Source organism: Saccostrea echinata, unplaced genomic scaffold (assembly GCF_033153115.1).
Source record: "Saccostrea echinata isolate AGI-Se365-2 ecotype Australia unplaced genomic scaffold, CSIRO_AGI_Sech_v1 ptg000017l, whole genome shotgun sequence".
Classification (NCBI taxonomy): domain Eukaryota; kingdom Metazoa; phylum Mollusca; class Bivalvia; order Ostreida; family Ostreidae; genus Saccostrea; species Saccostrea echinata.
This window is the reverse complement of record NW_026889766.1, coordinates 7,411,710-7,530,092: the sequence shown is the minus strand read 5'-3', so window position 1 is coordinate 7,530,092 and position 118,383 is coordinate 7,411,710. Positions and strand designations below refer to the sequence as shown.

General features: G+C 32.6%; 2 protein-coding genes and 1 long non-coding RNA gene across 5 annotated transcripts; 1 reads left to right on the top strand and 2 right to left on the bottom strand.

Annotated features, from left to right (window-relative positions):
- Window positions 1–6,649: 6,649 nt before the first annotated feature.
- LOC133189171 (uncharacterized) lies at window positions 6,650–103,303 on the bottom strand. Of its 3 annotated transcripts, none has more exons than XM_061324581.1 (4): window positions 102,648–103,303; window positions 101,123–101,500; window positions 99,436–99,798; window positions 6,650–7,083 (listed from the first exon to the last, which is right to left on the bottom strand). In XM_061324581.1, exons 1-4 carry the CDS (start codon window positions 103,279–103,281, stop codon window positions 6,701–6,703), a joined length of 1,758 nt encoding a protein of 585 aa, XP_061180565.1. In that variant the 5' UTR covers window positions 103,282–103,303; the 3' UTR covers window positions 6,650–6,700. The 3 variants fall into 3 exon arrangements, with proteins under 3 accessions (XP_061180565.1, XP_061180564.1, XP_061180566.1); XM_061324580.1 differs by having other exon boundaries at window positions 6,651–7,083; window positions 99,436–99,807; XM_061324582.1 differs by lacking the exon at window positions 6,650–7,083 and adding an exon at window positions 19,590–19,900 and having other exon boundaries at window positions 99,436–99,807.
- LOC133189170 (uncharacterized) lies at window positions 35,885–55,409 on the top strand. The gene is made up of 5 exons (XM_061324578.1): window positions 35,885–36,062; window positions 46,903–46,975; window positions 48,167–48,314; window positions 51,766–53,253; window positions 54,527–55,409. Exons 2-5 carry the CDS (start codon window positions 46,973–46,975, stop codon window positions 55,201–55,203), a joined length of 2,316 nt encoding a protein of 771 aa, XP_061180562.1. The 5' UTR covers window positions 35,885–36,062; window positions 46,903–46,972; the 3' UTR covers window positions 55,204–55,409.
- Window positions 86,503–88,516, bottom strand: LOC133189178 (uncharacterized). Its single transcript, XR_009721425.1, has 2 exons — window positions 88,441–88,516; window positions 86,503–86,570 (listed from the first exon to the last, which is right to left on the bottom strand). It is a non-coding gene; the product is annotated as an uncharacterized LOC133189178 (long non-coding RNA).
- Window positions 103,304–118,383: the final 15,080 nt, after the last annotated feature.

The following is a 118,383-nucleotide window of genomic DNA, read 5'->3' as shown; positions in this document are numbered from 1 at the left end:
CAGTTTTTGAGAGATAGGGTGTGACAGGCGGACAGACAGCTAGACAGACAGACAGACGGACAGACGCCGGGTAAAGTGATGCCGTAGTGCCCCTCTGCTCTGCAGGCGACACAAAAACGATATTTCGTTACAGTAGGCGTTGGCACGATTAAAAACCCTCAGTGCTCAATGGTCCTGAGTGCCGCGTAAAGGTCTAAATTTGAAGCCCTTCACCTGTAGTGAGCAGTGGGGGTTCTTCATCGTGCCAACGCCTACCCTGCCCTGAGGCCTCGGTTTTTAAGTTCTCATCCGAAGGACCCACAACTTTCACTTCAAAGTGCAGAGCGCTTGGCGAAGGAACAGTTGCTCCTTTTTTTTTTACTGACTAATGTAAGATTCAAACACACTACCTTTCTATCACGGAGCGAATGCTCTACCGACTGAACTTCCGTGACAGCTTCCAGGCTATTGTGAGTTTGCATTTAATGTTTCATATTCTTTCTCCTAAGTCATAGTAATAGTTATAAAACACTCAATGATATTGATAACATATTAAATATGACATATTTCTCAGGTGACGAAAATTTATAGCAAATGATGTATATTAAGCAAATAATGTACGATTGTACAGATACATCTATACTCCGCGATCAGAACTGTAAACATAATACAAATATCAATAATTCTGTAGACTTTTGAGTTTGTACTATAAAAGAGGTATATTTTTCACAAGTATTTTCCCGCACGATTACGTTTCTTTTGGTTCGTTTAGATTTTGTTTCCATTTGATTTCTTTCTAAACTCAAGCAGTTGTTACACATGTTACATGTATGATCTTAATCTCGTAGATTCACTACAGTAGAAGTCCTCTTATCTTATCAGTGAACTCAAGACTAACACAACACACAGAGTTACGTAAGAAGACGGCAAAAACGATAAAATGGGTGCCATTACCTTTCTGTTTTTAATAACATTACCTTTCCATTTCTCTGCAAGTGATGTGACCAACTATGACCAACAGTGATTGGCAGACGACAACGGAAGCCAGCCTGGATAAGAATCTGCTGCAGTATATGAAAATCACTTATCAACTTCTCCAGAAAATCACGTGCTTAAGAAACTGGTTGAAGACAACAACAGAAGAATCGCTGAGTTGTCGTTAAAGGTTGAGAATCTTGAAAGAACTGTCAGTGGTATTCATAATTATCGGAAGAATGTAGAAATATATCCTATAATAAAATAAAAGCAAACCTTTTGCATAGTGTTCATTATAGTCAGAAGGACCTAGAAACAGAACCAATTAAAAACACAAAAGTACGGTATTGATCAACATATTGCCACTAAACAGTAAGGAAAAAAGATTGGAATGCATATTTTCAACTGAATTTTGCAATAAATTATTTGTTAATTATAAACCATACACTCTATATATCTATCTGTATGCACTATATCTGTCAGTGTCAATAAAGTGCTTGAACTACAAAAATTTAAAGTTGCCCGCTAGGCTCAGTGATTAGAACGTTTGCTCTAGGGCTGCAAAGTAAGGAGTTGAACCTTACGTCACGGGTTCGAATCCCACTGTGGGATGTGAAGACCTATCCTTCGGATGAGTTGAGGTTCCGTGTGATAACAGGTGCTGACACGAAAATGACTCCTCACTGCTCAATGACGGTGAGTGCCTAATATAGGACTATAATTTGCAGCCCTTCACCGGTAATTGGTGGGGTCTTAAATATGAGTGAAAAATTCTCGAAAGGGAAATAATTTATTAAAAAAAAACCAAACACAAACAAAAATTGATAAAACCAAAGAGATGGCATTTCTGACTTTCTGGAAAGCTAAACTTGTCATTTATCTAATGTTGCCAAACTTTCATTTTCAGTGCATATATTTTCAGATAATTCAGCTTGTCTATAAACATGTATCGCTACCAAAGCATAACTCCTCATGAAGATCTTATGATGCTGAACTTTATTTTGTGTCAATTGGGATTCTATGTATTGTATAAATTCAAAATTTGGTGGTTTACTTTATTGATAATTCTGTGTATTTATTAGCATGTGGTGAAATCCGGACATTTGCTCCAGGAATTGATAAGCAATTCGTGCATCACTCAAACTACAGCATCAAGACTCCTATTTTAATTAAACTCTTGTAATCAAAGATTGCAAAAAAGTCACTTTAATTATATATGTTTCGTGTAAACAATTTAAAGTGAAGAGTTATTTATTACATTTTCAACAGTGAAATACTGTGATTTATTCATTGAATAAAAGTGATATTCTCTCACAGTGTGAAAGGATACCAAAAATGATATTCTCTCACAGTGTGAAAGGATATCAAAGTAAGTAAAAAAATAATTTCTGGCCTGTCATAAGATAGAGATAGTAACTAAGCATCTTGATAGAGCTAAAACTGCAAATTTCTTCCTAAATATGTTGCTAAAATCCATGCTATGTAATGTTTTCAATCTGACACACAACTTCTAAGCTATGACGTATCAACCGCTCAACTATGACGTCAGGCCTATGACACTGTGTTAAGAAAAGACAGAGGCAAAGGGAAAATCAAAGAAAATGTAATAAACAGAAAATTCAATGATTGGTAGATGAATATGGAATTTATTTCACTCGTAAGACAGGATTTTTTGATATTTTCACTCGTGCTTCGCACTCGTGAAAATATAAAAAAATCCTGTCCCACTCGTGAAATTAATTCCATATTCATCTACAAAACATTGAATATCCTATATATATTAAATGATATGTTGATGTGTCGGTAGCATGATTGTGATCAATCTAACACGCTACTTGTCGTTTTGGACGACAGATATAATGTTGTTGTAGGGGTGAACCCTGTTGATTTGCAATCAAACCCATGTAATATGGTGGTGATTACACTGTTTCTAACCACTTTGGCCAATATATGCCATACAATAAACAATGATTAATTTTGAGTGAGGGGTAAGTGGTATTATAAATGAAGGAAAGGGCTTATGTTCTTTATCTTATGAGTGTTTGTTGAGAGATAAGCCATTATACTATATTTGTTAGTATATTATATATTTGATTTCTCCAATTTATTATCAAATGACCATGACAAGCACACCAAACATATTGAAGACTTTTAACTCTCCTAATCCAAGGGTTCATTAGAGCTTTTTCTGATCGAAATTTGTTCTTTGTCGATATCATCGCCGGTGTCGCCGTCGAAAAAATTAAAGTACGGTGAAAGTATGATTAATCATTTAATATGAATGATCCTCAGGTAGTGTAGAAAAATTTTGTTTTGTCATGACCCCCGGGGTAGGATGTGCCTAATATAGACAATAACAAACTTACACAAGTTTTAATCAAAAGACGGCCATAGTGACTCAGGTGAGTGCATGTTGAGGCCCATCCCAGCAGGCACGCAACGCTGTTTCAACGTTGAAAGTAGGTGGAATATAAGTTGCAACGTTGAGCAACTATAGTTCAACGTTGTTTCAACGTTGCAGTTTCAACGTTGAATCCTCAACCTTTTTACAACGTTGAAACTACGTTGAAGATGCAACATATTTTCAACGTGGAATGGTCGTCGATATTTCAACGTTGAAACAAAGTTGAAGATTCAACATCTTTTCAACATTAATTATTTGCTGTTATTTTAAGGTTGAATAAAATGTTAAAAATGCAGCATATTTTCAACGTTGAATGTTCGTTAATATTTCAACGTTGAAACAACGTCGAGGATGCAACATATTTTCAACGTTGAAAAAGTAAGGAAAATTTAATGTTGAAACAACGGGTAATGAGCACCTTATTTTTCAAGGTCAAAATAGTAAGGGTTATTGAACGCTAAATCAATGTAATTTTTTGCTATATATATGCATTGTTAAAAATATCATGATTATTCACAATAAATGAAATGCATGATGAATTTATTTATTTAAATTTCATTCAAAAGAATTGTAATTACAGTACTGTAATAAAATGTTTGATATTAATTAACATGAAGTATGACATCTACATTCAACTCTTCACTGTAATTGCATGTTTCAAAAAGGTTAATTTGTAAATTAATTATGAATGCAGTTTTTTGGCATAAATGAAAAAAAGAAACATTTTTATGCCTAATATAAGTTATATATATATTCCAAATTAATGTAATCTAATTAAAATTAGACTTCTTAGATCCGTGCCGTATACTCTTCGCAGAATGTATACAGAGCGGATCTAAGAAGTCTGATTTAATTAGATTGTGCTTTTGTTGCATTTAAGAAGGAAAAAAGTAAACTGTATTAGATATATTACTATAATCTTTCTTATCACAAAATATAAAAACATTAAAATAAACACGTTACAAAAGGGTGTAACAATTTTCGCACTAACAATTAACCCCGGTCAGTTTACATTACTTAAGATCCACTCCCCAAATTGATCTTCAAGGCATCAGATAAGGAGTGGTTCTAGCTTAGCTGGTCAATTTCAGTGTCATGATAACCTTGTTATGCAATTTTCTTGCTGGGCAGCGATCGATACAGAGTAGTTGTTTGCAGCTTATCTAGGTCAAAATTTGAATTCAACTGATGGACAAAAAGTGCGCGTCTTCTTGCTGTTCATATATAATGTATTTTACAAGCCATGCACAAGGATTAAGGCTGGATTATCAACTTCTGCTCAATAAGCATAATTTCCTTTTCATGGATTAAGAAGAATTTTTAGATTTTCTAGTACCCATACATCATTTTATTCTTGTTTTGTTAGCATATTCGTTATCTGTGTGCAAAATTTCGCAATTACCAACGCCTTTATCCTTCCAACTTATTTTGAATGGAGACAATAACCTTACTTACAACCAAAATATTGCAGTATTTAAACTTGTTCATGAATTTATTACATCTACAAAGAGATTTGCATGATATTGTTTGTCTTCTTTTTTTTAATTGTCAAAGCACAGAACCAACATCTATTTATGTGTTCTTATTAACTTTCACATTTATACCTGTATTATTTTTATTAGTCATATATGTTAAACTGCAAACATATATTGTATCATCAGCTCACTTATAATTAACTTTTTACTATTTATTTTGTCTTACTTTTATAAATTTCTTTTGAATATACACATGTATATATTCACTTTTTCAATGTTATATAACTAATATTTACTTGTACATATATGACTTTGACCTTGTATTATGGAGAGGACTTATATAGGCAGTACCTGCTGTCCAATCTTATTAAGATTATACTTAATAAAATATTGTTTATAGATTTATCTGCCTGAAATGCACATCCTTAGTTCGTGTATTTATGTGTTTTGTTGATATTCATTTGCACATGAAATTAAAATATAATATACAATTCAATTGCAGTTGACCGTACGGTTCCATCAACCACTGGATTTCGAGACGTAATTGATGCCATGATTGTATCAGATCCTTCGCCCATGAAAATTACAAAGAAATGCAACATTTTGTATGTACACCTCCATGTTGTTGTTGTTTTTTTTTTTTTTTTTTTTTTTTTTTTTTTTTTTTTACATTTTTCTTCAGTAATAATTATTTATAATCATACTGTTATGAATTTTAACACGAGGACAAATATAATTCTTTTCATTAATTCCAAGTATAAGAACATGTACTTTTGTCTTTTTTTTTTTAAATTTTCATGTATATTTTTATCATTTGAAATAACAAGTTATCAAATAAATGACTTTCACATAATTATCTCTTTTGTTAATAGGCTTTGCATTAGAGGATGGAGCTTCCTAGCTGTTCATTTCTTTCCGACCGATGAGTCATTTTGTTGGACGTACATGTAACTATGCGCGTGATTTAAAATCAATGGATCCGCAACTTTGTGGATTTTAGTTTTAGACGAATGCGTGATATGATGAACCTGGATATGAGTACTGTGACCCCTTTAGGAAGATAAATTTTGTTAAACATGCAGTGATTTTTGAGATTCGGTGATAGGATCCTGGATTTATGTTTGATTTTGAAATACAGTTTAAAACAAATTCACTCAGAATCTTAATACTGAATTACAACTTACATATTTCGCAATTTGAATAAATTTTTTTTATTAGAATGTGAAATGTATTTGTTCATAAAGCAAAACTCAGTATGAATTCAACGTGATTTCAACCAAATATCAACATTTGTACAACCAAAAAATTTCAACCAAAATTCAACCTAATTTCAACCAATGTTCAACCTTTTTTCAATGTTGATATTTGACCTTGAAACAACCTTGAAGTTTCAACGTTGCCTCAACTTCCATTTGCAACCAAAATTCAACTAAAAATCAACTCAAGTTCAGCCCAATTTCAGCGTCTATTCAACGTTGAAAATTGACGTTGAAACAACGTTGATATCTCAACGTTGCCTCAACTTTCATATGCAACCAAAATTCAACGTTGATTCAACGTTGAAGTGCAACGTTGATTCAACATTGAATCAACGTTGCAATGCCTGCTGGGATTGACCTCTTATTTTATTGGTCTTTATTATATTGGTCTTTATTTTAATGTTAAATAATATTGGTCTCTATTTTAATGTTATAGTGTATGTCTGTTATTTTTCAGGTCAGGAGTGTCACGAAAAAATTTGAATCAGAAAGATTCCTCAAGAAAGATTGTAACCATAATTACAATTACAAATATGGAAAGACCAAAGCTTCATGATATTATGTTTTCATCTTAAAAGAAAATGTAAATTTGAATCAAAACATCAAGATCAGATTTCAAAAAGAAGTATGCCAAAAAATAGCGATTGTCCGTCATCAACTGTCCCAGATTTAATTCCTATAGAGACACGATCGTTTGAAGATAGCTGAAGAACAGTGACAGCAGAAGTATCGTCATAATCAGAACGACGTCCGTCCGTCCTCGTTTCGAGTATTTCCACTCCGTTTACTCTCAGCGCAGTGCGCACAACTTTGTTTTGACCTTCTGTATTATACAAAAACAAATACAATCCATCACGATCGGCAGTGAATACTCCCATGCTTGTCGAGTAACCATGGTGATAGCCACTGTGAGCTGTATTATAAACAACTGGGGTACTGGACGAGGCACCATTTATATGAGCGAGAAAAGCTGGAAAAGTTGATTTTGACACTGTTAAGAAAAAAAAGAAAAAAATTAATGGTGTTTAACAACATTTAGCATTGAGTCTGAAGAAAATAGGAAATTCTTTTTAAGAATAATTTTTTTAAAAATTCTTTTTCTACAGTTCTTAGAAAATATGACTTCAAAATGTTAACAACAACAACGACGATGGTGATGATGATGGTGCTAATAATCATAATCATCTTTTAAATTTGTAATATTTATTGCTATGTATTCATTTTATAGAATTAAATCACTGAGTTGATAATAAGGAATCTTATGTCAAATGAGAGAAACGGATTCTCTATAAGTTTCATTCTGTTTTCAGTCGCTTTAACAGAAACTCTGAAAGTAAAATAAAACAAACATAACAAATTTGAAAATTTTAAGGACTTGAGTCAAATAAAAGAAATAAATTGCAAATGAAAAACCGCAAAGTAGTCCAAAAATTCATGGTTCACATAATTACTATCAGTGCATACAATCTATATTTTAATTGTTCTTGTAAGAATGCCTGAATTCCATAACTGTAATTGATAGAAAATATATATTTTATCCCATCGCCGCTTTCTGTAAACAAAACTCCTGCAAGCATATTATTGATTGCTTTGATCTTAAAACCAATTAAGAAAATGTACATAAGCTTTGGAGAAATTAGGTTTATGCAAAGTAAAAAAAAAAAGAGGAAAAAATGTGCTCTTTAGTTACTTGTTTTCTTCAACTCTCGTTCCGTGATCGGAAGGTCGTGAGTTCGAATCTCGGCCGCGACTGACCTAAGTCGATAAAAAATGGGTAGCAACTGTTCCTTCGCCATGCGCTCGGCAATTGGAAGTAAAAGTTGCGGGTCCTTCGGATGAGACCTTAAAAGCCGAGGCCCCGTGTCACGGCAGGCGTAGGCACGATAAAGATCTCTCACTGCTCAATGGCCCTGAGTGCCGAGTAAAGATCAAAATTTGAAGCCCTTCACCGGTATATGATGACGTCTCTATATGAGTGAAAAATTCTCGAATGGGACGTTAAACAACATACAATCAATCAATCAATGAACTCTCGTTCCGCTTGTCTTTTGATAATTAAAAGAAAATTAAGAATCCCAAATTGGACAAAAATTGGTGACTAACTGGCATGAATTTTGGAATCTACATTTCTATTTTTTCTTCAAAATCAGACAAAATCTTTAACATCTGGGTATAATAGTGATAGGTTTTTCAGCAGTCTGGGAATACAGTTGAACAATTTCTTTTCTTAATTATATGGGTTGTTTAGAAAAAAAACCCAACTTTTCACAAAAAGGTACAGATGAAGGTTTGCTAAAATTCGATGAAGGAAAGTAGACAAATTGAGTTTCCTTGACGTCTTGATAAGTTCAATCTCAAATACTAAATAATTTTAAAACTCCCTAAAAGAATAAGTGATATTAATTAATAGCGATTCTCTGTAACCACTTAAACTTCTTCGCCACGCATGGTCACCGATTTTGATGAAACTTTGCCAATTATTACAACTTGACACCAGAAACATATATCAAATAAAATTTCGTTGCTATGTGTCTTGGTTGCCATGGTAACAGCCGGAAAATTTGAAAAAATAGAGATTTTCAGCTACTTTAAATCTTTATTAAGCCTTAATAAAGACTAAGAAAAGCAAACAAACCATTCTCCCAAAAACAAGACACCTTGTTGCCACTTATGCTATAAAGAAACTATTTAGAATGTATCTCTAAGTTAGTGGTAACCATGGGTACATTTGGAATACATTTTAGATGCTGAAAAATGCTGAAAAACGCTCAAATGATAGATGTTACATGATCAAACTCAATCAACAACCTAAGAAAAACAATGAAAAATATTTGACATTATGTAATTAGGTATTGGCAATATTATTCTAAAAATAACTTTTATGGTTGCCATGGTAACACAGTGTCACCAAGCAAAATATGTTGCTATGATTGGGTTAATGCTACTATCTTGAGGAAAAACAATAAAGTTCATGACTGGCACATATACATCCTTAGGACCTTGCAACACCGATAACATAAGAAAAATTGAGATTAATTGTTACTTTGCAGTGTAACCATGGAAACAATGCACTAGTTGTTTAAATGATATTTTTTTGCTGTTTTAGGAATTTACTAACCTTTTAATCAAGAAACATATTATTTGAATCACCTTGAATAGGACCTATCTCGTAGAACAAAAGTTGAATATCATATATAGATAAAGGTTGTTGAAAAATACAACACTGTTGCTATGGTTACCAAGAAGAGAAAATGTTCAATTATGTTAATTTTATGTCAATATTAGACCCTATGTGCCTGCTTTTTGCATCCAGTTAGAGATTGGGTGGTAGCCAAAATTGAAAGTCAGGTTAGTTGTTGACATATATCAATAATTAAAGTTTTGGGAATCTACATAAAAGGGTACGTATCCAAGGAAACAGAGTATTTTTCAGATTTTTATGCATGTTTTTTCGCCTTGTTTCCATAGCAACGCACTATTTAAAGAATTGAAATTGAATTTTTTGAAATGTGAAAATTAGGGTCACACCAACGTCTTTAACAATTGATCATCAGTTATATAGAAATATGCTTTTTAAAAAGATAGGATAAGATTAAAACACTAAGATAGTAAATTTAAAATCCCTTCGTGGTATTAAAACCATGGCAACCATTGCCAACCTATAAGAAATATCATATTTTGTCCTTGGTATATGTTACAAGGATCTCTTGTCTATTATCTGCTTGCATTTCAACCTAAAATTGTTTTTATTCTTAAGTGTATGACTTTATAAAATTAAATGAACAAAATTATTACTTTTGAATACATTGTTTCCATAGTAACATATGCTATAATTGATTTACCAAACATGTTTATCATGCACTTAAGACACCAGGCCTTCAACTTTCAGAAACAGTCATTGCCACTTGTTTGCTTTGCCGCAAACGTTAACTGTGGGACTCTGAACATGTTGAAAAATGCCATTTTTCCAACTTTAGGATACGTTGCTATGGTAACCATGACACGTGACAACCAATTTTTGCCTGATTTGAGTTTACGGTATCAAAGACTTTTATCATAGAGAGTTTGGAGAAATTCTGAGACTATGAGTGCCACAGCTCTTATATAAAAATTCAAGTCATTACAGAGAATGGCTCTTAAAATACAGTTCTGCGATCTCAAAAGCGTTTGCTGTATATGAAAGTATATCAGTATATCCAAAGGAAAAAGCGAGGATAAAATTAAAATACACCCCTTTAGAAAAGATCCAAAATCACGTTTTAAACGGTATAAAATTTAGGAAATTTTTAAGTTACTTAAAATTAATTTTTAACTTATCAGGTCAGGAAAGGAGAAATACGGACTATAAAATTACGTTTTGAATATATCCTTCCATTGTCAATATTCGTGAATTTAATTACCCTTGTAAGATACTTTAAATTTATTTATTTCAAAATACCCGAGAAAGATTCCTATTAAATACATTTATAAAAAATAATAACAATAAAAAAAATTTAAAAAAAACAAAGTTACCGTTTCTGTCATCGATCAGCAGCCAACCTGCAAACATGGACGTGGCTGACATCCTGTTAGCAGTTATTTACACAGATTCGCCAGTGTTCATCCAGGCAAATGTCATGTAACTACTGCTGTCGTACTTTCCGGTACTCGAGTCTACATAAACTACTGGCTGAGAATTACCGTTACTGAAGGTAAACTTGCAATTGAATTCTCTACCTCCAAAGATAAGTCCCGATGTCATAAAAACGTAAAGACCAGAACGAGGCACCACAAAGTTCCCTGTAGACGTTGAGTAAGCATCATCCATATCTAGGATTTCGTTGTTGAAGATAAAGGGAGAACCAATCATATCACGCGAAAGTGAAGCATAAAATGCAGTGTTATCTGAAAGTGACAGTAAACAGTTTGATGTAAACCATCAAAGTTTTCTTTTTGATATGAAAGAAATAATTAATATAGGACGGAAACTAAGAATGCAGTAAGGAATCTGTAATGCCGTATACATTTTACAGTGAATTTTGCCCCTGTTATGATTTTGACCAGATCGCCTTTCGTTCAACACAAGGGTATCCGCGAAATTAAAAAGGGGTTAATATGTTTACATGTTTGATGGTACGTAAAGAACAAGGTACGGTTTCAATACAATTCTTGTCCTGTGTTTTTCTTAAAAATAAAAGTAATGTGAAAAATTAAAACTCATGCTTTCTGAATCACTGAAATTCCATGCAGAAAGATCATACAAATCATTTTTTCTCTCATAACCTTCTAAATGCTAATTGTGACGTCATAAACTTGTGCTATTTCCCCGTATTTTCTTAAAAAGTTGCAGAAGACACCAATTTTCAATGGAATTTTCTTTCAGATAATATTGTCCACAGCCATCGCCCACAAAGATTTTGAGATATGTGATTTTTCAAAGAATTTTATACAACATAGTCAAAAATTAAAGTGGGCGACGGCTGTGGACACTATTTTCTTAAGGAAAATAACCCTTGAAATGAGTCATTTTGAGGCATTTTCTGTTTAAAATAGAGAAATGAATCAAATTGATGATGTCATATTTCCAGAATGGTACTCCTTCATGCCATATTCTTTCCTAATTTATCACAGTCATATACTCAACTAATATTTAAGCCAGTTTCAAAACCTTTTGAAAACATTATATTGAGCAGATTGTTGTCTGGTAATTTTGTATTTGTGAGAACCGATATTTGATGTTGAAAAGACACAAGAAACACGTCCGATGTTTGTTGATAAAAAGTTGGAGGAATTTCAGTTCGGAAATTAATGGATGGAGACACTTCTCTCTCTCTCTCTCTCTCTCTCTATTTTTATATGTATATACTGAATACAATTCAGAGTTTATGAGGAGGATAAAACTGTAAAGGCCTACAGGAAAAATAAGGATAAAGATTGAGACACGTAGTTCTCTATTCTCTATATATTTTAAAATCGCCACTGGAATGAATACTTCTTTACGTTGCATTTCAAATAAAACGATTATTATTTTGTGTTTACTTGCATATTTTGTACATTTTTTGAACGTGAAAAGCATGAGAAGAGTATGTTCTTTTATGTAGATACTTGTGATTAGGTAACTTAATGACACATGACCTTTGAGAAAATTCATAAAGGTATGAAGATATTTGCTCTCTGCATGTTTATATAATAGAGAGACAACACAATTGTATATATAGTACATAAATTACGTCTTGACTATAATTGTACAGCTCCAGAAAAGTTCAAACACAAATATTCACGAATTTGTTTTGTTGCTATTGCATTTATACAAAAACATCAGAATTTATTCAAAGTTTTTAAAATGAGGCTTCGATCATATTAAAAAAAATCTTTAGAAATTCTTAGCAATTATTATTTCAATTTCTATGATAGCTGATAGCAATACCGACAGTCAACAACTGTGCGTCAACGTAGACTCCTCTTAGTCATGCTGTCTGGGTACATGCCATACTTGATAATTTTTATTACAAATATGATTGATTAATGCCATTATGATGATTTTATTCTTTTTTCTGGTCTGTTTTATAAGATATGAGTTAAAACCTATTTCATGGGAGTTTTGTACCGCTTTAACATTAAATGTGTTCTCTTAGTTTACCTTTCCTTGATATATATAGTACATTTCCATGGCGATGGGCCAGACATGAAAAAGAAGACCTTGACACTTTGTCAGAATGGATTAAATGTATCAGATGTATGTTAAAATCGCGCATTAAAAGATTGAGAGGCAATATGAAAACCATCTATCCTTCTGTATTCAATAATCCAGAAGTGAAAAAAGAATTAGATAGATTACATGATCAGTACGTACTGGTCCCTACTGACAAAGCAGGTAACAACATTGTCTTTGTTTGTAAGACTCATTATATTAAATGTATTTTAGAGGAACTTGGATTTAATTCTACAAGTGGTAATCCAACTTATACTTATAGTTCCCTTTCTAAGGAAGAAATTCTTCAAAATCATATGTCAGTTTTGAATATTTTTAATTTTCCAAACAATCAAAATGAATTCGAATTGCCATATTTATATTGGATTCCGAAACTTCATAAAAATCCTTACAAACAAAGATACATAGCGGGTTCCAGTAAATGTTCAACCAAGCCTCTATCCTTACCCCTCACTAAGATATTAACAGTGGTGAAGGAGAAACTTCAAGAATACTGTGCAACAATATATTGGAGAAGTGTTGTAAATCAGATGTGGATACTTAAAAATTCCAAGGAACTTTTGGAAAATTTGAAATCACAAGATTTTACCAAAATCAACAGCTTAAAAACTTACGACTTTTCAACTTTATACACAACCATTCCCCACGATAAATTAAAGTCCAGGCTTTTTTATATCATTGACAGCTGCTTTTTCAATAAAAATGGAACTCGTAAATATACTTACCTTGTCATTGGTCATTTGCAAAATTATTTTGTTAAAAAACATTCTGATTGTACACACAAGTACTCTGAAGTTGACATTAAAAAGATGCTTGAGTTTCTGATTGACAATATCTATGTGGTTTTTGGAGACCAGGTCTTCCAAAAATCTATTGGAATTCCCATGGGTACCAATTGCGCCCCGTTATTAGCAGACCTTTTTTTGTATTCATATGAAGCAGAATTTGTCCAAAATCTTGTACGTGAAAAGGAGAAAACACTTGCTGTGACCTTCAACTCGACATTTAGATATATCGATTGTCAATTAACAATGGCTATTTCCATGCTTATGCCGATAAGATATATCCTGGTGAACTTGAGATAAAAGATACCACAGAGTCTGACACATCTGTTTCATATTTGGATATTTTACTTGAAAAAGACGTTAATGGAAATCTAACAACCAAGCTTTATGATAAACGTGATGACTTTAACTTTTCAATCGTCAACTTCCCTTACTTATGCAGCAATATACCTTCATTACCTGCATACGGGGTATATATCTCTCAGTTGATTCGATACGCAAGAGCATGCTCTACGTATGTACAATTTCTAAAACGAGGTAAATTATTGACAAATAAGTTGATGAAACAAGAATATCAGCTGTCTCGTTTAAAGTCATCATTTCGTAAGTTCTATTGTCGTTACAATGACCTTGTCAGCAAATACAATTTATCATTGAGTCAAATGCTGACTGACGTTTTTCATACTAATTGTTAGGCCGTTTTCTTTAATCATTTTATTTTGAGCACTTTCACTTCCACAGTGGCCCTTACAAAAATTAACATAAGGTGAATTGTTTTTATTCCTCTTTTCAAACCTCGTGACACTCTCTAGTGTTTTTACTTTGAGCGATAAATCACTATTTTGTCTCTTGATATCTTCAATATGTTTCTTAAGCTTGTGGTTTTCCTCGAAAATGGTCTTTTGCCTTTTCATTTTCCTCTGCTTTCTTCTGTAGCCTAGAAATTTGTATGGCGTTCTTCTCCACACATTTCTTCAAACGCTGATTCTCCTCGAAGAGTCGATCATTGGCATGCATGTATTGTTTTAGATTCATTTCCAGGATGGATAATCGGACATCCATTGTGCCTCCTACCTTAGAACCATCAACAGAAAAAATAGTTTCTATAGCTATTTATCTAAAAACACTCCGGCTAATCTTCCTCAATATCATACAATGATATTTGACACAGTCAAGATCAATAGAGGACAAGGTTATCATAAAGACGATGGGATATTCACAGTTCCAAGATCTGGCGTTTATGTTTTCTCATGGACTGTTTCATCTCTCAGCAATGGTTTTGCTAGTTCACAAATTGTTCTCAGTGGAGAAGTTCTTGGTTCCATCTTTGGAGATGGCGATGATTCATGGGATTATGGCACTGGTCTTGTTGTTGTAGAAGCAAAAGCGGGAGACCATGTTTATGTTCGTACGTTTGGTAATATTGCTGGAGTGATAGGAAGCAGCGACTACGGACGAACCTCTTTCGCCGGTTGGTGTCTGAATTGATCAATGCTACTTGTCACTTCAATAAAGTCGAATAAGATTTAAAGGGTATCAAATAATATTTACATACACTTTTATCCTTTATTTCATATGAAAACCACGGCCATTTATAATCAGTAAATACCGCTTCAGGCCACCTGTGTGAAAACTTATTCAATGTGCTTTTCCATCAATGAAACATACAAAGACGTACATATCAATAATAAAATACTTAACGTACTTGAATCTAATATTATATGGTTATTTATACAGATATATTTACATCCACTGAATTTTTTCTCCTTTAATTCTAAAGAAAACCATTGCCGTTTATCAGTTCATGAACAACACTAGGCATATCACTTGTTCAGATTTCTTGATCAGTGGCTGTTCCATCAATGAAACGCACTATGGCGTACATCAATGATACAATAATTAATCTGTTTAATCCTACTTTAAATGTTTATTTATACAGATATAAATATACACAATAAAATGTCTTTCTTTGGTTGTTAGTACGGGAATTAAATTCGCTTCTATTGCAGAAAAAAAAAAAAAACGTAACCCGCGTAAGCGGGTTATGTATTTTTTCTTCAACAGCTGCCACATTAATTCCCGTGCTAACAATTGACCAAAAAAGCATTTTATTGTTTAAATAAATATATAACAATAAAATGTTTGTCTTTGATTGCTAATACGGGATTAACGGTTGCAACTGTAACGGCTGCAAGCATTAATTTCCGTACTTACAATCGAAGAAAGCATCTCATTGTTTAATTAACATTTCCATTCATCCTATATCAGACAAAAGCATTCGGATTTTAATCTAACGAATCGATATTTTGGGACATAATAAAATGCCCCTGCAACATCCCAAAATTCATGGCTTCATGGTAAGCTCAACTGATGGAAAAAGAAATAAATGTGCGATTCTACATAAGTAAAAATTTGTATACATTCAGAAATCCGGATAACCAAAAATACATGCTGAATATACATAAGGATTTCACCACTCTAACGACCATTTTGTATTCTTACCATATTTTTAATACCTATGATGCTTTAGAATTATCATTTGTACTAATAAAATTTTGGTACAACTTTTACTTTAATTTTACATGTTGACACCAAATAGAATTGATTTTTACCGATTTTATTCATAACTTATGCATTATGCTTTTTTGGCATCACGGTTTGTGTCAGAATAATAATGGATAATATTAAAATTGTAATGCTCTACAAGCATATACAAATGCCTAATGTCTTTCATAAGATAATGATAAAATCGTTTGGTTTTCTCACATATAATTGGGAATTTTGTTGCAAGGTTATAGTTAACGTTTAGTGTCAAGGCATGTAAAAACATACTGTTAAACTGATATCAAAAATCGATGTAAAATAATGTTGGAAACAATAGAAAAAGTGAAGAATGAATTAATAAACAAAATTATTATACTTTCATATCTTTCAAAGAGGTTCTAGATTTTCAGTTTCATTAAAAAATGGTCGATCTGATTTCTTGATATTTCATCAGGTGACATACATGTTTCCTTGTGGATATTGTGTGAATATGAGTTTCCTGTTATAACCAATTCATTTGAATCTCAAAATGAACACGACCTTCACTGTCTTCATTTCTAACTCCTTATCCATGTTTCCATTAACTTTCAATTTTTTCCCCTCCCTACTTTTGCATTAATGTCATCCATTTTTTATAAATACATGTATATCACTGATGTACTCTGTCTATGATACCCCCCCCCTTCCCCCCGGTGATCATGAATATCATCATCTCTCATGGAATATAGAATGTTTGTCCCTTTACTTAGGCACACTTTTCCTTGACCACATACCCACTGGATCTCGCATAAGGTCACTAATTCAATCCTTTCTTTAAAAGTTTAAATTTGAAGCCCTTCACCTGTATACGGTAACGTTTCTATGTCAGTGAAAAATTCTCGAATGGGACGTAAAACAACATACAATCAATCTATCAATCAATCTCATTTCCCTTTATATTTATGCGTCATTAAAGTGCATAAAGGTTCTATATAAAGGTTTCAAAACATTAAAAGAGACACAAGCCCGAGAAAGATATTAGATTTCTGCAATTGCTGCTAACCACACCACTTCAGTTTTTTGCTTTGCCTGTAATCACTGCCGAAACACTAAATTAGCTTCGGATCTGTAGAAGTGAAAAAGGGGTTCGCGACTTGATTGGAGTCACTTTTTATACTATATGATACCACATTTCAATGAAATGATTGGTATATTTCTGTACTATTGTTTAGAAAGCCTGCAGATACATAAAGCTATATGCAGTTAAATTTTCGTTTCTAAAATCTCAATTGGAAACTTGATTGATTATAGGAATGTTCGATAGATATAAGGAAGCATACTAATAACTCAGCTTATAGTGTACTTGATATGAAATGGCAGTCAATTCAGTGGAAAGTAAATTATTTTTTTCAACATTTTTCTTTATTGTTTTGTCAGTGATAACCGACAGCTTTCAAATGAAAAGGGTGCCTTGTGATCAATTTAAAGCCATCAATGAAACTCACCACACCATAAGAGTGACTATGTATTATTTTTTACTTCTCCCTTCCGCCAAAAAATAACGTTTCGTATATCAAATACAAATAAACAAAGGGGTTGAGATAGTTTAAATGTAATGTAAGTTGGTAGATTTCTAACAATTAATCAATAGAAAAAAAAGAGAAAGCTAAATTGAAAGTTCCTTGTGTCCTGAAGATCAAGGAAGGTCAAAGGTTAAAATCACATTCTCAAATCATTGCTAGCATCAGTTTCGTTAAGTTCACATCGACTTTGTCCTTTGACCTAGGTTAACTTTCATGGAAAAATACAGATATTTTTAAGACTCTTTCTTAAGGTAGAACATATTTAGGAAAAGTCTTTGTTACAAGATTTTCAAACTTTTTAAAATGATAAATTAGCACTCGCCTATCACTCAGTTAAAATATATGGTATGTTTCCTTGTTATTAAATGTATTGAAGAATAAATTCTTTTTATTCAATTGACATAAAAAGATTAAGTACACATTTCAACGAATATAGGCAACTGTGCTCAATATTTTTTGAGTCAATCTACAACCTTACTTTGTAAATATTTTTCAAAAATCTTCGTCAGAATGTTTTCAATCTTTAATATGATGAAGAACATACCCAAATAATTAGAAAAAGTTATTAAAATATACACCTTTTCTCGCAAACTAATGAGAGACACTCTATTTATCAAATCTTCGTTTGTTGACCTTTTTGCACTTATACAGGATTTAATTTCTGAATGACTGTTTTGGGGTTAGGTTCAGATTTACAATGTGAATATTTATCAAAAAATGTTTTTTTTTTTTTAATTTAAAAACATAATATTTAAGGGAAACATTATTATTATACACCCGCCATTATGAATAATTGACAAATAATTATGAAAAGGAATGCGCGTTATTTCATGATAGACATTACAAAATTTACACAAATCTTTAACAGATCTTTGACTCAAACACATTTCATCAAGATACTGTACTATTTAGATTTCTTGAGATTTTTGCATTCCTTCAAAATAGTTGCATGTCATTCACATTATCACAGTTGTTCAACTTCATTACATGAGACAGTCTTGGATTAAAGCCCTTAAGTACAGGAAAAAGTAACATTAAATTTATTATGACGTCATAATGGATCTAGCACCAAAAAGATGGACTAAACTCATTTACTCATAAGACGTCATACAACATAGGTTCTACGTTAAGAAGTTTTAGACGTAAACTAAGAAAACTGTAGAACATTTTCGAGTTATAAATATTCATTAAAACACCAACAATAATCATTTTCGAAATTGAATACTGTAGATTACTTATTTTACGCAAGTACTTAATATCGTGTAATTGCCCTACGACGTCAAATCACGAGAACAATAATTCGCAAGTAGACGTTTGATATAGAAATTTTACATACATTTAAGCACCATAAAAATAAAAGCGAGTAATTTTCTTTCGCGAGCCGTGCTTCTTGTCAATTTAAGCGATAATTTATTTCTCGCGCATATTTATGAATTCACAGTACTGCATCTCATTGATAAAAATTTTATTTAATATTCCATTCTTAAAATTAGATAGGGGAAATGTGAATGTGCTACAGAATGTTAGCAAAAAGTTCATTATGTAATTTGATATATCTTTCTTTGAAAAAAAAAAAACAGCTGAAGAATTTAAGATCCACCCCTCAAAGCTGCTGCTATTAATTGTCTATCATTACTTTATAGGGAACATCAAAGAATAATTACATTTTCTGAGCTCATCCCAAAGCTAGACTGCACAGGATTTCACGGTATGTCATCTGTGACTCTGATTAATTCATATAGTAATATAATTACAAATTAACAAAGACCAAGACTTCAAGATTTTATAATTCCATCTCAAATCAAAGTAAAATAAAGTTGGGACGTCCTTTTGAATGAAAAACTTTAAAACATTTCACATAGAAATATGCCAAAAAATAACGACTGGTAAGCATCAACTCTCCCAGATTGAACTCCTACAGAGACACGATCGTTTGAGGATAAATGAAGGACAGTGACAGCGGAAGTATCGTCAAAACCAGAACGACGTCCGTCCGATCTCGTTTGGAATATTTCCACTTCGTTGACTCTCAACGCAGTGCATAAAATTTCATTTTTACCTTCTGTATTATACAGAAACAAATACAATCCATCACGATCGGCAGTGAATACTCCCGTGCTTGTCGAGTAACCATGGTGATAGCCACCGTGAGCTATATCATAAACAACTGGGGTTATGGACGAGTCACCACATATATGAGAAAAGCTGGAAAAGTTGATTTTGACACTGTAAAGAAGGAAAAAACGAAAAAAATTAATGGTGTTTAACAACATTTATCATTGAGTCTGAAGAAAATAGAAAATTCTTTGTAAGAATATTTTTTTAAAATTCTTTTCCTACAGTTCTATGAAAATATGACTTCAAAATGTTAACAATAACAACGATGGTGATGATGATGGTGCTAATAATCATGATAATCTTTTAAATTTGTAGTATTTATTGCTATGCATTCATTTTATAGAATTAAATTACTGAGTTGATAATAAGGAATCTTATTTCAAATGAGAGAAACGTATTATCAATTAGTTTCATTTCTGTTTTCAGTCGCTGTAACAGAAACTCTGAAAGTAAAATAAAATAAACATACATATTTGAAAATTTTGAGGACTTAAGTCAAATAAAAAAATAATTTGCACATGAAAAACCGCAAAGTAATCCAAAATTCATGGTTTACATGATTACTATCAGTGCATAGAATCTATATTTTAATTGTTTTTGTAAGAATGCCTGAATTCCATAACTGTAATTGATAGGAAATATATATTTTATCCCATCGCCGCTTTCTGTTAGCAAAACTCTTGCAAGCATATGATTGATTGCTATGATCTTCAAAGCAATTAAGAAAACGTACATAAGCTTTGGAGAAATTAGGTTTTTGCAAAGTAAAAAAAAAAAAAAATAGAAAAAATGTGCTCTTTAGGTACTTGTTTTCTTCAACTCTCGTTCCGCTTGTCTTTTGATAATTAAAAGAAAATTAAGAATCCCAAGTTGGACAAAAATCGGTCACTAACTGGCATGAATTTTGGAATCTACATTTCTATTTTTTCGTCAAAATCAGACAAAATCTTTAACTTCTGGGTATAATAGTGACATGTTTTTCCGTAATCTGGGAATACAGTTGAACAACTTCGTTTCTTAATTATACGGGTCGTTTTGAAAAAAAAAAACTTTTCACAAAAAGGCACTGATGAAGGTTTGCGAAAATTCGATGAAGGAAAATAAACAAATGGAGTTTCCTTGATGTCTTGATAAGTTCAATCTCAAATACTAAATAATTTTAAAACTCCCTAAAGGAATAAGTGATATTAATTAAAATACAACTCGGCGATCTCAAAAGCGTTTGCTATATATGAAAGTAAACCAGTAGATCGAAAGGAAAAAGTGAGTATAAAATTAAAATACACCCCTTTAGAAAAGATTCAAAATCACATTTCAAACGATATAAAATTAAGGAAATTTTTAAGTTACTTAAACTTAATTTATAACTTATCACGTCAGGAAAGGAGAAATACGGACTATAAAATTACGTTTTGAATATATCCTTCCAGTGTCAATATTCGTGAATTTAATTACCCTTGTAACATACCTTAAATTTATTTGTTTCAAAATACTCGAGAAAGATTCCTATTGAATATATTTATATTCCTATTGAATATATTTATAAAATATAATAATAATAAGAAAAATAAAAAAACCCCCAAAGTTACCGTTTCTGTCATCGATCAGCAGCCAACCTGCAAACATAGACGTGGCTGACATCCTGTTACCAGTTATTTACACAGATTCGCCAGTGTTCATCCAGGCAAATGTCATGTAACTACTGCTGTCGTACTTTCCGGTACTCGAGTCTACATAAACTACTGGCTGAGAATTACCGTTACTGAAGGTAAACTTGCAATTGAATTCTCTACCTCCAAAGATAAGTCGCGATGTCATAAAAACGTAAAGACCAGAACGAGGCACCACAAAGTTCCATGTAGACGTTGAGTAAGCATCATCCGTATCTAGGATTTCGTTGTTGAAGATAAAGGGAGAACCAGTCATATCACGCGAAAGTGAAGCATAAAATGCAGTGTTATCTGAAAGTGACAGTAAACAGTTTGATGTAAACCATCATAGTTTTCTTTTTGATATGAAAGAAATAATTAATATAGGACGGAAACTAAGAATGCAGTAAGGAATCTGTAATGCCCTTTACATTTTACAGTGAGTTTTGCCCCTGTTATGATTTTGACCAGATCGCCTTTCGTTCAACACAAGGGTATCCGCTAAATTAAAAAGGGGTTAATTTGTTTACATGTTTGATAGTACGTAAAGAACAAGGTACGGTTTCAATACAATTCTTGTCCTGTGTTTTTCTTAAAAATGAAAGTAATGTGAAAAATTAAAACTCATGCTTTCTGAATCATTGAAATTCCATGCAGAAAGATCATACAAATCATTTTTCTCTCATTACCTTCTAAATGCTAATTGTGACGTCATAAACTTGTGCTATTTCCCCGTATTTTCTTAAAAAGTTGCAGAAGACACCAATTTTCAATGGAATTTTCTTTCAGATAATATTGTCCACAGCCATCGCCCACAAAGATTTTGAGATATGTGATTTTTCAAAGAATTTTATACAACATAGTCAAAAATTAAAGTGGGCGACGACTGTGGACACTATTTTCTTAAGGAAAATAACCCTTGAAATGAGTCATTTTGAGGCATTTTCTGTTTAAAATAAAGAAATGAATCAAATTGATGATGTCATATTTCCAGAATGGTACTCCTTCATGCCATATTCTTTCCTAATTTATCACAGTCATATACTCAACTAATATTTAAGCCAGTTTCAAAACCTTTTGAAAACATTATATTGAGCAGATTGTTGTCTGGTAATTTTGTATTTGTGAGAACCGATATTTGATGTTTAAAAGACACAAGAAACACGTCCGATGTTTGTTGATAAAAAGTTGGAGGAATTTCAGTTCGGAAATTAATGGATGGAGACACTTCTCTCTCTCTCTCTCTCTCTCTCTCTCTCTCTCTCTCTCTCTCTCTCTCTCTCTCTATTTTTATATTTATATGTATATACTGAATACAATTCAGGGTTTATGAGGAGGATAAAACTGTAAAGGCCTACAGGAAAAATAAGGATAAAGATTGAGACACTTAGTTCTCTATTCTCTATATATTTTAAAATCGCCACTGGAATGAATACTTCTTTACGTTACATTTCAAATAAAACGATTATTATTTTGTGTTTACTTGCATATTTTGTACATTTTTTGAACGTGAAAAGCATGAGAAGAGTATGTTCTTTTATGTAGATACATGTATTATCATTCGAGCCGTCCCATGCGAAAAGGGCCCTTAAGGTAAAAATTTTCAAAATTGACTTTTCAATGGATTATGATAGATTATAGTGTAAAATAACCAAATATAAAGTTTGATTCAAATATTCAGAATAATTACTGAGATATAGGGAATCAAAGGTTAAGAAAATGTTAAAATTACCTTGAAAAATGACGTTCAAACTGACGCTTTTATATCCCTTTCAGAAATATTTGAAATATGTATCTGATTGAAAAAAAAACATTACTTTATCACACGAAAACATACACGAAAAGTTTATGCATAAATCCCCTGCCTTTATTTTACATGTAATACTTGATATGGTTGTTTTGTTAAAGTATATCTAAATTATATACTAGTTGTAACAGTGTATTAATTTAATTTTATAAAGAAGAGGTATTTTGGACTCTGTATCAGACGGAAGTTACATATATGTACATTTTTAGAGTGTCGACATGTTTGCATAAATGTCCATTTTGGTCAATTGTAACACACATGATTTAAAAAATCCGATAAAAAAAATTCTTTATGTAAGTTTTCTCATAAACAAAACACAGATAATGGTTTTATATCGGTAAATACCCGGTATGCCTTTTTCTTTTAAACACTTGCGACGTCATGTTAGACGTGAATATTGCTCTGATATACGGTTCAGAGAAAAGTAAATATTAAATAAAAAACAAACAAATAAAAGACATGCGTTTAGAAATTTTACATACTTGAATTTTATATATTTGTAGTTTATGAAAAATATTTTTTTAAATATTAAAAAGAATCTGTAAGATAAGACTGATAACATTGCGTCTTCCTTGTAATTATAGAGTTCATTGTTTGATAATTTTTCATCATAAGGATATATCTTTTGTTATTTTATTCATGACCTAGATGAATTTATGAAAGAAAGCTTGAAGGGCAGATACAAAAAATTGATCGGCAAGGAGCGGGGGGGGGGGGGATCTGCAGTAACACAATCCAGTTAAACTTTTCTGACAAGTTAAAGAATGAAGTTTGAGGAGGTTTTCTGACAAATTAAATGAAGTTTAGGGAAGGAGGAGGGGAGGCAACATGTACCTACAATACTGAACATACATGTATTCATTGTCCTACATTGGTAAATATTGACACAGGCAATAATAAGTGCCGAGACAATCCCTTCCCCCTTTTTCATGGGTAATGTATGTTTCTTACGATATTGTACATATTAGACCATCTGTCAAAATTGGTTGATTGCTCTCTCCGACCGGCTAAAAGTGGCCCGACTCAAAACTCTTTTTAACTGCCAGGAAGCATTTTAATTTATTGCATTTCGGAAAATAGATTTTGAAAATTCAGCATTGATATTAAAATTTTCTGGGAAAAAAATTCAAACCTACCTACCGACCCAATTTTTTCGTCCTGAGTCGGGAGAGGGCATACAAACATTATTTTAAAGTTGGTCGTATTCCCTGAATTATTGGCGTAAAACGTCAAAATATTTGCACCGCCTATTTGCACTGTACCGACTTATAAGCGGGTCAATATTCATATGTCTTGCAGTGAAAATGTAATATCACAAAAACTGAGGATGAGGATATAATTTTCATATTATCATCATATCCTTATACGGTCATTATAAGTTCAGATTATATATTTTGAAGTTTGAATTTTTTTATGTCACATTGATTCATCATGCATCCCCCCCCCCTTTTTCGCTAAATTTCGTTTGAAGAAAAAGAAATCAAAAGCTTAGGCCTACATATTCTTCCATTCATTTTGTGGTTCTCAAATTTTGTGGAAGTATGACCGCTTAGTTTGGGTCTAATAAGATATGTCGTTGATATGGAAAGAGGGAATGTTGGCAGTGAAATGAGTGGCGCTGCGGACCGGAAGTAGTAGTGCCGTATTCCTAGAACTCTTCCCGAAATCACATATTATAAATCTAAAGTAATGAGTAAATCAGTTTCCGAGTTTATTAAAGCTTTTAACGATGGACAACAATTTTAACTTTCATGCGGGAACACAGATGGAAGTGACCAGTATTTCGTCGGACCTCCGCACACATACAATTTATATACTGGTACATAACAGAGTTTTTTGACAACAATTAGCGAATTGAGTGATAAAATGACATGAGTAAATTACAAAGTCTGTGAAAAGCTTTGGTAAGATGGACATGAAAGAAGTTTAAAGTGTTGAGGGCAATTAAATTAAATACAGATTTGTAATTAAAAATGATAAAAAGAAGATATGTTTTAAATAATATTCAAACTAAGATTTATCTCAAGAGTCGATAGAAGTATTTATCTCAGATTTAAAAAAATCAAATTTTCTTCGCTGACACAACCTGTCGTTTCAAGTTCGTAAAATGTTGACATGTTATACCCGAGGTCTGATAAATTTGTACGCATTGGATATTCTTGTATCGATATCATTGTTGAGCACTGCCATTTTAGCTCAATTTTCTTTTGTCGAAAAGGGATTAACCCCCTACGGAAATACATTTTTTCTTTGTTTTTGTTTTTTGTTTTTTGTTTGGTTTATTTTTAAATTGTTATTTTAAGCCCCCTCCCCCTTTTCAGAAAAACGTTGTTACGTACATGCCTAAAGAAATGAACACATATGATTCATTAAGAAAAATAAGCAGTCATTCTTCCCATTTATCAATTCAAAGATTAAACTGAACTTGTTTCAAACCTTCCTGCACAAAAATGTTTCTATTTTCGTAACCTTTAATTCAGACAAACACTGCATTTTTGGAAGAATTAAAAATAATAATAAGATGCAATATTACAGGGAAATAAATCTGTATTCAATCTTGCAGATTTAATTTTCCCCGTATTATGTTTTTGGGGTTTTATACATATTTCAATATTGGAATGAGCCAACGGGATATTTGTGTAATGAGCAATGAGATTTGATGCTGATTCGTAGTCATAAGAACACGTTTCATATGAGAAGTTATATTCCTAACATCTAAGATTTTGTATCTTTATTTCATTACAATTATGTGATAGGATTCAATAGAAAATGTGAGAAAACAGCAAATAAGCCCTTAAACTCATTAATGTCGGGTTGCCTTGACTAATATCAGGAACAAAACTTACCATAGTTATCATAGTAAAGAAAAATACATAACTTGACTAATATAAAATTGTCCCTGTGTATTATATCATCTAAAAAAATCATGAGTTGGGACTTCATGCTGTGTCATGTAGCATGATGAAAAGCTGAAGAGAACACTTTCATTAGGGTCTTCCGTCTCCAACGGAAGACCCTTCTATTATTCTATTGTTTCTTTTTCACTATTATTAGGGTCTTCCGTCTTCTGCGGAAGACCCTTCTATTATTCTATTGTTGATTTTTCACTTTTCTTATTATTAGGGTCTTCCGTCTTCAGCGGAAGACCCTTCTATTATTCTTATGTTTCTTTTTCACTTTTATTATTATTCTTCTTTTTTTTCTCCTTACCGATTTTGTGCAGAAGATTTCTCGGAGATGAATTGATCGATTTACTTCAAATTTTCAGAGTTTATGTCTTATCATCTGAAGTTTTTACCGGCAATTCAAAATTTGAAAAATCACTTCCGGTCGGACGTTATCGCCCTTTTATTAAAATTCAGAGGACCTCCTTGTCTGCGATGGAACTCAAAAACGGCTTAAGCTAGAGCGCTGAAATTTTCAGTGATGATAGAGGACATGTTGCCATTATGCACCTGGGTTTAGATATTTTCCGGAAGTGCCTAGTATGGAAGCTCGGTAGGGGTCGAAATTTAGGACATGAATCATGAATGAATTTTTGAGACATTTTGTATCATATCTTTTAAAGTATAATTATTTTGTTAAAACATACTGAACAATATTTGTGCAGAATGACAAGATCTTTAATACGATATCAAGAAAAAAGGGCTGTTTTATCATATTAGGGGCCGAGAGGGGCCGAAAGTATTAAATCAATTACTCTTTAACGATCAATATTTTGGTATACATTACTGAAGCAAAAATGTTTATCTTAACAATTTACAGCTATATATTATAATATTTTTGTCATATGTTACATAATTAGGGGCCATAAGGGGCCAGAATGCTTAATCTTTGACGATTTATATCTTGAAAAGGGGAAACATTTTGAAAAGCAATATTGAACAAAAGTTGTTTAAAATGATGTTCTCAACAATGTTCATCCTTTTAATTTTTCCTAAACAGCCCCTATAAGGACTTAAAGGGACGGCCCCTTAATATTTCAAGTCTACATATCTCTTAAAGGAAAGGAAATTTCTGAATAGTTGTTGAACAGAAAGTCTTCAAAATTACAAGACCTTTCATTTGATATCAAGAAAAAGGGGCTGACCCCTAAAATTAGGGGCTCAGAGGGGCCAAAAGTCTTTCATCTATAACTCTTTAATGATGAATATTTTGTTATAAGTTATTGAAGCAAAAATGTTTATCTTAACATTCTGCAACTATATATAATAAAATTTTGATCATATGTTACGTAATAAGGGGCCATAAGGGGCCAGAATGCTAAATCTTTGACCCATTATATCTCGAAAAGGGGAAATATTTTGATAAGCAATATTGAACAAAAGATGTTCAAAATAATGTTCTAAACAATATACACCCTTATAATTTTTGCAAGACATCCCCATTAAGGAGTTGGAGTGCTGGCCCCTAAATATTGTTATTCTATATATGTCTTAAACGAAAGGAAATTTCTGAATAGTTGTTGAACAAAAAGTCTTCAAAATCACAAGACCTTTCATTTGATATCAAGAAAAAGGGGCTGACCCCTCAAGTTAGGGGCTCAAAAGGGCCAAAAGTCTTTCATCTATAACTCTTTAATGATGAATATTTTGTTATAAGTTATTGAAGCAATAATGTTTATCTTAACATTCTGCAACTATATATTATAAAATTTTAATCATATGTTACTTAATAAGGGGCCATAAGGGACCAGAATGCTAAATCTTTGACCCATTATATCTCGAAAAGGGGAAATATTTTGATAAGCAATATTGAACAAAAGATCTTCAAAATAATGTTCTAAACAATATACACCCTTTTAATTTTTGCAAGACATCCCTATTAAGGACTTGGAGGGCTGGCCCCTAAATATTGTTATTCTATATATCTCTTAAACTAAAGGAAATTTCTGAATAGTTGTTGAACAAAAAGTCTTCAAAATCACAAGACCTTTTATTTGATATCAAGAAAAAGGGCTGACCCCTCAAATAAGGGGCTCAGAAGGGCCAAAAGTCTTTCATCTATAATTCTTTAATGATCAATATTTTGTTATAAATTACTGAAGCAAAAATGTTTATCTTAACAATCTGCAACTATCTATTATAAAATTTTGATCATATGTTACGTAATAAAGGCTATAAGGGGCCAGAATGCTAAATCTTTGACGCTTTATATCTCGAAAAGGGGATATATTTTGATGAGCAATGTTGAACAAAAGATGTGCAGAATAATGTTTTAAACAATATGTATCCTTTCGCTTTTTACAGATGAATATCTCAGTCAAGATCTTGACTAATCTTATCCAAAATCTTACGGAAGACCCACTCGTTGCTCGCAACGAGAACCATCTAGTTATTATTATTATTATTCTTTTTTTTTTCCTTACCGATTTTGTGCAGAAGATTTCTCGGAGATCGCTGGATCGATTTGCTCCAAATTTTCAGGGTTAATGCGTTGCTATCTGAAGTTTATAACGCCTCGTCAGTTTTTGAAAAATCACTTCCGGTCAGAAGTTATCGCCCTTTGATCGATTTTTAGATAGACCTTGTGTCTGCACAAAAACTCAGGAACGACAAATGCTAGAGTTTTGAAACTTTCAGTGGTGATAGAGGACATGTTCTAGATGTGCACCTTGTTTTTCATATTTTCCGGAAGTGCAAAGTATGGAAGCTCGGTAGGGGTCAAAATTTAGGACGTGATTTATGGGTGAATTTTAGAGACATTTCTGATAATAACATTTTAAATAGAAGTATTTTGTTAAAACATATTGAACAAAAAGTCTTCAAAATCACAAGACCTTTCATTTGATATCAAGAAAAAGGGTCTGACCCCTCAAATTAGGGGCTCAGAAGGGCCAAAAGTCTTTTATCTATAACTCTTTAATGATCAATATTTTGTTATACATTACTGAAGCAAAAATGTTTATCTTAACATTCTGTAGCTATATATTATAAAATTTTGATCATATGTTACGTAATAAGGGGCCATAAGGGGCCAGAATGCTAAATCTTTGACACTTTGTATCTCGAAAAGGAGAAATATTTTGATAAGCAATATTGAACAAAAGATGTTCAGAATAATGTTCTAAACAATATACACCCTTTTAATTTTTGCAAGACATCCCCATTAAGGAGTTGGAGGGCTGGCCCCTAAATATTGTTATTCTATATATCTCTTAAACGAAAGGAAATTTCTGAATAGTTGTTGAACAAAAAGTCCTCAAAATCACAAGACCTTTCATTTGATATCAAGAAAAAGGGGCTGACCCCTCAACTTAGGGGCTCAGAAGGGCCAAAAGTCTTTTATCTATAACTCTTAAATGATGAATATTTTGTTATAAATTACTGAAGCAAAAATGTTCATCTTAACATTCTGTAGCTATATATTATAAAATTTTGGTCATATGTTACGTAATAAAGGGGCCATAAGGGGCCAGAATGCTAAATATTTGACACTTTGTATCTCGAAAAGGAGAAATATTTTGATAAGCAATATTGAACAAAAGATGTTCAGAATAATGTTCTAAACAATATACACCCTTTTAATTTTTGCGAGACATCCCCATTAAGGAGTTGGAGGGCTGGCCCCTAAATATTGTTATTCTATATATCTCTTAAACGAAAGGAAATTTCTGAATAGTTGTTGAACAAAAAGTCCTCAAAATCACAAGACCTTTCATTTGATATCAAGAAAAAGGGGCTGACCCCTCAAACTAGGGGCTCAGAAGGGCCAAAAATCTTTTATCTATAACTCTTTAATGATCAATATTTTGTTATAAATTACTGAAGCAAAAATGTTCATCTTAACATTCTGCAACTATATATTATAAAATTTTGATCATATGTTACGTAATAAGGGGCCATAAGGGGCCAGAATGCTAAATCTTTGACACTTTGTATCTCGAAAAGGAGGAATATTTTGATAAGCAATGTTGAACAAAAGATGTTCAGAATAATGTTCTAAACAATATACTCCTATTTAATTTTTGCAAGACATCCCCATTAAGGACTTGGAGGGCTGGCCCCTAAATATTGTTTTCTGAATATCTCTTAAACGAAAGGAAATTTCTGAATAGTTGTTGAACAAAAAGTCCTCAAAATCACAAGACCTTTCATTTGATATCAAGAAAAAGGGGCTGACCCCTCATACTAGGTGCTCAGAAGGGCCAAAAGTCTTTTATCTATAACTCTTTAATGGTGAATATTTTGTTATAAATTACTGAAGCAAAAATGTTAATCTTAACATTTTGCAACTATATATTATAAAATTTTGATCATATGTTACGTAATAAGGGGCCATAAGGGGCCAGAATGCTAAATCTTTGACACTTTATATCTCGAAAAGGGGAAATATTTTGATAAGCAATATTGAACAAAAGATGTTCAGAATAATGTTCTAAACAATATACACCCTTTTAATTTTTGCAAGACATCCCCATTAAGGAGTTGGAGGGCTGGCCCCTAAATATTGTTATTCTATATATCTCTTAAACGAAAGGAAATTTCTGAATAGTTGTTGAACAAAAAGTCTTCAAAATCACAAGACCTTTTATTTGATATCAAGAAAAAGGGACTGACCCCTCAAATTAGGGGCTCAGAAGGGCCAAAAGTCTTTTATCTATAACTTTTTAATGATCAATATTTTGCTATAAATTACTGAAGCAAAAATGTTCATATTAATATTTTGCAGCTATATATTGTAAAGTTTTGATCATATGTTGCGTAATAAGGTACCTTAATGGGCCAGAATGCTAAATCTTTGACACTTTATATCTCGAAAAGGGGAAATATTTTGATAAGCATGTTGAACAAAAATTGATCAGAATAATGTTCTTAACAATATACACCCTTTTAATTTTTGCAAGACATCCCCATTAAGGACTTGGAGGGCTAGCCCCTAAATATTGTTATTCTAGATATCTTTTAAACTAAAGGAAATTTCTGAATAGTTGTTGAACAAAAAGTCTTCAGAATCACAAATCTTTCATTTGATATCAAGAAAAAGGGGCAGACCCCTCAAATTAGGTGCTCAGAAGGGCCAAAAGTCTGTCTTCTTTAATTTTAATGATGAATATTTTGTTATAAATTACTGAAGCAAAAATGTTCATCTTAACATTCTATAACTATATATTATAAAACTTTGATCATATGTTCAAAATAATGGGCCAAAATGGGCCAGATTGCCAAATTTTTGACACCTCGAACAAGGGGAAATATTTTGATAAACAATATTGAACAAAAGATGCTCAGAATAATATTTAAACAATATGCATCCTTTCAATTTTTATAGACGAATATCTCAGTCAAGATCTTAACTAATCTTATCCAAAATCAGACGGAAGACCCACTCGTTGCTCGCAACGAGAACCGTCTAGTTATTATTATTTTTTTCTGTCCAAATTTTGTGCAGACGATTTCTCAGAGATGGTTGGATGGATTCACTTGAAATTTTCAGAGATGATGTATCATGATGTAAACCTAATACGTTTTCTTTAATTTTTGGAAATTCACTTCCGGTCGGAAGTTATCGCCCTTTAACCGAATTTTTAGTGACCATTTTGTCTACACAAAAACTCAAAAATGACAAAAGCTAGAGTGCTGAAATTTTCAGTGATAATAGAGGACATGTTCTAGTTGTGCACCTCAGTTTTCAAATTTTCTGGAAGTGCCTAGTATGGAAGCTCGGTAGGGGTCAAAATTTAGGACATGAATCAGGAGTGAATTTTCGAGACATTTTTTATCATATCTTCAAAACTATGAATATTTTCTTAAAACATATTGAACAGAAATTGTGTAGAATAATAAGATCTTTTTTACGATATCAAGAAAAAAGGGCTGACTCATCACATTAGGGGCCAAGAGGGGCCAAAAGTCTTAAATCCATAACTCTTAAACGATCAATATTTTGATATACATTACTAAACCAAAAATGTTTATATGAACAATCTACAACTATATGTTATAATAAAAATCTCATATGTTACATAATTAAGGGCCATAAGGGGCCAAAATGCTAAATCTTTGACACTTTGTATCTCGAAAATGGGAAATATTTTGATAAGCAATATTGAAAAAAAGATGTTCAAAATAATGTGCTTAACAATATGCAACCTTTCAATATTTGCTAAGCGTCCCCATTAAGGAGTTGAAGGGCCGGCCCCTAAATATTTCTTTTTCATATATCTCGGAAACGAAAAAGAGTTCTGAATAGTTGTTAAACAAAATGTGTTCAATATCATAAGAACTTTAATGTGATATCAAGAAAAAGGGGCTGGCCCCTCAAAATCGGGGCCGATAGGGGCCGAAAGTCTTTCATCAATAACTCTTTAACGATCAATATTTTCTAAAATATTACTGCAGCAAAAATGTTTATCTGAGCAAACTACAACTATATATTATATTATTCACATCATATGCTACATAATTAGGGGTCGTGAGGGGCCGAAATACTAAATCTTTGACGCTTTATATCTCGAAAGTGGGAAATATTTTGATAAGCAATATTGAATAAAAGATATTAACAATAATGCTCTGAACAATATGTAACCTTTCAATATTTTCTAAATGTCTCCATTAAGGAGTTGAAGGGCCGGCCCCTAAATATTTCTTTTGCATACATCTCGGAAACGAAAAAGAATTTCTGAATAGTTGTTGAACAAAAAGTGTTCAAAATCATAAGAGCTTTAAGGTGATATCAAGAAAAAAGGGGCTGGCCCCTCAAAATAAGGGCCGATAGGGGCCGAAAGTCTTTCATCAATAACTCTTAAACGATCAATATTTTGTAATACATTACTAAGGCAAAATAGATCATCTTCACTTTCCTTAATTATATAACATGTTGTTGGCATCATATGTTACGTTATAAGGGGACATTAGGGGCCAGAATGCTAAATCTTTGATGCTTTATATCTCGAAAGTGGGAAATATTTTGATAAGCAATATTGAATAAAAGATGTTCACAATAATGTTCTGAACAATATGTAACCTTCAACTTTTGCTAAACGTCTCCATTAAAGAGTTGAAGGGCCGGCCCCTATTATTTCTTTTGCAGATATCTCGGAAACGAAAAAGAATTTCTGAATAGTTGTTGAACAAAAAGTGTTCAAAATCATAAGAGCTTTAAGGTGTTATCAAGAAAAAGGGGCTGGCCCCTCAAAATAAGGGCCGGTAGGGGTCCTAAAACGATCAATATTTTGTAATACATTACTAAGGCAAAATAGATCATCTTTACACTCCTCAACTATATAACATGTTGTTGGCATCATATGTTATGTTATAAGGGGACATTAGGGGCCAGAATGCTAAATCTTTGACGCTTTATAACTCGAAAGTGGGAAATATTTTCATAAGCAATATTGAATGAAAGATGTTCACAATAATGTCCTGAATAATATGTTACCTTTCAATTTTTGCTGAACGTTCCCATTAAGGAGTTGAAGGGCCGGCCCCTATTATTTCTTTTGCAGATATCTCAGAAACGAAAAAGAATTTTTTGAATAGTTGTTGAACAAAAAGTGTTGTAGGGGCCAAGACGGACCGAAAGTCTTTAATCTATAATCTTTAATGATCAATATTTTGTTATAGATTACTGAAGCAAAATTGGTCGTCTTAACAATTTATTTATATCATTATATTTGAACGAAAGTCTGAGTCAAATTCTTATCACATCTTATCAAAAATCGGACGGAAGACCCACTCGTTGCTCGCAACGAGATCGCATCTAGTCTTTTTATTATTTTTTTTTCCTTACCGATTTTGTGCAGAAGATTTCTCGGAGATCGCTCGATCGATTTGCTTCAAATGTTCAGGGTTAATGCGTTGCTATCTGAAGTTTATAACGCCATGTCAGTTTTTGAAAAATCACTTCCGGTCGGAAGTTATAGCCCTTTGATCGTTTTTTACATAGACTTTGTGTCTGCACAAAAACTCAAGAACGACAAATGCTAGAGTGTTGAAACTTTCAGTGGTAATAGAGGACATGTTCTAGATGTGCACCTTGGTTTTCAAATTTTCCGGAAGCGCGAAGTATGGAAGCTCGGTAGGGGTCAAAATTTAGGACGTGATTTATGAGTGAATTTTAGACACATTTCTTATAATAACATTTTAAATTGAAGTATTTTGTTATTACATGTTGAGCAAAAATTCTTCAAAATCATAAGACTTTTCATTTGATATGAAGAAAAAGGGGCTGACCTCTCAAATTAGGGGCCTGGAAGGGCCAAAAGTCTTTCATCTATAACTTTTTAATGATCAATATTTTGTTATAAATAACTGAAGCAAAAATGTTCATCTTAACATTCTGCAGCTATTTATTATAAAATTTTGATCATATGTTACGTAATAAGGGGCCATAAGAGGCCAGAATGCTAAATCTTTGACACTTTATATCTCGAAAAGGAAATATTTTGATAAGCAATATTGAACAAAAGATGTTTAGAATAATGTTCTAAACAAAATACACCCTTTTAATTTTTGGAAGACATCCCCATTAAGGACTTGGAAGGCTGGCCCCTAAATATTGTTATTCTATATATCTCTAAAACTAAAGGAAATTTCTGAATAGTTGTTGAACAAAAAGTCTTCAAAATCACAAGACGTTTCATTTGATATTAAGAAAAAGGGGCTGACCCCTCAAATGAGGGGCTCAGAAGGGCCAAAATACTTTCATCTTCAACTTTTTAATGATCAATATTTTGTTATAGATTACTGAAGCAAAAATGTTCATCTTAACATTCTGTAACTATATATAATAAAACTTTGATCATATGTTCAAAATAATGGGCCAAAATGGGCCAGATTGCCAAATCTTTGACACCTCGAACAAGGGGAAATATTTTGATAAGCAATATTGAATAAAAGATGCTCAGAATAATGTTTTAAACAATATGCATCCTTTCACTTTTTATAGACGAATATCTCAGTCAAGGTCTTGACTAATCTTATCCAAAATCAGACGGAAGATCCACTCGTTGCTCGCAACGAGAACCATCTAGTTTTGTTTTTATTATTTGGTTAGGATATCATTTTGGATGAAGTATCATTGAACTGCCTTAAACTCCAGAACAGTCAATTGAATCGGCTTGAATGTTTTGTTTTAATTTTGGGCACAGAGCAAAAGAAAGAGTTTATTATTATTATTTTTTTTTTACATCTAGACTATGTTCATAATGCATTTACCAATTCTCAGCTGCTTCTAATATATATGCAAATTAAATATATGCGTATTTATAATGATGTTCATCAGTGCGGGCTATTTACAATAATCTGTGTCTGTGTGTCATGGGACGGACCCTCACTGGGTCCATAGCAAATTATCATTTTAACACTATATGTACATATAATTGTGTACATATAATTCCCACGAATTTTATTTCGTGGCCACGAATTTGATTTGGTGGCCACAAATTTTATTTCATGGCCACGAATTTTATTTTGTGGCCACCAATTTTTATTTCGTGGCCACGAATTAATAAAAAAAAATTCTCATAACATGTCCTATACCAGCCACCGTATCAGTGGCGCAATCAAATAATTTTTTTCAGCAGGGCAAAATCAGGTCTTTAATATAACAGGTCTTTAGTACGTCCCTCATTTTTCGCACTTCATAGTTTCCATACTTTTTTAGTTTTTATCCATAGTCGGCTAAGTCGCCAGTATCTGTCGAAGTTCATCCAACCGAAAATGTATATATTTTAATTGTACAGCGTAGAATTAAATTGTACCTTCTTCGCCAGTTAACCAAGTTATAAGGATAGTGTATTTAGAGGTAAACTCTACATTGTAACTGCCATGGCCTGATCTGGTTTATAAAATGCTGTTGATCACCTTGGATGGTAAGTTTTGTGTTACAATATTATTGATAAGATATGACATGTATTTATAATTTTATGTATAGCCTATAGCGATTATATTATAGTTATGTAAGATGTTTCCGTAATAATACATGTATAGATTTGAATAATAAAAGAAAGAATGCATTGATGCAAAGCAAAAATGTAATCGAGGCCTACCCTAGCTATAGCAAATTTACGGGAATACCTAATTGAAGACCTACAGGTAAATGAAGACCTACGGAAGACCTAGGGAAGACCTACAAAAATATGGGCAATATATAGCAAAACTGATGTAATAGTCTGGCTAATCATGCCTTAAATATATAAAATACATAAAAAGTTTTATAAAAATAAGTTTTAAAGTGTATTTTTCAAGCTCGGTATGGGGAACTATTTCTTCTCTCAGACGACCTACCGCAAGAACGATAACTCGCGTAAATAACAAATCAGCTGTTCACCAAAACATATCAGAAAAATGTAAATAAATCAATAGTTAAATGAGGAAAAATAGAATCATTGAAGATATTTAAAAATAAATACATCAAAGATGAAATAATAAAAGGGAATATTCAATTAGATATTATTTTATTTTGTGAAAAAAATATAAATAAATAAAATAAAAATAAAAACAAAAAAACTTAACCAAAGCAGACACATATACCGGTACATAAATTTATATATACTACCATAATTTGATCAATCATAAAATACATGTATATGTATGTTTTTAAATGAATTATTGAATTGTTATAACAAGTTTCCAGATCCTATGAGTGGACTCTTTTCAACAAATTCCTTTATTTCTTTTTTAAAATTTATTTTAAAAATTATTTTGGTATATCAATGTACAAATTTAAATATTATAATTGAAATGAATATGTTTATGCTTTTGACAGAGTGTTAAAAGTTAAGTTTAAAAAATCTGAAGTAATTTTTCTTAAAGATCAGAGCCACAATCACTTACAAAATCTTCTTGTATTTCACTGACCCTGAACAGCAAAAAATAATAATTTATTCAAAATATGCATGCATTTCATTTAAGTGATTGCATGCATGTTACTTGTTTAATTTATAAAATGAATTTGTATACTTTGTATGTAAATAACAGACAGAATATATTACACTATTTCTTGCTGCTATCCATAAATTCATTGATTAATTCTGTAGATTTTAAATTGTCATGTTAATTTATATTTCATAGAATTCCACTTAAAAGTCTTACTATATTCCTATTTCAGTTAATATTTACTTTCAGTTAATATTTATTTTTCATGAAATATATTGTTCTTATCTTAAAGAAAGGTCAAACAGTGTAAGTTTAAGAACTTCTGTTTTCATTTCCTTTCAATTTAATTATTTAATAAAAATATGTTCAAGATCGATTTACTGTATATTTTGGCTCTACATATTAAAAAAAAAATTCTTTAAGTTAATGTTTTATTTAGTATTTCTTGGCGTACATGACAGGTTATTTTAAAATAACAATTTTTTTTAGTTGTTCTTGCCACTGTAAAAAAAATATGTTTTTGATTAAGGGAAAAAAGCGACCATTTTGGAATTTTTTTTTTTTTCAAAATGTTATCATTTTAGTCACATGTAAAACTCATTGATTTTTTATTGGTTTAAAAAGTTATTTTATATTTGAAATCTAATTCTTTCATGTAGCAGAGACAGTGAGTGTCTCTGTAAGAAGATAATATAATTCAAAGATTTTTTAAAGATATATCTTTGCTTTGTTGACTGTTAATTAACTTCATCAGAGCAAGTGGGGTATGTTGATAATTGCAATCAAAACACGGATATATCCTCAGGGTGTGTATATAACACATTAGTGTTGAAGCCTTTAGTTCAGAGTGATATCTTACTTTACATGGTTTAAGACAAATCCACAGTATACATATCAATATTTTAGATTAGAATATTTAATATTTATCCCATAAAACATATTACATGTTTGAAAAATTGCAATTTATATTAAATAATAAATATTGACTATATATAATATTGACAGTATACATCTAATGTGAAATAATTATTTATATATACACTGTATAAATCTCATCAAAATTCATATTTCAACTTATATCTTTATTATAAACATGATTGAAAAACTCAACAAATATCATTTGGATTTTTTTTTTTGTGTATTTCTTATTTTCCTTATTCACTTCACCAAATTGTTTACAAGTCAACCAGAGTTACCGTTCTTGCGATAGATCATTCTGAGAGAAGAAATAGTTCCCCATACCGAGCTTGAAAAATACACTTTAAAACTTCTTTTTATAAAACTTTTTTGTGTATTTTATATATTTAAGACATGATAAATCAGAATATCACATTAGTTTTGCTGTATATAGCCCATATTTTTGTAGGTCTTCCCTAGGTCTTCCGTAGGTCTTCAATTACCTGTAGGTCTTCAATTAGGCAGGCCGCAAATTTACGCCTCATTGACTTTGTGAAATAACAAGAGAATGAATCAGCAGAATATTTAAAATTTGAGCTGTTAATAATAAATAATAGAAATTGATAGCAAGATATAAATTTTGTTTATAAAAAATGGACTACCGGGATTACTTTGATTAAATGATGGCTCTAATCTACGTGTTGTTTAAACGAGACCTGTACAAAGGTAACGGGACGTTTCGCCCCATTTGACAATTTGCGCTAAGTCCATTCGCCCCTCAAGACTTTTCGTACTCAGACGTTACGCACCAAATAGAATATTATCTATAAATTTTAAGATGTTGATATTTATGTACATATAAAGTTCATATTTACTTTTATCTTAAAAAAAAAAACAAAACAAAAACAAATTATTTCTAGTTAATTTACTGAAAAATTATCCACATGCAGATATAAATTAATACATGAACATGTATGTTTATTCAGCAATCGTAATTAACTGGCTAAGTTTTTAAGTTGTTAAAACTGATTTGGGGACACTCCATGTCAAATTAACAGTCAGGGGCATAATGCAAACAGATTGTTAGAAAAATAACTTAATATATAAGTTATTTCACACACACAAAATTTTTTTTAATGATAACTTGTACAAGTTACTTTTATATCCTACTTAGACATTGATTTCTTGGGGGTTTCGTATTTCCTGCCAAAATATATTGCATTTTGGGATTCCATTAGGCTATGTAATACAAGATTGAGTGCACAGACTCCAATGGAGAATTCGTGAGGAGGTGGAGACAAATAGCATTTTACTTCTTATTTTGAAGTGTTATTTATGGAGAATTGGTGAGGAGATGGAGACAAATAGCATTTTACTTCTTACTTTGAAGTGTTATTTACATTGTTTTGGTCAAGTTTTTATCATTAAATAAATGATTTTTCCCAAGGCTTTGGACAACTTTTTTGGATTAGGCAAGGTTTAAATTTAACCAATCATTTGTTTTTGTCTCAGTGCACAAGCAAAAACCTCACACAGGGTGTGAAGTTAGGGAGGAATGACACAAAATAACTTCAATTAGTTATCATTTTATTGAAACTATTTTGGAAAGATAACTTGTTTGAGTTACTAATGATGGGAAAAAGTTGGACAGAAGTTAAGAGGGGTAACTCACTGTGACCAAAAAATAACTCATTTGAGTTATTTTTGACAATAACTTGTTTGCATTATGCCCCTGACTGATTAAAGAGGATACTAAAAATTTTTAGATGTGTATTAATTATGTATATACATGTATCAACTTGCTATTTTAAAGTGAAATTGTCAATTAATAAAAGGTGGTATTGTTCAAATATATGAAGTAAAAGTGGTGCATTCTAAGTTTTAAAATTTAACTAAAATTATTTTAAAAAGTGTGCTTTATATCAATGCATTTCAGCAGGGTTTTCTACATACTGTCTTTTGTACATAACTTGATAAGAGGTTGAAAAGAAAAAAAAATATATGAAATGATTGTTGTAAATTATATTTCTGGGGGCAATCACTTTATCCCGCCAGAGAATACCTGGGTCCCATCGTGGGGGCAAATGTAACAGACTTATGTTCAAATAAGAAAATGTAAATCTGTCATAGGTTCGACATCTCCATTTATTTCACAGACAAGCAAATCATAAATGTTGGAAATGAAATTGACAATTGGAAATTGGGAATGCTCTGGAAAATTATAATAACAGAAAATGAATACATAGCATAAAATAATCGGATTTTTTATCCATTATAATCTGTATTGATATAGTAATTACAATTTGCAGTTAACAGATATGCTGCATAAAGAGAGATCAGGTTCTGTCCATGTAACTCTGTACATGAACATGATGAATTACACATAATCAATTATCCTTTTCAGTATTACATTTTAAAACTGAAATATTTATGCAAAAAAACTGAGCCATTAATAACTATAATGTCTATACATATATGTTCTACACTATTTGATGATTATCATAAAATGTATTAAAAACATAAAGGTCATAAATATCAAACCAATTTATGGGATTGAGCCTTTCCCATTCATGATTGTCAGCATGGCTAACAGTGTGTCCTTATCATAAAACTACAACTTGTCATATAGTTTAGGCCATCATTAAAAATATTTTTGTTTGATGTACTCCAACCCATATTTTTGAAGGTGAGTAGGTAGGTGGGTTTTTATCTTTATTATTTATTTTTTTTTAGGAATTATCAAACACAATGATAAATGTTACAAAAATAACAGATTTACACGTTTATACCTCCATGACTTTTTAAACTTAATCAACATAGTTTATATGTTTGCAAAATTCAGCAAAAACCAAAAAAGACATATGGATCCTTAAATTTTAAAAGCACCTCAGACAATTTATGTTTTTCTATTAACGAAAAAAAAAAAAAATAAAGTACTGAAAAAAAATGATTGGACAGGGGCAATTTTGATAGGTCAGTCGGCGTACATCAAACAATTTTTTTTTTTAATTTTGGCCTTACATATAAAGTAAACTTCATTATACCCTCCGCAAACAAAGTTTGGGGGGTATATATAGGAATCACCTTGTCCGTCTGTCTGTCTAGCTGTCTGTCTGTCTGTCTGTCTGTGCAGGCGTTTTCGGTCCATATCTTTCTTACAGAGGAACATAAGAATCTACTCTTACACACAAAGATTGTTCATGACGTGAGGATGTGTCATGACCTTGATCCAAGGTCATTTGGGCAAGTTCAAGGTCACTGGAAGAAAAAGTTCATAATTCGTGTCCAGTCCATAACTTTCTATTGGAAAAACTTGGTGAGATCCCATTTTACACAAAGATTGCTTATGAGCTGAAGGTGTGTCTTGACCTTGACCTGAGGTCATTTGGGCAAGTTCAAGGTCACTGAAAGAAAAAGTTCACAATTTGTGTCTGGTTCATATCTTTCTTATGGATAAACTTGGTGAGATCCCATTATACACAAAGATTGCTTATGAGCTGAGGGTGTGTCATGACCTTGACCTGAGGTCATTTGGGCAAGTTCAAGGTTACTGAAAGAAAAAGTTCATAATTTGTGTCTGGTCCATAACTTTCTTATGGATAAACTTGGTGATTTTCCAATTCACACAAAGATTGCTTATCTCCTGAGGGTGTGTCATGACCCTGACCCAAGGTCATTTGTGCAAATTCAAGGTCACTGACAGAAAAAGTTCATAATTCATGTCCGGCTTTATCTTTCTTATGGAGAATAATGTTGGGTTGTTGGGAGTTTCTACTTTACACAAAAATTGCTTATGACCTGAGGGTGTGTCATGATCTTGACATATAATCACTGTAGAAAAAATGGATAAATAATGCATCCATACTTTCCAATAGAGGAATACTTGAAAAATTTATTTTTTCAATGTAATAAAAAAAATGTTATGATAAGTATTGATGTTTTATTAGGCTGCGCCTTAGTTTCATTCATTAAAAAAATACAATGAGCAATTACCGGTAAATTTTCACTCTAAATGTTTGAACAAATTGTGAACACCTCTTACATCCATCAAATACTAGTATTAGTGACTTGGCACCTTCTCTGAAAATATATTTGTCCATTTTGGACAGTTCTAGTTAAATATTTACATATTCAATAAAATATACAGTCTATGTAAAACAGATACTCTTAAATGCTGTCTCACAAATCAGATTCTTACCGTGCAAGTGCTATGGAATTAATTTTGGCAGAACAACAGACTTTACAGTTTAATCAAATATTAGAAATCATTTTAGAATTAGTAATTATATAAATGTACCTTAATCAGAGAGAAGTTTTGTGTCTGTCATTGTCAAAATTCTTAGTAAATAAACCCTCTCTGGTCAAAGATTGGACAAAAAATGACCAGAACAAATACCAACTTTTGGAGGAAAACTTACCACACCAATAAAACACAACCTTACAGAGTCCAAAACAATGAATACATCAAACCAAAGACTGCAGACCAGAAACTTCATAACACCCAAGTCAATGAGTGAGTCCAGGTACTGCCTGTTCTACTTTGGTGATCATTAAGGCTAAAATAGCAGAAAATTAATTTATAATTTGAAAAATATGAAATAGGCCTATATATTTATTAAATAATTTAATAATACTATAACACTAAGAAAAATATATTATCATTGACAAACAAGCTGCATACAACACAAAATTTCCTTATGTCAACAATTTTAGTCATGTGTCTCCTTTGGAACAATACATGTAGGGCTTAATAACCCTTGCATCCAGGTCCTTTAAAAGGACCCTGTCCCAATTGAAATTTACTATTTTTTCCCACAATTTAGGTAAAAATTCCCAAATGACAAGCAGATTGAATTTTTCAGTGCTTTTAATATTTAAAAGAAAAATTTAAGAACTCGTACGGATATAAGTAGTGTGTAAACCTTCAATCTAAGTCCTTGTTTAAAGAGAAAAAAAAACTTAACATAAAACATTTATCTTTCCAAATTTTGCCCTTTTTCTGATCAAAATTTGTTCATTGTCTGTCGTCGTGGTCGTCGGCGTTGTTGTAGTTGTCATTGTCGTAAACTTTTCACATTTTCATCTTCTCAAGAACCACTGGATCAATTTCAACCAAACTTTCCACAAAGTATCCTTGGGTAAAAGGGATTCAAGTTTGTTCAAATGAAGGCCCACACCTTCTTCCAAGGGGAGATAATTATGAATTCATGAAAAATTAATGGCATCATTTAAAAATCTTCTTCTCAAGAACCACTGTGCTTGAAAATATAAAATATATGGAAGCATCATCAGGTAGGTTAGATTCAAGTTTGTTCCAATCATGACCCCTGGGGATAGGGTGGGGCCACAATGGGCGATCAAAGTTTTTTTATAGGAATACATAGGAAAAATCTTTATAAATCTTCTTCTCAAGAACAGCAAAGCCATGATTGGTCATATTTATATGGAGGCATCATCAAGTAGTGTAGATTCAAGTTTGTTCAAATCATGACCCCGGGGGTAGGGTGGGGCCACAATGGGTGATCAAAGTTTTACATAGGAATATATAGGGAACATCTTTAAAAATCTTCTTCTCAAGAACAGAAAAGCCATGATTGGTCATATTTATATTGAAGCATCCTCAGGTAGTGTAGATTCAAGTTTGTTCGAATCATGACCCCGGGGGTAGGGTGGGGCCACAATGGGTGATCAAAGTTTTACATAGTAATACATAGAAAAATCTTTAAAAATCTTCTTCTTAAGAACAGCAAAGCCATGATTGGTCATATTTATATGGAAACATCCTCAGGTAGCGTAGATTCAAGTTTGTTCAAATTATGATCCCCGGGGTAGGTTATGGCCACAATGGGTGATCAAAGTTTTACATAGGAAAACAGGAAAAATCTTTAAAAATCTTCTTCTCAAGAGCAGCAAAGCAATGATTAGTCATATTTAAATTGAAGCATCATCAGGTAATGTAGATTCAAATTTGTTCAAAACATGACCCCCCCAGGAGAATAGAGTGGCCATAACAGGGGATCATAGTTATACAAAGGAATACTAAGGATATATCAATCAAAATTTTCTTCTTAAGAACAGCAAAGCCATTATTTGTCATATTAATTCAAAAGCATCCCTATGAAGTATATATTCAAGTTAGTTCAAATTAACCCCCCCCTCCTCCTGAACCAGTTTTATATTTAAACTTTTCAAGACTGAACTGAGTTCTGCTTTTTCCTAGCCAGAGTGCTCAGATGAGCGATGTGGCCCCTTGGCCTCTTGTTTCAATTTGAAATAAATTTAAGATAAAAAAGTTTCCCAGACTACAAATATCTGAAAACTGTAGAAAAAGATTCATGGATTTGCAGATTTATGGGAAAATGAAGAGGGGGGGGGGGTATGGGGGGGGGGGTCTCCCACTGTTTCTGAGTATAGTATTTTAGTTTAAGCATCATTTTAATCATGATATACATAGAAATACATGTATATAGAATGAACATGACTTGAACAGCAGGCAAAAGTGGCCTATATTAGTTCTCTCCATTAGATATCAAGGTACAAATGTAAAAAAAGTTATTTATTTGTCATGTTTGTAGTTTTACGATGACGTGTAATTTAAACTAATTTTTAAGGAGATTACAGGGTACAAAATTGAAAAAAAAGAGGGGAAATGAACAATAAAATTAAAAAATGAAAATGAAATGCGTAGTTTTTTATAAAACCAAATGAGATTTGTGGATGTGATTTATTTGACCAAGTGAAACTAACATTTACAGTTTAATTAGGGTTAAAATCCACCATCCATTGTCTGGACCATTTTTATATTTTTTTCCAAGTCATTTTTTAATGAGGGGATAGGGGCTAGTGTATCAGAGTCTACAATAACAAAGAAGTATCATCTGCAAATAAGCAAATTTGATTTTCTAAATTTACAATTATGTCATTGATATATACCAAGAAAAGAAATGGACCTAATACAGAACCTTGTGGAACACCTGCATTTATTCTTTCTCTAACTCAGAGGAGTATCCTTCTAATAAAACTTGTTGTTCACCATCAGTAAGATAATTTTTAATCCAGTGCAATATATTTCCTACTATTCCATTTTGCATAAACTTATATAATAATCCCTTATGCCAGAACTTGTCGCATGCCTTTGATATACATGTATCACAGAAAACAAATCTAGCATCTTTGCCATGGTCTAAACTGCTTATTAATATAATAGTATTGTATATCTCTAGAAGCTGATAACAGTGGAGTCTCCATGTTGGAATCAAGACTGATTTTTGGATAGAAGATTATGCTATAGCATAGTTGTGAAGATATTTGAATATGATTTTTTTCCCATAATCTTGCACAGGATACTTGTTAAAGCAATTGGTCTGTAGTTTCCTGGCTCTTCAGTACTACCTTTATTTTTTATACATATTTTCTTTTATAAACTGGTGTAATATTTGATAGTTTCCATCTATGGGGATGTTGTTTACTGGTTAATGATGCATTAAACAATTTTGCTAGGGGTGCAGTAATTGACGGAATTATATTTTTTGTTGAAAAATATCATCAGGTCTTGGGGGTTTAGATGAGTTGATGTTCTTTAATTGACCCTTCACATCTTGGGGTGTGATATGAATTGTATTTATTGAATATGGTGGACCTGGCCCTTGAAGGGGGGGGGGGGGGGTACTAAGGGTTCAGTGCTAACATCAATATGTGATATTTCTGCAAAGTATTTATTACGTATATTAGCTTTATCAATAAGGTGTATAAAAATTCTACCATAGGATTTCATTTGTAGTATATACAATTTATAATATATAATTATGTAGTATTTTCCTATTAAGAGTATATTTTCTTTTAGATGCCCTTTCCCCACTATTTGTTGTTACTGTAAGGTCGAGCAATGGCAAATTCAAGGATTTGGACAGTTAATTAGTTTAATTTATATTTGCTTGTCATATTATTTTAGGAAGGTGCCCCCCTTCCCCCGTTTTGTTTTCTTTTTTGTAACGCAAAATTAATTGTATAGAGTGATGTTATATATGAACCCGTGATACGGGCGCATCATACGCTGCGGCGGTGCTCTTTATTGTAAAATTTAATGCATTTTCCGATAGTTTTATTGCTCCTTTTCATGAGGCTTTAATAGCCTTAAACGTCTATGATCACCCAGCCCTTCTAATTGATGAAACTGGTTATAGAGATTAAATTTTTTTTTTTCGATTGCTCATTTATTGTAACCTTCAGCTACCGGGTAGTCAAATCAGAGACATTAATAACATATTAGTTCTCTCGTCAAATTACATGTATGTTTAGAATAGAATTATTGAATTATACTCATTGCTTTTGTTATATTTGCACTTTTTAAAGAAAGTTCGGGCATATTATTGTTACCCTCTTTTATTTCAAGCAGTAACCAATTATTTTTTTTTGGTTTATGACAGGTGGTGTCCTGTATATGTGCAATAAAGTTTTGAAATTCTAAATAATACTCCAGGGGCAAAAAGGGGCTAAAAAAAAATGATTTTTTTTAAGAATCTGGTTCTCAGAACTCCTATTATATTTTACGCAGTTGCCTAATCATCTTTTGAAAGATGATTGGTGGTGTCCTATAGATGTCCAATAAAGTTTTGGAATTTTCATTTTCCTCTTGGGGAGTCAAATTGGGGTCGAAAATGATGTTTTTTAATACAAAAAGTCCTGATTCCAAGAACTCCCCTTACATTTTACTTAGTAGCTAATCATCTTTTTGGAAGATGATTGGTGGTGTCCTGTTGATGGGGAATAAGGTTTCGGAATTTTTATTTTCACCCTGGGGTCAAATGGTGGTCGAAAAAAACGACGTTTTTTATACAAAAATACCCTGGTTGCAAAAATGATTTTTAACAAAAGAAAATGGTGAAATATGAAAAAAATAATTTTTAAACTATTTATTATTTTTTTTTATTATTTCAGGACACCAAGACATCTTGAGAAAAACCCAGTGTAGCTGAGTATTTTTTTAGATATTGTTGAAGACGAAATAATGGTAATTTCTTCATTTTTCGAATGGATGCTTAATCTGAAAATAAATGAAAGGTTTAAGAACCGAAAAAAGTTAAAAGAAAACTGACAAACATTCAACAAGGATTGAAATATATATCATCCTTCCTCCTCTCTACTTCTAGTTGGCTTCCAATTGAAAGAATTGTAATGAATATATGAAAAAAAAATAATTGTCCCTAATAAAAACCCGCTTCTTTCATATTTACATCTGTCAGTGAAAACGAAGACTTTTTGTTGATTTTTTTTTCATCAAGACATCCTCTTTACCATGTTTACCTAAAGAGAAATGATGATTGTTTAAAGAAATCCGTATAAGAAGAGTTGGCGCAAATTGGTCTTATTTTTACTTACAAGATGAAGAAAATAATTACCTGACACAAAATAGTATAGTAAATTATAGTTTAGTAAACTATAGAATTGGCTTTAATACTTGATTTGCTATACTGATATCTTTAAAAAACAAAAAAAAAAAAAAAAACTGGATTTATTATAGTGATCAGTATGACACTCTAAAGATCACTTTGAAACGAAAGTGATAATTATGAAAACTTCGATATAGTTTTGTGATAACTTTGACACTTTAATTTACCACCGATCACATGTATTTAAGAACCAACGATCGAAGGGTGTATTGGATACAACCCGGGGTTAATCACAGAACACCCTCGATTGGATCTGGATAAAGAATTTATTTCATATGTCACCAAATAAACTCGAGCTCATTACCCACGTCTAATTTGTTGTATTATGAGTATCAAACTGTTGATAAGATTTACTACGTTGTATAATCATTGTGACGACATGTCGTGTTATATGTTGTTTGTGCTGTTAAGAGAAATTATTCATTGTGACGTCATGTAATTTACTTAAGGTTTGAGCAAGGTGTACGGAATTTGCACCCGGTTAACTTACCAGTCTTTCGTGGTAAGCGATATATAATAAACCCTATAAAGTTCTGCGGAATTTTACGTTTCAAAAAGGAAATATGTTGTGCTGCACACGTCGAATAAATGACTGACTCATACAAATACATGTACCAATAATTAATACTAATATTCTGATCATCTCACTTGTATTACAATGTGTATCATTTTCTTTGTTTTGAATCCATTGAAAAGAAGTTTTGATAATTAATTATGGGGAATTTTAGTTTAATTTATTATATTAATTTAAGGGAACATCTTCATCTAGACCTACAAATACAACTGGAACTTCATCTACAGCTGGAACCTCGTCTACAGATAAAAATTATTCTACAGCTCGAACTGAATCTACATCAGTTGACAGCTTCTATTCTAAATATAGCTCTGAGCCAAAGACCAGTAAGTATATATGACGCAATTACTCAAATTTTAGGTTTTAAAGTTTGGTACTTTTGTTTTGAAGGAAGCGAAGTCGAGTTTAAGATGGACATATTTATGTAAAAAGCAATCCTTATCATCCACATGAGAAGCCCATGATTCTTTTTATAGGGTTCAACATTAAAAATATATAGGAAAACAACCTATATATGAGCGGCAAATAGGTCTTCCGTAGCATTTTAATGACTGAAGTATAAGCTTGGAAACTGCCTACAGAAATGATAATTGTAATATTTGTATGATACAAAGACTTCCTGTTCTCTAGCTTGAAGAGACACCATTTTTGTCAATTATCAATAGAAAAGTTTATGAAAAGTCATGACCTGTGCTATAAATATAAGGAACTGTATTTTCCGGCGTGAGGTCAGGTAAAGGGACAAGGGCTACTTACATAAACTTAGATATTCTTAAATCTTAAAGAAGAATGATGGGTAGAGCAGTGTTCGTTGCTGGATCAAGGTTTCCGTTCGATTCGATGATGAAAATAAACGGTGCAACTAACGAGTGCTTTTATTGTTTTTTTTTTTTAATTTTGCTCGTTTAACTTCCTTTCAAGATTTTTTCACTCATTTTGAGACGCCACCAGTTGCTATTTTAGTCCTGTACTCGGTACTTAGAGCCATTGAGCCGTGAGGGAATTTTTCTGTATGCAAAAACCTACTGCGACACCTGACCCCGGTTTAAACGGTCTCGTCCGAAGTACTCCACGTCCCGTAGAGAGATTCGAACCTAAGAATCAACTCTTTACTCCGCGACCCCTGTGCAAACGCTCTAAACATTGCTCCACGTAAAGAGATTAAAAAAGAATCAGCTAAATAGCCTTTTTGGGGAAAAAGAATGCCACGTATATATTAAGCATATATCTATGAAAAACTACTACAACAAGTCTCGAATCGATTTAATATGGACTTCTTCAGGGACATAAATCATTCTTGGATTCATTCATGTCAATATCTGCAAAATAAACGATAAATGAGTGTTCTGATTTGAATTGAGATCATAGCCGAAATATCGGACATCTTCATTTACCTCACTCGCACGGTTTTACATGGATGTCTGGGGAAAACTTTTGGCCCGGAAGTGACATCATTCAACGAATAAAGATATTGGACATCTTCATACAAGCACTGAGGTACCGTTCAAAGTATGAACAAGTTAGAATTTTTTTTTACATGCTTTATTCCGAGCCCTGATGGGTGCAGATGTATGGCACATCCGGTGAAAAAACTACACACTCACATTTACAAAATTACCTCTATCGTCTTTACGGAATTTTTTGTTTCTGTCAACAAAAGTTTTGGAGGAAACCTGTGAACAAAAAACATACTTTAAACGCAAGAAAGTCAAAGTTAATTTCAGTCACGACGTAATGAAATAAAGCAAAAAGAAGTTAATATTGCACAAATCCTGAAAGTTTCATAGAATTCAATCCCTCCGTTTTCGAGAAATCGCGTGCAATAAAGGAGAGGATAAAGTAATTAAAAGAAATATACAAAAATCGAGAGGATGTTCCCGAGACCACGAAAGACCCTAAAATATTCATAGTTTGTGTGTTATGGATGGTTAATATTAGGACTATGGTCCCTTAAAAATTAATTTTAACATAATTTTGTATATGTAAATCTTTTTTAACAGTTTTGCCTAAATAATGCATGAAAAAATCATTTGTGAGATATCTAGGAAAAAAAAGTGCCATAAAGATCTTATTTGAAAGATTTGTCGGTTTTTCTTGATATCTCATTTTTTCACAGCATTGTAGTTATGAAGTATTATAAAATGGTCATTTTCTTCTAGATATTTTAATATTCGTGTTCTCTGGGCTGGTCCTATAACTCTTTACAGAAGAACGTAAAAGTACCTACAATTTATTTCATTTAATTTTAATTGCATTAGTTAGATTTGTTTTAAATACTTGTTTAGTCTAATATAATCTTTTATAAATTTAGGACAGAAAGAAGTGCAAATATTACACGTACTTTGAGCATGGAATTTTGGGAAGAAAAACGTAAAGTTTCGGTTAAAGAAGAAACAAAATATAAAATTATTAATAGATTAATTGATTGTTGTTAACGTCCCATTTGAGGATTTTTCTCTCATATAAAGATGTTACGATAAAGCGGTGAAGCGCTTCAACTTTTTTACATAGCAAGCAGGGCCACATATCAATGAAGGATCCTTATCGTACCTACGCCTAACTTTCCAGACACGGGACCACGGCTTTTAAGGTCTCATCCGAAAGACCCGCAACTTTCTTTCTTAGGTTTCCCAGCCCTTGGAAAAGGAATAGTTGCTACCTATTTTTGTCGACTTTGGTCTATCGTGTCAGGACTTAAACTACGACCTTACAAACACGGAAAAAGCGCTCTACCTGTTGAGCTTCCTTGTTTGTAACATGGAAACTAGTCATTGGATGATATCTTGTAAACCGAGGTTCAGTGTCGCAGTAGGTGCGGTAAAAAAAAAGATTTTTCATTGCTCAAATGTAATAAATTTCGGGTATAGGTCTAAATTTGCAGCCCTCCACCAGAAAGTGGTGGAGTCGCAATATGAATGAAGCATTCTCGAAGAGTCTTAAAACAAACAAACAAAACCCTGATGGTAAGAAAAAGGAGAAGAGGATATCAAAAACCAATGTAAAATTTGTTTTACTTTTTAAAAATTAAATTACAATTTAATGTATTATGCATAACATTTTTTTCCATATGGATCGCATTTTGGCATAATCTTCTGCACAAACTTTTTAGTTAGAAGTGAAGGAAATTTGGAGGTAATGAAATGTATTTCAATAATATATGAGGGTTATTGCTGAATTTATATGGACATATATATGTATGAACAATTCTGTCTTTAAATTGAAATGTCTTTGTATCTAAAATTTTAAAGTTGTGGGTTAAGTTAACTCCCTAACAAAATATCACTATAGTTAAATATAGTTTACGATAGTTAACCATAGTTAACTATAGTAAAAACTTTCATACTTTGATTTACTATGAAACTTTACTCGGGAACTTTTTTTCAGATCTCAAAGATAAAAATCTATTAAATTCGTTAACAGTGATGTAAAATTTGGAAATAAAATGTGAATATACAAGAAATAATTCCATTTTATTTTTTATAAAAATGTGCATACATGAATTAGAGAACATAGAATAATACAATCTAAAATCCATAGTACAAATACTTTGATTTCTATAGTAAAAACTTTGATGCTATAATAGTAAACTATAGTTAACTATAGTAAGCTAAAGTTTAATATATTATTTTTGGTTATGGTTAAGACTTCATTAAAGCTTTTAAGTATAAAAGCATTAAACAATTACACTGATCATATCTATCATTATTATGATTAGCGAAAATGCATTTTTTGAAAGTAATGAATGATTTTCATGTCGTCTTGTGAAAATAATTGCAGGTGTTCCTGTACAAGAAAGTCAAAGACAACTTACATCGCTTACGAGACAAGAGAATGCTCCTCAGGAAACTCAATCCCTTATTGATCGACCTACTTTCAGATCTTTTTCAAGTCATTTATTTTCACCTAGAGCTATTCCGAAAATGCACAAGATCTTTACAGACAGAAAAGAAACTGAGTTCGTATCTCAATGCCACTGCTCAGGTATCGTTTTGGATAAAATGCAGACATTAAGGGGAATTCCACTTGCTGACCTTACAACTACAATCTTAGACGTTGTTGCATTTAAAATAACTTTTAAAGGATATCTAAGTTACCCTAACGTCAAACGCTTTAGACGTACGTCAGTACCTAATCATGCGAATGAAACGGTTGCTGGGACTGATCAAGAGATTGACTGTTATTCCGATGTACATACACTTTTTAATGATGCAAGGATTTACACATATGAAAAACTTTGTAATAGAATAAGGCATGCGGGTCAGAAAAAAGATATCAATTCTATTAAGTTCCATTTGATGCTTGCAAGAGAAAACGAAGTAAAAGGTCTATGTGAAATTTTATGCATGGAAAATTCCGATCAAGAAATTAGACATACACTGAAGGGCTTTTTAAAAAGAGAATTTTACAAAAAGTACAAAGAAAAGTTCAAAGTTTTGAAAATATGGTTAGGAAATAAAGTACCCAATGATTATAGATTTACATATAAGCAATTTACCCCAGAAAACTTGCGCTTCGATACTGTAGTCTTTAATGTGGAACAAAATACGCAGCCAGTCACAGACAGATCCTTTTGCGAATTTCATCTTGTAATAGTATCAAAAAATGATTGCAGTACAGAAGCAGAGAGATTACTTCAATATGAGTCACAGGAACCTACTGAAACAGCCGTGTTTTTGTCCGAATACGAAATATCAGACTTAATGAATAAGCACAGTAACATCACTATGATTAATTTTTCTAGGATTCATTCATATGGTTATAATTCGCAAAACTTTCATTTACAAAGAACTCCAACCATTGTAATTTACTGTCAAGTGAAAGGTGTGATACCATTGGGCGAACCAATGTTCCCGGAGGAAATAAATGGTTTCACAGTTGATGTGAGAGAAGGAATATGTGCATTCGCTATGGAAAAAATTCGAATAAGTGAACAAATCTCTGCAGAAGAATGCACTAAATCAGGGACACTTGGAGGATTTATTGACATTCAACGTGGTAAGTCATTCTTAACATGTGCACACGTTGTTCTACCAACAAATGTATTGAAAAGCAATAGGGCAAGTGATTATGTCCAAAGAAGGGAAATAAGGGTGTTTGATAAAGAAATGAGAGAAATTGGCAGACTTACAAAGGCAGTTTTTAATCATGGACAAGCCGCAGAAGTTAGTATTGATGCAGTCATCGTTGAGATCACAGACACCCGTAGATATCCTTGTGATGGAAATTTTGCTGACGTCTTTTCAGTTAATCAATTAAACGGAGCAGGTGAGTAAATTAAAAAAAAAAATGTAAAAAAAAACTCTTAGATCCGCTTATGTTCAAATACGCAAACAATAAATATTTAGAATATGCGATTTAATCCATCGAAATTTTACTTTAAGTTTTTTTTAACATTTAGTCACTGTCCTCGAAGACGTATGAAACGGAATTGAATAATATTTGATGTCTTCAAAATCGATATGTTAACAATATCATTAATTTGTACTACTAGATTCATGTTCTGTATATTAGGGTATTATTTGACTCAAGCACATCCAATGATTAGCACAAAAGATGTCAAAGGAGAAAAAAAATATATATGCAGTTACTGTAAAACCGTCCGTAACACGATTACCAATCGGATAATAATTTGAAAATGCCTCCCATCACCATATTATTTTTTTTTTAAAATGTGATCAACATATTATCATATGCAAAACATTAGTTTTGTCGATATGTGCAGTGTCACTTCCTTTGAACAAATAGAACGCATATTCCCTTATTCTAAAATAATTATACCTATATACGGAACACTCTTATTCACGTAAAGTGCAAAGCATTCTCCACCTCTTCCTTTCGCACACTTTATTAATTAAAAATTTTGCTGCTTTACACTTATCGGTAGTTTGCTAACAATTATTTGAGTATCGAAAGAGTTCGTCAATGCATTATTTTTTTCTTCCTTTTAATAGTTCCACTTTTTTTTTTTTATTTTATATTCAAATTAATTGTGTTCATTGTTGAGACAATTTAGAATTTATTGTCATGATATGTGTATAATTAAAAGAGGAATGACAAAACTCTATGCATTTTTCAATGGTATTTCGTACATGTACTTCCTATTATTTCGACCCCTCTTCGATATCAGGCCTAAGATATCAGTTATCTATTGTAAGTTACCAAAATGTATTATCGTATTTTGTTTGGATAGATATTTATTTTGTCCTGAATCATTCAAATATATTGGTACTCAAAGAAAGGTCTTTTCACAAGGAATTCACATGTGGAGTACATGTATGAATGCCCTAGCTGTATGCCCCCGATTCTTCTATTATGGGGACATAAAAACAAAAGATTATCAAAAGCAGAACAGATGTATATTGTAAGTTACACATGGGCATAATCTCAAAAAGCTCCTGCTTTCGAGCGATGTAGCAAAGGGGATGATATCGAGTACCCTGCACAATTCTATGGTAGTACTTATTCACTCTCTGAATTTGCATAGAATAGTTGTGTACAAGATACTCCAAAAAATAATACATTTTGTACTCTTCGGCAGGTTTCTCGAGTGCTCAAGGACCCCATTTTTCGAATGGTCAAATTGAACAGATCTCTACATTCAATTTTCGGAAACAAGTTATAAAAATTGGTGCCTCTAGTGGAATAACCCTAGGTTGGTTGAGAACAGGAAGAAGTTGTGCTCAAATTATCGACGACTACGATATTGATATCGATGGATTATTCCGAATTCGACTTTTTGGACAGTTAGAGGTTCTGCCAAGAATAGATCCATCCCAGTCGTCTGATTCACATCAACCTTTTGTAAGAAGTGGAGATTCCGGTGCTCTGGTTTTTTCCATTTGTAATGATAATCCCATTGTTTTAAAATGTATAGGAATAGTTGTGGCTATGACGTCATATGGAGCATGCCTCATGACGCCGATAGACAAAGTCCTTGATGCTCTTGATCTTAAATATGACTGTTTCTCGAAATTTTCTGTACCAAGCAGCAGTCAACAAACTGACTCGGAAGACCTTCGGAGTTTACTTTGGTCGATAACCCAGCAGCTTACTGTAGTGCAGTCAAACATGGCTACAAAAGGTGACATTCAAAATACAAATGCAAATATTGGAAATCTAAAAAGTGATTTAGAAAAATTCAATGACAGGTTAACAATGGCAGAAGAGGAAATTCAAAAGACAAGAGGAGCTGAAGGGAATGACGACAGTCATTAAATATGTCGAATATGTTACAAAGAGGATCTGCGCAAACTGAATCTTAAAAACCGTCCAATACAATAATAATACCGTTACCAACACAGATTGAAGAATAAAATTGTAGTACTATATTAATTTATGTGTAAAGAATGACATGAACCTTTTTTAATAAGAAACTTATTGAAATTACCATATAGCATAGAAAATAAAAAGAAATATTTTGACATTGAATCCTATTGTTCTATATTGAATAAAAATTTCACAGACATAAAATGTCCTTTTAATGGACTTTTGCGAGAAGCGCTGACTTTTACACTCGACGGCTTACTTTGACATTTAAACATGTGTCATGTACGGAGGTACGGACTTGATATTAGATTAGAAAACCTTACTAGTGGTCATAGGTATGGTGTTAGGGGCACCTTCATGATTTACTTGTATGCAATGAACGCAAGAGATGATGAGAGGTGGAATAACATAACTTAAAATACCTTATTCGTGAGGGATAGTATTTCCTTTCTATCTTATTTTATGAAGGAATCAAATAAGGAAGAAAAAACGATCCGGAATGAAAACTTGGCATTAGTTGATCAAATGGGAAGGGAGGGGGGTTAGTATAGGGTGTTTCTCCTTCCCTAGACAACGTAATATTTGATTTGAAATGCCCAATTATTATCGTTTAATTAATTGTTAAGCTAAATATTTATATCGCAAAAGAGCTGCCGTATATTGTCCCAGTGTAAAAGTAAGTCGTCGATTGTAAAAGTCAGCACTTCTCGCAAAAGTCCGATAAGGATACTGCATCGAAGTCATTTCCTCCAACCAGAATATATGGGAAATCATATTCAAACTACATAACTTCTTTAAATAACAGGAAAATAAAGTATATCATTTAAATTTTTAAAATGTACATGTGGCAAAATGAAAGCACAAAGTTTTTTTTTTTTGTATGAGTTATAACAATCAGAAGCAATGGACTAATTTTGCAAGGTACGTAATAGGGTGTGTTTGTAAAAGATATTTGTTTACAGCTAATTATAAACGTCAGTAACTTTTCTTCTGTTTTCACAAATTTTTTTAATTGTTACAGCTGCAAATGGGGAAAACTTCTCATGTTCACATCACGTATGTATTGACATATAAATCTTCATACTTCCATCATTATTATTTTTATTGCAAGTGCTTCGCCACCAAAAACTCAAACACTTTCATTATATATATATATATATATATATATATATATATATATATATATATATATATATATATATATATATATATATATATATTCAACCATTGTAAATGTTTTATTTCCATTCGCCAAAATGACAAACTACAATCGCAAGCTATACGAAATAAATCTTTTGTCTCCCCTTCATGTCCTTCTAGATGTTAGAAAACTGTCGGTCATTTTTACCGAAATTTAGACTAAGGTTAATCGCTTTAAATCTTAATTTGACAGCGTAAACTTTATTATTTGCTATTAAGATCAAAAGCGTCATAACATTTATGCCAATACGTAATATTGTTAAAGTGCAGACACGGAAGTTTTGAAAAGGGAAGAGAATTTCGATATTAGAAATAGATAATGTTTTTAACTATTCGATCTACAATCGATAAAAAATGAGACGTGTTCTATCTGAGATCTCAAACATCCAAAAACAATATCTAAAAACTTTTATATCAACATGTACAAACTAGCAAGGTTGATTTGATGACAGCCCGGTTATATTCACTCAGCCCAGGACAATGTAAAAGGTCAAAACAGCTGTGATAGAACAAAATACTTTAAAAAAAATAAATTTGTGAGAAAATATCGGCATATGTATATTGAACTACCTTAAATATTGTCATTGGGTTTTTAGAAATCCTTTCATATCTCCAATTTTCTTTAGAAGCAGCAGGACACAAATCTTGCTATCTTAATTCTTCTTCATCTTCACCCCTCTACAATTCGGCTAATTCAGAAAAATGTAAGTTATAACGACCTTTATAAAGTCCAGTTATGTCTTGAATGAAAAGAAACTTTTAAATACATTTTTTAAGTCTTTAGATCCTCGTGTCTTTGCGATATTATGCTAATGGGTGTTTTCTTGGAAACGTTAGATACATATTGAAAAACTTTTACAGGAGAAGAAAACACTTGCCGTGGCCTTCAATTCGATATTCATATATATCGACGGCGATCTATGAATTAACAATAGTTAATTCATATTTCGTTTCGAATTATCCCAGTGAAGATGAAACGAACAAGAAAAGTCCACCACAACTTTTATATTTGGATTTTTTTTACTGACTAGACGATAAGGGCAAACCTATCACTAAAATGCATTGCAAATGAGAAGACTTCAATTTATCATCAACAGTTTTATTCGAATTAGTTTACTGCACATTAATGCCCTGTTCACACGGAGAGTTTAATTCGCAGTATATTAATGCAAAGTAAAATAATGCGAATCAAGCTATTGCGAATTAAATTGCGTTCACACGACAGCCAATGTGAAGTAAACTAATGCGAATTAAAATTTTATTTCTACAGTAGGGCTATTCAGCAAGGCTATTATGACGTCATTTTCAAATCACGTCACCTTATGCAGAGCAGATCCATTTGACATATAATGTCATAGTTTCAGTGATTAACATAATTTTCCTTTGTTTTTCACTAAAAAATAGCAGAAGTACCTATATCTGAAGACTGACATGTGGCATGTGACTTAATTTAGCATTACGCATGCGTCAGAATTTAATTCGAATTAGCCCCACTTAGTGTTCACACGGAGCTAATGCGAAGTAATTTAATGTGCTGGAAATTAATTCGAATTAAATAAGTTCGCATTAAATTCCCTGTGTGAAGGCAGTTCCAATTTGATACGAAGTAAGTTGAGTTTCATTCGAACTAAACTCCCCGTGTGAACAGGGCATAAATTACTTAGCATTATCTCCGTGTGAACGCTAAGCGAAGCTAAATAAATTCCAAATAAATTTTGACGCATGCATAAGGGCAGAATTAAGTCACAGGACACATGTCGATGGTCAAATATAGGTGCTTGTGCTATTTTATTAGTGGAAAACAGAGGAATATGATGTTAATCACTAAAATGTGTACAGACACTATGACATGTGAAATGTATGTATGCTCTGCACAATATGACGTGATTGTAAATGACGTCATGATAGCCTCACTGAATAACCTTGTTGTAGAAATAAAATTTATTTCGCATTAGTTTATTTTGCATTTGCTGTCGTGTGAACGCAATTTAATTTCGCATTAGTTTAATTCGCATAATTTTACGTCGCATTAATTTAGTGTGAATTAAACTCTCCGTGTGAACAGGGCATTATTTATGTATTAATATTTCTGCTATCACCTGCATGTGGTGTTAACGTCTCCCAACTTATTTGATACTCAAGCTTTTAAGAGCATACTCTGAGTACGGCCAGTTTGGAAACCGAGGCAGGCTACTGAAAGGTAAGTAGATGTTACAGAGATTTCAACAAAATCGTTTAAAATCAGCTTTTCGTAAATTCTTTGGTCGTTTTAATGACCTTGTTAACAAATATATCCTTTCAATATTGCGTCTTATTTTGGCTGACGTATTTCATCCAATTGCGTGTTAGGCATTTGTTTTTATACTAAATTTGACATGGAATGCTCTTTCTACCTAATCAATACATAGGGCTCATGGCGGATGTGACTGGTCAACAGGGGATGCCTTTTTTTTTTCTAGGAATCTGATCCCACCTCTACAATTTCCGGGCGTCCGTGTTTTTATGTCATGTTCACAAATTTGTATTTTTTTTTTTTTTTTTGTTTTGTTTTTGTTTTGTTTGTTTGTTTTGTTTTGTTTTTTTTTTTTTTGAGATCACTGCTCATTATCTTAACCTTTTCAAATATTCCGTTGGATTTGCAGAAGACTATAGTCTGGAGAGCACTCCGCAATGTTTCCCAAGCCTTAGTTTCCTATACTACCCGATTTTTCAAGTTTTATCCATTTGTGAAGTCCAAACACCTGATAGGAGGGTTTATCCAAAAGTAACCTCACATTGGCTGTAAAATCTTTTATAACCGAATGTTATCAACAAAGTTTTATGCACTTATATCCCTGTCTTACTTGATCTTTTGTCTTAAAATTTCGTTAAAATATATTTAATACTTTTAAAAAATATCAAAATAACCAAGATTATATTTTGGTTATGTATATCGCTGCCTAGCAAAATGTTATGATATTGCTCTTTGGAACACATCTGCAAATATTTATTCCTTTCACATGCTTCCTTTTATGAACCTTTACTGTCATTTCGCTATAAAGAGTCTTGTTTTCAAGTGTATTTTTTTCAAACCTTGTCCAAATATTTATTTCTATATTCATTCCCCTTGTGTAGATGAGATATGATAATAACGAACAGTACTCAGGCTCAAAAGTCCATTGAAACAATACACATTGAGAGCAGAGCAAACACGAACCTCTAAAACAAATAAGCAATGAGATCAGGTGTCAAGGAGCTAGAGTACGTAAGAATCGGAAAATACGTAGAAAATCTAGATATCACGAGAACTTAACGGAACTCTTTCGCGGTGGAGGTAGTAAACGTCTGTAACCTTGGGGCAATGTGCTATTGAAAAAAACGCGGGATCAATCATTGGGGAATATGTTAAGGACAGATAATCAATAAGTGCTCGTGAAATACTTTTGGTTGACGAAAGAGGTTTTTTTCACATGCTCCATGATGAAATGACAACGGAGAGAGTCATTGGTATAAATCTTTAAGATGTAGTTAATAGGCATTGGAACATGGTTATTTTGTATTCGTAAGTAATGATCTGCATGTTAAGATTTCATGTACATGTTATTTCAGGAACAGTTGCAGTACTTCACAAACTGCTATTATATTCCGGGAGTCACTTGTGGATGGGATCAAGACTTGGGCATTGTTTGGAATACCAAAACCAAAAAGGTAAAACGACTTTTTATCATACTTGGTAAATATAAATGTTAATTTTGTTCCCGATCAAAACAGTCCTGAAGATGAAGTAATAATCCAATTAATATGAAAAGGAAAATGAACAACAAAGAGCTAAGTTTACTTTATCCATAAGATTGCCCTTCCCATATTCCAAGTAACTGCCAAGGACCCAATTTTCCATTTCAAAAATCAGTGAAAGTAGAGGCTAAGTGCTTTAATTTCCTATAAAATGTTTCCTCTGAGAGTCCAGGTATTAAAAATCTGCTTTGTGAAATTGCAATTTTCTTCAATTTTGCAGAAAATGGATGTATTGGAGTGCCTTCAGCAAAAAATAAAAATATGAGCCTACCCTCAATCCCAATAATAAATACATATAATGTTTTATAATCTTCAGAAAGCGTTCTTTATTATTAAAATTGCAAATTTTGGATCAGAGGTTGGGATCTATGTAAATATTGAAAAAAAAACTTCACTTTTGGCTATTTATGAAGAAATTTTCGGGATTTGAGGATAAAGACGCAGTTCATGACGTCATAATACAGAGAAAACTTTTTAAATAGATATGTAGTCACCAAGGGTCCACTTGAAATTTAATGTATTGTCAACTTAAAATAAGTAGTTTGATTTTTCAGAAATTCACGAGGCCGATAAAGGCCCTAAGTGAACCTTGTTCTGTTTCTGATCCATTTTTTATTTATTTTGTTAATCTTCAGAAGACATATCCAAGTCCCTTCGAAACTTTTTGTTCATCAACCTGTAGTATATCGTTTGCTCCCGTAATTTCTGTTTACTGCATTTGCATCAAGTCTTCAGGACTTATCCTCTTGCGCTGACTGATATTATCCACCTTTTTGGGCCTATAATGCATACGTTTGGAAAATTACTATTCAAGCAAGATAGAAATTTCGAGAAAATTTGCATAAAACTCTATATTATTAATTGAAATGCGCTAAATTGAAAACCTCTTTACATAGCGACATATATAATCACAGCTCTATGTTTTAATATAAATACACGTAACTACCAGTTAAATACCGTACGTAGGTTTCTATACGTCAACTGGTAAGCGTGCACTTAATTTTAATTTCGCCGCTTTTAATTAGTGATGCTTGATTCTCTTCAAAAACGAGACAACACTTTGAATTGGCTATTATCAATACATTTATGACTGATTGAATTAAGAAATTTTAGGCAATCTATGTCAACGTTTCATTTATATATGAATTATAATTACATGCTTGACTCCATGTTTGACGTCGCTGCAGTCGCTATAGTCACTATGTTTGTAGTTGGCTTTTCTTTAGTGAGTACTCTCTGCGCATGATCAGAACACTCACTGGTGACTGTCACCTGCTCTTCTTTATTCTGTTGAGCACTCGGAATCAGCAATTCCGTAAACATGGACATTGTTTGGGTGGAGGCATTATTTTCGATGTTGTTTTGGCCTGTTTGGGTGGAAGCATTATTTTCGATGTTGTTTTAGCCTGTTTGGGTGGAGGCATTATTCTCGATGTTGTTTTGACCTGTTTAATAAATATTTTCTTTTTATCTTATGAATTTCCTGGTGCGTGTTACTGTGTAAACTCAAAATCGCCTATGATCACGTCTATGGTCAGTAACAAGCAAGGACACTATTTCTTTAAAATGTAATCGATTAATAATCAATTACTTCAATTAAGTCATTTTGTCCTGTAATCGACTGCAATCCATTACTTTAGAGAAATGATCGATTAATAATCGATAACACTGTACTTTCAAGCCCCCCCCCCCCCATATAGCTTTAAAAATATTTAGATGTTCTCTGGTAATGTTATGATATCCACTTAAATTAAGATTTCAGTACAGATTCTGTAAAATGCCCCTTTGATTTAATTTTATACTTCAGATCTAACATGCCCATGAAAAGCTTTAATGAGGGATTCCCTACCATGAAACATAGAGACATTGTTCCTCAATAGAATGCACCAATGAATTTATCATTACTTTCAACTTTGAATCTGAACCTCCATATTCAGTGAGTTTTATTTAAAGAAAGTTCCTCTAAATACAGATATAATAATGAGCCTTAGAAACATTACGATATTGTAACAAACCTTGTCTGCTCAAACCATAACTTTTTCCCATGTAGTTTCTCTAATTATTTTATTACCCCGATTTAGTAAAACGGAAAGACAGATGGTTTGTATTTTGCCTTTTCATTTCCAATACAATTTTTAAAATATATTTCTCGAACACTTAATCCATTCTGACAACAAAGTGTTCAGGGCTTCTTTTTTCATATGTAGCCCAACGTAACATCTGGCATAATCTTCGAGAGAATTCATAATAGAAATGAAATTCTTTCGCCAACTGAAGGAATGGGACTCCCTGTTTTTAGGACTTTCATGATGATTGCTCTTAGGTCTTCATATTCATCTATATTAACTTCATCAGTAAAGACGTGTCCAGTGGGACTGTAGCTGAAAGAAGATTGATTGTGTGTTGTTTTACGTCCCGTTCGAGAATAGTTGAAAGAAGATTGATTGTGTGTTGTTTTACGTCCCGTTCGAGGATAGTTGAAAGAAGATTGATTGTGTGTTGTTTTACGTCCCGTTCGAGAATAGTTGAAAGAAGATTGATTGTGTGTTGTTTTACGTCCCGTTCGAGAATAGTTGAAAGAAGATTGATTGTGTGTTGTTTTACGTCCCGTTCGAGAATAGTTGAAAGAAGAAGAGTAAGAACAACATCAGTTGCCATTGAGGAGTACATGTAAGTATCCCATGAAGACCGGGACCACCAAATCAAAGTTTTATATAGGAATGATAAGGACATTTCTTTAGCATTGTTCTTCTACAGAGCACCAGGGTCATGTTATGCCAGCATCCTCAAGAAACACAGATTCAAATTTCTTACAATCATGGTCACTAATACATATTATTAGCCAGTCGAGATAGTGAAATGAAAGAGGGGTTTATACATCTTCTAGAGTTCCTGGTCAGAAACGTACCCTGCCAAGACGAGTATTTTGTTTAATTACATACGATACATATTTGAATTCTAATGATTCAAGTGGGACAAATTATTTCAATCAAAAATATGCCGAGTAAGTACCAACCTTAAGGGGATGAAGGACACACATAGTCACATGACTAGTAATGAGTTTACGTCATAGTCTCTTTTAATATAAGGGCAAAACATGATTTGAGCGTCAGAACTTGTATAATTTTTTTGTCATCATAAATAAAAGTATTAAAAAGTTTAAACCTTTTTGTAAACATTAACAAATGATAAAATAGATTTATCTACTTCTCTGGCCCATGCAAACGCATTACTTCATTGTGATGTTATACATGTTAAATTTCTGCAAGAAGCATGGCACGTATATGGTTTCTATACATCTTCCAATGGGATTTCTTCACTTTATATATCTCACAAAATCAATACTAACGAACTTTTTCAATGTTAACATTGTAAGGACAATAATAAATTATGTGTATTAAATTTTCATCAGTTCTGTAACACGTAGAAGTTGTCCAAGTAGCTGGGACTAGTCTTTATTTGTACAATGCACTACTGAAATATTTTCTGAATGAGTGTGGAATGATTCTATATTATATATAATCTTGTATGTACATACAATGGCCTACAGAAAGCTATCTATATTTGTATGAATATTGATCATGAATATTTCCTAAACCTTTGCAATACCCGTGTTCTGCATCCTTTCTTTATGTGCAGGCATTTGTTTACATGACTCTTGCTTGTCAAGGAAAAAAAAACTGCAGAAATTATGAAATATGAACACAATGTTCATTAAATAAACAAGTAAAAATTTACTTGTTAACACAGAAACACAAGTTGTGTATATGTTATCATTCACATTAATAAATTTTTTTTTAGAATTTATCAGTATTTTGTACGGTACGTGTTTCCCATGAGGCTCATTCCGTATTAGGTTTGAAAAGTGCACCTCGCTGGCTGCTAAAACCATTTTCAAAGTGCCCTATTTAATAGAAATTTTGGGTAAAAATATAGAGTTAACATTCCTCCGATTTCAAAACAACTCAGCTTCAGCTCATAAAAAGCTCAAATGTTCAGAGGTACCGTATGAGATATGGAGATAACGAACAGTACTCAAGCTCAAAGTCCATTTAGACAGTACAAATCGGAAGCAGAGGAAACACCGACCTCCTAAGACATTAGAGGTGGGATCAGGTGCCATGGAGGAGTGAGCATCCCCTGCCGACCGGTCACGACCGCCATGTGCTCCTTGCCATGATCGGGAAAAACGGAAAAATCCATAGACAACTCCGTGGGTAAATAATGGCCTAACAATTAGTATGAAAAATGTCAGTCAACATTTGACTTAATGATAGGTTGTTTTTGCTGACAAGATTATTGTATCGACCATAAAACTTGCGAAATGATTACTTCAAACGAGACTGGTGGCATCCTTGCTTCATCAACTTGTTTGTCAAAAGCTTGACTCATTTTACAAATTGATCATAAGAAGAGCTAGCTCTTGCGTATCGAATCAACTTGGAGACAAAAACCCCATATGTAGATGATATATGAGGATATATTGCTACATAAGTGAGGAAAGTTGACGATTGTAAAATTGAAGTCATCACACTTATCATGAAGCTTTGTTGTTAGGTTACCACTAAAGTCTTTTTCAAGTAAAATACCCAGATATGAGACAGATATGTCAGACTCTGTAATATCTTTTATTTTCAAGCTCACTGGGATATATCGAGTCGACATATGAATGGAAGTAACTATTGTTAATTGATAATACATTGTCGATATATCTAAATGTCGAGTTGAAGGCCACAGCAAGTGTTTTCTTCTTTTCATGTTGAAGGTTTTGAATAAAGTTTACTTCATATGAATACAAACGTAGGTCTGCTAACAATGGGGCGCAATCGGATATCAAGTGCCCATGGAAATTCCAACAGATTGTTGAAAGACCTGGTCTCCAGAAACTACATAGATGTTATCAATCAGAAACACAAGCATCTTTTTAATGTCAACTTCAGAGTACTTGTGTGTGTGCAATCAGAATATTTTTACAAAATAATTTTGGAAATGACCAATCACAAGGTAAGTATCTTTACGAGTTCCATTTTTATTGAAAAAAAAAATGGTTGTATAAAGTGTTGAAAAGTCGTACGTTTTGATGTTATTTATTTTATTTAAAAATGTGATTTCAAATTTTCTAAAAGTTCCTTGTAGATTTTTATTGAATACAGCCCAAAACATGAACCATACCCATGATTCACAAAGGACTTCTACCGCGATTTATTTTGCTGATTAGTTCTCGCTTCGCCTTGCGTCGGCCATTGCTTTTGTGACATCAGCCCCCAAATCCCCCCCCCCCCCCCCGAAGCAAGATGGCGGCCACAAACCTTGAAATGGTCTTTGGATCTACAAGTAGCCTAGCACTGTCGCCGTACAAAGAATAACTTCAGGGTAAGATTCAAGATCCCTCGGTCCTTACAACTACTAAGTTCCAGTCATAAGTTTGTATGAAATAAATCTCCAACAAGTTGTCATATATGTTATAAAAGACGTAGATATCAATCAAATATTTCTTATTTTGTACATGATCTACTTTCTTTCGGCATGTCAACATCAGCAGTGCGATGTCATCAATTTATGCCTCATCAGATGACGACAGACAAAAACGGATAGTAATAGGTCACCTGAGTTACTCAGGTGACCTAAAAATGGAGTCTGAACCCATTCTATTTGAAAATCGATCATTTCTGAATTTTTTTTTATGCTTCTTTAACAAACTAGTTTATTTATAGCACACTAATGACAAGAAGACATCGTGCCTTAGTGGTTAACGCGTTCAGTCTTGCGCCAAACATTGAACTTTGGAGAGAGTTCGAATCATGTGTGAAGCTTTTTTTCTTTCACAAACCTTAAAATCAGATGTGAAAAATAATTAATCAATGAGTTATTTAATAAGATGAAAAAGGTAAATATATATAAGATTATATTGACAAAACATTTTTTTAAAAGTAACTTTTCATGAACTTTTAGAATTGAGAAATTTTTTCAGGGCGGGGGATTATCCTCGACCTATACGCCTCCATTCTTTTGAAAGGAATGATTTCAGTGAGTTTTATGTAAGAAAGCATTGTTGAAAGTATCTAGATGTTTCTGCTTGGTCAAAGGAATCTTGTACCAACAACTTAACTGCTACTCTTAACGTTACCTACCAGAAAGATTGGGGGTTGGGGGTTAACATTTGCCATCGCAGTAGTATAGTCAGCCCAGAACGATGCGTCGAAACAAAAGACATTTCTTTGAGGTAAATTAATCTTTTCTTGTTTTTAGCGAACATTCTCCTTCGTTATATTATTTATTTTCTAACGCAAGAGTTAGGGTGCATATTGTTTCAAACATTATTCTAACCATCTTTTGTTCAATATTGCTTATCAAAACATTACCCCATTTCGAGATATAAAGCATCAAATATTTAGCATTCTGTAGGGCTGCCACGAATCAGAAAATATTCAAATCAATTCGGTTCAAACAAAAACCTCGACTTTCGAATAATTTCGATTCGATTATTAGGAATAGAACCCTTTTTTATTTTTGTATAAAATCTGTAATGTTTGATAATTCAAAATAAATAATGAAACACACTTTTATTAGATTTATTAAGAGGAATGTAAAGCCAAGAAAACAAAGGAAATGCCTATAATGTTCTAATTTATTACAAAGTATGAGCCAAGAATCAGATGGTCATTACTTTTAAAAGATGAAACAAATCTTTTCAAACAAAACTTCAATGATTGCATATTCTAAGCATACAAAAATATTGGTGATTTGCTAACAAAAGCTATTTTGCCACAATAGAAATTACGATTGGGATCCCTGATTTGATTTAAATTTTGCTTCACCAATACGTTATCGAACCGAAGAAACACATTGTTGTCGTAACAATACAGTCAATAATTAAACTCACATCCAAAACGATGTCAATATTAAAAAGAAATAAGAAAATTCGCAGCACTGGGTCAGGTCCTCTAAATTCAGAATTACCGGGCTGATGAGTGTTGCCTAAATGCACTAATCTATTGTGCCATTTTTCTGTGCAAACTGGAAGTAGTCCCCCGCTGACTTCTTCGTGGCGATTTTCGAGTTTTTATTTTTTGATTTTGTTTCTATAACATGATTTGTCATCATTTCTTCCGATTAATCAATCAGAATGCATCTAAAAACAGCGGGTGTTAGTCTGAAAAAACAAAACCTGAATCAAATCGAAATCCGGGAAAAACGTATCGAATCGCATCAAAAGAATTTGAATCGCGTTTAAACGATATTTCGGTTAATCGTGGCAGCCCTAGCAAATTACGTAACAAATGATCAAAATTTATAATATATTGTTGCAAATCGTTCAGATAAACATTTTTGCTTCAGTATTCAAGAAATATTTAGGGGCCACCACTTCAAGTCCTTAATATGGCCGTTTTACTGAAAGTGAAAGGGTTCATATTGTTTAGAACATTATTCTGACCATCTTTTGTTCAGTATTGCTTATCAAAATATTCCCCCTTTTTGCACTATAAAGCGTAAAAGATTTTGTATTCTGGCCCCTTGTGACCCCTAATTACGTGGCATATGATCAAAATTTTATAATATATAGGTGGAAATCTTTTTGATGAAAACTTTTTTTCAGTTATCTATAACAAAATATTGATCGTTAAAGAGTTATAGATGAAAAACTTTTGGCCCATCTGTGACCCTATTTTGAGGACTCAGCCCCTTTTTCTTGATATCAAATGAAAGGTCTAGTGATTTTGGAGACTTTTTGTTTAACAACTATTCAGAAGTTTCATTTCATTTTCGAGATCTGTAGAATATAGATATTTAGGGACCAGCCCTTCAAATCCTTAATTGGTCCGAGTTGCAAAAATTAAAAGGGTGCATATTGTTCTGAACATCTTTTGTTCAATATTGCTTATCAAAATATTTCCCCTTTTTGAGATATAAAGCGTCACAGATTTAATATTCTGGTCCCTTTTGGCCCCTTATTACGTAATATATAACATAATATATGACCAATATTTTATTATATATAGTTGCAAATTGTTGAGATGAACGTTTTTGCTTTAGTAATTTATAACAAAATATTTATCGTTAAAGAGTTAGAGATGAAAGAGTTTTGGCACCTCTAAGCCCCTTATTTGAGGCGTCAGCCCCATTTTCTTGATATAAATGAAAACTCTCATCATTTTGCACAACTTTTGTTAAATATATTTTAGCAAAATATTTCCAGGTATAGAGTTATGAAAGAAAACGTGTCAAATTTTGTGAGATGTTTCTGAGTCAGTTTTTCAAGCCCTACCTCTAACTTCCTTGAAATCGTGACTCAGCATCTTTAGTCGTTTAGAAGGTGTTTCCAGGACAAGCCGACCTTCTGAAAATTAGAAAATCCTTTATATCTCAGAACAGGAAGTGGCGTCATCAACAAAAAACAATTTCAATAAGGTTTTAGATTAATACCTTTCAAATCTAAAAGTTTCAAGAAAATCGGCCGAGTTGTTCTTGAGAACTCGAATGCACAAATAGGTAAGAATGATAATAGGGAAAACAAAACCGAATGAAAACAATAAGGTCTTTTGTTGGACACGAAAGTCCTTAATAATACTTATTTTAAAGAAGCAAACCTGATTAGTGCAAGCACTATTTTTCACCAGAGCCTTCTGTCAATAAACATTATAAAGTAACTAGAGCAGAGCTCGTTGCAAAGCAACGAGTAGGTCTTCCGTTGGAGCTGCGAACAGGAAGAAGTGACCTCGAGTCAAGGTCATGCCACATTCTAAGGTTATAAGCAATCTTGTAAGGGGTATCAATTTGCAATGTCTCACCAGTAGAAAGACAGTTAAGGAATGTTGTTTCTCCGTTGATGACCTTGAACTCGTTCAAATGACCTTGCATCAAACCATGACACACTCTGGTTATAAGCAAACCCCATCTATGTGTTACCGACTCGACAAGTTAACACATGTTCTTTCAGACCATTCATCCAGTCAAAACATTCTTTCCTTAGTGACCCTAAATTTAATCAACATGGCCGTAGGAACCGAGGGAGAGGGGGGGGGGCGTGCCCCCCAATAATTTTGCCGATATATAGATTACTATAGTAGAGATAGATACTATAGCTTGTGCCACCTCAATAAAAACGTCTGATAACCTCCTTTTTTTTTTGCTTGTCAAGGAATTTTTGGTAGTTGGTGACCTTTTTTTTTGGCTTGTCAGGAAATTTATGGTAGTAGTGTCCCCTCTACTGTCAACTGAAAATGTATGGCTGTGCTCCCCCCCCCCCAAAAAAATAAACCCTGAATTTGCTTCCTATGGGCCTGATCAAGGCAATGATACACTCTGTATGATATCAGCGATACCCTTTTGTGTGTTTCCGATTTGACAAGTTCACAGTTTGCATTTATTGCATGATTGTGAGGGAGACATGAAAAAATCTTCGCCCATAAAAAATCATATTCCCCTAGGGCAACATGAAGATTTCTTCGCCCATGAAAAATCATACTCCCCGAAGGCAACGCCCGAGAGAAATATGATTTTTCATTTGCGAAGAAATCTTTATGTCTCCCTCACTATTATGCAATAAATTGTTTATAATACCGAATTAACCAAAATGCAGGAATTACAAAGGAGATCCAATGAATAAAGCAAACATGCATTTGATGAGAACGATATGAAAGAGATGTAAGTTACAGTACACCAATAGCCTCGTTTCATTAAAAAAAAATTCCTACGTGACTAGTTTGTGTGATCACACCAGTAACATTCAAACACCATTACATTTTTACACATTTAAATCGACACAATCAATCAACGATAATATGTTGACGGTGCGACCGTTGGGCGAGTGCATTGTTCACTTAATTTTAAGATCCGCCTCTTCAAACAGCACGAGGCATTTGGAACGTCTAGACTGTGACGTCTCATGACGTATGTTAGCTGTATTTCCATAAACGAATTTTGAAAAGTGCAAACATTTTAACAAAGAACGTTTAATCTACTATCTGTATGCAATTCCATTAATTAAGGTGATTTTTTGGGGTGAATTTTTAGTTGTTGTTACCTAACGAAGTTAGCAGCGTCGCTATAAACAATCTAACTCCTCACTCGTTTAATTGTGACGTCACAATCGTGAAACACGACGTTTTGTTGCAGGGCAAACATGATGGACACGTGACTACTATCTGTATGCAATTCCATTAATTAAGGTGATTTTTTTGGGGTGAATTTTTAGTTGTTGTTACCTAACGAAGTTAGCAGCGTCGCTATAAACAATCTAACTCCTCACTCGTTTAATTGTGACGTCACAATCGTGAAACACGACGTTTTGTTGCAGGGCAAACATGATGGACACATGACTTTCTCGGCCAATCAAATTCTATTTTACTAGTGATTTTTCACTTGCAAGCTAGTTTTCACAGAGGTATAATAAACGTTTTTTAGACCATACATCGAAATAAATTATCATAATTTCTATAGTCGTAATTTATTAGGTTCAACTCACTGCTTTAAAGGATCATTGTAAATGTTTTATGCCCGATTTGGATACTGAACAACGTGTGATTTTTGAAACACTGATGCCCCCATATGGCATCTTATGACAAAATTTAAAAGTTTCTCAAATGCAGGTCAAACTCCATGGTCAAGATCAAAAGATAAAAAAAATGTTATTACCCAAATAAAGGTCTTGAACAAAGAATATACTGTGAAATATATACTAGTATGAAAGCCACAGCAGCAACAGTTTAAAAGTTATGGCCAAGGTTAATTTCTTTAAAAGGTCAAACTCCAAGGTCAAGGGATCATAATTGTTTGTACTTGAGGGAAGGTCTTAATTGTTACAAGGAATACACATGTGGTATTAAAAAAGCCTTAGCACCAACTGTTCAAAAGTTAAAACCAAGGTTTAAGTTTTTCAAAAGTAGGACATACTCAAAGGTCAAGGTAAAATGGTCAAAATTAAAGGTATACAATGACAGGCCTTGTCACAAGAAAATTACCTATGTAATATAAAAGCCCTAGTACTAGTCATTCAAAAGTTATTGTCAAGGCTAAAGTTGTTTAAAAGTTGGTCAAAGGTCAAGGTCAAATGGTCAAACATATTTATACCCAAGGAGGAGACTTATCACAAGGGATACAGATGTGAAGTATAAAAGCCATAGCACCAACTGTTCAAAAGTTTTGGCCAAGGTTATAGTTTGGTAAAATTTTGCGAAAGAGGATCAAACTCCAAGTTCAAGGTCAAGAGGTCAAATATGTTGGTACCTGAAGGAAGTCCTTGTTACTAGGAATACGCATAAGAAATATGAAAGCAGTAGTTCCAACCAGTCAAATTTTATGGGCATAGTTAAAGTTTTTGCGGACAAAGAGGCTAACACAGTCTAACAGACAAATAGACAGGTGGACAGGACAAAAACTGTATGCCCCCCGGATCTTCGATTACAGTAGCATAATAAAATGTCGGCGTCTTTGGGTTTTCGCATTGGCCTTAAATCTAAAAATCCAAAGGATTACAAGGTGCATTACGATACGCTTTCACATCATGTTCTATAACCCAGAGCATATTGTCTGCAAAGATAAATATTTAATTCAGTATTCAATTAGCTATGCATAATTATCTATGTTGTTTTAAAAAGGAAATATAAAAAAAAATGTTTGTTTTATATTTTTCGATGTAGAGATATACAGAAAATGTTTTCCAATTTTAAGTCCTATCGCAATACACATTTAAAAAAAAAAGTGTGTGTTGGAGGGTGGGGGGGGGTTCATTACATTTTTGCTGGGATTCGCCTATGTATGACCGTAGAGAAACAAAGAGTGGGGAGGGTGCAAGCAGCAACTAAATCAAAATTTACATATTAAAACTACAACAAAAGACTATTTTCAGAAGGTCTGCCCCCCCCCCCCCCATACAATCCGTACAACGGACCTGTGAGAAAAATACTGATCCTACATTCAGAGCCCCAGGGCACCAGGAAAGAGTGGCAAAAAGAGAATATCGGTTTATTTCAGTCTATAAGTCGAATCAAAATATTTTTTCCTCAAGAGTCTTCTTTCTTTGAGTTCTTCCCAGTGATCGTGTGATTTATTTCATTTAATTTACGTTCTGTGCTGGACTTGGAAAATGAGGACATCTTTAGGTTCCTGAGCTGGCCTTGAAGCCCGCAGAACAGATTTTCTGCTTTATGATAAATTCAAGTGATATGTAATACGGTATTAATTTTGTGTTGATTTTATTAATGTTAATTTCATCAAGAAATATGAAAAATTAATGTTTTAACTATACATAGTGAGGCAATTTTTGTGTGGAACGATTATTTTGGGGTTTTCACGATTTTTTCATATGGTACACATGATGAGTAAGTGCAATAAATATAATTTGTGGAAAAAATGTCCAACAAGCCCCGGGGTTGAATATGGGGGGGGGGGGGGGAGGGGTTCTGTCCACAAGTACCTGTTGTCAAGCCCGTAGAAAACAATTTCAGTTTTTTTTTGGGAAGGGGGGGGGGGGCAAATAGAAATTTCCACAAGTACTTGTACTCGATTTTTCCTATGGTACACATGATGAATAAGTGTAATAAATATAATTTGTGGAAAAATATGTCCAACAAACATTGGGGTTGAATTTGGGGGGGGGGGATCCTGTCCACAAGTACCTGTGGAAATTTCTTGATACATAAACAGAATTTAAAAGCATGTATTAGACATCTTTTGAAGGGGAGAGGGCACGGCCGTAATTAAAAGTTATATAAAGACTAGGAAGGAATGAACTGTCATTAAATTTTGGTTAAGAACTATTACCTAAACTCTTCACTTTCACATTTTCAATTACAGATTCTTGTTTTTAAAAATCTATACATGTACATTTATATGTATCTATTAGATGCATAAATTATGTTATTAATCATTTTATCTTAAAGGAAAAGTAAAAATCTCAATCAAACTTGTTCCGCATATTATGCTCTCTGATTCATTACTCAACAGATGCTTCATATACATGTAAGAAGGGAAGACTGCAGACTGCAGGTGTGATAAATTCACAGCATGCAGCTCCAGCCTTAATTCCAACTTTGTTCCAAAATATTATTATTCAACGCGAAAAATTAGAATTAGTCGATAGAATATTTTGAATCACTTCGGAAATGCTGCCGTAACACCAGACTGAGTTCACAATATCGAGTGATTTTGATTGACAGGTGTAGCGCCGTTGTGCATGGATTTCGTGTAACTATACATGTACTGCTGATTGTGGTTGAAAATAATAAACAAACAGATCTAAAGAAAAGATATTGTATACTGTACATATATTTGTTAAGAACCAGTTCATTCATGAAACGAATTTAGTCGTATTATGTGGGCCCATGTTAGATTTGACAGGTTGATTTACTAGTAGAAATTCAATGGACCACAGTCATTTAGGGTATTCCGAATCACCCCGCACATCGCGACTCTCGGTAATTTACCTTACCGCTGTACCTCGCACGACACATGCACAGGTTTGACAACCAAACAGTCATTATTAGTAAGGTCTATACTTATTGCATACAACAAATAAAGAGGTAAACATAATGCGTTAACTAAAAGAATTAATTATTTTAATTCATTAACTTCCTATCCTTTTCGAAGAAAATGCCCGTGTAGAAACGTATTTCTCATCGATGTCGTGGCGTTGTTGGTGGATGAAACATGGCATATAAGGTATCGATAGAACGGCAATTTTATAAGCTTTTGTGAGTATTATTTGTTTTTTATAACACCTCAAAAATATACTAGTTATGGCCGCATTTGTAGCCCCCTACAGTTTCGAACCACGTGTGTACATGCCCCTAGCCAAATAAATTGCACACGCTACATGTATACTTGTTATATGTCAGATTATTATTTTTTTATAACATTGTTTTTCTTAAATGCAAGGGGTATGAAAGTAATGATTTGACAAAGCAAGAGCTATAATAAGACTATCCCGGGTCCCGGTATACACTTGATCAGTGTTGATCAATGTTCATATGTACGAGTACACGTATGCAAATAATTCGATAGCTTTTGAAGATTTCAACATACATTTTTGTAACACGCATATTTGTAATAACCACTTTATATACAAAACAAGATTTCATTCTCTTATATGGTAATATGGACGTCGTAATAGATCTGACTGAATGCTTGACATGCCTGTTTCAAAAACGTTTCCTAAGTTATCTTAAGATATGCCTAAGTTATAACTTAAGAAGTTCCTAAGATTTATCACAGCTGTATCGCGAAACAATCTTATCTAAAAAAAAATTTATAAGTCATTTCTTAAGTTGTGCCTTTAAGGACTAATAAAATAACATTCCCGCTCTATATACAACTCTCAGTATGGTATATATTTTTAGATTCAAAAAGGAAGGGTGCGAGGATTGGGGATTGCCCCCACTTTTAAAGTATGCTTAACTTTGCGAAGTGTGTTGCTAGATCTAAGCATTCACAGACACATCCTTTCAAGCCATCTTCCCTTCCGAGCACACGATATTTGTATTTTAATTTTTAAACATTGTTCTAGGTGTTATATATTTACTTTATTTTGTTCTTATAAGGTATCTACATGTAAATAAAATTTTAAAATGAATGCTTCGTAGCGAACACATGCGAGTTTATATTTTTCAAACAATCTTTGCCAGTTACTACACTGCATGTACACGTTAGTTGTTTGTGCTGTGTAGAGCAACAATGTATTTCAACATCGCGGTGCCCGCGGCTCTCTGTGGCCACGTGTATGTAAACGAGGACTGGACTACAACACTTAAAGACACAAAGCGGCAGAGATGGACGAAACTGTTTGCTATATTACAAAGACTTGAATTATAGTACATGTATATTTGAAGGAATTTTTATTTATGTTAATGTTTATTTAATTCTATAAATAATAAATGGACATTCACAAGAGTGATGGTAAAAATAATATGTGCGTAGCATGCGTAGTAATTACAATTATTTACCGAAGCCCCCATTCAATTACAATTGCAGATGAATTAAAATACAACAACACGGGATAGAGCAATACTTTTTTTAAATGTATTGTTGCGTGAACAGACAAAAACAGCGATTAAAATTCAAAATGATTTTTATGCACCAGTGTTTGGAATTAAGATTATAAAAGATCGGTAAAGTAATCTTACTGATTCGATATAATTAAAAACATAACTTTCCATCAATTAATAGCTCTTTGTACAAAATTGACATTATACGCGATCACAAATACTAGCTTTGTTTATGGCCACAGGTGGCTAGTACACTGGTGACCTCGATCAACAGCGTGGGATTCGCGCGTTGGGTTATATAACTAAACATCGAGCTGAACATGGAGACCGTAATATGCATACAGCTAATGATCGTGAATTATTCAATGCATACAGTTTAAAATCACTTACAAAGTTTGTTGTAATAATAAACGTAGAAAGATAGATTTAATATTCTCCGCTTTTGAATACCATAACCTAATTTAAAAAAGAAGAAAAGAAAGACTAGTTGTAATAAATAATTTAATAGTGAACCATAAACCACATTTTAAACCTTATTAAAAAGAAAATTAACATTAAATACCGCAGGGTATATTATTGATAGCAAGTCTGTTTAAGTTATACACATAAAGAGGTCTGATTTCCTTGCCGAATGAAAAACGTTACCTGTTTACCTGACCTGCTTTCTAATACGTATTACGCAATACCCATGGTATACTCGAACAAAACAACATTTTCATTAGATCAAAAAGGTGTAAAAGAACAATTTTGTTCCCAAGATCCAGATCGAAATATTAACCGTTTTTGAGTTATAAAGCAAAAACTTTTAAGGGCCCACGATCCCTAATCATAGGGGCCAGCCCCTTTTGAATAGTATAATATGAAAGCCCTTGCAATTATGCACAACTTTTGTTCTACATGTCTTAACAAAATATTTCTAGTTTTCAAGATATAAAGGAAAATATGTCAAATTTTTTGCTGTTTTCCGCGTTCTAACTTTTGACCCCTCTCTAGCGCCATTTTTAATGCAAAAATCAAAAAAACAAAAACCGATGTGCACAACTTCAATGCTTCCTCTTTTCAATTTCAAAGGGTTTTGTGCTCCAATTATAACCATTTCTGAGCCTTTGTCTGGAAATCGGAGGCATGCAAAATTCAATCAAAGGGGAATAACTCGTGAAAAGAAGGTAATTTCCGAATTGTATTACGGTATTCTGACAGTGTTTTGTAAAGTCTAAAAGCTCTGAAAATTTGAACAAAATCTGTTTAAAAATGAGGAAGATATGAAGCGTCAAAGGTGGCGTCTAGGAAAAAAAAAGAATAATCTTAATCATCACAATCAGTAGAAGGTCTTCCGTTTCCAACGGAAGACCTTAAATATAGTTATACTCATACAAACATATAATAAATATGTACATATATATACAGAAAATAAAAAAGAATCACACTTATTTTGACATTGTTTTATATAATGTTTTACTTGTTTCTTGAAAGCATCAGGAGTTGTTGACATTATTATATGTACAGGTTTTGTTTGTTTGTTTGTTTTTTAACGTCCCTCTCGAGAACTTTTCACTCATATGGAGACGCCCCCACTTGCCGGTGGAAAGCTACAAATTTTTACTATACTCGGCACTCAGGGCCATTGAAAAGTGAGGATCTTTTTCGTGCCAGCACCAACTGCGACGCGGGACCTCGGTTTATAGAGTCTCATCCGAAGGACTGGTCTCCACGTCCCACAGTGGGATTCGACTCCGCGACGTAAGGAACAACTCCTTACTCCGCGACTCTAGAGCGAAAGCACTAACCACTGCACCACGCGGGCTATATGTACAGCTATATCATTCCCTAACGTGGCACCAGAGGCAATGGGAGTACCGGAAGGAATTTTCAAAAAGTTTACATTTATGAATTGGCACACACAAGTCAGCATTGAATTCAGATCGAAGATTGTATTGGTTATTACTTCGAAATTGAAACATGCCGTTTTAATAAGTAGGGCAAGAATTAAAGGGGACTTTATATAACAACACATATTCATTTACAGTTAGTTGTTCATAGGCAGTTAGCCAATCAAGTTCCTCCAAAAGAGGTCGTGAGGGTTCATCAGGGGGAGCGTCTAAAATATACCTTGCAGAACGTTTTTGAAGCTTATGAACTCAATCAAGATGTGATCGGAATGTATTGCCCCAAACTGTAAAGCAGTAATCAAAACTAGGCATGATATATGCACTATAAAGCAGCTTGCGTGTTTGAATGGGAAGATACTTTTTAATTCTACGGAGGGCAGAAAGAACTGCGAACGATAGTATTGTTCTTCCGCCTACCTCCATGTCAATTTTCAAAAGTTAGATATTCAAATGATTTTTAATATTTATATTGATATTTATATGAATTTTCATAAAACATTACTTCTTTGGGAAATCAACGAGAGATAACTCTAAAATCTTGGTAAAACTCGTGTTTTTCACTATAGAAATCAACGGAAAACGGAAAATATTTTTAAATCATCTTTCCCCCCCGTTAAACAAAAATTCCTTTTTACGGGTAATATGGACTGTCATTTCACAAATTTATACCAAAGCTTTTTGTGTTTCACAGGGGGGGGGGAACATATGTATATATACAAAAAACGACAAAAATGCTTATTTTTTCAGCAATTTCCAAGTGCTTTACAACTGAAACATTATATTTTACTAATATATATGCTTAAATTTATATGCATAAAACATAAGAAAAGATTTAAGAAACATTTATTCATATCCAAGACTATTTCAGAATATGGTGATGCTTTATAGCCCGATTTCAGTGGAAAATATCGTCAACCCCCCTTATTTCAAGAGCTGGAATTAGGGATATTTTACTATTCTGCACTGGAATTAAGATAATTCGTCAATTACCATTGAACTGTTCTTTGTATTAAACAAAGATTTTATGGCCAAATTGTCATCAATATTGAATTAAATGGTTGTAAAATGTAGGCGGGAATCGGGAGTTACCGTGCGTAGTTCTTTACAGACATGGTCGATATGTACATTGTACTGTAAAGAATAATCAAAAATATTCTAAGAATTTTTTCATGTATTACGTTGTCTATTTTTTTTTTTTTTTTTTTTTTTTTTTTTGATTCGATACATATAACGAAAAATCATGCTCTGAATTTTGATCTCTTCTGATGTGTGCCTATTAACATGCATTTAGTTTTTGAAGCATTAAGTACCATTTGATTCTGAGAGCACCATTTTTCTATACAAGCAATATCCATTAATTATGCATTTATAATAGGTTGGGAATCTTTGGCGGAAACATGTAGAGTAGCATCATCAGCAAACAAATCTATGTTCGAATTTTTAATATAAAGTGGAAGATCATTAATGTTAAGTAAATACAGAAAAGGTCCTAGTATAGACCCCTGTGGAACTCCCCTGTGACTTGCTGATAAGATGATTGTTTGTTAGACAGATGGACACTTTCAAGTCTGTCACTTAAATATGATCGAAACTACTGCAGGCCTCTAAGTGGCCTCTAAAATTTTTAGTCGCCAGGCAAGGCAATTTTTCTAAGGCGCCATCTTAAAAATTAATAGAATATAGGGACCGAGTCCGTGCCTAAGAAACAAGACATCTCCATTGCTAAAAATAATTTCTTTTCCTTTAAATCCCCTTTCCCTTTCTCAGAAAAAAATGTGAAAAATGTGAAATTTTCCGGAATTCCGCGATCGCCAAGTCAATTTAAACTGGTCGCCAATTTGGCGACTTATGGAAAGAATTTTAGCGCCAATCAAAAATTTTAGGCGCCATGGCGACTAAATTAGTCGCAAATTAGAGCCCTGCACTATGAAGTTTTTTTCATCAAAATTATAACACTCAAGCTTTTTAAGAAGAATTTCATGATTTACTAGGTCAAATGCCTTACTGAAATCAAGAGAGACAGTACCAACATGTTTACCTTGATCCATTTCATATAACCATTCATCTATAATTTTTGTTATTTTTTTTCATCACAGATATATAGGGTATTATCCTGATCATCTTCTAGGATTTGTTCTAAATCGAGGGGCGATCAGAAAATAATGCAAGTAAAGTTATTCCATAGGTTTCCTTTGTAGATGAACAATATCAATGTCACGGTATAATCTGTTGGAACCTCTGTGGTATAATAAAAAAATTATGACTCAAAATAAGCATGTTTTTCCAAGGTCATTGTATGAAAAGGGATTTATTGTAGTTGGTGATTATATGATAGTAATGGTAATTTTATATGCTTTGATGATCTTGTTAAAGATTTTTCTTTCAAGGTCTCTTTTACTTTTTACGAAGGCATATGCATAAAAAGGACAATTTTGCATTCTTGGCCAAATATTACAAATGTAAGTGTAAATTCTTTCACAAGACCTTAAAGGTCAAGTACGGTAAAAAATAGATTTTAAAATCCTGTTTACCATTCATTAAAAACAACTATATAAAAATTATAGTTGTGTTTGTTTGTTTGTTAAACCAGGTAAAGACACAAAATACCTGTTTAAATGTCGTTATTTATAGACACATATATATGTATCCATATTGGCCTTTGAAGTTCGTGCTATATATGACTTTCAACAGTTGTGAGATATTTCATTAAAAATCGAGTAATAATCTTTAATTCATTTAAAATAAAATGCATGTCATTTACCATTGAAAATTTATAATTGTGTGAGGACCAGAGATTGATCCAGCAGGTTTCCAGACACAGGATATATAAATAAAAACTGCTTGTGTTAGAATAGATTAATTGAAGAAAAAATCGTGTCATAGGTGTTTTATTTTAGCAATGTTCAATACTAGGTATTTGTTAATATATTTTATATTTATCTCAATAAAATGTAAAACATGTAAATTTCTCATAACATTGATATTTGGAAAAATAAATGTGTTCCTTCAACGGGTTAAGGTAGTATTTGCTTATACGTGTATATATAAGGCACCTTTCTTCAACAGGTGTCTTTGTTCAAATTATGTCACAATGCATACTGATGCTGAAAACAAATGTTGTGAACTCACAAATATTGTTGATGCAAAGATAGAGGAATAATCCGTGCAATGCATAACTCAGCATGGAGGATTTATAGCAAACTGCTTAAATCGTTATGTTCTTGAAACTTCCTTCTATGAGTATCTTCAGGAGAATGGCCCATTAGAGGAAAATGAGCATTTACACGAGTAAGTGTGTACAACTGTTTTAAAGCCACATACTTCCAAAAGACATCCATGCATTTATAAGTTCAATCTTTTTCTTAAACACTTGACACCAACAATCCCAACATATTCATTCTAAAATTATGATATTATATTTATTTGTATCTCAGAAAGAAAGACTTTTTTCTATGAAACTATATAACCTTGTTTTTACTCAGGGTATACCGATACATTGCATACAGAAGGTTTATGAGATGGATATGCAAGAGACTTGGGAAAAAAAAAACAAGAACAATTCTGCCCTCATGTGAAGTGACCAAAATAAGGACCACCTTTCCCTCTCAGCAATACTGCGGATTTAAATACCCAGCTTAAATGACACTGTGACTTACACAATTTGGATTGGTAATAATCAAAAATAGACTTTGTACATGCTGAAATAATAATTTATTAAATAATTAAATCTGGAACGATGAGCTTCGATAATGAGTTGCTTATTCATTCTTGGGCAAGTTGTTTAGGCCTTTCTCTGTCTTTTAACGCAATAGCCCTTCTTGCATCAGCAAAGGAATTGTGTGCCCCTCTGCTGAAAAGCAATTCGTCAAAGAGCTGGTCAATGTAATCTACAGTGCATAAAATGTTTTCTATTTACATAACTCTTTTTCTTTTCATTCTAAATTTAAACTTAAACATATAAAGATCGTAACTAAACATACTGAATATTTGCTTCACTTTGACTTCTTTTGCCACTCCAGCACCCTCCCTGTTCTTTGTTAACTCTCCATCTTGGTTGACTGCCTGATCTCTTTTTGCGTTTTCATTGAAATGCATCGCTGCGATTTTCACTCAAAATGGAAAAGATCAGCTGTTAAGCTACTTGTGAAAATAAAATCGTACATAAAAATGTTGTAATGCTCATAAATAATACGACTTTTACTGCAAATACTCATATATATTCTTACATATATATAATCACGTCAAGTTGACAGACGCAAATCATCAGGTCAAACTCGACACTTTGAGCCTCATTTAATTTGATGATCAGCACCTGTCAACTCGATGTGATACCACTCTTTGGATCAAGTTACTGTTACAATAATAAATTTATTGTCTATTTACCCCTCTTTTCTTGTTAAATATTATAAAAGAAAGCTTTGGGATTAAATTATACAATTTTAGCTATTAAAACGAAACACTTTTCAAAGGTTTCAAGGAACCTTTTGATATACCAGAAAAAAAAAGTAATGTATACTATGTAGTATATCACCAGTTTCAGAAAATGGTGATATGGATTCAGAATACCACAGTGTGGTGATCAGGAAAACCGGATCACACCATCATTTGTTTGTGTAAAATCTACAGTAAAACTTAGTGATAGACAGTAGGGTTATAAAGTAAATGTTGATAGATAAAATATTCTACCTTGCATCCATCTGTGCATGGAAGAAATGCACTAGCTTGGGCGCAAAGTGACACAGCAATTTATGGAATGCTTCTATGTCAGAGGTCTGCTCAGCAGGGGAAATTTTCTTGATGTCTGTTAACAGCAGTCTGCCTTTGATAACCTTTTCAAGTTCTTTATATGCCTTAGAACCTAAATAAAAAAGGGAGATTAGTTGTGCACTGTACTGTTCAGTAAAACAAATGAGTCATTTTAATTATGGGGGATATAACACATCTAAATTTTTAGAGAGTGCAGTTTCAAATGTTTTCAATATGAGTACAAAGCAATATTCTAATACATTTGAATGAACAAATATATGCATAAAAGTCTTGCATGGGAGACAAGCATTATTTTCCATGCATTTACATCTGAAATCTAATAACTGATATTTATACCATGATGGAATATGTTATTATATACAAGTATTTTTTTTTTTATTTCTTAAACCTTGTCTGATCCAAGCTCGTTCTTCCATAATACCATGCTCACAGTGTGGAACTAAAGGTCCATGGCCTTCATGTACATTAGTGACATGATTTAATATGGAAGATCATTTTTGAAGGACATCATTACCGTCACCATTGCTGCTCATTGCGCACCAGTAAGTGTGGTTGCTAATGGATCTAGCCCACAAACTAACTAATTCACACTTCTTTCCAACTGCCAACTGCTTCTTGTATATTCCTGTAAATGACACAATCTTTCAGTTACTGGTTTAAATATATTGTATCATCAAAATGCTTCTGTGAAATGCAAGAACAAGTTTGAACAGAAGTGACTATACCAGTCAATACAAGTGTATCTTAAAAATGGTAAAACCTCTTACCTTTAGCTATACGCCAACAGTCAAACCAATGAATGATCCCTGGATGGTCGTCCCTCATGAATTTTCTAATTTGGGAATGTCTGTCAGTACAGTACCCGCATCGTTATTCTTTACAATTCTATCGTGTCCTATCGTGCGTTTATCCTATCGTATCGTGCGTGTATCCTGTCGTATCGTGCATGTATCCTATCGTATCCTATCGTATCGTGTTTTCCGTTTATCAGGTTTTGCGTTTTCTATCGTGTTTTCCGTGTATCAGGTTTTGCGTTTATCGTGAAGATCGTTTATTAGGTTCTATCGTGTATCGTGTTTTGCGTTTATCGTGTGCATTCGGAAACCCTCGCTTTTTATCTTTACCTTGAAAAGAAACACCCGAGATATCTCGAGTTCATCTTTCGTTTTGTTAATTTATTTAGGATTAATCTAACTGTTGAACAGAAAGAGAATTCAATACTCTAACTTTGGTATAATTTTTTAAGAAAATAAATAAATAAATAACTAAACAAATAAATAAATAAACGCCAAGTACCGTGACCAAGCAGAGAGCATAAATCGAATGTCAAATTCTATTTTTGTATATGAAATAATCGATCTACTACTTGAGTCATTTGTTATTATAATTTTTTTTTTTAATTTGTCGATATGGAAGAAATATTTTTGTCAAAGATGGAAATATTATAATCCCTTTACACAGTCAGAGTCAAAAAAGCAAGAGCTTTATCAACTTTGTTTTGATAATTATAGAAACATAAAACATTAGGTATGTGTGCAAAAAATATATTATGAATAAAAAAATATCAGCATCTTTATGAAATCTATCCTTTTTATCAATAACGGAAACATAAGTTTTGTCTATGCGCGCAAGTTTTGCTGTTCCTTTGTATTATTATTTTTTATCCATTCGTTTCTCTGATGTATCTACAAGTTTAATGACAATTTATTATACATGAACATGCTCCATTCAATTCATCATCTGATAAGTATATATTATAATATAGATGTTTGCCATTCATATTTAGCTACTGCATTTAGAAGATGTAAAAAATAAATAAATAAATAAACAAAACCACACAAATTTTTATTATTATACATCTTACCTACTTCGGCGCGGAAATGAAGTAATATATACCGTAACTTAGTGACAGGTGGAAGCGCTTCCATGACAAGAGAACTGACACCTACCTGCCTAATCAGTACACTGTTTTCTTGTCAAGTCAAGACCCCCCCCCCTCCCCCCTTTCCCCTTCATGACCGGCCCGTGTGTATTCAACGTAGACATATCTGAACTCCAGCTCTCACCTGGTCTCAAGTATTTACCTTGAACCCAACTGGGTTTCAATGAAATGCATCTACTTATCTTCTGGATATTGTTCATAATTTGTATGAACAACACTTAATTAACAATTAAAGATTTTATACTAAGAAAATTGGTAAACGTACACTTCCGTTACAGAATAAAAATTGAAGAATTGAATCAAATAAAATATAGGCGAGGTTTGTCCTCCAAACTCCGTTGATTTAGTTCATTTGTATATTTTTATATAATTTTTATAGGTTTACAGTCATAAACATGATTGGTGTGATCAAATAAAAAAAATGCGCTTGCTTTTTTCTGGATCTTAGGGTTTTCTGTGTTGTCTGTCGTTGTTACATGTAAAGGCGTCTCAAAGATACATGAAAAAAAAGAAATCGCCCTGTTCTGCGGTGATACACAAGACTGGTAAATACCTTGTATTTGATTTTATTCGTGTTTATCGATTGCATATAATACATGACTATATTGAAGAAGTCAGTATATATTTTTATTTCTTTTATATATTTATTTTATTTTTTATTATTTTTTTTTTGGCTTTTTAAATCGGATTCTTTTTTTTGGGGGGGGGGGGGGGGGGTGGTGGGGGGGGGGGGGATGGACTTTCATAATTTACAAAGTTTTGTCTAATTTTACCGATATCGTCCTATATAAGATAAGTTCTGTAACAATTATTACAAAATCTAATAGCAATAATTGACAATTATTCAATCCGAAAATCCACATGACATATTGTGGAAATTGATTTATTATTTATTTTGTGTGTGTGTTCTAACATGTTGTAAACAATTGAACGTAACCATTCAATGTTATTTATTTAATACAAAGTTTAAGTACCCAATAAATATATTCACATACATTGTAAGCTTAGTTTACACGTATCTATAGTAGATACAAATTCTGTTATTTTAAATGCTTCAAACACAAGCACACTAAGAAAGCAATATCATTTATTTGGGGGCGGCCGGGGGGGGGGGGTCTAAAAAGAAATGTTTTGGAAAGCAAACAAAAATGGCTAAAGACATTATTATTGTCGATGGGCAATATTATATAAGCATTATATTACTACTGTATACTACACATGTTGGTACACTGTAATATTTTTTTTTATTTATACGACTGCATGCTCCCTTCTAGCTTAATCTTACAGGCCTATAACATTAAAAATACCAAAATAAATACAAAAGAATGGAAATGCGATATTTTGTCGGATAATAGATGATGACAGATCTAGTGACGTTTATTAATTTTATTAAATTCGATTTCTTTCGCCGGTCTTCTTCCTCATCTATACATATACAATGTACATGTATGTACTTGGAATATGTAAATAATTTCTATGTGCACAGGATATGTGTGACATATATATTTATATATGGGAGCGATTAATTAATCACAGTCCAGTTCATGGTCTGTCTCAATGCAACTAGCAATTTCAGCAATTTTAAAACAAAAAAATTAATTAATTTATATAAAATATAAATTAAAATCGTAAAAACTTGGAGGAGGAAGCATTAACCTTAAATAATTATAACAATAATTTTTCAATTTTTCCCCTCTAAATTATGACTAGTATTTTTTTTGTAAGGTTTGAATTATTACATACAAACTATTAAAGGCGATTTTGGATACTTCGCAGACTTCTAGCAAAAGATATTGAATCCAAATATTTCATTTTTTTTTTACATGTTTTTCCGTAAAAATAATCAATGTTTGTTATGAATTTCATAAGATTTTATTTGTTAAAATAATGAATATATTTATAGCGTGAATTTATTGCACTTGGGTGTAAAACTTCGCTTGTCTACGGACTCAAAATTCAAATTTAACGATTCGAAGGAATTTCGACATTTGTATTATTACACAAAAAAATCGCCTTATTTCCATCATAGAGTGGAATTAATCTTTAAATAATTACAGTTTGAATTTGATGACGATCAATTTTATTGACAAAAAAACCCCGTATCTTTTACAAAGCATAATTACAGAGCAAAATGTGCCACGTACGTATCACATACGTTAAACGTATGTGATACGTACGTGACTTCACGTACGTATCACATGAAAAAAGCACCACGTATGTTAAACGTACGTTTTCACACGTATGAATATCATGCATGACACGTACATTCAACACACTTGACTACCATACGTTACACACGTTGCACACGTACGTTATTCATATGGTTCACGTATGAATAACGTACGTGCAACGTGTGTGTAACGTATGTTTTTAGAAACATGCGTTTAACATGTTTGTTAAATGCACTGCTCATATGATAAATGTATAAGTACCATACATGTGCCAAACCATGGTTAAACATATGTTTTGACCACCGAGCATTCTTTTTCACATATATATTGTAAACATACGTGAAACAAAAATGATGTGCAATTGAAATATTCATTTCATGCATTTGACATAATTTTCTTCAGGGGCTTAATATTTTCTTTTCATCTGTTGAATGATCCACATTTTGAAGGTACATATCTGGATATCCTTCACCTCAAATTTCCTGATCCTAATTGCTCTTTAGGCAATCACAACAAAAGACATATTCAAATTTAAGCCAAATTTAATGTTGAGATGTTAACATCAATTCATTCTTCTGCAATTCCCTTTCATCTGTAAAGAAAAAGAAAATATTAAATGAATTTGCATATGGAAAAACACATAGTTTTTTTTTTCAGGACATTATTATTTTCTACATATACCTCCTGGTTGATTCCCTTTAGAACTAAACTAGAACTGTCCAATATGGACAAATACCCCCCACTGGGTTTTTCAGAGAAGATGCCAAGTCACTAATACTAGTATTTTAGGATCTAAAAGGTGTTCAAAAATTGTTTATACATTTAGAGAGAAAATTTACCGGTAATTGCTTATTATATTTTTTTAATAAATGAAACTTTGGCATAGCCTAGTAAAACAGCAATACTAATAATAGTATTGTTTTTTATTACATTGAAAAATTAATAATTTTTCAAGTATTTCTCTGTTGGAAAGTATGGATGCATCATTTATCCATTTTTTCTACAGTATGTGACTATAGGTCAGGATCATGACACACCCTCAGGTCATAAACTAAATCTTTGTGTGAAGTGGATACTCCCAACATCCAAAATTATTCTCCATAGGAAAGATACGGATCGAACACGAATTATGAACTTTTTCTGTCAGTGACCTTGAACTTGTCCAAATGACCTTGGGTCAAGGTCATGACACACCTTCAGGTCATAAGCAATCTTTGTGTAAACACGAATTATGATTTTTTTTCTGTCAGCGACCTTGAACTTGCCCAAATGACCTTAGGTCAAGGTGATGACAAACCCACAGGCCATAAGAAATATTAATATAACATATGGTTTTGTTGTTCTTGAGCAGAAATTTTTAAAAAAATTTTCCCTACATATGCCTTTGTAAAAACTTGATCCCCAATTGTGGCCTCTCCATACCCCAGGGTTCATGATTTGAACAAAATTGAATCTACACTACCTGATGATGCTTTCATATAAACGTGACTAATCATGGCTTTTCTGTTCTTGAGAAGAAGATTTTTTCCTATATATTCTTATGTAAAACTTTGATCTCCCATTATGGTCCAATCCTATCCCCAGAGAATCATGATTTAAACAAACTTGAATCTACACAGCCTGAGGATGCTTCCATTTCAAAATGACTATTCATGGCTTTGCTATTCTTGAGAAGAAGAATTTCAAAGTTTTTTCCTATGCATTCCTATGTAAAATATTGATCCCCCACTGTGGCCCCTCCCTACCCCTGGGGGGTCATGATTTAAACAAACTTGAATCTACACTACTTGATGATGCTTCCTTATCAATATGACTAAACAAGGCTTTGCTGTTATTGAGAAGAAGATTTTTTAAGATTTTTTCTTATATATTCCTATGTAAAACTTTGATCCCCCATTGTGGCCCCAACCTCCCCCCGGGGCTCATGATTTAAACAAATCTGAATTTACACTTTTGACATACAAGGTTTCCTATAAGTTTCAACTTTTTTGGCCCAGTGGTTCTTGAGAAGAAGATTTTTAAAACATCCCACTAAATTTTCACTATTTCTTAATTATCTCCCTTTATTGAGGGTGTGGCCCTTTATTTGAACAAAATTGAATCCCCTTTACCCAAGGATGGTTTGTGGCAAGTTTGGTTGAAATAGGCCAGTGGTTCTGGAGAAGAAGTCAAAAATGTGAAAGTTTACAGACAGACGGACAGATAGACAGACAGACAGACTACAGACAAAATGTGATCAGCAAAATCTCACTTGAGCTTTCAGCTCAGGTGAGCTAAAAACAGATAGCAATAGGTCATGACTGACTCAGGTTATCTAATTAGTTATAGCATTTTTTGTGATTACATGTAAGTCAGCTCAGGTGCAATTAAAATATTGCTTATCACTGATATAAATACAACAGTAAAATTTTAGACATAAACCTATGTCTGACAATTAAATTCTATATAATAACAGAACTTACCCTCAGCATAAATCTTTCATAGCTTGGCATGGACCTATATATTTTTGTGTCTGTTCGAAGCGTATACTTTTTGTCCTTGGGGTAAAAAAGAAAATATATGTTAAAAAAAATTGTCGAATAAATATTACGACCATTTATATAAGTTATTAATATATCTATCAAGTACTTCCTTACTACACATAAATTTAAAGCAATCTTTCGCAAACGTGTACACCGACAAAGGCATTGGTTGTAATTTTTATACGCAGTTTTGTGAATTATACAATAAGAATTTTTTAACAAGTCAAATCGTAATTGAACCCCTAAAACAATCGAAATTTTCTGAACTATTAACAATCCAAGTTCCTCTGTGACATGGACATGAGTGAAAAAAGAACAAATTACTTTATTAAGATAGTCGATCATTGACCAAATGATTTTCTGATTGAGTGATTTGAAAGTTGTCCGATGTAAAGTAGAAAATTGACCAGGGGTTCAATTTTCAACGTTCAATGCGTCCTTTTTCTCCTTTGAAAACTGAGACCAAAGAATTTGTACCCGCGATCATTTTGTAACAGCTTAGTATTTTTTTCTACGTTGATAATTGATTCTATCGAATATTGACTCCAACTAGTGAGTTTTGAACTGGAAGTTGTTTTACGCGATTTTACTGTATAGATATTTACTAATATTTTAATTTCAAAATTCTCATTTTTCAAGAAGTTAAAAAAAGGTCTGAGATCATCTTGAATATGTATGTACGTTCCTGATCATTATACGATCTATTTTCTTGTTTTAGGCCACTGTTGTCCATGACAACCTTACTTATGTCATTATTTTCTCTATTTCACAGCATTTTAGAGTATTTGTTTAATTATATATAGCAATTTATAAATTTTCATATAAAAATAAAAGATATTAAAGATCACCTTAAAAAATGTTGAACTACAGAACCACTTTATTATCTACTTCTTACTACGTCTATTGTGAATTACAGCTTACTAACTTAACCTAGGATAGTTTTGTATGGAATATGTTTTCCCAAAATTTAACGCAGCATATCTTTTTCTCTTCATTTCGACTTGCCAGAACTTTATGTAATCTGTCCGATATTTATGTCAACAGGTTAGATCTTTATGTCGACTTGTCTGATAACAATCATCATGATTATGAACTCTGTATCCTGTAATCAAATTGTGTAGCCGTCACGGTAGCTCAGTCGATAGAGCGCTCGCTCCGTGATCGGAAGGCCTTGAGTTCGAATCTCGGCCGCGACTGACCTAAGTCGATAAAAGATAGGTAGACAACTGTTCCTTCGCCAGGCGCTCGGCACTTTGAAGTGAAAGTTGCGGTTCTTCGGATGAGACCTTAAAAACCGCGGCCCCGTGTCACGGCTGGCGTTGGCACGATAAAGATCCCTCTCTGTTCAATGGCCCAAAGTGCCGAGTAAAAGTCTAAATTTAAAGCCCTTCACCAGTATATGGTGACGTCTCTATATGAGTGTAAAATTCTCGAATGGGACGAAAAACAACATACAATCAATCAATCAAATTGTGTAAATACCGCTTAGAGGACTACCATTTGATTCTGAACGGGGAGTGGCAATTTTTTAGAGTCAGATTTTATATTTCATTTTTTAAGCCTTCACGGGACAAAATACTTATTTTCAAGGTGACCACGGACAGATTATTTAGTTTCCTTACTCGAAGCTAAACTACTGATTTCCAAAAATGTATTGGGGGGGGGGGGTCCGCACCAGCCAATGGCTGACCACAAAATCTCTCTTGGGGAGGGGGTTAGATCAAGTCAAGGTAAGATAGCGGACGGCTTATTTCATATTTTCGATGTTCAATGACGGATTCCAAAAGGAGTCTCATATCATATTTTGAATGCTTTATTATAAATATTAAATAACGCTGAAAATCAGGGTTTTGTGGCCAAGCCAGTAATTATTTGTTTAAAAAAAAGAAAAAGAGAGAGAGAGAGATAAAAAAATATGAATATTCCGAAATGTAAAGGATTAAACAATGAATTCATAGAGCGACAAAAAAATTACCTCTAAAATCGGGGTTTTATTGCCGAAAACTAGTTGATCCAAATCAAGCATGAAAAGAAATTAAAAAAATATTTTGAGCGATAGAATATTTAAAAAAAAACAAACATGGTTGTAATCTTTCTGTTAGCCACAAAATTCAGAAGTAATGTCAATAATATTACTTTTATTTAAGTTTATATAAATCTTGTATGCGTTGTGTCTTCATCGAGCATGGATTATAATCGTAATGCGTTTACAAAATAAGAAAAAAGAGAGTGTTTTTGATGCATTTGAATTAGTTCATACTTACTTAAAAGAAACTAAAAAAAAATAGAGAGTTGACCAACCCTATAAAAAGAAAAGAGTTTTTGTTTAATCTCATATGCATTTTTGTCTATAACTTGACATTAAAAAGAAAGGCAACATTTACAACGTCCTGAAAATAACAATTATTAATGCTAATTTGATAAGCATAGTACTTGTTTTGAATACAAAATGGGCATTGAAGGAAGTCAACATATTTCTATTTCTTAGACAACACTCCTTGGGCAATCCCTAGCGTCTTAATCTCAAACCCTCTTTGGGAAACATAAAGTTTTCCATTTTTATTTATATTGACCGAAATCAAATGATTGTTTTGATCACAGTCATCGGATGTGAGCATGTAGTTCACATCTCATTCCTTTTTAAGGAATCAATATTGACAGTATAAATCAAGAAAAGAATTAGAACAAAATTTTTTGATAAATACAAGCTTCTTTTTATATATATTTTTATTAAAAAAAACATTCTTCTCGTTGAGGATATTATCAAATACTTTAGTAACAGTATCTCATTTCATGACCTCAGTTGTCGTAATTTCAAAGTGTATACATTAAATGGCTTCTCACATCGTACATAATATTGTTTCCTTATAAACCAGAGCACATCGTCATTCAATATGTTGGCCACTGTTAGAAAATTTCTCTTCATTCTCAAGGTAATAGAAAATGGTACGGATTGTTGAAATTTCATTGTAAGAAACAGACAAATCAACTAAGCAATTTAAATAAATGTAAAATGAGAATTGGAGGTAAGAAAATCTCGTGATGTATACTCGAACCTTCTCGAATGAGAATTTACAGCTTGGCTGGATAATCTGCAAATTACATGAACATACATGTGTAACTTATTATGGTATTAATCTCTTGGGGAAAAAAAGAAAGAAAGAAAAAAAATTAAGAGTTTTAACAATAGAGTCGATTTCGAAATCAAACCAAACACAATGATAAATATAACCCTGATGTTGACTTCTATAAGAACGTCGCAATTTAAAGACTTTTTTTTTAAATTTAGCTAATATGGTAATTCGATTGGCCCACGAACACCTTAACATTTTTGCCTTCTCTTTATATTAAGGAAGGCAATGGGGAAATGGGATCTTGAAATAACTTATTAATATGTACTACTTTTAGTAATCATTGTAACAATAGTAACTATATGCATGTAGGGAAAGAAATATAGCTATCGATAAAAAATAGGATTGTGTTGTTCTAAGTACCAGTGATATTGAGTGAATCAGCTGTGTGCCACGTGACAGATATAAAAATAGAGATGAAAGGCTGAATGTAATAAATGACTCTATAGCAAGGGCAGTTTTTTGTCATAAAAATTGATACACATCTAAAGAGGTTTACTTCGTATACCTGAAAAGTTCTAGGAGCTAGTTTGTGCTATTTAGGAAGTACTCGTAATTTAGAAAAAAAAATCCCGCTTACATTTACATTGTAATGAATAGAAAAAAAATAATTTCAGACCTTAATCAACTCCCAGTCCCTTTTAAAATATAAATGAGAAAAGCAATTGATATTTTGTATATCATCTTCTTTCTAGTGTATGCCCATGCTTTTTTGAGGTTTATCAAGAACATGCTCATCGAAGTTAGCGTTCTCTGTCGCTGTGCAGCTTTATAAGGTCTTAATAAATTGAATATGTACATATTTTTTAAAAGAAATGTTTTGTTTCGAGTCTTCTTGATCAGATATTTTTCATGCAAAATGTTAGGTCATTGTTTTCACACTGAATTGTCTACGGATTTCTATCGTTTAACCGATCATGACAAAGAGCACAAGGTTGGTGCGTCTTGTTGACAAGGGTGCGCACTTCTCTATGGCACGTACCTGATTCCACCACTGTTTATTGAGGTCCCTGTTTGCTCTGCTTACAATTTCTATGGTTTGATTGGAGTTTGAGAATGATTACTTTTCGTTATCTTCACTTATCATTTGCATAAAAGAAAATATTTTTTGTAATTATCAAACGATGGATCCACGCCCCATAATCATTTGTACTGCGTCAAGTCGAGGCGAGTGACGTCATATATGGCACAGGATTGTTTTTAAGAGCTATTCTCTGTAACCACTTAAACTTCTTTCCACGCATGGTAAACGATTTTGATGAAACTTTCCTATTTATTACAACATGACACCGGAAACATGTATGAAATAAAATTTGGTTGCTATGTGTCCCGACTGTCATGTTTACAGTCGGAAAAGTTTTGAGATTTTCAGCCACTTTTGATCTTTATTAAAAAAAAAAAAAAAGGCCTATGATCATCAAACTTCGTCAGTCGATGCATCTCAAATCCTCAAAAAAAAAAAAAAAAAAAAAAAAAAAAAAAAAAAAAAAAGAGAAAAAAAGAAGAAAAGAGAGCCAAAACAAAAACAAACAAACAAACGTTCTTACAAAAAAAATACAGCTTGTTACCACTCATGCAATAAAATGCTAAAAAAAATGCTGAGATACGCTTGGAATTCACTAAGGATAGGTTTGACATGATCAAACTCAATCAACAACGAAAGAAAAACGTTAAAATTATTTGACTTTAACTAATTAGGTATTGCCAATATTATTCTAAAAATAACTTCCATGGTTGTCATGGTAACACAGTGTAACTATACACAATACGTTGCTAAGTTTTGGTTAATGCTTCTATCTTGATTAAAAACATGAAAAATCAAGACTGGTATATATACAAAGATCGTACATTGTAACACAGATAATATTGAAAATTGGGATTAATTGCTACTTTGCAGTGTTACCATGGAAACAATTTACCAGTTTTTGTTTTGTTTTGCTGCTTTAGGAATTTAGTTACCTTTTAATCAAGAAACATATCATTTGACTCACCTTAAATAGTACTTATCTTAACTAAAGTTGAATATCACTAATTGATAAAGTTTGACAAAAAAATAACACTGTTGCTATGGTTACCAAGAAGAGAAAATGTTCGATTTTGTAAACTTTATAGCAATATTAACCACTATGTGGCAGCTTCTTGCATCCAGTTACTGATTGTTGGTAGTCAAAATTAAAAAGTCAGGGTAATTGTTCATAGATATCAATCGTAAAAGTCTTCACAATCTACATACAAGGGACCGTATTCAAGGAAACAAAATATTTTTTTAAAAAGTTATTATACATATTTTTTCAGCAAATTTTCATAGCAACGCTCTATTTAAGCAGTTTAATTTCAATGTTTTGAAATGGGAAAATTTTGATCACACCAATGCCACCAGTTATACAGAAATGTGCTTTGTTAAAAAGATAGGATCAGATTAAAACATATAGAGAGTAAATTTGAAATCCATTTGTTGTTTTAAATCCTTGGCAAACAACAAATGCTAGCCTGTAAGAATATCACATCTGTCCTTGGTATATACTAAGATCTTTCTCTATTATTTGGTCGCATTTCAACCGATGATTACTTTTAATTTTGAGTGTATCACTTTATAAAAATGAATGAAAAAAATTATTACTTTTGAATACTTTGTTTCTATAGTAACGTATGTAAAAGTTGATTTCCCAAACATGTTTATCATGCATTTAAAACGTCAGTTCTTTAACATTTGGAAACAGTCATTGCCACTGGTTTGCATTGCTGCAAACATTAACTATGGGACTCTGAACTGAACATGTTGAAAAATGCCATTTCTAAACTTGAGGGCATGTTGTCATGGTTACCATGACTCATAGCAGCCAATTTTTGCCTGATTTGCGTAAACAGTATCAAAGACTTTCGTCATAGAGAGTTTGGAGAAATTCTGAGACTATGCGTGCCGCAGCTTCTATATAAAAGTTCATGTCATTACAGAGAATTTTCTTAAATACTAAGTGGTTTTGTTAGTGAAATATAATTTTTATACTTTTAATTAATTTCTATTTCTTTTTAATGAGTACAGGTAAAGTTTACCCGTATTAAATAAAGCAATGAAATCAGCATCAATTTATTTTTTTAAGCAGTTCCTTGAAAAAATGGAATGCATGTATCTTTTCAAATAATTATTAATAAATGCAACATGAACCTCACAAACACGCAACGTAGAAAGCACTGTGTACTTAATCTAATTAATTTCAATTTATTTATTTAAGTATAGATTAAAAAGCTTAAAGGCATGTACATTTCATTATACAATTTTCTCTAATTACACTGATAGCACAGTTTCACTTTTGCATGACGCAATATTTACAACACTAATTTATTTATTTAGTCACAAAGCCGTGAATATGGGATCACTATCCTAGTAGAAGTAGTTTTGATGCAGAGTCTTCGTATGTCATGAGGTCGATGATGTCATTCTGGTACCTTTCTTTCAGTAGGCCATCCTGCTTTTCCACGATTTTATTTTTTGCAACCCGTCTTCTTTTCCGCGACAACTTCACATTGCTTTTCCGCGATTTGTTTTTACTATATGTTATCCTCTTTTTTTATATTTCCTTTCCGATTTTTGAATAGTCAGGATTAGCCCTTAGCAACAAACGGTTGTCGATATTCAACTGTATTTCCCCGATTGTTCTGCTCGGTAATGAGTAGTTACTCACAGTGTGCTAAAAATTTAATGGAGTTTTAGACGTTATAGAAAGTTTTCACATAGAAACAAATCGTGGTAACAAATGTACATGCATTATATATATAGCTTGCACCAAAATGTGAAAGCATACATTTTTGTTCTGAGGATCTTTTTATATCTATATTTTATAGTGTTTGTTTTCATCTTTGTTTTTTTTTATCCAGTGATTATGGATTCAATTTTGATTCAATGTTCTTATCCAGTGTTTTACAAGACGTATCTTGCTTAAAATCATAGTTTCACCTCCCAGTGGTTAGGTTAGCAGTGGGCAATAGGTTTTATCTGGCCAACGGAAGAGGTACATGTTAAAATAAGTTGATTAAAAAAAATCACCAAAAAGCAGTATTACTTGTCGAGAAAAATCAGGATTTTTTTGAGATTCTTTGAGTTTTCCATGCCATCCTTCTAGGTTGTTGTTGGTCCGTAATCCACCTATGCCAAAGTGGAGCAAGTTCAGCCCATCATTTTCTTAGAAACGGATAGTTTTTCAAATATGATTTTTAAATTTCACAGTGAACGTATCTCCATCATTTTTTGCTTCAATAATTAGGATAATACCTTGAATTTTTATTAAAATTCAAAGTGACTCGTTTTTATCACATTTAATCTATTACATGTAAAAAAGTTTATCATTAAGTTAAGCATTTTACGATGAAATGTCTAAGGTATAAATAATTCAATATTTCTATAAATGAGTTAATTCAATAAGAAATTCAAAGATAAATTATTATTATTATTATTACTATTATTATTTTTAATTTTCATGAAAAAAGAATGTATTTTATTTATTTATTTTTTGAAAAGTACTTGAAAATACAGTGTAATGAGAAAAAATGTTATATAGTTCTTATCAGTAGTGTTTAACAGCTTGAAAAAAAATAACAATCTAATGAGAATTAAAAAAAAAGTCAATATAAAAATGAAATTGTATGCCTTTATCTTTATCAGAAATTGCTTATCCAGGTTAACTGTGCCTGTGCCCCTTTGTCCTTTGAGGTTGGTCAGCTTACATGGAAAAAAATACAGAGTTCCATAACAGGAACTTTCATGCTTTTAAGACTCTTGCTTATGAAGTTTTAGACTTGAATGAAGAAAGCTGAGAATTTAAGATCAACACATCAAATCTGCTGCTATTAATTGTTTTACATTACTTTTTACAATATTGATAGTTGTTTTTTGTTTTGTTGTTGTTGTTGTTTTTTTTTTTTGTTTTTTTGTTTTTTGCTTTTTTTTCTTTTTTGTTTTGTTTTGTTTTGTTTTTTTGTTTTGTTTTTTTAGGTCATCCAAAAGCTAGACCGGACGGGATTTCTCACTATTTCAATCTTGACTCAGATTAGTTCATGAAGTTATATATAACTACAAATGAACAAAGACCAAAGCTTAAATGAATGTACAATTCCATCTTAAATTGAAATAAAAAAAGTTATTCTGAATGAAAACAATTTTCAGTTACATTTCATATAGAAGTATGCTAATAAACAGAGACTGATAACCATCGACTGTCCCAGAATTAACTCCTATAGAGACACGATCATGTGGATATAACTGAAGGACAGTGACAGCGGAAGTGTCGTCATAACCAGAACGACGTCCGTCCGACCTCGTTTCAAATATTTCAACTCCGTTTACTCTTAGTGTAGTAAGTACAACTTCGTTTTGACCTTCTGTTTTAAACAAAAACAAATACAGTCCATCACGATTGGCAATGAATACACCCGTTCTTGTTGTGTAATCATGGTGATAGCTACCGTGAGGTAACTCATAATGAAATGGGGTTCTGGTAGAGTCATTGCTTAGATGAGCGAGAAAAGCTGGGAAAGTTTTTGACACTGTAAAGAAAAAGAAAAAAAAAATGAAAAAAATATAGTGTTTAGGAGCAAAACATTACTAAGGGTTTAGCTTCCAAGCTAACATATTTGAAGAGTATAGAATATTCGTTGTTGGAATACAACATTTTCCACTACAGTTCTTAGAAAATGTTACTTCAAAATGTCAGCAACAACTGTAAAGATGATGATGATGATGATGATGATGATGATGGTAATAGTCATCATCGTCTAAAATTACAGTATTTATTGTTCTGTCTTCATTTTCATAGAATTCAATCACCGAGTTAATAATTAAGAATTTCATCTAAAACAAGAGCCCATTTTCCCTCTATGTTTCATTGATTGTTTACGGTTGCCGTAAAAGAAACATACTAGTCACTCTCTCTCTTTCTCTCTCTCTATCTCAAAAAAAAAGATAAATATGAAAATTTTAAGGATTTTAGCCAAGAGTTCCATTTTTTCAATGGAAAAATAAATTGCAAATGAAAATCATGAATTGCGCAAAATTTATATTTTCTGTGCATAAAATCCATATTCTAATTGTTCTTGTTAGTATGATTGAACTCCACATTGTAATTTATAGAAAATATGTTATTTATCCCATCGCAGCTTTATATATATAGAACCTCTTCGATGATTTAATTGGTTTCTATGACCTTGATTGAAATTAACTATTGCTGTGATCTGCAAAGAAATAATAGGGAAAGTTAGTTTACTCTATGTAAAAAAAAAAAAAAAAAAAAACAGATTTTTTTTTAAAATGTGCCTTTAGTTACATGCTTTCTCCAACTTTCGATCCGCTTGTTTTTTTGACAAAAAAAAAAAAAAAAAAAAAAAAAAAAAAAAAAAAAAAAAAAAATTAAGATACCCAACGTGGATCAAAATCGGTAACTAACTGGCAAGAATTCTGGAATTTATATTTCTCTTCTTTCCACAAAGTCAGGCAAAATCTTTGACACCTGGGTATAATAGTGACAGCTTATTCCGTTATCTGGGGATACAGTTGAAAGAATTTATTTCTTAATTACATGAGTTAGTTCTAGACCACGCTAATTTACAAAGAAGTTAGAGATGAAGTTTTGCTAAAATTTGATGGAATAAAATACAACAAATGTTGTTTCCCTATAACCTAGTTATGTCAAATACAACGAAATTTTAAATCTTCCTCAGGGGAAGAAGGGAAATTAATTAAAATACTCGGTGATAACAAAAGGTTTGCCGTATTTGAAAGTATACTAGTTAATCGAAAGGAGAAGGCAGTAACAGAAATAATTTCTTAATTTTAAATAAATTTGAAATCGCGTTCAAACTATATAAAAGTTTAAGAGAGAAGATTGGCGAACAAGGCAAGCGAAATGCTTATAGTGAGACAAACATGAAGGTGAAAAATTAAATCTCAATTACAACAACATTTTCTTTGATATTTCATCTAACATTAAAGTATACTTAATGTAAAATCTCCACAATTTGCAAAAATCTCAAAAAGATTGAAATTATTTTCCTATGAAATAGGATGCACGCACTAAAGAGGGCAAAAAGGATCATTGTCTCATACTATAACACAATTTTTCGACATAAGTGGCTCTTTGCTCCATTTTTTATGTGATATGACCCTTGATTAAATGGACTTCAAGTATTTCTTGGAAAGATACGAATGTTGTGTCATGACAGAACATTTTTAAGGTATAGTGGGTCTTTGCTCAATATATTTGTTAACCAAAAAATGTACATTTTTACGCAAACTTTAAGGATAAACTTTCAAAAAAAATGGAGCAAAGAGCCGCTGATCATCAAGAGTTGTCAAGCGTATTGGTTAGCGTGTTGGTCTTAAAGGAAAATTATACTCAGGATTTTTATTTCTAGGGTTCGAACCCCGCAAGTACCACATTATTTTTTTAATAGCAGGAAAATTTTTGCCGAGAAAATTTTCCTCAGAAAAGTTTTGTTTATCAATATTTTATGAATTTCAATAATGAGAACTTCACTCTGAATATAAATTCACAAATTGAATATTATTTCTTTTTTATATCTAAAGCTATACGCATTCTGCACACCTTGTTACCCATCTTCTTTTAAAGTTACCTGAATAATTTTTCTAATTTTTCACGTCAAAAAGGCTAAATTACGGACCGTATAATTTTGTTTTTGAATAAATCTTCCAGTGTCAGATATTCCCCTGTAACCTACTTTAGATTTATTTATTTTAAATACCTGTGAAAGTTTCATATTTAACAAATTTATACAAAATGTTTTTCAAATTTACCGTTTCTGTCATCGATCAGCAGCCATCCTGCAAACATTGATGTGGCCCCCATTCTCTTGGCGTCGATATACACAGATTCGCCAGTGTTCATCCAGGCAAATGTCATATAACTGCTGCTGTCATTGTACCCACTGGTCGAATGTACCCCTACTTTTGGCTGAGAAATTCCGTTCCCAAATGAAAACGTGTAGTTGAACGCGTACCTTTCATAGATAAGTCCTGACATTATTAAAACGTAAAGACCAGTATGAGGCGCCACAAACTTCCCTGTAGAAGTGGAGTAAGCATCATCCGTGTCAAGGATTTCGTTGTTAAAGATAATAGGAGACCCGGTCACGTCACGCGAAAGAGAAGCATAAAATGCTGTGTTATCTGAAAGTGACAGTAAACAGATTGATAAAAACCATGATAGTTTATTTTTAATATGAAAGAAATAATCAATATAGGACGGAAACTAAAGAGGGCAGTAGGGATTTTATAATGCTGTATACATTTTACAGTAAATTTTGCACCTAGTATAGTTTTGATCAGATTGCCTTTCGTTCACCGCAGGGGTATCTGTGCTAAATTAAAACGGGGTTAATTTGTTTACAAGTTTGATAGTACATAAATTTCACGGGGTGAAAATGACCTTGCATTCAAATGAACATATTTATAGAAATTACGTCTTGACTATAATTGTATAGGTCCAGAAAAGTTCAAACACAAATATTCACGATTTTTTTGATGTTGCTATTGCATTTAAACAGTAAACATAAGATTTTTTTCAAAGATTAAAATGAGGCCTCGATGAGATTTAAAAAAAAAAAAAATTAAAAAAAAAACTTTTCCTAAGAAATTCTTAGACAGTTGTTGTTTCAATTTCTAAGATTTCAATACTATTTTTTAGTGTCCTGACAATGAAAAAAAAGTCATTAACTGAATATAAAAGCACACGTAGCATTGTGTTGTATAATAAAGTTGATGTTTCCAAAACGATGTTTCAATCATGTTAAGTGATGAATTCAAAACAATAATCAAATGCATATGCATATCCATTTATCGTTATCATTTTATTTTTGTTATGGTATACATACTAGAACTATTAAATAGATTATAGAGTTTATTATATGCTTTTAGGCTCTAAGTACTAATGATAAACAATTAACATGAACTAAAATTATATGTAATATATATATATATATATATATATATATATATATATATATATATATATATATATATATATATATATATATATATATATATATATATATTTAAATAAATAATAAGTAAAATATTTTAATGTCGTTGAATAGATAAAAAAAGTCTAATACTAAAAGGTATATAGTTATAATCAAGTATTAGTCAAGAGGTTTTAAAATGTTTAGAGTTTTGGTGAACATTGTGCAGCTTGAATTTGATGGTTAAAGACAAGTAGTACCAATGATTTTCTATATTTTTATTTCTGTTAACATGTTTGTCAAAGAATTTTAACTTCCTTGACAAAGACAAACGTATCTTTACCATTATATTGAAGATCTACAATAACTGTTGTAAGTTCCATAATCCGGTCTTAATATTGCATTTTATTTCGCGTATTTTATATTAAAGAAAGAGAACTTCTCAAGATTGCATTTGAAATGATAAAGTTGAAAGAGTTATTTCTCCTCAAACATTATTTTTCAAAAAGGTTAGAATATCATACCATTTTTATTGATCATCCAGCCAGAAAACATCGTATGCATCGCTTCTGCACGCCCGCTTTTTATTCTGATCCAGACATTGTCCTTTCTTGTAAGGTTAAGGACGGCAAAAGAGGTAGTTGTATCGTAGTAAGTTGGGGCTTGGTCGGACATTGACATTCCAATTTCTAATCCGTTCACAAAGAGAGCACCCACAGTCAACTGTCCATAAGTCTCTATGCTCCAAGAAAACACATATAGACCTGTGATTGGTACAGTAAATATTCCAGAGCGTCTGTCGTATCCAAATTTATTATTTGTGATCACATGATCAAAAATGATCACTCCGGGCCTGGAATTTCTGTAAGCTACCACATGGAAGGCAACGTGGTCAGGCCTCACTATATGTTTTCAAATATATGTTGATAAAAATATAGATTAAGAAAAGAAACTGAAGAAAAAAGATGAAATCATTCCTTAATCATATACAAAATTAAATTAAAAAAGCTTTGTATGCAGCTAGTCAAGTTCAAAGCATTTCAGATATAAGAATGAAATATACATTGAGTGCGGCATTCAATATGTGTCATCATTGCTCTTTTATACGTCAATACATTGATATAGCCACCTGAGGAGTGCAAAATTCAACGAACACAAAGGGCGAGGTGAACATTAAACTTCAAAGGTGGCTAAATCATTGTATTGACCAAAAACAGCAATAATCGATTTATTATATGATTCTATGAATAAATGATAATCGTTAAACATTCCATGCCATCTTACTTTTTTACATTTGTTGAAGTCCTCGCCAAACACAATGAGAGAAACGTAGTTGAATTCAAATAAACATTTCCATTTGTATAAATTTGGAATAAATTTTTAAAATTTCTTTTACTTGCGATGTAGAAAAAATAATTAATTGTCTGAATCGTTGGATCGATTTTGAAGGAGGGGGGGGGGGGGTATAAATAAAAAAAAAAGACAACCTACAGTGTGCCTAAAAAATTGACTAGCCCCCAAAAACGAGAAAAATTCTCCAAACCTCAAATTTTGTATGTGTGGAGTCCAATCTCAGGGGTGGGGGACCAGCCTTTTAATGAACATTTTCATACTAAATTAAAACGAAAATTTTACGTTCATGCAGATAAAATTTAAAATTGCGGGGAGGGGGCAGTTTTCCCTCCCCTTCAAAACCCAACACATATTCTATGTCCCTGAACATTATTTTTTCACCGGAGAAGAAGTCGGGTGTAAGGAAAATTACTTTCTAGAACCATTTTATAATTTTGGAATTTCCTTATCTATTTCAAATTTAACTTTGAAAAAAATCCTTATATTCACGTGGAAGTCAGGCACAGGTGAACACAACAACACATTTTTGTATAATGTTGGATCTCAATCAATTAGAGATCTAAGAATTATTCAATCAGAAAATAAACACAATAATTATTACTCCAGAACGTGATAGGAAAATTTGATATTATTATATATTTAATTCAATAAAAAATGCAAAACGTTGATTGAAAAAATCTGTTAAAAGGTTCTTACATATAGACAGTGCTTCCTTGACTGAGTTTACTTCTCTCTCAAGCATTTCCGTTTTAATGGCTTGATCGAGTTTAGATTGATAGAGTTTGGAAAGTGTTTCCTTGACTGAGTTTAGTTCTTTCTCAAGCATTTCCGTTTCATTAGCTTGATCGAGTTTGGAAAGTGTTTCCTTGAATGAGTTTAATTCTTTCTCAAGCATTTCCGTTTTAATAGCTTGATCGAGTTTAGATTGATTGAGTTTGGACAGTGCTTCCTCGACTGAGTTTAATTCTTTCTCAAGCATTTCCGTTTTATTAGCTTGGACGAATTTGGACAGTGTTTCCTTGACTGAGTTTAGTTCTTTCTCAAGCATTTCCGTTTCATTAGCTTGATCGAATTTGGACAGTGTTTCCTTGACTGAGTTTAGTTCTTTCTCAAGCATTTCTGTTTTATTAGCTTGATCGAGTTTGGTAAGTGTTTCCTTGACTGAGTTTAATTCTTTCTCAAGCATTTCCGTTTCATTAGCTTGGTCGAATTTGGACAGTGTTTCCTTGACTGAGTTTAGTTCTTTCTCAAGCATTTCTGTTTTATTAGCTTGATCGAGTTTGGACAGTGTTTCTTTGAATGAGTTTAATTCTTTCTCAAGCATTTCCATTTTATTAGCTTGATCGAGTTCGGACAGTGATTCCTTGAATGAGTTTAATTCTTTTTCAAGCATTTCCGTTTTATTAGCTTGATCGAGTTTTGACAGTGTTTCCTTGACTGAGTTAAATTCTTTCTCAAGCATTTCCGTTTTATTAGCTTGATCTAGTTTGGACAGTGTTTCCTTGACTGAATTTAATTCTTCCTTCAGGATTTCCCATTTAATAGCATGATCACTGACAAGCTGCTGCTGAACAGTTGTTTTTGCTTTTAAAGTATTTATTTCATCTGGTCCAGAACATGTGGCCGAGACGTAACCAAGCCGTTGGCTTGTGCAGGTATTTATGCAGTGGATTGCAAATAAAAAAGTCCAAAATACAAACTTTCGTTCTGTTGCCATCCTGCTTACTTCCCAAAATACATGAAATTGAAATGTACAAGAAACATAAGGTTATAAACAAAAGGCCATGGGTAACATCGCTTACCTGAGCACTTTGGTGCTTAGAGGCAGTGAAGCGGGTGATGATCTGAAGAAATTTAGATCTACAAAACCTAAAGATGCTTCTACATTTAATTGACTTATAATGGCTTTAATTTTTTTTAATAGATTTAATTTTATATTGTGGCCTAGCAAAACCCCCGGAGGGTCATATTTGAACAAACTTGAATGTACACTTCCTTAGGATTCTTCTATATTTAATATAACCAATAATGGCTTTGCTGTACTGAGGAGATCTTAAAAGATTTTTCGCGTGCATTCCCTCATTTAACATTGATCGCCCATTCTAGCCCTACCCCCAGGGTCATGATTTGAACAAATTTGAATCTACAGTACCTGTGGATGCTGCCAAATAAATATGACAAATTATAATTTTGCTGTTCTGGAGAAGAAAATTTTCAGAGATTTTTCTATTCCTAAGTTAAACTTTGATCCCCAAATGTGGCCACATCCTACCCAGGGGGTTCATGCTTTTAAAAAAAATTGAATCTACTAGGGAAGTCAGAATATTTATTTTCCTTAGTCGATTATTCGATAGCATTTTTCGAACGATAGTCGAATATTCGGAACACTTTCTGAAAACTTCACGGATAAATGAAGTATTTATAACTCAGAAACCTTTTCCCCCATATTTATAGTCGCCTGCTTGGCGCAGTGGTTAGCGCTTCTGCTCCAGAGTCGCGGAGTAAGGAGCTCATCCTTACGTCGCAGGTTCGAATCCACTGCGGGACGAGACCGTATCAACAGAGGTCCCGTGTTGCAGTAGGTTTTGGCACGAAAAAGATCCCTCACTGCTCAATGGCCCTGAGTGCCGAGTATAAGTTTAAATTTGCAGCCCTCCACCTGCAAGTGGTGGCGTCTCCATATGAGTGAAAAATTTTCGAGAGGGACGTTAAACAACAAACAAACAAACAAACAAACAGACCTATATTTATACAAAAAGTAAAATCAAATGCCTGTGTTGCACACAGATGTTCACAGGCACAGGACTCTTCCATCAATGAAACTTACAATAATGTACATTTCATTAACACAGTATTTAACCTACTTAATCCTACTTTAGATGCTTATAAAATAGATACAAATATACACAATAAGATGTCTTTCTGGTTTGTTAGTATGGGAATTAACGTTGCAGGTATTGCAAAAAAATGTACATAACCCGCGGGTTATGTATTTTTTCTGCAACAGCTGCAACGTAAATTCTTATACTAACAAACAAAGAAAGCATTTTATTATTTAAACAAAATATAATTGGTACCTGGTATGAGAGCAAGTCCAATTTATAAATTTACAAACAAAGTCCAGGAAAGTGATACATATTTATTTACGTAGATGGTTATTGACAAATAATTCTCGCGGCACACGTGGTAGTAAAGTAATTATAATTACTGCACTTTCTACATGAACATGAAAGTCAAGTGTTTGTTGAAGAAAATTATTTATCTTATCGCCTTTGTCTGAGGAAAGACCGTTTCTAAATTTTGAGTCGAGAATTTCATTTCGTTTTCACTCTTCTATTGTATTTATTTATTCGAATGTCGTTTGTGACGGTACGTATTGTCGTTCTGTACATATTGTCTTCGGCGACGATATGTACCTACACTCATTCACTCACTCACTCACTTATTGCACACACAGTCGTTCATCAGTATATATTGTCGCCGGCTGAAAAGCTACAAATGTACATATTGTTGCTGGTGACATAATGTGCCTAACCTCACTGTATATATATTGTCGCCCTACAGATATTGGTGCTTATATAAAGATGTTTATGTAGTTTTTTGTAATTTTTATATTCTTATGACACTGTCGTGTCTCGTCTGCTATTTCATGCTGCGCGACGGTGACGATGCATATTGTCGTCCTGTTCTTATTGTCGCCAGTGACAATGTGTATCTACCCTCTATGCACATATTGTCTTCCGTGGGTACATGTCGTATGATAATACGTGAAAATGCTTCCATATAAATATGAAAAGTAATCATTGCTTTGCTGTTCTTGAGAAGAATATTTTTAAAGACTGTTATCTATTACTGTAAACCAACTATTATTCGCGTCATATTTCATTCGAGATTCGTCAGTTTGAAATCAATCTGCGACGGTTAATTTTCGCGACTGAGGAAACATTCTTTATGAATACAGCAGAATTAAATTGTTCGCGGCGATTAAATTTTACCGAGTTAAAGTAGGTCGCGAAACTCGCAGATATTTCTCGCACGCGAATAAAAGTTGGTTTACAGTATTATGTTAAAATTTGATTCCCCACCCTGGCCCCGGAGTATGACTTAAAGAAACTTTAATCTACACTACCTGAGGATGCTTCCATATAAACATGACTTATCAAGGGCTTGGTGTTCTTGGGAAGATTTTAAAAATATTATATATATATATATATATATATATATATATATATATATATATATATATATATATATATATATATATATATATATATATATATATATATATATATATATATAAAGTAAGGGATATTTCATTAATATAGCTTGAGTAAACGTGTAATTTGTTTTTAAGAAGAAGAAAATAATTCAGAAGGCCTTTCTTACTATATATATGTATTTTACTCTGTAGCATACAACTTTTCATGAAATGGTTCTTCTCTGACGTATGTCAAAAAATCTGCAAAATGTGAGGCAATATAAATTTAAATCAGGAAATCATAAAGTTCTTGTCTTATCTACACTGGTAAAAAAGAAAATATCTGGAAATTCTATCTGCTGCTTGCCACGTTCAAAGACAAATAATTAAACCCGTCAAAGCAGTATGTACTCAATTTAATTTATCACTAGTTAAAGACAGCTGAAAACTTGATATATTTCATCATTCACGTGCCTAAATCTTTTGAAGCGTTTCGGATGATGTACTTAAGGTGGTATGGGATACCAAACGAAACTTCTCCTACATAATTATGTACCCAAATTAGAAGGATTTGAAATACCCCCACCTTTCAGTATATTAAAGTGTAATTTTAATAATTTTTTTTATTATTTTAATGAGAAATACAAAAACGATTTTTTTTCTTGCATAATTCTTTTTTCATAAGCTTAATATTATAGGCAGGCGTTTGCTAATATAAAGTGTTTGTAAAAACAAAAATGACAAGAAATATGTCTTAGTATTTTTTTAATTTTCAACAAAAAATAAGCGTAAAAAACTGGGAAAACTTTATTTCTTGAAAACAGACGGATAACATTTCATGAAAGTCTACAATAAGAATGTATCTTAATATGTTAGCAAAGTGAAATAAACAAATTGAAAATATATATATAAATGGAAAATATAAAATGCATTTAAAATTTTTTGAATTAAAAGATCCGAGCGGAAGAGTTATCCTTCTTTATTTTCCAAGGGTTGAAAAAACTTGGGTGCTATTTAAGAAACCATTAAAAAAATCGCACTTTGTAGTTTTCAACTTTGAGCGGTTTTGAAAACAATGCATGGACAATCGCTTTCCAGGACGTGTCTTGTTCAGAGCAATTGCATTCATCTGAACGTTTTGGGACTATATACAACAGCTAGCTGATTTGTGACCAAACAGTTACTTCTTGAATTAAATAACAAAAAAGTCCAGCTCTGGTTAACGTGATAATTGATTGGTGATAATTCAGCACAATGTGAATTAATCGCACTTATCCATGCCTCACCGCACACAAGGTGCTGTACAGTTACTCAAACAATTGAAATACAGCTTTTGCTTAAAAGTGTTCAAAAGCAGCAATGTTGAAACTACCTTTTACAGGGGTTTGCTTTTTTAAATGTCCGTTGTACAATTATAAGTAAATTTATATACTTGCGATTTTTTTGTCTGTTTTTACTTAAAATGCCGACTTGTGAGAACTTGCATTGAAATAGGCTTCTGAGTGTTCTTTTCAACGGTGTATCTACAAATTTTGACCCGATAATAAGCACTCATGCAAATCAAAACAATACTTCAAACGGAAATACGTCATAACGTAGAGGTATCCCATACTACCTTAAACTGTGATGATTTGATATTATTTTTTAAATACTTCCAAGGAATGTTTACAAAATATAATTGAAAAGAAGAACATTAATTGACATTTTCAATGATAAAATAATTTGAAAACATTCAAAATCAAGCAATGTTTTTTTTATTGATTCATTTATTTATTTATCTGTTTATTTATTTTTACTTATTAATTTATTTATGTATTATTATTATTACTATTATTAAGCTATCCGTGGGCCCAATAATATGGGACTTTGCCAAAATAAATTACAAACAGCTATAACTTGATACCTTTAAATGTAGTTTGAATGAATTCATACTTTCATGATATGTATAAGAAATATTGCTTTATTGTTTTTATCTATAAAATATATCAATATTCAATTTTGCAACCTGTTACCTGAAGAGAGTATTATTCATGTATGTCTTTAACCGTCAAATCAATGAGACAACAAAGTTTAACAATTAGACATATGGACTTTATAAACGCTTTCTGGAAAATGTCTTATCTTCGTGAAAAGCCTAAGGGAGGTACCCTTCGGATTTCCCTGTCCATATACGACAATTTTGTCAAAAATATGCTTAGTCATAGTAGATATAGTCAAATATAAAACATAGCAAAAGAACGAAAATTAAATGACAAGAATGTTTGGAAATGGCCGTGTTGTACATCCTTAAATCAGTATATGTATCTCTTTACTCTTCCATAGAATCAAGTTACAATTTAAATAATCGACTTCAATTTCGTTGAGCATTACTTTTCTTTTGTGTCCTTTTTGCTTTCTTTCTAACTTGGCGCTCACAGTCTATGAAAATTGGAGGATGGTAATGGATGATGTCTTTGAACCGTGGCATCAAACTCTTTCTTTGATATTATACAAACAACACTTACAAACTAAATGTTACATTGGCTGACAATATTAGTGTTATTTTTAGATCATATATTCATTACAGATTTTAATATTAATTGTAAATAAGAAATATGCAACACACTAAAAGTATCTCACGTAAATGTCAACCAGTATAAAGAGAGGAATTATATGATATGAACAAATAATACCTGTTATCAACGATCCTATTCACTCCAATTACGTTCGTAAAATATACCTTTGTTCTATTGTTAAGAAAATTGTCAGTAATGCGTAATTGCACAGCAAAAAAATTCTAACTTCTGTCTTAGTTTCACCAAACAATATATAAATATATATATATATAACATTTACTATCACATGGTAGTTGAATACACCAATCGTGTTGATACATGTACCAGAGAACAATAAATAACCTGAAAAAGCACAAGGGTGTTTAATTCAGTTGACAATGTTAAAACTATACAAGTAATAGCTTTTCAAAAAGCTTTCTGATTAAATCAATCAATATCTATGGTACGTATAAGCAAGAGAAATGTAAACGTCTCTGTCATCAAGGAGCGATATAGTTGCGATATTTCATTACACAAGATTTAGAATTGACTTTCTCAAATGTCATAAACAAATACTACTGATTAACGAATATGTAAGACATGTCACTATTTGGTCATTTATTAGTTAGCCCACGGGCTGACTAGTTACGTTGGGATGAAACTGCAAGTTAGCTTGCGTAGATTGGAATTCTGGGAAAAATAGTTAGACGAGTCGTTCTAAAGAAATTCATATTGCTCTCTCACCAAAGGGCGCGCGTCTTCATGCACACGCTCTCGTCAGTGATAGATTGAAGAGACGGCCCCTATTTATAGACTGGTTTTTGCTCCGCCGTTCTCGAGGTAAATTGTGAACATTTGAACAAAGAAAGTTGTCTTGAGGTGTTTGAGAAAAAATTTCTTCAATGCTGCTCTAGGACGCAAAGTAAACCTTATAGCCAGAGCAAAACAAGTAACTGATAATCTCCTAACTTGCGATGATGGTCTTACTATATATTATGAATGAGTTTGAAATACATCTTTATGCATAGTTTTACAACCGTTTACACTTTTACTTTTCAATCGATTTCAGAAACTTTCTCATATCTTGTATTCTAACGTGTTTTTTATGAAATGAAAACCAGTACAGATCATGATGTTTTCTTCATTTTGCCGATTATTTACTTAGAACCTTACGGAGTGAAGCCCATTTCTCTACGGAAACTGGCCTACACTCTTTTCGCTGTATTAAAAGGAAACCCTCGTTCATCACAAAGCATGAAATAATATGCCACTTATTGACTTTCTAAGCTTTTTAAAAAGCTAACCTCGTAACTTACATTATTTGTAATATTGACAGAAAAGGAGGAAAACAGACTGAATCAAGAAGGGATGTCCCATTTACCAGATGGAGGGCGTTTATTTATGATTGGACTAGTCCACTTATGGGATAATCTGGAAACAAAATAGTAAGAATAATTAGCAAATCCATTGCTTAATGTTGCCTGCCCATAAACAATGTGTTACTTAAAAATGAGATAAAATTTGCACTAAATAAAAAACTGAAGCTTAAGAATCAGGTTAAAAGAAAAAAAAACCTTTATTTATTTCCATAAAAATTATCACAACCATCATATATAACAATCCAAGAAAAAAGCGCGAAGTTAGTTTAATCGAAATGATTGTGTCACCCCTTTCGTAGAAGACAAATGAACTGATCCAGTAGTTATGAAACGCTGAAAAAATATTACACGGACATCTCCGTATAGTGAATCGCAAAGAATAAACAGCTAGGTGCATGAAAAAAAAAAAAACTGAAGGAAGTAAACATATCATTATTTTGCATCACTAATATGATTCTTTCTTCTGCGAAATGTTAAAATGCAGGTAACAAATTCCTATGTAAATCAGCTTGCACAAAGTATGATCGCTTAGTTTCGGACCATGGAAAAAATTATCCTAAAACTGCCTGACCCTCGTGGCGTCAGGTACATGTAATAATTTTTTGTTTGCTCATTATTATAACTGCATTTCCATGAGTATATCGTAAGGCAATCTTCGGACAGGGAATAGAACACCTCTTTTGTTAACCGTAAGAAATAACCCTTTTGCTCATAGAAAAATGAAATCAGGTAGTATTGATTTTTACATGTACTTTGGTTGGGAAATATATTTGTACATCACAGGATTTACTAGGATATTTATGACATATAATGCTTGCATTCATTTCGTTTTAATAACTTTTTTTTTAATTTTAAATTTCAGATTGCTCAAAGAAGAGATTCTGCGAAAAATAATCATGTCCTAGAACCTTGAAACAGGTAGGCAGTACTTTTTGCATGCCTATTCTTTTCATGATAGAATTTAAACCCCACTGTATCCATGTGCCTTCTCAGTCTGATGGCATTTTTATGTACTTTTCAAGGAATTTTTGTTTAAAAGTTCCACCACCACCCCCCCCCCGCAAAAAAAAAAAAAAAAAAAAAAAAAAAAAAAAAAAAAGAAAAAGAAAATGTTTTGTTACCCCCCCCCCCGTCAACTAAACTGAAATTTCCCATACCGTTGCTGGATAAAATTTAAAAAGTTACTTCTTTTTGTAAATTATAATTTTCTATTCATCTTCAAATATGAAGGCTGGAGACGGAGGTGTCATTTTTGCTATGTTAAAACCATTGAATTTCTTCCGCAGCTAGGATAAGGCTATCCAAAAAAATGTCACAGTGTACCAGCCGCAGTAACTTCTCTGAACTACCTAGATATGACGTCATAATGGCATATGACGTCAAGTCACTACAAATTTGAACAGACATGACGGGGAAAGTGTCATAACTTTTACATTCCTTTAACATCACATGTAGAATTTTTTTTACGTTGATGTTTAATTCACTTGTCTGGATGGTTGTTTTAAGGCTGTTATGATGGCGAATATTTGCAGTATAATATCGTTATTCCTTTTTCTTGTCTAAAATGTACGTATTCAAATAATTACAAAAAAGAATGTGAAATGCTCCCCTTGCACGTCCGTAGACAGAGTTAGCATTTATAAATCTTATATATATTAGACTGGCACAAGTGAATAATAAGGATTAATTGAAGATATTCTGTGTGAATCTACTAGAGAAATATGTCTTCTAAATGAATTTTGCTGGGGGATTGTATGTAGTTTATCCCATTCTGTATAAATTGCGATGAAGAGTGGAAAATGACCCCTTGTATTTTGGAAAGTTGAATTTCTCGTGAAATATTTTCCTAGGAAATAAAATTCAGACTTGCCCCCAGCACTTTATATATACCCAAGAATACGTTTAATTGATTTATGTAACAAGCCGTTCAAAATAAATTTGTTTTCACTTGTGCCGATGCGATTTTTGTGCAACATTTAAGAAATATTATAAGTGTCCGTCACGTGATCAACACAGTCATGTGACATCACAGAAATGCTTTTTTATAATACCCTATTCAACTCTCTTTACAACTTAACTGTGTATGTATACATAGATTACAAATTGAAATCAAAACATAGCTCAAAATAAAATAGTTTATATTTAATGCATAGTAAACCCTCGGACAGCCTTAACATAGCTGCGTCCTCTATACTTGAATTAGACGTAGGGCAGGATGTAAAAAAGGTTAAAGTACATGTATGATTTTTTTTATTTTGACGCTAACGCGTGTTACGCAATCTGTTTCCACAAATCATTGCTATTTTAAGACTACATCTTTCCAAAATAATAATAATACAGCGCTACTTGGTCTTAAATGTAAGCTGCTATAGTTTGTTTATTTTTTTTTTATCTGTCTTTAAAGAAAATTATAATATTGGGGATATTTGGTCATTCTTGATATATGTACAATATGGATTTTTGTTGTAAAACCACACACTCACCAAAAATAACCCTTAAAAAAGAAGAACACTCAAAGTTTTCATATGAATGCATAACCTAAATGTAGAAAATTATATTTTTCCACGGGATCTTAATGATCAAATGAAATATTTCAAACAGTATAAAAAGCTCCAGGGTGGCATAAACTCCTTTTCAATCATGTTAGTGAAAGAGCTACATTACACAATATCAAGGGAGTACAGATAATGGTTAAAGTGTTATTGTAGCCTGTAATTGAATGTTAGTTTCTGCATATATTGATAATTGTGATAGATCATAATCATAAATGTATAGTTTTATTGCTTTTGCACTAACTCTCTACAGTGTGCATTCCATTATGAAATGCTTTGAAAGTATAGCACCTAATGTAAGATCAATCACGGGTATTGCTCGGAGGTATATTTATGATATTGGTTGTTAATGTATTATTATATAATTGACACTTTGCAAGGATTTCTTTTTCTTCCTTTAAAATATTTTAAAATGAATAAAGAAAATGCACTACCGGTAGTTGTTTAAAACTGTCAGAAAAAAAAATCGACAAGAAGAAATGAGAGGCAGACTAAAACACACACTGATATACAGGAAACAATAAATTGCACTCATTTAACGTCAGTGCCCAGAGGCTCTATAAGAAAGTTTGCTTTAAATGTGCTATATACATTCGCCTGTTTGGAAGCAAAAAAGTCATCTTACCTAGCATTTTACATTTTTATCTTTCTTTTTCCGCGACTATGATCATCTTCTGAAAAGTTAGTCCTTTTTAATTACTGCTTTATCGTCTCAATGTTTTGCACTTTAAAAATTCTAAGCGACAGAAGATAAAACAAACAGAATGTTTTATTATTATTATTTTTTTCCTCTCAGATATTATAAATTATGCATGTATTTCATATAATTGTAGTTTATCCCATTTACGGGCTTAACCACAATGAATTAGTAGCACTATTCGAATTTCATAGATAAATATTCTGAAAATTAAATTTTAAGGGAGGAAAAAACCTTTAGAAAAAGAACTTGTCATTTATTATTGTAAAGTTTTTAACTGATGATTTGGCTCGTCATATTAACATTCCATTCTACTGTCTAAAAAAGGAAAATTTAAGCACAAATAAAAATGTACTTAAGCATGTTTTTTTTCAAGCGCTTTAGAATATTAATTGTGCGTAAACTATGAAAAGCAAGTTTCTCATATCACACTTCGCAAATAAAAAAAAATGACTAGATTCAGTCTCTCATATGATATCATACATGTATATCTTAACATTTACAACGTAACTCAACATCTGCATTTTGTTCATTAACTGTCACAATATGTGAAGGTGAAACTCACCACAATATTGAACAGAACATCCTAGAACAAGATATAAGCATGATGGAAACACTTCATATTTACATTTCGCAGCACAGTTAAGGCTGCAGTAAGGAGGCGGGGCCAAATTTATACGGGAAATGCTTACTATGACATCACACAAAAATATAAGTTCTTCAAATTACCACAAAATGAAATGATTTGCTATTATAAATTTATGAATAGCTTTAAACTACATCAATTCTAACTAGTGCATGCATTATTGTCGTTGGTTAAATCCCACACAGCAATTTTTAAACAATTCACTGATCGCAATGCACTTGTCAATGTGACGTCATATCGGAAAATTTGACGCAGTTTGTATGCAGTGAGAGGCGGATCAAGTTATATTTATTCAATGAAAAATGTATTTTATAATTAAATAAAATATAAATTGTAGATATATAAGAAGCCATTAACTTGGATGCGATATCTGTTTTATGATTTTATTCATATACTTCCCGTACATTCCCTAGACAAGCGATACTGTCGTATATTTGTATGCAGATTCATTGAAGGGTAATAGAAGGGTCTTAATAAATCGATATATTGCAAGGGCATACCCTCATTGAATTATGACAAGCTTTTGCACATAAACTCAAGAAGTATGAAGATATTTGAAAAGTGCTGCGAACCTGTTGAAATCTTGTAAATGAATTAATTATATCTACATTTAAGCAAAATATTCAACATACGGTCTAACAAATGTAATTTTACCAATTAGATAGTAGAATCTATATAGGTTCGCAGCACTTTTCACAAAATACAAAGAGTGCTGAAAATAATTATATGTTAAACTTAGATTTTTAACTTGGTTATGCCCTTGCAATATTAGAATTTATAGATGTCCTCAATACTTCAGGCATATTTGCTAAAATCACGTGACTGCCACATCACTTGACAAGTTTTAATAAGAAATCTAATCGTCCTCAACATTTAGTTTTCAACCACATTGCATTTGTCCGATAATAGTAAAGTCCTAAAAAGAAATGCCTATCCTTATAAAGAATGTATTTTCTATCTAAAAAATTCGCCGATATTTCCATTTGACACCTTAACTGTGCTGCGTTTTCGAGCATGGGGAAAACAACGATGAAGTCACACAAAACCCTAATAAGCAGTACAGATTAAATACAAAGAATCTCTGCTATCAACTACGCAGAAATATTATTTGTTTCATAAAATACGTCACCATACGCTGACTAAGACCGTTTATGCATAATAATACTGCTTATGTGATCACCGAGTACTTGATCTTGCTGTATAAGCGTCCTTCACTCCTTCCTCTCGAGATTTTTTTACTCATATAGAGACGTGACCATTTGCCGGTGGAGAGCTACAAATTTTGACCTATACTCGGCACTCAGGGCCGTTGAGCAGTAAGGGATCTATTTCGTGCCAGCAACTACTGTAACTGGACCTCTGTTTATATGGTCTCATCAGAAGGACCAGTCTCCACTTCCGATAGTGGGATTTTAACTCGTGTCGTAAGGATCAACTCCTTACTCCGCGACTCTTGAGTATTGCTGGGAGTAATTTTCCACAGAATTCCCAATATTTATGAATTATGACGCCACTTGAAGAAACGAGGTTTCTTAAAATGTGGAAAGGGATTTTCTTCTGTAAAACGTGTTGGTTTAAAAAAAAACTTTAGATTGACAATATCCATCATCACGGATCCATTTATATATTCCTGTTTCAAAGGATTATTATATTTTCACTTTCCTTGTCCTTTTTCAAACAGACCTTTTAGAACTTTCAAAGGCGCAGAGTAAAGTTTGGTGCAAATGTGATGGAGTCCTAACTGTTTATATACATAAGGTAGTAGCGAATCAAATGAGACATTGTGTATAAATAGGTTTGTTATAAGACCGATTTCCATGCCTACGTGTACGTCTCTGTGTATTATTAAAAATGTCCCATCACATCCACATTGCTCAATATGGACTTGAAAGTTTCCCTGCACTATCGATTATTGTCATTGTTACCATATGGAAAGGCCGTACCTAGCTTCTTCGGAGAGGTGTACTCAACGATAGGCTTTTAGTATGTTGGTAAATCTTTTCTAGAATTCTAATTTTCATTGGCAAAGAAGAATGAACTGGAAAATTAAAGTGCTTGAAGAGAAGTTTCTGGTCATGGTTGTTCGCAGATTCCATAAAAATTATGCACTTTTTCTTAAGGCTTATGATCAATACAGGCCACCGAGAAGAACAAAATAGCCATACACGAGTCATTTCGGCTATTGATAAAGTTATCAATAGTGATTAAAAACTGATGTTAAACAAGAGGAACCTTGGCAATTAATATTCAACATAGCAGTGACATGTGTACCGTAGGCTATACTATCAAATGAGAACAACTGAAGAGTCATATTTTTGTGCCCTGTGCTATCGATACATTTCCCTCAAAGTAATTCAGCATAACAGTTAAATACATGTTTCCTAGGCTATTGATAAGATCAATGAAGAGCAGTGGCACAACTGTTTTCCCGGCGATTGATAGGGTTCACTGAAAAAAAGCATAAAAGTCTCATATTGGAACACTGATCGATTGATACGGTTCATTGAAAAGATGCCATTTAAACATCTTCTGGAACATTGTCCAATGATAATGTTCCCTAAGAATTATGGAGGGATTCTTCTCGTGTTTATCATATATGAAAATTTATGAAACTTTCATAGATTCAAGAAGACAATATCCCCAAGTGATGACATCAAGTTCATTATATTTGACCGTTTCATTAAATGGTCAAGGTCATGTCAAGGTCATAATCTTTTCCCTGCCATAAAGAATCAGAAATAATTGCTGTCAATCATGCATGTAATACGCATTTTAATTCTAAAACATTTTATCTTTTTCTTTTTCCATAAAAAGTTGATACAACAAAAGGTCTACCAGATGATAATATCAAATTGAGATAAACAGTCAAACTAAATAATCGGGTAACCCGAATTTCCTCTATTTTCTTATTTTTTGGGGAATATTTTAATATACATTGAATACACCATTCTATCTGGTAATTTTTTAAGAGTTAGTGCCCTTACTGTGCTGATAACTCGGAACAACATGCCGTATGAGAAAGTAGGTGAAAGGCATTGTGTAGTAATTGGTTGTAACAACAACCAAAAGAAATTATATTTATGGAAGGTGGAAGTGTGTTCCGAACATGGGATAAAGCACGAGGATTGTCCATGCATGGCTTCATTCAAAATGTTTTGTATTCCCAGCAAAGAGGAGGCAAAGATGCGATGGCTCAAGGCCATAAATAGGAAGAAGTACACTCCAGGAAAAAAAGATCAAGTAGAGTAGTTTAAACATAATGTATTAAAAGTAATATAATTAATTCTACACAAGAAATTAAACATTTTCAAGTTGAAAACGAAGTAACTGTTTTAAATATATTAGTAAATCGGTCACGTTGACGGGGCTTTCTGTCATATTTGGTATATAACGTTGTAAATGTAATGCGTACATGTATATAATGTTTACAGGTGTGCTCGGTACATTTCATTGATGGTTGCCCAACAGTGCTTAACCCTGAACCCCAGCTTTTTCTAGGATACGACAAAGAGGTGCATGCATATTGTAATAAATTTTGTAGATTTCCTATTTAATATCATTGTCAATGTTTATTTACAGATATAATTAAAGAGCACATAACTTTGATCATGATCATAATAGAATAGTTCAGTATTTGTCAAACTGCTATATGATTATACAATTTGGAATTACAAACAACTATTTTGGATGGTCATTCACTCATCACCAGTGATTGTCTGCTGGCCGGAACAATGACATTGCATTCCAATGTACAATTTTTCAAGATGGTGCTGGTCACCACTGGAGTATTTAATGGTATGTGATTTTTCAATAAATTTTCATACATGTGCAGGGTTGTAAATTTATGCATTCAAACAGGTAAAACATGGCAGAAGAAAAAATAGTGAGACATGCATCAGATACTGGCAAAGAAAACACATATGAATCTCAAGATGAAGAGGAAAGTTTTGGATCTGCTGCAGAGAAGCAGTGGAGTAGAAGTTCCGCTTTTAGATGCACTAGTTCATACCATGAATACCTCAGCCTCTACTCAGACACAACCTGTGATAGTCCATCAACAGGGAGAGTCCTGTGTCACCTACAAATCTCAATCAAACGTAGAAACAAAGACTATGGATGCTTTGCATGATCACGGTTACAATTTCACATTTTCAGTTAAAAGTGTAGGTACTCAAACTTGTCGTGAGCTCTCAGCATTTCAGATCTTCACAGAAAAAGATTCTGTATTTTATACAGGATTATCGCTCACTGTCCTCTCTGCATTGTTTGAATTGATGAAGATACATGGTGAACACTTACCATATTCACTTCCCATTAAAGAGCAAGTTTTATTGACGTTAGTAAGGCTACGTCTTGGACTACAATTTCACGATTTAGGTAAAAGGTTTGGGATTTCATATCAGCTTGCTAGCAAAATCTTTCAATC

Coding starts and splice junctions, on each gene's coding strand:
- LOC133189170 (XM_061324578.1), top strand. Junction 48,315..51,765: donor TAGCTCTGAGCCAAAGACCA/GTAAGTATATAT, acceptor AAATAATTGCAG/GTGTTCCTGTACAAGAAAGT. Junction 53,254..54,526: donor TAATCAATTAAACGGAGCAG/GTGAGTAAATTA, acceptor ACTCTTCGGCAG/GTTTCTCGAGTGCTCAAGGA.
- LOC133189171 (XM_061324580.1), bottom strand. CDS start 103,281: ATGGAAATGCTTGAGAAAGAATTAAACTCATTCAAAGAAACACTGTCC. Junction 101,501..102,647: donor CAAGGAAGCACTGTCTATAT/GTAAGAACCTTT, acceptor GAAAACATATAG/TGAGGCCTGACCACGTTGCC. Junction 7,084..99,435: donor GCTGATCGATGACAGAAACG/GTAAATTTGAAA, acceptor TTTTCTTAACAG/TGTCAAAATCAACTTTTCCA.